The sequence below is a fragment of the Nuphar pumila genome, chromosome 12, assembly GCF_984573655.1.
Source record: "Nuphar pumila chromosome 12, dmNupPumi1.hap1.1, whole genome shotgun sequence".
Lineage (NCBI taxonomy): Eukaryota > Viridiplantae > Streptophyta > Magnoliopsida > Nymphaeales > Nymphaeaceae > Nuphar > Nuphar pumila.
In genome coordinates this window covers 58721220-58865398 of record NC_143260.1, presented here as the reverse complement: position 1 = coordinate 58865398, position 144179 = coordinate 58721220, and the positions used below count along the sequence as shown (strand labels likewise).

General features: G+C 38.3%; 2 protein-coding genes across 3 annotated transcripts; one reads left to right on the top strand and one right to left on the bottom strand.

The window, feature by feature from the left end:
* Nucleotides 1–59277: 59277 nt before the first annotated feature.
* Nucleotides 59278–108729, top strand: LOC149820944 (squamosa promoter-binding-like protein 1). Of its 2 annotated transcripts, XM_089982795.1 has the most exons (11): nucleotides 59278–60120; nucleotides 62503–62684; nucleotides 103958–104496; nucleotides 104578–104667; nucleotides 106064–106138; nucleotides 106249–106356; nucleotides 106437–106554; nucleotides 106679–106820; nucleotides 106916–107066; nucleotides 107156–107785; nucleotides 108131–108729. In XM_089982795.1, exons 1-11 carry the CDS (start codon nucleotides 59546–59548, stop codon nucleotides 108599–108601), a joined length of 3081 nt encoding a protein of 1026 aa, XP_089838921.1. In that variant the 5' UTR covers nucleotides 59278–59545; the 3' UTR covers nucleotides 108602–108729. The 2 variants fall into 2 exon arrangements, with proteins under 2 accessions (XP_089838921.1, XP_089838920.1); XM_089982794.1 differs by having other exon boundaries at nucleotides 59428–60120; nucleotides 103958–104667.
* A 2335-nt stretch (nucleotides 108730–111064) lies between these two features.
* On the bottom strand, nucleotides 111065–111670 carry LOC149820943 (uncharacterized). Its single transcript, XM_089981867.1, has one exon. It carries the CDS (start codon nucleotides 111668–111670, stop codon nucleotides 111065–111067), a length of 606 nt encoding a protein of 201 aa, XP_089837993.1.
* Between the last annotated feature and the right edge of the window lie 32509 nt (nucleotides 111671–144179).

Sequence of the window (144179 nt, the reverse complement as noted above, 5' to 3'; positions counted from 1 at the left end):
TGGGAGTTACAACCTAGGATAATTTATAATAATCCCAATTCTTCTAACTCTGATGACTGAGGAAGCCGAGTATTTTGCCCGTGGGGTGGTTGTTAACAATCTGTCCATCAGAGTTTTTGTACCATCCATCCTCTCCTTTGATGAACCATGAAGGTCGAATGGGTACAACGGGGGTTTCTTAACCGCCGCCCCATTCTACATGTTCTGGTCTTATAGACCCACTCAAGCATGTTGCCTGTGAGGGCGAGTTGTCACCATTTATGTTATCTCAACATTGTGCTAAATGCACCCTTCGAGGTTGCTATAACCTCATCATCCAAACATCGTAACCCACATGGGATGTACTTGTCTAAAAGTACGATCATACATTTCCCAGAGGTATGACTATGATGAGAGGGTAACAATTAATGTCTTGTGATTCTTTTGGTTCATACATGACATGTATTGCTCTTTAAGCAATTGGTCTGTGGAAGCCGACATTATCTCATTGATATCTATAAGGTGTTAATTGCCCACTTCAAGGTCCCTCATTACCTCTCGCAAAAGTTATATTGTACATGTCTTAAGGTCCGGTTACAAAAGCAATTGTCATGGTTTTCTCTCAAGAAATGAGCCTACCCATAGAGTTTATATTAAGCATGCAATTTCAAAAGAATAAGGATGAGGAAACTCAAAACAGACAATCACAAGTTAAGTAATCCTACAGGTAAGCATGTATGTCAAATAAACTAGTCTATCACAGAATCCTTATATTTTATTTCATTCATACAAACTCTTTGTGCGACTTTCCCTTACCTTGGGATGTCGTGCAGCTGTGTACGTCTACGAGTGTAGATGATACGAGGCTCAGGCCGCGGAGCCAGAGCGGGGTTTGATGCGAAGTCTGCAAAAGTGTGAGTATTCAGTGCTACATTATTTATCATGCGGAGAATAGAAAGTCAGACAAGGCATCGCCCAAGGCATGTCGATCGAAAAAGAGAGAGGCAGCAGGGGTGTGCCCCTGTTTGCCGAAATCAGAAAAGCGACAGAGGGAGAGCCCCTGCCTGTCGACAACAATGAGGCGGCAGAGGACGAGCCCCTGCCGGTCGAGAACCAAGGGGCAGCAGGGAGCTATCCCCTGCCTTCCCAGAAACCAAGAGGTGGTAGGGGGCGAGCCTCTGCCTGCCCAGCAATCAAAGGACGACAGAGGCATCACCCCTGCCAGCCAAGATAGGAAAGCGGCAGGGGCATTACCCCTGCCTGCCAAAATCCTAGAGGCAGCGGGGGCGAGCCTCTGCCTGCCAGGAAACACGGGGGCAGCAGGGGACTATCCCTTGCCTACCGAGATCCAGAAAGCAGCAGGGGCACTGCCTCTACCTACCGGAGATCGAGAGGCGGCAGGGGGACTAACCTCTGCCAGAGAGAGAGAGACCGGGGCGGCGAGAGCCACCAACCTCCCGTCGACCCCTTGACAAGTCACAGAGGAGGGGCACGGGCGACAGGGGTCGCCGACAACCTGTTGACCCTCAGGCAGGCCCCAAAGGAGAGGGAGGGTGTCGCAGGGGTCACAGCCCTCCCCCCCCCCCCCCCCCCGTAGGCTCTCTGGCAACCTCAAGAATAAAGAGAAGGATCGGGGCGGCAGGAGCCACCAACCTCCTGCCGACGCCTTTGCAGGTCACAGAGGAGGGGGGGTGACAAAGGGACAACCGACCTCCTGTCGGTCGCCTGATCACCCATAGAGGAGAGGAGGTGTCGCAGGGGCCATTGGTCCCCTGTCGGCACTCCGGCGAACCCCCAAAGAGAGAAGGAGACGGCAGGGGCCCCGTATGCCACCTGTTGGGCCTCCGATGGGCACAGAGGAAGTGGGAGGGTGTGGCAGGGGCTGTGCGCCGCCTGTCGGCCTCCCGGTGAACCATCAAGAAGAGGGTGAAGAGGGAGGGCATGGCAGGGGCCATCGGCCTCCTGCCGTGCCTTATGGCGAGGTGACAGAGAGGGAGGTGAAGGGAGAAAATGACGTACCTGGGAAGAGGATCGCCGACGTCGTCGGTCAGCAGTGGTTGCAGCGGCAGTGGCCATCAACGTCGATGGCGTGCGCAGGGAAGGAGGAGAGGGTCGGCGCGAGGAGAGCGAAGAGCTTCGAGAAAGAGGCGTGCCTCTTCTTGCCCTCCCGCGATGCTCTTAAAGAGCTCAGGGAAGCGATAAATGGGGAAACCACGGTTGGTTTCCCTTATCCACCCGATGACGCAGGTGGGGTGGTTGCAGCGCATAGGAGAAAGGGTTTTCTCAAACCCTTTCTCTTGTGTCGGGTTTTAAAACCCTATCGAGGACAGGCCTGGGTTGGGTTTGGACCCGACCCGGCCTGGCCCGGGTCCGATACTAATTATTATTTTTTTTTAAACGTGGGTTTTACAATGGATTATGTAAGATCTTATTGTGTTCTTTACTAGTTTTGGTTGTGGGATAAGCTCATCTAGAAACTTATATAAGTTGTGCCAATTTGGACATGAGAAAAAACCTACCTCAGAACTTTGGGCACATTATCTTTGATATCTCATATATCAGGTTAGGGGTAAATCTTGAGTAAGTTGGGGGTGATGTAGTATATTTTGTTTTATTTTTTCTATGATAGGATCTTATGAATATGAGGCATTTAGGAGACTATGGTGCCGGTATGAGAAATTTACTCAAAATCTGACAAGAAACCGTGAAGAATGCGACACACATGCTTACAGTAGACTCAACATTGTCTCTTTGCCAATTAAGCAATTTTATATGCATGGGGGCAGATAGTCCTATTGAGATGAAATGATTGATAACTACACTCGTCAGTAGCTTTCAGGATATGATTAGCTATGCAAACTTTAGTCCTAGACAATCAGTGTGTCTTATATTTGTACTATATTCCTATGTACTGGATGAGAAAAGCTTTTCTAATGCTCGTAACAGTGACTAGCATGAACACATTCTATTAAGGTCAGACTTCTAGAACATCTTTCAATATGGTCTCAGATAACATACTAGTAAATATGTATATTTTCATTCAAAGTTTTGATTTCCCAAACAAGTTTTTTTGAAATCTTTTTTTGGAACATGATTTACTTGCTAACATTCATAGTTATCTTTCATCTTGATTTTCAACTTTATCTCATCACTAATATTATGATGTTTATCATTAATGCATTATGCGACTTTTAAAATTATCATGTCATATCTATTCAACCCAAGTTAAATAGATTTATGTGATAAGAAAAAAACTCAATAATTTTAACTTAAGGAGATAGCAAGTTCTATTAAAGCTTTTATAAAAGTAAGCAATAATTAGAAAATCATTTTTTGTCTCATTAGTAAAAATCAAATGAATTATTATAATTCATCTACATAAAATAAAAACAAATAATATTTTTCTTATTAACCTTATAGTATATGCAACATTCACGTTGGTTCATATAATAATCTATAATAAACAAAAGCACTATAAAAAATCATATATCAATATTTGTCTCATCTAAAAGAATTAAGTAAATTGCATACATTGTGTACTAATTCAATAGCTTCTGATTCTGGCATATAAATATTTTTTTTAACATCACTCATAGGAAAAAAACTGTTTCAAAATGCATTGTATATAATTCAAGATCATAGAGTAATAAAACTTGAAGAAAAATAATTTTTACATCCAGAAGAATGTCTCGTTATGATGATCGGCTTGCTAAACGAGCTTATTATATTTTTCAATATAATCATTATCTTTATGTTTTAACACATGTAAGCCAAAATACATATTTCTAACATATCAAATAATCATTTATGATTTTGTTGGTATGATTACAAATATCTTTCATTGCATCCAACTACTTTGTCATTGAGTAAATTTATAGAATTGTCACATATAACAAACTCTTGTTTAAACTTATCAATGGTCATAATATAGATTAGGAGAGGCTCCCACTATCCTCAATATTGATTCTTACTCACACAACTAAACATGGTGTCTTGAATTAAAATTATTATAAAAAATAAATAGCTCTAAATTCAAAAAAATATATAATATTTTACATAATAAAACTTGTAGAATTTATGAACCTCTCATTTTCTTTTTATGAAATTAAATCAAATTTAAACATGTCATCTATAAACCCTCAAATTCTTAACATGTAGCCTTTTTCTTTAATTTTACAATTCAATAGAAAATATTATTGCATATTTTTATCTATAATAAATTATTTTAAAATTTGAGATGAATGATAATATCCAAATAATTTCATGATTCTAATAAGCAAATGTATTTACATATAATAAAAATACAGCAATTGAGAATCTTGTTATTATATAACACAATTCAACTACACACATCATAAAAAATAATTATACTGATAATTTTTCACATAATATAAATCTTTTGAGCATAATTAACAGGCATAATTTTCAATTATGTAAGGCTCTAAAATATATATATTATGAGTCTGCTATATTTGATATTTTGATTATCTATTTTTAAAAAAAAAAATATTTACTAATTTATTATTTGAGACAAGATCCATTTTTATTTTATCATACATATGCAGAAACCATAGTGACAAAAGCTTAAAATGGTAAAATATTGGCAGTAAAAAACTCAAGAGATTTTAAAAAATTTCATAAATCTTGTGTTTATTTGGTAGAATATTGGTAATAAAAAATAAATTAAAAATATAAAAAATAAGTTTTATAAAAAAAATAATAATAATTAAAAATAAAAATCTTTGGGGTTTTCATGATAAACATCTGATAAAAATGTAAATATCGTGATATTTGTCATGGTTTAAAAATCTCTCTAGAAATTGTCGTTTTAAACTTTCAAACAATTTCTCACGATATTATTGAAAGATTTTTGTAAATCTCGCAATATTTGTCATAGAGGTAGAAACATTAATGAGGGTTATAAAAAAAAGAGTTGAGAAAAGAATTTCTCATATAAATTATTTTTAATAATAATCTAAATAATTCATTACATATTCTTATATTGTATGAGAAAAAGATATGATATCCAAAAAATTGTACTAGGCAAACAATTGCTAATTTTACTTATAACAGAAAATTGATGTCAATTACAACTATACGTAAAATTTTGAATCAAAACTTTGAACAAGATCATAAAGAGAAAGAAAACCAAGTAAGCGTAAATGAACAATTCTTAAGTTAGATTAAAATACATAATCAATTCACATATTACATCATAATATATAAATCATAATTATGGGGTAAAATATTTATTTAGAGCATTATCTAATTTACTTTACTTTGCATAAATTGTGCATTAGTATTGATCCAACTATAATTGTCACCAAATGGGTTATTCTTGGGTATCTTACTTATGCACAATATAAACACAAAATAATTTATATTAATAATTAAATAAGTTTATAGATATTTTGTTTCAATAAAGTCACATACTTATCATATTGTATCATTAATTTGTATTATGTACAAGAACATATGGCATGAATCTGACCAATAATAAAAAATTGATATGATTGTTATTGAATTGTTATCATTGATGTATAAGTCAATAATATCTTGAAAAATGTATCATTTAACAAAATAAGGTGATGTAACTCATATATCTCTATAATTCAATGGGATGCAAAGATAAATAAATCACTTAATATAACTTAACAAAGAAAACAATAAACCAAGTTGATTTCTCAAAACTTGTTTTGAAAAACAACATGCATATAAAACTTGCATATAACCAAGTTTAATATGATATTTATTATTGACTTTAATGGTAAAGTAGAAGCATCAATATTCATATTGTTGTAGCAAAAATGTCACTAAAACTGATTACTTAATTTAAGTCTAAGAACACCAAAATGGGTCAAATAGCTTAGTAAAGAAAAAAAATAGATGCATGTATATAATAGTAAAAGAGAAATTATAAAACAAGAATACGCAAAGCCATAACTTATTTTTGCTTTTATATTCTCAATTCAATTAATATTATGGTGATAAACAATCCAAAAGTACCTTTTAGGCCATAGAACTTGGATGCAGGAAGGTTTACATGAATCTTTTTTAATTAAAAAAACTACAAACATTAGAATAACTTACATTTTCTTTTTAATGTTAATGAAGATACAATAATTAAAATAGTCCTTAATAATTAAGAAAAAATTTATTAACTTTAAAAGATAAAATATGATAATATTATATTACCCAACATGCATTGCATGACATAGTTGGTTAAGTCATAGTAAGTATTTTCACTTACATTTTATCCTTTTGATAAATTATATGAGCTAATTTTAAGTTTTTTATAGGTTATCAAATCAAACTTTGGAAAAGGTCGTAGGTTATAATCTAAAAATAACCTATGAACTTTATTAAATTTTAATATTATAATTAATATTGTCAATCAAGTATGACATATCTATGTATGATTAGAATTTGAGTGTAGAATTTTATTATATTATTTTATGAGAAACAATCATATCTCTTTTTCTTTTTATGCTTAGAGAAGCCATACACTTTTAAATGTGATCATTATAATATGTTAATTTAAATATGCAAGTGAAATAATTAGTAGTAGGATCCCACTTTAATTAGGAAAAGGAAGTATAACCTAATTAGAAGACATGATATCCACTAGTATAAATATGAGTTTTATGTATCAAAGTGAACATAGTGAGAGTATTGGAGGGTAATGAAAGCAAAGATGGTCTCAATGCCCTACTTTCAATTTTTCCTAATTTTCTCGTGAATTCTCTTTTGAATTTTCATAACTTCTTGAGATCCTGTTCGAGTGGTTTGGAGGAAGAGACTTCTACTCTCCTAATTAAGGATGAAGTGAGAAGGTTTTCACTTCCAAATTGAGCTTCCCTATGTAGAAAGAAGCTTCCAGTAACTATAGTGTGCTTATCGCACTTGATCTACCTTCCATTTGTTGGGCCCCGCAACTGACAGGTTCTAACCTAGAGATTGGAGGGTGGTTAGGTGGAGAGGCACACTCAAAGTGTGCAATGTGATTGCACCTGACGCCAATACTTTTTTGAAATGCAGGTGCGGCACCACTCAAAGCAGTAAAAGAGTCTTCACCGACTTTTTTCACCTCCTTTCAAATACATAGGAACACTGGACTTTTGCCCTTTACTTGTGTTCAGCTCGTACAATATATACACGTTATTACTTCAGCATAGCCATCCATTATACTATCAAAACAGGTAGGATACATGAACACCAATAATTTTCTATCCAAACCCATTTGGCTCAAACAGCCAAACAAATCAATTGTCAAGTTTTTTTACTTTACTTGAAAGGATGAAAAGATCACATAGCCTTTCTCAATATTCTCACATGATCTAAAACCTCACAAAATCAAGCCATCGAATCAAATTGGAACCAAATAAATTCCCAATTTTTTTTTTTATGAACAAAAGTTCCCAAACTTTTAAATGTGTCACTACTTTTGAATTTGGTGTTGGCTAAATTGGGGCACTCAAGGGCTCTACATTCCATTATCTCATGCACCAGTGCAGTGATATGACCAAACATGTCAGTTGAGCCTCCACAAAAAATGTTGTGCAGTTGAACTCGGTCCAGGTCTCATAATCACAACTCCATCTACATTCAAGTTGGTCCAAGTCGACAGCACAAACCTTGAACTCATAGCTTCATAAAACCTTATTTGATGATGAAGAATCTTCACTGAGAACCAGACCACTTAACGGACCCGCCCCATGTAAGGCAAAACACCCTGGCTGGGGCCCACGACCGCCCTGCCTTACATGGCGCACCTTCAAAAGCTATGGACACACCCGAGGACTAGCGGGGTTCGATCCTATGCTTTCATCTCAATGCCTTCACAACCACCCCACTGGCCACATGGGCGACCCCTAACCCGTGCTTATTTTGCAATTAGTCCATTTTGTCATGTTTCATAGGGTTCAGCCATACCTGCATTCAGACCAACAGGTTATTTATTGTATGTTCGAATTGGATACTGAATTATCCAATTAGGCGTTTCATGTCTAGATTCAGATGATATCTTTTGTTAGATCTATATCTGAATCAAGACCAAATCCGATTCTTTCATATTTTTTACTCATAAAAACTCTGTTCCCAGCCTTTATATATATATATATATATATATATATATATATATATATATATATATATATATATATATATATATATATATATATATATATATCAAGTTCAATATTGCCATGTCAACTTCGAGTCTGAATTCAATTCTACTGCATCATGACTCCGCATATCCAAATCCACATATTTAGACTTATTGCTTAAAATCTGGTTTTGGAGATGTATGAAAATCCATGATATGATATGGCTCTTATGCAGTCTGTTATAACTTCTAGTGAAAGCCAATAGTATTCAATCATGCACATACCAAAGAAATGTATACTCTCAAATTGATATAAACATTGTCCATCTTGAAGTTGGATCCTTTACACCACAAGGGCCGCTTATTGTTAAATAAGGATCTTGATCTTAGCCAAATCAGTCCTGCTAATCAGACCTATTAAAATCTAATAAAACCAACGACGTGTGTGTGTCAGAGAGAGAGAGAGAGAGAGAGAGAGAGAGAATATTGTATAATGGTGGATTGGTCCACGAATGCGTGGCAAAGTGGAAGAGAGTGTCCCCAGTCCCCCCACCATGTTGCTGATGCCTAGTACAAGCATCTTATCTTGGTGCCAAATGCAACCACAATTGCATTGTACGTCATGAACCAATGTTGTCATTATTACAATCGGCCTGTATACATGTCTCTATTGGTATAAGTCTATTTAAAATTGAATTTTTTACTAAAAAAAATTTATTAAAAAAATTAAAAAATCAATATAACTCAAAAAAATACAATAATAAATAATTTATAAAACAGTCAAAGAGAGAAATGAGGGGACAACGACCAAAGAAGGGTCAGTCGAAGACCCTTTTCTGACAAGAGTAGCTGGTCAGAAAAGAGCCATCCTGAATCCCCGATACTCTGTTTTGGGCGGGGGGGGATCTCCGACTAGAATATCTGAGCCTCTGGCTTGAATGAGAGAGAGAGAGAGAGTGGTTACCGATAATGGCAGGAGAGTGTCACAAGAAAAATTGATAATGGACAATCGGGTGACTAAAGCGGCAGAGGAAGGGGGCAAGGTTGGTTGAAATTGGGAGCGGCAAAAGCTTAATTCAAAGGGTGAGTGCAGGAGCGAAACTGAAACGGGAAAACTCCATGAAAAATTGGCCAATTAAGACAGGACTGATTCTCTGAATCGATCCTATCTAATCGTTTCGGCCTAAATTGGCCAATTTTAGGAAGGGCGTTTTCAAGCCCTTGTACTGTATCAAAAAGTTGTCAATACAATACGAATCAGCCAATTCATGCCTATTTGCACTAATACTAACAAGATTGGATCTTTACACAAGGGTAGCTTATCCTTGCCTAAGGATCTTGATCTTAGCCAAATCAGTCCTGCTAATCAGACCTACTGAAACCTATAACCTAATAAAACCAACCACTTGTGTGTGTGTGTGCGCATGTGTGAGAGACAGAGGATGGTACTAGTGGATGGAGGAGAGAGAGAGAGAAGATTGTATAATGGTTGTACACGACTGAGTGGCAAAATGGAAGTGAGTGCCCCCAGCATCTTATCTAGGTGCCAATGCAAACATAATTGTACTATAAACCAATGTAGAGAGAGAGAGGTTACGGCACGGCAACAACTGAGGAGGAGTGCATGCAGCAGTAGAGGGTGCAGCCAGAAAAATGGATGTGGGGTGATCGGTTGTCTCCTACTGAATCGGCTACTTTTTGAAAGGGCTGATTTTGTTCCATACAGCCATGTTGACACCTTTGTTTCTTGATGTAAATACCTCTTTGATCCTTCGTAGTGTACATAAATGGCCTTTGGCCTAAGATCTTTCGTGAACACCAATTGTTACGGGTCCCTCCCCCCCCCCGCCCCCTCCCCCTCCCCCTCTTACTCTCTTTTCGTAATCTTGCAACTTATGAATATGAGTTACTTTCTCTCTATCTCTCGTTGTTGCTCTCTCGATTGCTTTCTTTAAGTTTGTGCGCGCTCTGTTGCGATTGCGCACCCTTGTGCGGGGTGTTTGTGTTGCTTTCTCGACTCGAAAGGCTGACCTGGTTGGAACTACCAGGTGTCGCACGAAGCTTCCAGATAAGCCCGTGACAACTGGTATCAAAGCCTACTCGAGAACTGGGGGAAGGAAAGAGGGGTATTTACTGAAACCCTCGTGACTTGAGTTCGATAATGGATTCGGAGTTGGGAGAACTCCTTAGAAAAGTCCATAAAGGGAAAAAGGCAGAAAAAGAGAAATCTGTCGAGGAGTCAATAGAAATGTCTCGCTTTGAAGAAATGGTCGCCCCTATAGAGAAACGGGTGACCAAAGTCGAGAAAAGAATGACGGAATTGACAGGTGACGTTCGTGCTTGTGCCACTGCTGTTGAAAGTGCACAAGATGACTTCAGAAAGTTAGATGGTGATGTGAGGGTTGAAACTGATGAACTGCGGGCTACGGTCCAAGAGTTATCACATCGGTTGGGTATGCAAGCGGCTAAAATGTGGGAACTTCAGAAACGATATGGAGTCTTAGAAAGGCTATTGGGAAACGGGATTGATGGTGTGGCCAATGCTGAAAATCTTGGAAACAACCCATATGGGGAAAATGTGATGATATTTCATCATGAACGCCCTAAGTTGAAACCAGTTGAACCATCAAAATATAAAGGGGAAAGAGATGTCAGAATTGTCGAAAACTGGCTATGGGATGTAGAACAATTCTTTGATCAAGCAGAGATTGACATTGATGTTGATCGAATACGTACGACAACTAGATACTTGGTTGAAGTGGCCGTCGTATGGTGAAGAACGCAGTATCAAAGCATGAACACTGAAGAGTTATGATTGAATCGTGGGATGACCTCAAAAAAGAAATGAGGGGATATTTTCTTCCACACAATGCTAAAGAACTTGCTCGTGACAAGTTGATGGCCCTAAGACATACAGGAAGCATTCAGAAATATGTTGCGGCATTTTCAACAGTGATGCTCGATATAGAGGATATGTCAAAAATGAATCGCATTTACTTCTTCAAAAGAGGCCTAAAGTTTTGGGCTCAACAAGAATTGACTCGGATGAAACTGACGGACCTTGCAAGTGCGATGGCGATAGCTGAGCAAATAGTCGAGTTCCCTAATCGAGGGGGACCTCAAGCAAGGCTACTCCGTAGGGAGGATCGGGGAAATGTTGCAGGAGGCCAAGGAGGACATCAGCATCCACCACCACCACCACCACCTCCCCCCCCCCCCCCCCCCCCCCGAGACCAGAGAAATCAACCCCAAGCACGACAAGAGGATTTTTGAGAAACAGACTGGTACATCTGAACCTTCGGTGTTGGTATTGTAGTGGAAATCACTTTGCGAGGGATTGCCCCAACCAAAATCATAGAAATGTGGGATGAAGGGCGGTTAATGCTATCAAGATTGAAGAGAGCCCCGCAGAAGATGAAGTCAAAATGGGAGCCTTACAGACGGTAAATGCACTAGAGGGGTCCACCTCTGCAGTGTTCGTGGTTAAGAAGAAACTAATGTACTTGACGGTGACTATCAATGGGAGGACTACTAATGTGATGGTTGATACGGGAGCTACGCATAACTTCATGAACCAATAGGAAGCTCAGAGATTGAGCTTGTAATGGGATAAAAAAGCCAGTCACATGAAGGTCGTGAACTCAGAGGCGCAACTCATCTTCGGAGTAGCCCAAAACATACAAGTTGGTGCTGGACAATGGACTGGCAGAACAAATTTCTCTATTGCTCTGTTAGACGATTTCAAAGTAATCTTGGGGATGGAGTTCCTACGGGCGAGTAAGGTTGTGCTCATGCCCCACTTGGATGTTGTCAGCTTCATGAGTGAAGACCCCTTGCATGATCCCCGCCTCGACATCGAAAACATTGAACGTCCACATGGTCTTTGCATTGCAGATAAAACGAGGCCTCGAACGAGGCGATCAAACATTTCTAGTAGCTCTGCGAGAAGAAACAGAGGGGAAACCCCCAGAAGATATACTGTCTCCTATTGTTACGATATTAAAAGAGTTCCAAGAAATTTTTCCCCAGGAGTTGCCAAGAAAATTACCACCGCGAAGGAAAGTAGACCATCGGATAGAGTTGGCACCAGGTGCAAGGCCTCCCGCAATGGTACCATACTGAATGGCCCCGCCCAAACTGATAGAGCTTAGAAGACAATTGGATGATATGTTGACTGCTGGTATTATCCAACCATCAAAGGCTCCTTTCGGAGCTCTCGTGCTCTTTCAGACCAAACATGATGGGTCCAAGAGGATGTGTGTGGATTATAGGGCACTCAATAAACTGACTATCAAGAATAAGTATCCCTTGCCCCTAATTGTTGATCTATTCGACTAATTAGGGGAAGCTCGAGTTTTCTCAAAATTAGATCTGCGATCAGGATATTGGCAGGTTAGAGTGACGGAAGGAGACGAGGCCAAGACGACATGTGTTACTCGATATGGTGCTTTCGAATTTTTAGTGATGTCCTTTGGTTTAACGAATGCCCCTGCAACTTTCTTTATACTAATGAACTAGATATTCTATCCATATCTTGACTGTTTTGTGGTCGTGTATTTAGATGATATTGTTGTTTATAGTCGAAATATGGAGGAACATCTGCACACGGTATTTCAAATTTTAAAGGACAACGAGTTGTACTTAAAAAGAGAGAAGTGTATGTTCGGCTAAGAAAAAATCAGTTTTTTGGGTCATATGGTTGGAAAGGGTTGTCTAAGGATGGATAGTCAGAAGGTAAGAGCTATTCAGGATTGAGAAATCCTAACTAAGGTTCCTAAGCTACGGTTCTTTTTGGGCCTAGCAAATTACTACCATTGATTTATTGAGGGATATTCAACCATTGTGATGCCTCTAACAGAGTTGATGAGGAAGGACAAAAGTTGGGATTGGCAAGAGGAATGTCAAAAGGCATTCGAGACTCTTAAGAACACTACAAGAAAATACGTTGTTAGTGACGGACTTTAGCGACGGAAGTATTCTGTCGCTAATTAGCGACGGATTAACGAGTGAAAACCATTCGTCGCTATAATGAATGAAATTTACGAAAATAGCGACGGAAGATATCCCGTCGCACAATCCGTCGCTAATTAGTGACGGATTTTGTGACATAGTGTTTTGTCGTAATGATCGCAACATTTGGCGACGTCATTTGCGATGAAATATTTTCCGTCGCTAATTAGCGACGGAATTGGTGACGGAATATATTCTGTCGCTATGTTGGTAAATTTGATTTACGTCGGTTTAGCGACGAAATTAATCCGTCGCTAAGCCGTCGCAAATTTTCGCATAACCCTAATCACAGACAGTTTTTCTTTTTCTTCTTTCGCTGCTCTCGCTCCCGTCGTTCGCCCGTTTCTGCCGTTCGCCCGCTTCCACCGTTCGTCGTTCGTCGTTCGTCGTTCGCCGGTCCCACCGTCCGCAGACCCCGCCGTTCGCTGCCGCCTGGAGACAGGTAAACGAGGGGGTCGGCCCCTCCGCGTTTTTCGGCAGGGAGTCGACCTTGGCAGGGGGTTAACCCCTTGCCTTTCCGGTAGGGGGTCGACCCCCTGCCGGAACAGCCTCATTTTTTTTTTTTGTGACTTCATTTTAAAACAGTGTTTTTTTATGCAGATTTTTCAACGAAACCAGCTTGTGCTCAGCCACCTGTGGTAAGTGAAAAAAAATGCAAATCGGGTAAATACCCGTGGTGAGTAAATGATGCAAGCGTATCACATGTTATTTAATTTATTAGATATAACACTTTATTGTTCACACACTCACTTAGTTGTTGATATTTAGGGTTGCTTTGTTGGAGTTCGGAGATCATGCTGAGCATGATTTTAATGTATGAATGTGGAAGTATTCTTGTTTTTGGAGTACGGAGACCATGCTAGGCATGGTAGTAGTTAGTGAAATATTGAAGTGTGTTTGCTGCAGGTACATGTTTGTCATTTGTTTGATATAAATGATTACGATGTATTGCAATGTTTGATGTAATTGTATTCATGCTTGCATGTAGTTACTTTCAATTTGATTATGGCTTTCATGTGAAATTGTATAATGAAAGCATGCTTCAAATGATTGTATCGTGTCATTAATAGTTTGCACACGAAAATATTAAGTTATCAATGCATGCATCAAAATTCTTGTTATTGTATGACATCATATATTGCATGATAAATTTGATATTTTCTTCATCATAGCATTCTGATAGTTCTCTTTTAATTCATTAGGTTATTATTCGTAATATCATAAGAAAATGACTGCAAACCGTGAATGGATGTATCGTAGGACAGTGGACAATGAGTTATCGCATGAATATATGGATGGTGTTGAAAGTTTTATTGAATTTTCAATGGCAAGTGTCAGTATAGTGGATCCCACATGTCGGATTATGTGTCCCTGCAAGATTTGTAAGAATAATTGATTTGTAGAACCTCATGGCGTTAGACATCACCTATACAGGAAGGGTTTTGTCAGTGATTATCAAAATTAGCCAGGTTTGGAACATATGAACCATACATATTAACCATTCATATTAGCCTCACAAGCTCAACAAGTTTATTATACTTCATATCCGAATATAAAAAAGTCAGATAGAAATGAATGGTGGGCAGTTTGCAAGATGAAGTCCAAACTATACCCTGAGTATGATCAGTTACAGGAAGACAAGTTAGTTGAAGACAATGATTACTATCAATCAGATGATATCTATGACTTCGCTTATAGTCACGATGTTGCACATGATATGCATGTCAGATCTCCATTGGCCGATGAAACATTCATAGAAGAATGTGATCCAAATGATATACCAAGTGGATGGGTAAACAATGAAGAAGAAGAAGAAGAATATGAAAGTCAAACAAGTGACGAGAAAGAATTCTCAAACTAGTGAGCAAAATCTTGTAATACAAACCTCTATTTGAATGCATTGCAATACTTGATGTGAATGATTTGAATTATTTGAATGTATTGTAATACTTAATGTGAATGAATGAGTTCTATTGCAATACTTGATGTAAATGATTTGAATTATTTGAATGTATTGTAATACTTGATACAAATGATTTGAATACATTGCAATGAATGATGTGGATGATTTGAATTATTTAAATGTATTATAATACTTGATGCAAATGAATGAGTTATATTGCAATACTTTATGTGAATTATTTGAGTGTATTGTAATACTTGATACGAATGATTTGAATGCATTGCAATACTTGATGTGAATGATTTGAATTATTTGAATATATTGTAATACTTGATGTGAATGATTTGAATTATTTGAATGCATTGTAATGCTTGATGTGAATGATTTGAATGCATTGCAATGCTTGATGTGAATGATTTGAATGCATTGCAGTACCTGATATGAATGATTTGAATGCATTGCAATATTTGATGTGAATGAATGACTTTATTTGAATGTATTGTAATACTTGATGTGAATTATTTGAATGTATTGTAATGTATTATAATACTTAATGTGAATGATTTGAATGCATTGTAATGCTTGATGTGAATGATTTGAATGCATTGCGGTACCTGATATGAATGATTTGAATGCATTGCAATACTTGATGTGAATGACTTGAATGTATTGTAATACTTGATGCGAATGACTTGAATTATTGTAATACTTGATGTGAATGACTTGAATGTATTGTAATACTTGATGCGAATGAATGGGTTGTATTGTACTTGATGTGAATGGTTTAAATTATTTGAATGTATTATAATACTTGTTGCGAATCATTTGAATGTATTGTAATACTTGATGCGAATGATTTGAATGTATTGTAATACTTGATGCGAATTATTTGAATGTATTATATGATATATGTTATTTGTTAGAATATGGTTCATGGAGGTTACAGTAGTCGTTCATCCAGTAGTAGTCAGGCTCAGCCTTCATCTTCACGGGCTCCTGTGATAGGTATATCATTTAACTAATTGGATGCTTGATTTGTTGAAATGCACATTCTGAGAATTTCTAACGTATTTTTTTACAGATGATGTTGCGCCTGTACACGACCCACCTACACAAGTTGATCACACAAGTCAGGAGCCAACACAAGAAGCAGGGTCTTCTCAGTCTGGGACAAGAAGACTCATTCGAATAGTGTATATCGATAATCGACCGTAAGTATTTTGTTTTCAATTATTTCATATCTTATAAATATTTATATTGATATTTACTGTGTACCAATTCATGTGCAACACGAGGTTTGAGCCACAAGTAGTACGCGAGATTAAGAATTCACTTCTTCAACATCTACTAGGACCAGTCGTTCAATGGAAAGAGTATCCAAAAGAGGTGATAGATAGATTGTGGTCTCCATTCACGGTATACAGTTGTTTCTCATAGTTAATGTGTTTCCTATTTAAATTCTTTTTAGTCATGTTTACTAACTTTCTGAAAATATTTGTAAGTTTCGAATCGCTTCGCAACTACGGTGGAGGAAAATGATGCAAGGAAGGTGTGGCAGAAGGTGGCTGTCAATCGATTTGCAGACATGCTGCACAATATGAAGACTGCAGCAAAAAAAGCATCTGGCGGAATAGATGATCCACTACAGTGGAAGGGTCATGACCCTATTACTATCAGGAGAGATTATTGGGATGAAATGTGCGATAAGTAGGCGGGAGATGCATTTCGAAATCGCTCTGCGAAGGCTGCACAAAATCGAGCGAAAATGCCTGAAGCCCATCTACACACAGGTAGATCTAAGACATTTGGGAGCCACTTGAAGAAAATGGTAACTCATCAATATATAATATTAATTTTATAAGTATTGTTTCAAACTTGTTAACTAAATCTTTTATCATTTAACTTCGCAGAAAGCATAAAAAGGAGGCATTGTACCATATAAGGATGTGTTTGTTGAAACACATAAACGGAAGACCACGGGAGACTTCATATCAGAGAAGGCGAGAACGACAACGATATGTATTTATTATATTAATAATCATTGTAATATGCAAGTTATCATAATGTTATCATTAATTATTAATGCATACTTTAAACATTATTTTGTAGGAGGCATATGAGCAAGAGATGGTAAAGCGATATGGTGATGATGCTACTCAGCATCCATCATTTGATCCTGTAACATGGGTGACTGCAGCAGGTGAACCCAAAAAGGGTTGTGTGTTCGGGTTTGGGAGTAATATGAACACTTCACCTATTATTGCTTCTTCTAGTTACGGCTCACAGACTTCTTCCGCCACCATAAGCTCCAAGCAGCAGCCTATTCTTTTCGGTGATGATGTACGCCAGATCGTTAAGGACACAATGCGTGACTGCTTCCATGAAACTGTCGCCGACGTTCTTCAAGCTGAGTTCAACAGTTTTTTGTTGAACAGAGGAACTTCGATTGCAGGTCCCTCTCAGGTATGAAAGTTTCATGCAATATATTGCATGTCGTTAGATTTCATGTAACTTTGATTGCCTTAACATATTCAGTTTTTTTTTACTGCCTTAGAACACATATGAGCATGCTATAATCACATATTTAGTTTTTTTACTGCCGTAGAACACATATGAGCATGATCGAATCACATATATAACTTTTTGCCTATCTTAGAGCACATATGAGCATGGTAGAATCACATATAGAGTTTTTCTGACTGCCTTAGAACACATATGAGCATGTTATAATCACATATTCAGTTTTTTGACTGCCTTAGAACACATATGAGCATGATTGAATCACATATATAACTTTTTGCCTGTCTTAGAGCACATATGAGCATAGTAGAATCACATATAGAGTTCTTTGCCTGCCTTAGAGCACATATGAGCATGCTATAATCACATATAAAGTTTTTGGCCTGCCTTAGAGTACATATGATCATGATAGAATCGCATATAAAGTTTTTTTTACTGCCTTAGAACACATATGAGCATGCTATAATCACGTATTCAGTATTTTAACTGCCTTAGAACACATATGAGCATGCTATAATCACACATTCAGTTTTTTGTCTGTCTTAAAACACATATGAGCATGCTAGAATCACATATATAGTTTTTTGTTTTGCCTGCCTTAGAGCACATATGAGCATGATAGAATCACATATAAAGTTTTTCTGACTGCCTTAAAACGCATATGAGCATGCTATAATTACATATTCAATTTTTTGACTGCCTTAGAACACATATGAGCATGATTGAATCACATATATAGCTTTTTTATTGCTTTAGAGCACATATGAGCATGGTAGAATCACGTATAGAGTTTTTCTAGCTGCCTTAGAACACATATAAGCATGATATAATCACATATAGAGTTTTTTTATTGCCTTAGAACACATATCATTCATGATAGAATCACATATAGAGTTTTTTGCCTACCTTAGAGCACATATGAGCATGATAGAATCACATATAAAGTTTTTTTACTGCCTTAGAACACATATGAGCACATAATAAAATCACATATAGTGTATAATTTATTTCAATATATTTTGTTTATCAATATTGACTGTTCTTTTCTTGTGTTGGCTGCTAGCGATAATCAGCGTAGCGGAACTGAAGGGACAGATCAAGGCAATGAACAAGAAGACGCACAAAATCTTGGCGATGATTAGATTAATATGTTGAAGAAGTTCTATTTTTTTTGTTTCGAAATTATAATTGTTGAATTATAAATAATTAAACTTGTTAATTTTAAAGTGAAATGATTAATTGTTGTAGATTCCTTTTATATGAAATTTTATGTGTACTTTGTTTTTTATTTACAAGAAATATAAATTGTACAGGAAATATAAATTGTAGCGTTCTCGATATTTAATTTTCAAATAAATTTTTTTAATTTTTTTTCAAGTTTGCGACGAATTAGCGATGAATATATCCATCGCTATACATATAATTTAGCGACGGATTTACATTCGTCGCCAAGCCGAGGTCGCCGTTTAGTACCGGCGGATTTGCGACGGAATCCGTCGTTCATTATTCTGTCGCAATTAGCGACAGAATTTTTCCACCGCCAGTTAGCGTAAAAAAAATCGCGACGTCATCTGTCCGTCGCCTCTTCGTCGCTAGGCCGGTTAGCGATGGATTAGCGACAAAATGAGGTCGTCGCTAATCCACTGCTTTGTTTTGGTGGAATGCCATGGCCAAAGAATTGGTCTTACAACTGCCGAAGCAAGAAAAACCATATGAAGTATATGCAGATGCGTCAGACTTTGCCGTTGAAGGTGTATTGATGCACGAGGGTCATTTTATCGCCTTCGAGAGTCAGAAGCTAAATAGTGTTGAACGGTGATACACAGTCCACAAAAAAGAAATGATTGTCATTGTGCATTGCTTACGCACGTGGAGGCATTACTTACTGGGGTTGACATTTGTTGTCTATACTGACAATGTTGCCACAAGCTATTTTCAAACATAGAAAAAGCTCAGTCCTAAACAAGCTCGGTGGCAAGAGTTTTTAGCTGAATTTGATATGATTTTGGAGTACAAGCCAGGAAAGTCCAAAATAGTAGCAGATGCATTGAGCAAGAAGGCCAAATTGGCGGCTTTGATTGAAGATAAAAGTGGGAGTATTGAACCTTGAAGCGACATTCTCGACACAATCCAATAGGGCTTACGAAAAGACCCCATGGCACAACATATTTTCTCTCTGGTAAAAGAAAGAAAGACAAGACAATTTTGGAAACAAGAAGGATTGTTGATAACAACTGGGAATCGTGTATACGTACCCAGATGGGGATCCTTGCGTCGAGAGATATTGAAGGAGTGTCACGACTCTCCCTGGGCAGAACATCCGGGACAAGAAAGGACACTGGCATTGATAGAGTGAGTTTATTACTGGCCTCAAATGCGTAATGATGTAGATAGTTACGTACGTACCTGTTTGATTTGCCAACAGGATAAGGCCATTAATCAGAAGATTGTGGGTCTATTAGAGCCTCTTCACGTCCCAAGTCGACCTTGGGAGAGCATTTCTATGGATTTTGTAGTCAGTCTGACAAAAGTTGAGAGGAACAGTATCATCTTTGTTGTAGTTGATAGATTCTCAAAATATGTGTCATTTGCACCTGGTCCTAACAATTGTTCAGCGAAAGATACAGCTTGACTCTTTGTGAAGCATGTCGTGAAATATTGGGGCATCTCAGAGAGTATTATCAGTGATCAGGATGCCCGGTTCACAAGTAAATTTTGAAGAGAAGTCTTTCGGTTGCTGGGATCAGAATTACACTTTTCTACCAGTTTTCACCCACATACAGACAACCAGACTGAACGTATTAATGGGATGCTGGAAGAATATTTGAGGCACTTTGTAAGTGCAAATCAGAAAAATTGAATGGATTTATTGGATATCGCTCAATTATGTTACAATCTTCAAAAGAGCAAATCATCGGGACACAATTCATTCAAGATTGTGACAGAATAACAGCCTCAGACACCACACTCTATCGCCGCCCAAGGTTGAGGAAAGGTGCCCTTTTGCGTATAACTTTGTCAAAAACTGGCATGATCAAACTGAATTAGCAAAGGCATTTCTACACAAAGCAGCGAAACGAATGAAGAAATGGGCAGATCAAGATCGTCGGCATATCAAGTTCTAAGTTGAAGATAAAGTATTGGTCAAACTATACCCCGAGAGAACGGCTATCTTTTGGAAACATCATCGAGGACTCATTCAAAAATATGATGGACTCTTTTTTGTCATCTAGAGGATTGGCAAGTTAGCATATAAGCTAGACCTTCCTAACAGTTTTCAGGTCCATCTTGTCTTTCATGTGTGTAATCTAAAGCCCTTCAACGAAGATGAAGAGGATTTCAGTCGTAGTCTACCTTAGTGGGCTCCCATTCGTCAGCGTGCCCGAACAGCAGCCCCAACATCGACCTCTAGGAAAATTAAATTCATCATGGATCACATCAATAATTATCTATGAGAAGTGAAGAAATATCTTGTGAAATAGAAAGGATTGCCAGAGAGTGAAGCCAGTTGGGAGACTCCAAGAAATATTCGCCAGTTTCAGCAAGCCATTGAAGACTACCAACAACAGATTGTGCTGAGGACGGCGCCAGTTTAGGCGGAGGAGAGTGTTCCAGACAGTCAGGTTGACACCTTTGTTTCTTGATGTAAATACCTCTTTGATCCTTCATAGTGTACATAAATGGCCTTTGGCCTAAGATCCCCCGTGAACAACAATTGTTATGGGTCCCTCCCCCCCCCCCCCTCCCCCTCTTACTCTCTTTTTGTAATCTTGCAACTTATGAATATGAGTTACTTTCTCTCTATCTCTCGTTGTTGCTTTCTCGGTTGCTCTCTTTAAGTTTGTGCGTGCCTGTTGCGATTGTGCACCCTTGTGCAAAGTATTTGTGTTGCTTTATTGAGTCGGAAGACTGACCTGGTTGGAACTACCAGATGCCGCACGGAGCTTGCAGACAAGTCCGTGACGGATTTAGTCCCTTGTATCGATCAAAAAGTTGTCGATACGATATGAAACGACGGATTCGCACTGATACTGATAACATTGGATCTTTACACTACAAAGGGTTGCTTATCCTTAAATAAGGATCTTGATCTTACCTAAATCATTCCTGCTAATCAGACCTACTAAAATTTATAACCTAATAAAAACAACCACGTGTGTGTGGGAGAGAGAATGGTATGAGTATAGTGGATGGAGAGAGAGGGGGGGATTGTATAATGGTGGATTGGTACACGAGTGCTTGGCAAAAATAGAAGTGAGTCTCCCCAGTCCCCACCATGTTGTTGATGCCTAGTACAAGCATCTTATCTTGGTGACACTTGAGTATCACAATAGGACATCTTTTTTTCATAAAATGCCCGTATCGGGTCGCATACCAGTCACGATTAGTATCAGTTTATTTAAAAAATGAATTTTTAATTAAAAAATCATAAAAATAAAAAAGTAAAAAATTTTAAAAATTATGTAAAAATTAAAAATTAGAAAAAAAAAACTAAAAAAATCAATATAACTCAAAAATGTAACAATAAACAATTTATAACATGTAAAGTAAACAATGGTCAAAGAGAGGGGAGGGGGGGGGAACGGCCAAATAAGACCCATCCTGAATCCCCGATGCTTTGTTCCGTACCTTCGATTTGAAGCAGAGAGAGGGGGAGAACAATGGCCAAAGAAGGACCAGTGGAAGGCCCTTCTTTAACTAGAGTAGCTGGTTGGAAAAATCGTTGAGGGGTGACCGGGTGAGTGCAACGGCAGAAGAGGGGTAAGGTTTGTTGAACTTGAGAGCAGCGGGAGCGGAACTCAAAGGACAAGTGCAGAGGTGGAGCTGAAAAGTGAAAACTCCAAGGAAAATAGGTTGATTAAAACAAGACCGATTCTCTGAATCTCGCCAAATCGTTTAGGCCTAAATTGGACCATTTTTTAAAGGGCCGAATCAGACCCTTGTACTTTATAAAAAAGTTATTGATACTATAAGATTCACACCGATACTGACAACATTGGATCTTTACACCACAAGGGCCGGTTATTGTTAAATAAGGATATTGATCTTACCCAAATCATTCCTGCTAATCAGACCTACTAAAATCCATAACCTAATAAAACCAACCACGTGTGTGGGTGCATGTGTGTATGAGAGAGAGAGAGGGGATTGTATGATTGTGGCAAATTTGAAGTGTGTCCTCAGCCCCCAAGAGGGTGTTGCGTGTGCACCCTTGGGACACGCACTATAGCTACAGTGCGTGTTCTGGGTCCCCACTGAGCGTCGCGTGGCGCTCAGTGGGGGTGTAGGAGGAGCCGTACACCAGCCTGCAGGATGTACGGCCCCCCTACACCCCCACTGAGCACCGAGTGGCGCTCAGTGGGGACCTGGGGGGAACATATAACCTGCCCGCTCAGTCCCCACCTTGTTGTTGATGCCTGGTACAACCATAATGGTATTGTACGTCATGAAACACCTACTCTGCATTTCTTATCATCTCAACCTTTTTTCTTTTGGCCAATCCATGCTCACGTTTACCGTTCGACCTACCAAAACAGGGGAACCACAACAGAAACCAAGCATGCACAGCGTTACTCTGAGACCACTCAAACTACTTTTAGTTGGGCCAACATAAGCATTTCTGCACCCACAGCTCTCTCTCTCTCTCTCTCTCTCTCTCTCTCTCTCTCTCTCTCTCTCTCTCTCTAACATTTTGCTTGATATATCCTAAGCTGTAAATGTTTTCATCATCATTTATTCACTAGAAGCTTATCAATGTATCATAGCATATCCAATTCGTGTGTCACCAGGGACATGGCTAAAATGGCACATCCTTGTGACATAGGTTCAAAGCAATCTTATCTCCTAAACTATCCTAAATGACCTCAAAAAGTAAAGGTTTTGGGTATGCGGTGAATTTAAACTTACAAATGCATTCTCTATAACTTGGTAGAAAACATGTATGAGATTAGGTGCTTTACAAAGAAATTAGTTAAAAAAAAGAAAATTGGAAAAAGTTCCATCAGAAAACTTCACTTCCCCGTAAAAGAACTAACATCTATTAGAAGGATTCAGGCCATGGTAAGTGAGGGCTAGTAATGGGTTAAGAAAAATAATTCTTGTTAACATCAACCTAATGCATGAATTTTAATAAATAAGCAATGATATACATATCTACACGTTTGAATTAATCATAAGACACATGCAATTATGTTTTTGTAAAGTGTTTGGGTTGCTTGGGACATATGCGCTTGTGCTACCCTTGTGGGTTTCAAACCCCTTAGTTGGAACTCATAGGATGAGGCAGAGTTATCGGAAGCTTTTTAGATAGGTGGGAAGCTTGCTTCCTATAAATTCGCTTCAGAAGCATGATACTCCACGCTTTCAAAACTTGATGATAACCTCGATTCCCCCACGCTTCTCTTATGCTTTCCACATGCTTCATTTATTCTTCTTATATGTTCTCCTACTCAACTTTTCATGTTTTTATGTGTTTTCTCTCATTCTTTTCACTCACTTTCACGTGTTTTCTCTAAACTGGTAGTCATCATTTTTAGATTTTGTTAACGTTTTAATTCTTGCACTAAAAAAATCATGAAATATAATATTAGTCACTTTTATTTTAGTTTTTATTTGTGTCCCATTTTGATTTTCATTCAATTCTTATATTTTTTTTATATTCCTCGCTTTCCGCTTCCTATACATTTTAAAATACATTTCTTCTCGCTTTCGCTTCTCGTATCGTTTCTCGCTTTCGCTTCCTAGTCGGGCAACCTTGGAATGAGGTCATTTTGGTCAAATCTAACCCGACCAATGTGTTCAAGATAGCAAAATAATAATATTCCACCATTGGGATCATATTTTTGACATAAAAATATGATTTTTAAAGGTTGAAAATTCGGTATGGTACAGTGTAGATTGTTGGTTTTTCAACTCCCAAAAGATATGGCATACATGTCAGAAAAGCATGATCCAAAGGTTGGTTTTCACTAAACCAAACATGTAGACCACATCGGAGAGGTCACATGTCAAAGAAGAAATATATATTTAAATAATTAAAGTTTTTCACTAGAGGGTTTGGAACCCACGAGGATATATATTGGTTGCGCTTTAGAGTACCATCACTTCGTGAGTACAAACGAGGAGAAGGACGCGAGGGTAGTGTGGTAGAAGGTGGTTGTCAATCGATTTGCCAACATGTTGCACAATATGAAGACTGCAGCAAAAAAAGTAGCTGATGGGATAGATGATCCACTGCAGTGGAAGGACCATGGGCCGGCTACTGTCAGGAGAGATTATTGGGAGGGCATGTGCGACAAGTGGGCGAGCAATGATTTTCGAAACCGCTCAGCAAAGGTTGCACAACATCGAGCAGCGATGCCCGATGTGCATCTACACACAGGTGGATCTAGGACTTTTCGGAGCCACCAGAAGAAAATGGTAAGTCATCAATATATATATATATATATATATATATTGTTAAAATTGTGAGTATTTTTGCATACTTATTAATCAATTTTTTATAGCATGTCACATTGCAGGAAGCAGAAAAAGGAAGCATTGTACCTTACAAGGATATGTTTGTTGAAACACATAAACATAAGAGCACGAAAGATTTTGTATCAGAGAATGTGAGAGCAATAAACGGTATGTATTTATTGTATTAATAAACATTGTAATATACAAGTTACTTTGAATTATGTTATCATAAATATTGTAATTCTTAATTATTAATTCATATTCTAATTATTACTTTGTAGGAGTCATACGAGCAGCAAATGATACAACGATATGGCAATGACTCCACTCAGCATTCGTCTTTTGATCCTACAGCATGGGTGACTGCTACAGGTGAACCCAAAAAGGGTCGTATGTTCCGGTTTGGGAGTAATATGAACACCACATCAGTCGTTGCCTTCTGCAGCCCGGGCTCACAGAGTTCTCCCGCCAGCATCAACTCCCAACGTCCTATTGACCCTGCTATGTCTTGGGATGATGTTTATCAGCGTCTTGAGGACAAAATGCAACACTTTTTAAATGAAGTCATTCCCAACCTTGTCCGTAATGAGTTGTGCAACTTTCTTCAGGACAGAAGAACTTCATATGTATTCAACATGAGCTCAGGTACCCGTCAGGTATGCATGATTGAATTGCTATAAATTTTTTCTTATAATTTTGTTAATGTCCTTCAGTTTATTACTAGTCTATTTGTCATTCAGCCATTTACTTTGTTGCATTAGATTAGATTGATTGCATATCATTTATTTCATTATGTTTTGTTTATAAATACTAACATTTTGGTTCTCTTTTGTAGGATGATAGAGATGATCAGCGTAGAGGAATTGATGGAGGCATGGAGGAAGGGGCAGATCGAGAAAATGATGAGGATGATGCCCAAAATCTTGGCGAGGATTAGATTTTTTGTGTAATTTGTTTAACAAACTTGTAACTAATTATAACTTCGCAAGGACTGTACTTGGTAGTTAAAGTTTGCTTAACTTAGCATTTATGTTTAATTTGTATGTATTTTTTATTTGTACTATTTTTTTTTAAGTAGGATATATGAATTATATGAGAAATTTTTCTCGATTTTTAAAATATTTCAAAAAAAAAATTAAAATTTTTATTATAAATTAGCGATGGATATTATCCGTCGCTACTCTGTCACCAATTTGAGGTAGTCGTCGGTTTGCGGTAGAATTTAAGTTGTCACTAATGTCTGTCACCAATTAGCGACGGACATTAGCGACGGATATTCATTCGTCGATAAATGGTAGCGACAGATTAAATTTTGTCGCTTAACCAAATCAATCATCGTTTAATGATGAATTCATGATATACATGATCTGTCGCTAAGCCGTCGCAACATAACGACGGATTGGCGGCAGATAAATTCCATCATAATTTAGCGACTAGGGTTATGCGACAGATGATATCTGTCGCTAGTCCATCGCAAAATCTATCGTAAACATGTACAGCAACGGATTAGCGACGGATAGCATCTGTCGCCATTACGCATTTTTCTTGTAGTGATATGCAAAGGATTGTAGCAAACTTTAACCCTAGTTGAACCAATAGGGGGCTCTGCTTGTCTGGTAGGAGCAGCTAGTGCACATCACCTTGTGTTGGGATGTTGTTGATTCAAAACCCAATAATATAGTTGTATAACTGGTAGGGGTTTACCTAACCCCAGCTTGCCTTTCAAAAAAAACAAAAAATTTAACCCTAGTAGTCATATTAAAAAACTTACATCCACGCTTACCTACCGCTATACTCAAACGGTCCAAACATGCTTGTAAAAGGAAACAAAGTAGAAAAAGTCACACCACCTTATTGGGTCATAGTTAGGGGTGTCAATGGGTTGGGTTTGACTAGGAGTGGGCATTAGGGCAAACAGACCCGGCCCATCAATGATGTGGCCCAGTTTGGGCCGGTCCATTGGGAAAACCCTGGCCTATGGCCCCCATTAGCCCATGGGCCTAATCAGGTTGGGTCCTTTATATAATATATAATATAATATATATTATTTATATATTATATTATATATTATGTATATCATGTTATATATAATGTATTATATATATATATATATATATATAATAACAGGTGCATCGGGCTGAGCCAGGGCCAATTATACTGGCCTAGGCCCGGCCCATGGTGTAAGACCCGTAATTTTTCAGCAAAATTTCTGAATAAATTCATGAGTCATTTTTATGTGAAAATAGCATATGAACCCAAAATATAAAACGAATAGATTTCAACGAATCAATTATACTTAGGATGTATGTATCCTCGCAAATATATACTCAAAGAGTAAGAGAGTCATAACTTCCTCTTTAAGTAAAATTAGAAGATTTGTACGAGCCATCTTTCTTAGTTTCATCGATACAAAGAGAATGGCATACTCAGAATTTTTTTAGAAAAAATTGCCGAAACCTATAAATTTTTGCGGGACCCAAAAAAATGTTTGCGGGCTATATGTAAATATTTCTCAAAAAATATCATGTGGGACCCATAAAATATCCCATGAAAATATCCAAGTGAGCCCCCACACAAAATAAACCACTTAGAATTATTTTTAAAGTCAAGGGTAAAAAGGTAAATGAACAAACATTATCCTTTTAAAAGAATAAGGCTTATCCATTAGAAGGCTAAGAAAGTAGAGGAGGCCCCCTCCTTTAGAAAATCATGAATCTCTCTCTCTACCTCTTTCTCTCTCTAAAACCTCCCCTACCTAGCCTAGCTTCTCTGAGCCTCTCTAACCTGGTCTTGACCTGGCTTGAGCCAGATTGATCTAGTTTGAGCTCAACTGGGTCTAATCAAGCTTGAACAAGTCAAACATTTTTTGTCTTAGCCGAGGTTTGACCCACCTAACCTAGACCTAGCTTACTTGAGCTAAGTCTAAGCCCACCTGACCCAGTTGACTTCGATCAAACCCAGTTTGGTCCAAACCACTTGGTCTTAGTAGCTTGACCAGCTCTTCCTTTTTTTCAACTAGGTCGAACTCATTTGACCTTGTCTAACCTCTAAAAAAAGGTATGAACCCAGTTTAGCCTAAAACTAGGTTTAAAATAGGCTAAGCGCAATCAATGTTAATTTTCAACAGCTAGAGTATAAGTTTGCTCATTGATCTCTCTCTATCAAGTGTTTGTTAATTGTTGTGGTATGGTATATGTTGTTTACATTCCTAAAAAGGGTGTATGACCCTAGTCCTTGGTCTAGGACACTTTAGTGTTCATGTGCGTTCTCTTGCAACTATCGTTGGATATTTATGTTGAAAACACAGTATATGGGTTCTTAAAAATAGTATCTAGCCCTAGTCCTTGGTTCACGCCCACTAGGACACTCTGGTGTTCACGTACGTACCCTTACGACTATTGTTGGATATTTGTTCTCGCATATATATGTATTTGTTTATGCTTTTAAGATTGACGTTGCGTCAAACGATATCAAGGCTCCTCCTTTCTGCATACTATATATATGTGTATTTGCTTATGCTTTTAAGATTATTGTCACGTCGAACGATGTCAAGGCTCCTGCTTTCAGTAAATATATACATATTTATTTTTTATAAGTTATTTAGTTTAGTTTCTCTTGCCAAATATTAAATATGCTTTCATTTACGTCACCGCACTATATAGCACAAGCTCTTGCTTATATTACATATAGTTGCACATAAATAAACATTCAAATGGAGATCAACTCCAAATCACCGATGTGATTCTATATGCCACTAATCGATCAAGGTTTTGCTTGACGAAAGAAGCTCCTATTGAAAAAGCTTTGCTCTTGCTCAAAATCGTTTTTTCGTAAAAACCTAAGTCACTTGCGTATGGCCTAACTAAAGCCAAAGGTTTCAATGAACCTCGATGGATGCAAAGTATGTACAACGGTGCACATTCATCTCTAAGTTAAGCATAACATTCATCCATCAAAGAGAGGAAATGCTGCTAAAATTTCTGAAAAAAGATGTTCATTGAGTTTAAAAGAACGTACATTTTTTCTGTCAAAAAGAAGAAGTGCTGTCAAAATTTCTAAAGAAGCTCAATAAAGCTCAGAAAGAGCGTAACATGTTACTCCGCCATACAGAGGAGGTGCTGCCGAAATTATGACAAATACTTTATATAGGTAGAAAGGGTCATCACGCTTCCTTCGTCAAGCAGAGAAAGTGTTGCCAAAATATTTGGTAGAAGACTTGTCTGAATGACACAATGATGCCCTATTGTCGGAACCCTGCCAGAATGGCTCATTCCACCTTCGCATGTAAGAGCATCCTACTCGTAAGGTTCGCCAGAGTAGTTGTTGCGCCTTGACTAGGCCAAGTGTTTGTTGCGGCTATATACGCCGAGCAGCCGATCCATTGAGATTATGTCATATGTATGCTCATGTGAAATATTATTGTACAACTAAACTCGTAAGGGCTGGAGTGCCGGAGTTCGTTATCCACACGAAAGAGGTGAAGTGCTTGTGATGGCCGTAGATGCTTAGAGTAGAGTCAAGCATGCATATGAATAAAACTTACTGATGAGTTTTTGAACCATACAGTTGGACCGTGGTTTAGAATACTGAATGAGATTGGAGTACATATTTTCTTAGTGCGGAATGCACTGGTTTGCCTGAGTGGCATTCGAATATCTCATAAGTAATAGTTAGACCGCCGAGGCCCTTCAGAACTAATGCTCACGGTGAAAGACGATGATGGTAAAACTACGAGTGACATATATTTATCACGAACCAAAGAGTTTAAGAAACCTCCCATCACTCTGGAGGTTTGGAGGGCGGGTTATCCTTAAGATCTGAATATTGAACCCAACTACTGTGGTAGAGGATGCATCTGAAACAACTTGATAAGTTTATCTTAGTATGAGTTCTACTGTTCTATCATGGACAGGGTCAACAAGCCTTTAGGGTATCTAAACTATATAGAGTAATAAACCCCCAGAACATTGTATTTATGTCAAAGTTCGAGCTTCTCCCAGTACTAGGGGTGAACGGTTAATATCAAAACAATGCATTAGTTCTAAGTTCAGCGATGTATAAATGAATGTGTATTGTTTTGACAAGTCTTGTATAACCTTATGAAAGGTGTCGAGATCGGTATACTAATGGACCGATAGGGCAAAAAGCCATGTTGTATCCACACGACTAAGTTAAGCTTGAGGAGCTCGTGTTTGGATTCATGGGATACGGATGTGCAAAGTCTTGGAGATTTGAGCTCAATATTCCAATTAAGGCCCAAAAGAAGCTCATGTGATATATGTGAAGTCTTGAAGACCTGAGCAAAGTCGTAGAGACTTGAGCATCATTGTTGTGAACTGTGACCCTGAGTGGTCTGTGTATTTTCATGAGTTTATACTTGATGTGATTGAATATTTTTTTACCAGACCAACAATGGTTCTAACCCCATTTTATGGAGAATACAGGTGTTAAACTTGCGATGCGATATACGGAGCAAAGCAACATCGAGTTCCAAAATTTTTCCAAATAGTTTTGCATCGCTTCCTTTATAAAACTAGTGCTATTTTTTCAAGTAGTAATGTTTGTAATAAACAACTTATTATGATAAATGAAACACCTTGGTGGTCAATGAGTGCTTTGCCACTGGCCTGGTATTTTCTAAAACCGATGACTCATTATCATCCATTTCCACTGCTAAAACATTTTCTAAGTTTCGCTGCAAAGAAAAAAAATCTATAAATTTTCAACTTAGTATTGTTTTGAAAATATGAGCGTTACACGTGGACTGCCTGGCCCATTGCCCACCTTTAGGTTTGACCCAAACTTGACCCGTAGAAAACTCTATAGGGTCAGAGTTTGGTTGTAAATAAGAAGGTCCAATTATAATCTGGGTCAGGCCCAAAGGGTCTGATTAATATATGGATCTAAATATGGTTTATAAAATTTTATATCTGACTCAGGTCCGACCCGAGTTCCGACCAAGTCTGTAATTTTTCAACATAAAAATAATAAAAAATATTATTTTATTGGGTATGGTCCAGCTTTGGTTTGTGTAATGCTTATAGAATTCGGGTATGGTTTCTCTTATGGTGGGTTTGATTGAATCCGGGTCCAGACCTAGTACTCAAATCTTGTATGGATTTGGTTTCACTTGAGTCCAAAACAAACGTGAACCATTGACACCTCTAGTCATAGTACTGCTCCAAGTGACCATCATTGGCATAAGATATTTTGAGGGATGGGTTAAATATTTCAAAGGAATGATCCACACAAATCAATTGTGTCTACTTAGACCGAAGTGAAGACACAAGCCCTTTTCTCCACATGAACCCAATTTACTCAACACTGACGACGTTAACTTTTCATGTGAAAGTTGCCCCACTTTAGTGTGTGCTGGTACAGCATTACCCAGGGAATAACCATAAGAACCAATCGATCTGCCTAGTGTGTATATCGTTGTTGTACTCTGCCAAGCTGGGGACTAGAAGTTTTGGTGAAGTTTTTTGCAATATTGGTTTTCGGGTATGATATTGGGTCCACTATAAGAAAAACCATACCCAGACCCAATAAGAATTACATGAGCCAGACCCCAAAAACCATATTTTTTATCATTTTTACATTGAAAAATTGTGGGTCTTAATCAGAACTCTGGTCTGGTATAAAATTTCACAAACTATACTTGGGTCCATGTCATAGGCCCCAGGGGTGGGGATCATAGCCTTGGAGTTTTAAGCTGCTGACAGGACACGGCGACCATAGGTATGGCAGGCTGAACTAGCATGATCCGGTCTTCATACCAAGTGTGGCTTCTTCGAGTTATATATGGGTATATAACTTGAATCACTAGAATATGAGAACTGGAAATATGGGTATTTCCAACACTTTTTTTGCAAATGCAAATCCAACCGTGTGGATGTGCTTGGCATGATGAATTTGCTAAGAAGTCTTAGATGGAAAAATTAATATGATTTTTGAATGCTTGAATATTTATGAAGAATATGAGCCATTGATTTTAAAACTTAAAAAAAACTCATTTATGCATCAAAATGGAAAGATTCAAGAGCATATTCTTATAAAACCAAGCATGCAGAGCACATCAGTACTGTTAGATTCGGGATAAAAGAATAAAAACTTCATAAAAATGGCGATTCACACGTTAGCTATCATATTTCCAGTTCCCATATTCTAGTGACTTTATATAACTCAACAAAAGATGATTCATGCACATACCACTGAAATAAGACTACATGAGTACGTATCCATCTCAAGATTCCTTTATACCCAATATCGAGATAGTGTGAATTGCCAATAATCATCTCTTGATTTGATGTACGCTAGCAACTCTCTGCGATCAAGCAATTATTATATAACAGGTTATTGAAGAAAATTACTATCCATCTAATTTTTGACTTAATTATAAAACACCGTCTAAATTTTAAGATTTTACAAATAGGCACCTAAGTTAAGAAAATAATTCTGAAACAGGCACCTCATCTAACTTTGAGCCTTCTACCATGGTCAAAGTTTAGTTATTCTGAATAAAATTACCATCTAACCCTTCGTCTCATCCTTTACCCGATTTTGGTCGAACTCAGACCCTAATCCACCTTAAACTAGTTTTCTAAACGGTTGTTAGAAGATGGTGTTGGAAGAGCACCGCCATGATCTCTCTCTCTCTCTTTCTCTGGCGCGCACACACACACAGGGAAATGCAAGAACCGATTTGCCAACAATGGTTTACCCAGTAAAGTAACAAAAAATCTTTTTAGGAGAAAAGGTCGTTGAATCTGAATATCACAAAATCAAAATTGCCAGCAAAAACCCCAAGCCTCCACACTCACCCAATAACCTTTTATACCCTAAAATTAATAGTTCCAATAGAGAGTTTATGTTATTTTAGCACCCAAGAGTCTTATACCCCATAAATTGTTTGACCATTTTGGTTGATTCATAGCATTGTAAAAGAGGAGCACAGGAAAAAATGCCCAACTTTTCTATGGTTGTGGCGGAGAGAAAGAGAGAGACAAATGAAACATCAACATTAATAAGACAAAGGGTCAACAAACGTTGAGCCCGCGAGCAAACAAACAACAAACCCAAAGCAAGGGCCAAAAACAGAAAAACATAAGGACATAAGTCGAAATTTTGACAAATTCAGCCAAGGTCAGGAGGAAGAGAGGGCGGTTGAAGGCGGTGGAGACCAGGGCAGTAGAGGTGCAAAATTGCGTACACATCAGCCAAGATGCAATGCACGAGCTTATTGAAAACAATCGGAGTTTGACGAAATATCGCATTGTTGCGGGTCATCCAAACATCCCACCAAGTAGTGAGGAGCCAAGTTCTCCAGATCAGCCGCCATCTCTTGCAATTGCGCACCTGCGGTGAGCCCCACAAAAGATCAAGCACGAAGGAGTCCTGTCGCACGTTGACATCAGGTTTGTTCCACGTACTCTTGAAGAGATCTACAAAGATGGTGCAGGCCCAAAACAGATGATAGGTGGATTCTTCTACCGCATTGCACAGGACGGACCAACTCGAAAGCCGAAAACCCACTCTTTTGAGGAAGTTATTCATCTGAACCCAATCATGCAGAATCAACCAAGCTAAGAACCAAGAACGCAGAGTTGGGCCTTTAGCCCATAACAAATGCTCAGGTAGCCAGTCAACTTCAGAAGGAAGAAGAGACCGATAAAGAGATTTGGTGTAGAAAGCGTCGCTAGGCACAATTGCCCGATGCAAAAGCTGGGCGGCAGGGTCAAGATCGCCCTCATTCATGATGACGAAAGACATAGCTTTAAGCCACATGTGACGCAGGTGTAAAGTAGGAAGTCTGTGATGACGATGATAAAAAAAGAACGACTCAAGGGAACCATATTTAGCATGCAGTAAAGGAGTGCACGGATTGCTAAGACGGTATGTCATCCAGCATTGCTTCACAACAAGAGCAATACTTTTAAGTCTCGGAGCAAAAATCCTCGGACTTGCCATACACTTAGGGAGAAATAGAGAATTTCAACCCACTAGATGGCGCTTAGTCTGATGATGACAGCAAGACCAGAGAAAATTCGCCATCAAACGGAAGAATTTCTTCTCCACGCCCGTGGGCATAAAAAACATGGACATAAGGAATTTCGGGATAGAGGATAAGACGTGCTTGATGAGGGTAAGTCTACCTACGATGAAAAAGTAGGAAGCCTTCCAGGAAGAAATTTTGGTCTGAACTTTTTGAAGAGTGGCATTCCAAGTAGCTGCGGGATGCGCGTAAGTTGCAAAGGGAGACCCAAATAGGAAATAAAAGGATCCGAAGTAGTGCAGCCAAAAATCTGCTGCCCAATGGTCAGCAACAAAAGGGGGCATTGAACATGGACAGACAACATTTATTGTCGTTCAGAGATAAACCCGACAGAGAGAAAAAAAACTAAAGGATGAGCTTGAATCTCAACATTTGCTATACAAAAGCGCGGTCGAAGAGGATCATATCGTCAACGTAGGTGAGAATATGATGAGAAAATTTGTAACGCCCCGGATTTCCAAAACAAAGCTAAGTTAAAATTTTCATGAATTTCTTTTTTTTTTCTTTGCAGCGGAACTTAGAAAAGCTTTTAGCAGCGGAATAAGACGATAATGAGTCGTCGGTTTTAGAAAACTCCGAGCACGTTGCAGGTATGTTGCCAAGCAACTCATTGACCACCAAAGTGTTCCATTTTATCGAAAACATATGTTTATTACAACACTACTGCTTAGAAAAGCAGTGAAGGTTCAATAAAAAGGAAGCAGTACAACTCTGTCTAGAGAAACCCTGGAACTCGATGTCGCCTTGCTCCGCATATCGCCACGCAGGTTCAACACCTGAAATCCCCATTAAACGGGGTCAGAACCACTGATGGTCTGGTAAGTAGGCAAACACCTATCTATTCAACTCAAGTAAATGCATAGACCACTCAGGGTCGCAGTTCGTAATACGACGCTCAAGCCTCCATGACTTAGCGTATATCGCAAAAGCCTCATCAGGGCTATGAGTTGAACATCCACGCAAGTCTTCATGACTTCGCATAAGCCTCTTCAGGGCTGTGAGTTAGAATAACCGCTTAAGTCTTTACGACTTAGCCTTGACCTCCTCAGAGTCACGAATGGACGTCTAGCTTAAGCCTTTATGCTTGGCACATCCGTATCCTACGAATCTAAGGACAGCTTTCTGAGCTTCACTTAGTCGTACGGATATCAATGGGGTTCTTTCCCAATCGGTACAGTAGTATACCGACCATGACACCTTCACAAAGGTTATGCAGGACTAACTCAACAACGTCATCCACTCATCCATTCAAAGTAGCGTTGTACCTAAGCTAATGCTTTGTTTCGATAATTGCACCTCCCCCTAGGCTTAGGGGACTCATATCTGGGCGACAACGTGACGATCTGGGGGTTGATTATTCTATGTATTTTAGATACCCCAGAGGCCTGTTGACCCCATCCCCCTAGTAGGACGGTACAGCATACCGGAAGAGATCCTTACTAGGTATCCGAATGCATTCTGCTACTGCAGTAGTTGGGTTCAATCCTTAGATATTTAAGGATAACCACGACCTCCATACCTCTGAGTGACGAAGGCCATCAATGAACTCTATCAGGTTCGGGTGAAATATATGTCACTCAAGGCTGCACCATCACCGTCTTTCTCGGTGAGAAATTCTGAAAGGGGTCTGCCGGTCTTACAATTACTTGACGAACATTGCATGCCTATAGGGCAGCCTTTGAGAAGTATGTACCCGACCCCAATCAACCACACGGTTTTCACCGTGGAACAAAGGTTTTATTCATATGCATGCTTAACTCTGCTCTCGGCACTTCGGCCTTGACGAGCACTTCACCTCTTTTGGTGGAAACAACACACTCCGGCTCAGCGGCCCTTACGAGTCTGGTTGTCTGATAATTCTCAATGAGCATGCACATGACTCGATCTCTACGGATCGGCTACTCAGCGTATTTTTACGTAACGAGCTCAAGACCTCGTCAAGGTGCTACCACTACTTTGGCGCAACGGCCCTTACAAGTATGGTGCCCTTGCAGGTGCCAGGGAGACGAGTCATTCTGACATCGTTCCAACAAAGGACATCATTGTGCCACTTAACTGGTTCTGGCAGCTCTTCTGCCAACCATTCTGTCAACACCTTCTCTACTCTACCGGCAGTGGTGCGATGAACCTTTCTACATCGTAGAAGGCGTTTCATAACTGGGTAGCACTTCTGCTACGTTCTTTCTGAGCCATTCTTTAGCTCCTTCAGGAATTTCAGCAGCACTTCCTCTCTTTAACGGAGAAAGCGTGCGTTTTCTTTTATCCATTTCAGCGGCATCTCCCCTCTTTGGTGGGAAATCGCTACGCTTAACTCGGGAAATGGATGCGCACCGTTGTGCGTACTTTGCATCCATCAAGGTTGCAGGAACCTTGGGTCATAGCCAGGCCATACGTAATTGATTTAGTCTTTACGTAAAGAGCATTTTGCCAAAAGGCGAAGCCTTTCCAATAGGGGCTTCATTCGTCAAGCAGAATCTTGTACGAGGAGCGGTAAGGGAATCGCATGGGCGATTTTGGAGTTGATCTCCATTTGAACGCTCACTTACGCGCCATATATGTAATATAAGCAGAAGCATGTGCTTTATACAGCGGCGGCGTAAAGAAAATGCATATACTATTGTTCAGGGTGTGTAACTGAACGAAATATTCTACATATATAACAAAACAGGAGCCTTGGCATCGTTCGACGCGACGACGTAAGTAAATACATTGCAGAAAGCAGGAGCCTTGGCATCGTTCGACGCGACGGCGTAAGTAAATGCATAATCGGAAGTGTTTTAATCGGAAGTACAGAAAGCAGGAAGCCTTGGCATCATACGACGCGACGGCAAAGGTAAATTACATAGCCTGTGCGATATAAGACGCGTCGGCAGTATCAGCAGATATACACCTAGATCTGTATCCAACGATAGTTACGAGGCGAGCGAGTGAACACCAAAGTGTCCTAGAGGGCTCAACCAAGAACTAGGGTGAGATACTATTTTGAAGAACGCATATACTGCGTATTCGAATATATATATCCGACGATAGTTACGAGGCGAGCGCGTGAACACCGAAGCGTCCTAGAGGGCTCAACCAAGAACTAAAGCAAGATACTACTTCAGAAAGTATATGCTATATACAAACAATCAAATACTTGAGAGAGATGGTTTAATGAAGCGAACTTACTTCAAATCGTGGAAGAAACGGCTCCGGGTTGCTTCTTTGGCTTCGAGCCTTCCTTCGAGAGGTCAGACTAAGTCAGATGAATCTGACTTAGTTGAGAAAGAGGTAGAGTAGGTCAAGCTACTCAACCTAAGTGGTTTGAACCCAACTGGGTTCGATCCAAGTCAACTGGGTTCAGCAGGTTCGAACTCAACTCAAGTAGGCTAGGTCTGAGTTCAGAAATCCAAACCAGAATCTGGACCAAAAAGGACTTTGACTTTGACTTCAACCCTAACTAGGTTCAAGCCAAGTCAACTGGGTTTGGACTTAGTCAAGTAGGTTCAGACCTAGGTCAAGTGGGTTAGGACCAGGTCAGGCAGGCTCAGGCTAAGTCAGGTAGGCTCAGACCTACTGGCTAGGTAGGGGAGGTTTTAGGAAGTAGGAGAGAGAAAGAGGAGGCTAGAAAGGGGGGGGGGGCGATTTTTTCTAAAGGGGAGGGCCTTTATTTATAGGAAATGAAACTTGGGCCCCAAGTTTCCCCTTTACCCATTTGCCCTTGGCTTCTTTTTAATGCCAAGAGGTTCCTTGGTGTAGGGCCCACTTGGATATTCCATGGGATATTTTTGTGGGTCCCACCAGATATTTTCTGAGAAATATTCCTGTGGGTCCCACCAATATTTTCGTGGGTCCCGCAAGAATTTCGGGTTTTCGACGATTTTTTTCCGAAAAATTCTGAGTACGTCACTCCCTTTGTATTGACGTAACTAAGAAAGTTGCCTCGCAGGAATCCTTTGATTTCGTTCAGGTAGGAAGTTATGGCTTCCAGAGTGTTTGGGCATATATTCGCGATTCGACGAATATCCTAAGTATAACTGGCTCGCAGGAATTGATTCGTTTCGCATTCTGAGAAAAAATGTTATTTTTACCGGTAAATGCCTCATGAATTTTATTCAGATATTTTCTGAAAAATTGCGGGTCTTACAAAATTCCTGGATGCCGAGGGGATCAATAAAGCCAGAATCTGCAGCCCTGTTTAACAACACCACAAGGCCCTCAGCAACGACGTTAAATAACAAAGGGGAAAGAGGGCAGTCTTGCCGAATATCGTGCCTAAGCTTGAACTGCGAGCCTCTAACTCTGTTGATTTTAATCAAAGAATGAGCATTTGAAACTAGCTCGCACATCCATCGAGAGAAACGATGATCGATACCGAAGTTGTCAAGCATATGAAATAAGAAAGGCCAATGAATCGAGTCGAAGGCTTTATGAAAATCGAGCTTGAGAGAAAAAAAAGATTGGCTGCTAATATTCAAAGAGTGCAGAACTTTTGAGGTCAGGATAAAGGAGTGATGAATCCACCTAAGGGGGATAAAAGCGAACTGGGAATCCAAAAAAAATTGAGAAGCGACGGCTCTGAGCCTGTTAGCCAAAACCTTAGCAATAATGTAGTAGATCCTCCCAAAACTGAAATAAGACAGAATCTCGAGATATCAGAAGACGTCACATCCTTAGGGATGAGAGAGACAATGGCTAAGTGAGTGTGGATCGACAGCCGACAATTGCGATGGAACTCAGCGAAGATTTTGATAACGCCATTCTTAGTGCAAGACCAAAAGATACGAAAGAAGTTCACGTAAAAGCCATTGAAGTCAGGCGCTTTCCAACCTGACAGGTCCTTAATAGTCGAAAAGATCTCATCGTCAGCGAACGAAGTTTGCATGAATCTAGATTGGGCAAGATTAATAGTCTGAATGAAGAGAGGATCAATAGAGCCACTGACGAAGAGCTGAGCAACATAAAGGGCCTTGAAGTAGAGAGAAAAGATAAACTTTGCCGATAATGTACTTCCATTTGAAAGCTGCGGCGACCTATGTAGAGGCAGAGGCTCAGGATAGGTGTAGCAATCAAATGATTCAAACCTTCGATTTTGTCTAAAGGAACTGAAGGAATAAGGAAAAGGGTCATATGGTAATTTACAAAGTTTAACTACAGCTGAACCATCATTAAATCACCTGAGTTATATGGAGCACTGTGTTTGAAAATTATTTTCTTAACTCAGTCACCCATTTGTAAATTATCAAAGATTAAGTGGGCATTTGTAATTCGATAAAACCTTAGGTGGGTATTCGGAAAATTTTTCAGGTTTATCCTCGTCATTCTGCCACCTAAAGTTGGGGGCCCCAATATGTGTCCAGCCACCTTGTCACACATCACCATCAGCCTAGTTACGGGATTGTCTTCACCACCAATGTTATCCGTATCGGTGTGTAATCTCATCGATAGAAAATCGATACGTTTTACCCCTGAATCGGTTATTTTTTAATAAATAAAAAAATACTTAAATTTATTTTTAAATATTATTTTAATAGTTTTAACATGTTTCATGTCATGATTAATACGTAATATTTTTTAATTATTTTCTGACCAATCCAGAACGATTCATGACAACATTTGTTCACCACTCATATAAAATAATATTAATCAAGCACATACAGAAAATATCTTCCTACAGCTTCCAAACGGCTCCTAAGAGATGATCGCATAAATCCCATCATTTCTTTGGTTGATGAAGCATACAATCCAACTTCATGTGGATGTGGACGTGTGTGTGTGTGTGCACGCGCGTGCAGAGAGTGGTTGTGTGGGGGAGAAGGGCAGCATACTTCTCCACAAGTTGCTCTTGATGTGTAATGAAGGCCACAACCATGCCCTGACCCCAGCCTATTTTGTTTTAACGAAGGAGAAGGGAAAATCTTAATTCCCATGGGAAAGGGCAAGCAGCTTCCACACATGCCGTTTCCCAAGAAAAAGGGCTTCCCTAGTATGCCCTGGAGGAAGGATTTTCATCATCAAATAAAAGGTTCCATGGGAAAAAACGTGAAGTCCACCAGAGATCTGGGCGATCGTTTAGTTGAGGGGATGCGTTTGTTTCACGTCTCGGGAAAAACGACCCTCTTCCTGTGGGAAAGGAACATTTTCCAATGAAACCCTTGGGTCCTAAATTCAAATATGGCAACCCTGGTTAAGAGTCCTAATACCAAAGAAGGTCCTTGCTAGATTAGATATTGACTATAGGAAAGAGTGAATGGATATTAACCTATGAATAGTTCCACATTAAACAACGGTACGTCAGTTCAACTGCTACTAGATGAAACAAATTTCCCTCAATTGGGTCACGGAATCTGACAACTTATAAGGACAACTTACATGCCTTTTTATCTTTTACAAATTTAAACAGGTTGGGTTTTACTAGGCTCAGCTTGAACCCTTATATACCTTCAACTACAACATTAAATACTAGAACCTATATTATAATATTCGATTAAAGGTATGTTCATAGTGACAAACGTTTTCTTCCGCAAAAACTCGTTTTTCAAGAATTCGCAAGAAATTGAAATTTTGTCATAAATCTCGCGTTTTTATTTTTTGGCAAAATCTCATTTTTCAAAAACTTGCAAGAAATTGAAATTTTTTCATAAATCTCGTAATTTTTTTGGCAAAAATTTGGTAATAAAAAAATAAATTAAAAAATAAATTAAAAAATATAAAAAATATTTTTTATAAGAAAATATTAATAAAAGTTATTTAAAAATAAAAATACAGGATTTTTTCATTATAAATAGCCACTTAAACCATAAATATCGCATTTAAATCATAGTATTTATGGTTTTTTTTCATAATTCTCGCTATATTTTGAAAATCTTGCGAGAAATTACCGTTTTAAACTTTCAGGCAATTTCTTGCGATATTATCACGAGATTTTCATAAATCTTGCAATATTTGTCACTATGAGTACTATACCAGACTTGGGCTCGGTTTTCGGGTAGATATTGGGTCCACTATAAGAAAAAGCATACACGGACCCAATAAGAACTACATGAACCAGACCCCAAAAAACCATATTTTTATATCATTTTTACATTGAAATTTTGTGGGTATTAAACAAAACTTGGGTCTGGTATAAAATTTCACAAACAATACTTGGGTCCATATATTAATCAGACCTTTGGGTTTAGACCCAGGTCTTATTATTTATCACCATACTTGGACCCTATAGGGTTTGGTTTGGGTCAGGTCACTGACCTGCTAGTGTTAAAAGATGGTATGAAATAGAAAGTGAGATATAGTTGTGGAGCAATTGTAGAAGCACAAGGGGCTCCGCTTGTTTGGTAGGAGCAGCTAATGCACGCCACCTTGTGTTGAGACGTTGTCAGCCTAACCTCAGCTAACCTTTCAATAAAAAAAAAATTTGTGGAAGCACATTTGAAAACGAGAAGGCATATGAAACAATAAGTAGAAGAAGAAGCTAATAAAATAAGACATGAAAGCAAGTAGAAAGCCATATAAAGTCAACATTCAGGCTTGTTATAAGAAATTATTATTTTTTAATATAAGAAACATAAGAAGTGAGGAAAAAGTTAATAATAAGTGATAAAAAAAGAGAGGAGGAAGACACTAAGAAATTAAGTGAATGAGAATCGATTTGGAAGAAAGTTTCCTACTAAAGGGAAGCATGTTTTTCATATTTGAAAAGCTGATTTTTTCTAAATCTTTCTCTTATTTTGAAGAACTGAGCGTTTTTCCACTCTTGGATCACCTAAAAAAATGAGTTTTTCCATGTAACAAGAAGCTTCCAGTAACTATAATGTTACCAACCATAGGGCCTGCTAATATATGGCTGGTGATCTTTCTCCCCCCACCCCCCACCAAAAAAAAAATGTTAAATACCAAAATGTGGGGTTGACGTAGGAGAAGTGCAAAAAGTGTAGGATCAATTAATCAGGCCTTGACTTGTGGGGACTCGTCCGTGTCACACAAGAGTTGGTAATAGGGCACTTCAACATAAAAAGTTGAAAGCAGAAAACGATATGCACGTAGAAAGTAATGTAGTGACATGTAAGCCCTACGAATTATTTACCAACACATGAGAAGTTTTGACAGTGTTTTCACCTTAAAACACTCTTATCACAAGCAACTGTACAACTTTGTAGTTTGGATTTTAGGTTCTATCCTCACTCAACCGCTTTGTGCAACCAACCACCAGATAACTGTTTCATGCTTTCTTGACGCCATGAACTTCACCTAGTTTCCCCACCTAATTTAGAATAGCATAATTAACGTGAATATTCTAAGCAATTTATGCCTAACCTTCCCATGAAGATCAACCGATGGTGATAATATCGCTGGTAAACCAGCCGAATGAATCGAACTGTGCATGTTCAAGCTTGTCTCATTTGCCAATGGACGGAGCTAGTATTTGTGTTTACCTGAGCGCAGTGGACAGGGGGAAAATGAGGCTTCGCCCCACCTTGCCCAGTTTAGATCAGGGATGGAGGACATGAAACAAAAATAGAAGCGAGAATTTAAGTTAAAATCATAACCCATACGAGGATGGACTTACGTTTTTTCCCGCCCCGCCCCACCTTGCCATATGTTTAGATCTGGAATGGAGGACATGAAATGAAAATGGAAGCGAGAATTTAGGCTAAAATCATAACCCATACGGGGATGGACTTACGCTTTTCCCTGCCCCACCCATCCCCGAACCCCATTAATAAAATAACTAAAATACCTTTAGGGATGGCAGTGTCACGGGCCTATTTCTTCAATAAGCCAGTGCGACGCGATGGTCCTTTCTTACTGCCGCAAGCCTTCCAATCGTTAGCATGCCGCTGCAGAAGCTTTAATAATAGAGAGTGCAAGAGAGTGAGAGAGAATAGAGAGGAAGAAAAATTGCAATCGCTTAAAAGTAATAACAACGAGGCTTAACAAAAGAAAGTTCAACACATTTGCATTTATTTATAATTTTGCCAGCATGCTCATTACAGTTCAAATCTACGGGTTAACCCTTTAGGGTGTTGATCAACCTGAACCAAAGTGCAAGGGTGGCCCAAAGAAAGTTATAAGTGACTTGACACTTACATCAAGCCTGCTCCCATTCATTTCATGGTAGGCCCTAACTTCATCTGGATAGCGGCCCTTCATCCAGAATGTTGGTTCCCATGTCGGCTCTGTTGTCTCCTCCCACTGCATAAAATACTTCTTCGGATAACCCAAGTAGTTGACCTTGTGGCGAGGGATCTTGCTGAGATGTTTCTCGGCCCGTTGTGTTGTTGGGGCTCTCTACAGGATAGGAGTGTATTGTGGCACACTACGTTTCAGATCCTCCTCATTCGCATAGAACGGTTTTAGGTTATACACATGAAACATCGGGTGCACCTTGAAGTCTGGGAGCATGTCCCACTTATACGCTAGGTTGCCCACTTTCTTGGTAATGGTGAATGGTCCCTCATACACCACAACAAAGCAGTGGATTAGCGACGACCACATTTCGTCGCTATTCCGTACGGAAAGCTTACGTCGCGAATTTTTCGATGCTAACTGACGACGGAATACATCTGTCGCCAGTTCCGTCGCTAGGTGCGATGGAATAACGAACGACGTATTCCGTCGCCAATCCGTCGGTACTAAACGGCGACCTCGGTTGGCGACGGATTTACATCCGTCGCTAAGTCGTTGCTAGATTTATATGCATAGCGACGAAATAATCCGTCGCTAATCTGTCGCAAAAATTAAAAAAAATAAAAAAAAATTATTTGAAAATTAAATATCGAGAACGGTACAATTTATATTTCCTGTAAATAAAAAACAAAGTACACATAAAATTTCATATAAAAGGAATCTACAACAATTAATCATTCCACCTTAAAATTAACAAGTTTAATTATTTACAATTCAATAATTATAATTTCAAAACAAAAAAAAATAGAACTTCTTCAACACAGTTCTCTAATCATCGCCAAGATTTTGTGTGTCTTCTTGTTCATTGACTTGATCTGTCCCTTCAGCTCCGCTACACTGATTATCGCTAGCAGCCTACACAAAAAAAGAACAGTCAGTATTGATAAATAAAATATTATGAAATAAATTATACACTATATGTGATTCTATCATGTGCTCATATATGTTCTAAGGCAGTAAAAAAACTTTATATGTGATTCTATCATGCTCATATGTGCTTTAAGGCAGGCAAAAAACTCTATATGTGATTCTATCATGAATCATATGTGTTTTAAGGCAGTAAAAAAACTTTATATGCGATTATATCATGCTCATACGTGTTCTAAGGCGGCTAAAAAAACTCTATATGTGATTCTACAATGCACATATGTGCTCTAAGGCAGGCAAAAAGCTATATATGTGATTCGATCATGCTTATATGTGTGCTGAGGCAATCAAAAAATTGAATATGTGATTATAGCATGCTCATATGTGTTCTAAGGCAGTCAGAAAAACTCTATATGTGATTCTATCATGCTCATATGTGCTCTAAGGCAGGCAAAGCAAAAACCTTTATACGTGATTCTATCATGAATGATATATGTTCTAAAGCAGTAAAAAAACTTTATATGTGATTTTGGCATGCTCATATGTGTTTTAAAGTAGTCAAAAAACTGAATATGTGATTATAACATGCTCATATGTGTTCTAAGGCAGTCAAAAAACTAAATATGTGATTATAGCATGCTCATATGTGTTCTAAGGCAGTCAAAAAAACTTTATATGTGATTCTATCATGCTCATATGTGCTCTAAGGCAGACAAAAAACTTTATATGTGATTATAGCATGCTCATATGTGCTCTAAGGTAGGCAAAAAACTCTATATGTGATTCTATCATGCTCATATGTGCTCTAAGGCAGGCAAAAAGTTATATATGTGATTCGATTATGCTCATATGTGTTCTAAGGTAGTCAAAAAACTGAATATGTGATTATACCTGAGAGGGACCTGCAATCGAAGATCCCCTATTCAGCAAAAAATTGTTGAACTCATCTCGGAGAACGTCGGCGACGGTGTCATGGAAGTAGTCACGCAGTGTGTCCTTCACGATTTGGCGTACATCTTCACCGGAAAGAATAGCCTGTTGCTTGGAGCTTATGTCGGCGGAAGAAGTCTGTGATCCGTAACTGGAAGAAGCAATAACAGGTGAAGTGTTCATATTACTCCCAAACCCGAACACGCGACCTTTTTTGGGTTCACCTGCTGCAGTCACCCATGCTGCATGATCAAATGATGGATGCTGAGTAGCGTCATCGCCATATCGCTCTACCATTTGTTGCTCATATGCCTCCTACAAAATAATGTTTAAAGTATGCATTAATAATTAATGATAACATTATGATAACTTGCATATTGCAATGATTATTAATAGAATAAATACATACCGTTGTCGTTCTCGCCTTCTCTAATACAAAGTCTCCTGTGGTCTTCCGTTTATGTGTTTCAACAAACACATCCTTATAAGGTACAATGCCTCATTTTTCTGCTTTTTGCAAAGTTAAAGGATAAAAGATTTAGTTAACAAGTTTGCAACAATACCTATAAAATTAATATTATATATTAATGAGTTACCATTTTCTTCAGGTGGCTCCCAAATGTCTTAGATCCACCTGTGTGTAGATGAGCTTCAGGCATTTTCGCTCGATTTTGTGCAGCCTTCGCAGAGCGATTTCGAAATGCATCTTCTGCCCACTTATCGCACATTTCATCCCAATAATCTCTCCTGATAGTAATAGGGTCATGACCCTTCCACTGTAGTGGATCATATATTCCGCCAGATGTTTTTTTTGTTGCAGTCTTCATATTGTGCAGCATGTCTGCAAATCGATTGACAGTCATCTTTTGCCACACCTTCCTTGCATCATTTTCTTCTACCGTAGTCGCGAAGCGATTCGAAACCTACAAATATTTTCAAAAAGTTGGTAGACATGACTAAAAAAAATTAAATATGAAACACATTAACTATGAGAAACAACTGTATACCGTGAATGAGGACCACAATCTGTCTAACACCTCCTTTGGATACTCTTTTCATTGAGCAACCGGTCCGAGTAGATGTTGAAGAAGTGAATTCTTAATCTCGCGTACTACTTCTTGTGGCTCAAACCTCATGTTGCACATGAATTGGTACACAGTAAATATCAATATAAAATATTTATAAGATATGCAATAATTGAAAATGAAATACTTACGGTCGATTATCGATATACACTATTCGAATGAGTCTTCTTGTGCCAGACTGAGAAGACCCTGCTTTCTGTGTTGGCTCCTGACTTGTGTGATCAACTGGTGTAGGTGGGTCGTGTATAGGCGAAACATCATCTGTAAAAAAATACGTTAGAAATTCTCAGAATGCGCATTTTAACTAATCAAGCATCTATATAGTTAAATGATATGCCTATCACAGGAGCCCGTGAAGATGAAGGTTGGGCCTGGCTACTACTGGATGAGCGACCACTATAACCTCCATGAACCATATTCTAACAAATAACATATGTCATACAATACATTCAAATAATTCGCATCAAGTATTACAATACATTCAAGTCATTCGCATCAAGTATTACAATAATTCAAATCATTCGCATCAAGTATTACAATACATTCAAATCATTCATATCAGGTACTGCAATGCATTCAAATCATTCACATCAAGTATTACAATATATTCAAATAATTCAAATCATTCACATCAAGTATTGCAATACAACTCATTCATTCGCATCAAGTATTACAATGCATTCAAATCATTCAAATCATTTACATCAAGTATTGCAATGCATTCAAATCATTTGTATCAAGTATTACAATACATTTAAATAATTCAAATCATTCACATCAAGTATTGCAATGCATTCGAATCATTCGTATCAAATATTATAATACATTCAAATAATTCAAATCATTCACATCAAGTATTGTAATAGAACTTATTTATTCGCATCAAGTATTATAATACATTCAAATAATTCAAATCATTCACATCAAGTATTACAATACATTCAAATCATTCGTATCAAATATTACAATACATTCAAATAATTCAAATAATTCACATCAAGTATTGCAATGCATTCAAATCATTCGTATCAAGTATTACAATACATTCAAATAATTCAAATCATTCACATCAAGTATTGCAATGCATTCGAATCATTCGTATCAAGTATTACAATACATTCAAATAATTCAAATCATTCACATCAAGTATTGTAATAGAACTCATTAATTCGCATCAAGTATTACAATACATTCAAATAATTCAAATCATTCACATCAAGTATTACAATGCATTCAAATCATTTGTATCAAGTATTACAATACATTCAAATAATTCAAATCATTCACATCAAGTATTGCAATGCATTTAAATAGAGGTTTTGTATTACAAGATTTTACTCACTAACTTAAAAAATCTTCCTCGTCACGTGTTTGACTTTCTTCTTCTTCTTCTTCTTCTTCTTCTTCTTCTTCTTCTTCATTGTTTACCCATCCACTTGGTATATCATTTGGATCACATTCTTCTATGAATGTTTTATCGGCCAATGGAGATATGACATGCATATCATGTGCAACATCGTGACCATAAGCGAAGTCATAGATATCATTTGATTGATAGTAATCGTTGTCTTCATCTAACTTATCTTCCTGTAACTGATCATACTCAGGGTATAGTTTGGACTTCACCTTGCAAACTGCCCACCATTCATTTTTATCTGACTTTTTTATACTCGGATATGAAGTATAATAAACTTGTTGAGCTTGCGAGGCTAATATGAATGGTTCACATGTTCCAAACCTGGATTTATGATTCACCTCCACAATGCCTGAAGCTTTGTCGAGTCTTATTGCAGTTGAATCAAACCAATGACACTTGAATAAAGTTACCCTGTTATTTATGCCTAAGTAAGTCAACTCCATTATTTCCTCTATAACACCGTAGTAATCATGTTCATTTTCACCATGGCTGTTACCCTTGACACACACGCCACTATTCATCATTGATTTGTTTATATTATAATCTTTTGTATAAAATTGATAGCCATTTACGATGTACCCGTTGTAGCATTGCACAACTTTGGTCGGACTATTTTCTAAATCACATATTCCTTGATCTTTAACATCACCATGGCGGACCTACGCACAGACATAAATAATGATTGTGATCACGACCAATTAAGTAACTTAGTGTTGTTTACAAGTACAAAATTTATGTTAGATTCTTTACTAACTGTTTCAACCACTCCACAAACTTAGTTTCACGTTTTTTTTGTACTTCTGCATCAGTGAGATGTGAAACTTCTCTTTGTAACTCCAGATCAAATCGTCTGCAAACCACAAATACTTATATTATCGAGCCGTGTATCCACGTATAGAACATAAAAGGATTTATAATTATGTTGCGTCTACATATACTTACTCGATGTATGGGTCGATCGCTGAGCAATTAAAAAGAATATAGATGTGTGTTGTGTCATGCTCTCGATCTGTCAAGAGCCTTGATCGGCAACTACCAAATGCATGCCCAAGTGGTTGAAATATCGACAGCCTGTCAGCTACAGTTACTTGTTCTCCATCATCGTTACGGAGCGGACATGTGTAACATGTTGGAATATGAGGTTCGAAGTACATAGATGAGAAATTTGAAATCTCTTCTAAAGTGTATGCCTCACAAATAGAGCCTTCTACTCTTGCTTTATTACGAACCTTTTTTTTGAGGTCGAACATGCATCTGGCAAAAATATACATTTCAAATTTTAAATATCTATCATTAAAGAGACAAATATAAAAAAAACATATACCTTTCAAATGGGTACATCCATCGATATTGCACAGGGCCACCAACCCTTAGTTCATATGGCAAATGTATAATCAAATGTTCCATAACATCGAAAAATGCTGACAGAAATATCTTTTCTAACAGAAAAATAGTGGTGATGACAGAGTCCTCGAGATTCTTTACATCTGATACTATGACCTCCGATGCGCACAATATTCTGAGAAATCCACTCAACTCAGACAATACCCCCCATATAGGTTTGTCTAACATATCATGGAATGTTAGGGGTATCAATCGTTGCATAAATATATGACAATCATGGCTCTTCAACCCATATAATTGTCCATCGTCAATCTTTACAGCCCGAGCAATGTTAGAGACATATCCATCTGGAAATCTCAATTGTCTCAACCATTGACATACATGTTTTATTTGATCAGGTCCAAGCGCGTACTTTGCATTTGGTTTCACTATTTTGCCATTATACTCTTTGAGTTCCAATTCTGGTCTTTTACATATTACTTTTAAATCCATACGGGCCTTCGGATTATCCTTCGTTTTCCCTTTAACATTCATTACTGTATTAAACATATTATCAAACACATTTTTCTCCACATGCATCACATCCAAATTATGTCGTATCAATAGGGTCGGCCAATACGGTAGTTTTCAAAAAATATATTTATTCATCCAATTGTGATCTTTCTCAAATCCACGGAGGGGTGTAGGACTGCGGGCATTTGTTAATACATCTGGAAAGTATCGCAATTTTCTTAGAATCTCTATTCCAGACAATCTTGAGGATGAACCTTCTATTTCAGTTGTGTCTGCTTTAAACACATTCTTTTGTCGTTGGAATGGATGGTCGCTGGGTAGAAATCAACGATGGCACTCAAACCAGCAAGGCTTCTTTTCATGTGTCAATCTAAAGGCTTTGAAATCCTCCATGCAGTACGAACATGCCAACCTCTCATGTGTGCTCCAACCAGATAGCATACCATATGCAGAGAAGTCACTGATTGTCCATAGAATAGCGACCTTCATGTTGAAATTTTATTTTTTGTGGGCATCATACGTGGTAACACCGTCATCTCACAATACTTTTAGTTCATCAATCAATGGCCTTAAATATACATCAAGATTTTGGCCTTGTAAGGTCGGACCAGAGATCAACAGATACAAGAAAAGATTTGAACGTTTCATACACAAGCTTGGTGGAAAGTTGTATGGAGTTGCAAATACTGTCTAACATGAGTATGGAGTTGATCTACCCCCAAATGAATTAAATTCATCTGTACATAGACCGAGTCTAACATTTCGCACTTCTATTGCGAAGTTCTGATGAGTACGATCAAAGTGCTTCCAAGCTTCAGCGTCAACAGGATGCGTGATCTTGTTTTCATCGTGTCGAACTTTATTTGCATGCCATCTTATGTGTTTAGCTGTCCTTGAAGACATATACTATCGCTGCAATCTAGGAGTGATAGGAAAGTAGCAGAGCGACTTGTATGAAACTTTCTTTGATCTCGTGCTACCATTGCCTCTTGTCTTTGGCTTGAACCGAGGATGCCCACATGACAGGCAAGATATGTTGTTTTCCTGCTCCTTGAAATACAACATGCAGTGATTTGGACAACCATCAATCTTTTTGTAACCCATACTTAGAGCGTTGACCATAACTTTCGCATGATAGAAATTTTGTGGCAATTTCTCATCTTTGGGCAACATACTCTTCACAATCATGCACAAACGGTCAAAACATGATTGACTCAAATTATGCTCAGACTTCAAATTCATTAGTTGAATAACTATAAACAAGATAGTGTGACTCTCGCAACCGTTCCAAAGTGACTCATCAGCATCTCTAAGTAAATTATAAAATCTACTAGCTGCATCGTTTGGTGATTCTTCATCTACGATAGTTCTTACATCACTAAAACTCATAGAAGAACCCAGTTATGTTCCTGCGGCATCAAATATCAAATCCATATATGGATTATCGTGCACCACATTCACCCGTGCATCAAAATTGTTTCTAAATTCTTTTCCATGAAACGTCCAGTTCTGATAATCACTCACAAAACCCTTCTTGTATAGGTGATGTCTAACACCATGAGGTTCTATAAATCGATTATTCTTTCAAATCTTGCAGGGACACCTAATCCGACCTGTGGGATCCACTGTACTGACACTTGTCGTTGCAAATTCAATAAAACTTTCAACACCATCCATATATTTATGTGATAACTCATTATCCACTATCCTACGGTACATTCATTCACGGTTTGCAGTCATTTTCTTATGATGTTACGAATAATAACCTAACGAATTAAAAGAGAACAATCAGAATGCTACGATGAAGAAAATATCAAATTTATCATGCAATATATGATGTCATACAATAACAAGAATTTTGATGCATGCATTGATAACTTAATATTTTCATGTGCAAACTATTAATGACACAATACAATCATTTAAAGCATGCTTTCATTATACAATTTCACATAGAATCCATAATCAAATTGAAAGTAACTACATGCAAGCATGTATACAATTACATCAAACATTGCAATACATCGTAATCATTCATATCAAACAAATGGCAAACATATAATTGCAACAAACACACTTCAATATTTCACTAACTACTACCATGCCTAACATGGACTCCGTACTCCAAAAATAAGAACACTTCCATATTCATACATTAAAATCGTGCTCAGCATGATCTCCGAACTCTAACCGAGCAACCCTAAATATCAACAACTAAGTGAGTGTATGAACAATAAAGTGTTACATCTAATAAATTAAATAACATGTGATACGCTTGCATCACTTACTCACTACGGGTATTTACCCGATTTGCATTGCTTTTGTCACTTACTTACCACAGGTGGCTGAGTACAAGCTAGTTCCATTGAAAAATCTGCACAAAAAAACACTGTTTTAAAATGAAGTCGCCACAAAAAAAAAACGAGGCTGTTCCGGCAGGGGGTCGACTCCCCTGCTGTTCCGACAGGGGATCAACCCCCTTACGGAACATAGGGGGTTAACCGACCCCCTGTTCCTGCAGGGGGTCGACCCCCTGCCGGAAAACGTGTGGGGGCCGACCCCCTCGTTTACCTGTCTCTGGGCAGCGGCGAACGACGGGGCCTGCGAATGGCGGGAGCGGGCGAACAGCGGGAGCGGGCGAACGGAGAGAGCGGGCGAACGGAGAGAGCGGGCGAACGGCGGGAGCAAGAGCAGGGAAAGAAGAAAAGGAAAAGCTGTCTGGGATCAGGGTTATTCGAAAATTCGCAATGGCTTAGCGATGGATTAATTCCGTCGCTAAGCCGATGTAAATCAAATTTACGAAACTAGCGACAAAATATATTCTGTCGCCCATTTCGTCGCTACGTAGCGACAGAAAATGTTTTGTCGCAAACGCCATCGCCAAATGTTGTGTCCGTTATGACAAAACACTATGTCGCAAAATCCGTCGCTAAGTAGCAACGGATTGTGCGACGGGATATCATCCGTCGCTATTTTCGTAAATTTCATTCATTATAGCGACAGATGGTTTTCGCTCGTTAATCCGTCGCTAACTAGCGACGAAAGTATTTCGTCGCTAAAGTCTGTCGCTAACAACATATTTTCTTGTAGTGGTACTTCCTAATCAATCCGCGGTGCCGCCCATGAAAGATGCATGTACGATTCGGGTAAAGCTTCACCAACACCTGGTTCCCAACACAAAATTCAGCAAGCTGACGACACTTGTCCACCCACTTCTTCATGCTTTTAACGGCCTTGTACAGAAACATCTTTGCCAGCTCGGTCTGCTCGTGACGGTCTCAAACAAACTGATAGGCGAACGATGCCCTTCCCTTCTCTAATGTGACTAGAGTGTGTGGGGTCAACGCTTGCTGTCCTGTAGCTATCTCGAACATGTTGTAGCTTGAAGACTCACTCTTTTGAAGATTATAGCAAAATTAGAACACGTCCAGGAGCTTCACCCAGTCCTTCTGGTTGACACTAATAATGTGCCTAAGGTATTGCTCCAACAATCCGTTGATGTGCTCCGTTTGTGGGTGAAAACTTGTTGAAAATAGCAGATCGGAGCCAAGTAGCCAAAATATTTCATACCAAAATTTGCCTGTGAAGTGAGCATCACGATCGCTCGCAATGCTTCTTGGTATACCCCAATGTTTCACAACATGCTTGATAAACAACTCTTTAGTTTTCTCTGTAGTGCACTCTTTGAAAGCTGGGATGAAGGTGGCATACTTAGATAAACGATCCACCACCACCAGGATGGAGCTGAAGGCATCTACCTTTGGAAGACAAACAATGAAGTCTATGGAAATGATTTCTCAAGGACGTTCTGAAATAGGTAGAGGCTCAAGGAGGTCGACAGTCTTCTAGTTGATCCCTTTGTTTTGCTGGCAAATGAGGCACATTCGTACATAGCCCTTTACATTGTCTCTTATCTATGGCCAATAGTAGCTGCATTCAAAGAGTGCTAAGGTCTGCTCCTGACCTGGATGACCAGCCCATAATGTATCATGACACTTCTTAAGCAATTTGTGGTGAAGGCTTTTCCACCGCAGCACGAAGACACATCCCTCTTTAGTCATAAGGAGGTCGTTCCGTAGCCAAAATCATCGAGTCTTTCCCACTTTTGTTAGAGAGATAAGGTGTTTCATCATTGTGTCCTCCTGCATTCCTTCGTGGATGTGGTCCAGTAATGCACCCTCTAAGTGAACTTCAAAAGGCTCTGCTTGCACAACTGCCAGTTCTTCCTTGTAACTCAGAGTGTCAGCAACAACATTGGTCTTCCCCACCTTATACTCTAAAGCAAAATTAAACTTAGCTAGGAACATTTGCCATCGAGCTTGCTTGAGTGTCAGTTTTTTCTGCGTCTAAAAATAGCTCGTGACGATGAACTGGGCACTCAGAAAACAGTACTAGTAGGTTCTGAGGCAGTGCACGATGGTTGTCATCTCATGCTTGTGCACAGTGTAGCACATCTCCGCATCCTTTACCTTTTGTCTCTCGTAAGCAATCAGATGTCCTTCCTGCATGATAACTTCGTTGATGGCGAAGTCTAAAGCATTTGTGTGGACTTCAAAAGGGTCTCGAGTGGTCCGACAATCGCAACACGGGTTTCCTCACCAAGGCCTTTATCAAGCCATCAAAGGCATCTTGTTAGGCTCTTGTCTAGAGTCATACATGATTCTTCTTCAACAAATCTGTGAGAGGCGTAGCAATGAGAGAGTAATCTTTGATGAACTATCAATAATAGTTTGACAAACTAAGGAATGATCATTACTCTGGCACTTTGGTTGGCAGACTCCATTCCTGAATGACTCTTATTTTCTGTCCGTCCATGTGCAACAAACTACGCCTCATGACATGGCTAAGGAAGTTGATCTCCTCCTATCCGAAGAGACACTTTTCTTGCTTAACACAAAGGTCATTCTCCTTCAGCACCTAAAACATTGTTTGCAAGTGCCCGACATGTTCCTCTATGTTGCTGTTGTAGATCATGATGTCATCAAAATAAATTACCATGAATGTGTCTAAGTAAGGATAGAAGATCTTATTCATCAATGTTGTGAATGTAGCTATAGCATTAGTCAACCCGAATGGCATAACCAAAAATTCATAGGCACTATAGTGAGTAACATAAGTTATCTTTGTCTCATCACCGTAAGCAATTCTCACTTGACAGTAAACCGATCACAAATCTAGCTTCAAAAAGACACAGGCACTGTCTAGCTGGTCAAACAAGTCTACTATCAATGACAACAAATACTTGTTTTTCACCGTGACCTTGTTCAATGCACGATAATCCATACATAGCCTTTTGGAATCATCATGTTTCACCTGAAAGAGTATAAGGGCACCAAAAGGTGCTTTACAAGGATGAATAATGCCTGCCTCCAACATCTTGTCTAGTTGCCTATGCAGCTCCTTCAATTCAGTTGGCCTCATGTGATAAGGGACCATGGCAAGGGACTTTGCTCCAAGGGTCAACTCAATCTTGTGGTCAACCTCGCATCTCTGTGACAGACATTTCTATAGTTTCGGAGGCATCACTCCCTGAAATTCAGCCAACAGTGGGGCAAGGGTCGGCAACATTATTGTTTCTACCATCCCTTCTTTGGTGTGCACGTATGTGCTCTCCCCGCTTGACATCCGTCTTCTAATGCATAACTGATAGCATTGAAGACTTAACTCCAAAAGTAAGGCACAACTTCGTGTGTAAAGAGTTTAGCCCCATGATCATCAACGAGTTAACCTTCGGCAACAACATCATATTTTGGCTGCGAAGAAACTCCATGCCCAAAATCATCCTGAAATCGTTCACAAACACTACTGAAAAGTTGGCTTTGTCGACCCTACTCTCAATTTGGATAACCACATCCCTTACTTCACGAAGGATTAGCTTGGCCTCAGAGTTTACCGTCTTGATGGTCATTTGCTTTGGCCCAAGCTTCAAGCCCAACTGCTCCGCCTCTTCCCGCAAGATGAAGTTATGCATGGCCCCGGAGTCTACCATTGCCATAGTAGATTTTCCATTCGCAATGACTTTCAAATATATCAGTTCTTTGCTAACCAAAATATTTTTGGCTGCACAACTTCTAACTGCATTGATGGTCTGCATGGCGTCCATCCTGGGCTGCACGACCTCAGCAACACTACTCTTTGCCTACACTGCATTGGCCTGTCTGTCGTCCCTCACAAGGTGCTTTGGATATTGCCTAACGATATGCCTATCGCCACAGAACCAACTAGTCACAACTGACCCTTTGTTGCCGTTAGTGTTGTGTTTTTTATAATTATGCTTCTTGTCAAAATAATGTTGGGTCAATGCTTCACCTTTATTGTCGTGTCAATCTTCTTTCTTGCTTTTATGGTTCGACTTCTTTTCGGCCTTGGTCGATGGAGTGAAGGGCTTGTACTGAGTATCCACTAGGTGCTCAGCCGTCACATATGCATCTTTCAAAGTCTCAGAATTGCTCATTTTCACTTCGGATTGCGCCCACGATTGTAGTCGCATAATAAATCAGTTGAGTTTATCTTCATCTGGCATATTGGGTACCTTTATCATGAGCTTCTGGAACGTTTTGACATAGTCTTGCAACGATCTAGTGTGTTTTGCAACCATCTGATAAGCTTGTCGTTGTACATTCCTTGACATAAAGTAATTGCATAACTCATTTTTTAATGCTTCAAAGGTATTAATTACGTAGTGCCCTCTTTCCATATTGCTACATTTCCTTCTCTATCAGGCTATAGCATCTCCATCAAGTAGAGTTGTTGCAGCCTTTACCCTGAGGTTCTTGGCCAATATGTTCTAAATGTCCAAGTAGTTTTCTACTTGGAATATAAAGTTCTTTATAACCTTCCTGTCTCTAGAACCATTGAACATTGTTGGCCTTGACACATTTATCTTTGATGGCCTATCATCATTTCCGTCATTTAGGGTCACTATCCGCTGCAGAGTGCGATTCTTTAACTGAAACTACCTCCATTTCAGTCTGCAGAATGATCACTATTGTAGTCAGTGAAGTAACTTGTCCCATCAACAAGTTCACCTGCTCTTGTAGGCTCATCACCTCGTCATCCAGTCCTTCAAATGACTCAATTATGCATGAAATCACTTTCTCATGCGAAGTCACATCAGCCACCAGTCTATTGACAGTCTCAGCCATTTGCTCATGGCCTCGAGGTAAAACCATATCCTCGACTTCGACAACTGCCTTACCTTTGGTGCTACACAAGTTGTATTGGGGTGCCACGATTTCTTGCTCACAAATCGCGGTCTGTCGGTACGTTTTTCGGCACCGACTCCATAGTCCCTTTCATAGCTCGAGAACAGACTCTGCTACCACTTGTCATGAGCCTATTTATTCAATAGGCCAGTGCAACACAACGATCCTTCCTTACCGTCGCAAGCCTTCTGATCGTTCGATTGCCGCCGCGAAAGCTTTGATAATAGAGAGTGCAAGAGAGCGAGAGAGAATAGAGAGTGATAGAAATTGCAATCACTTGAAAGTAATCACAATGAGAGTGAACAAAAGAAAGCTCAACACATTTGCATTTATTCACAAATTTGCTCGTAGTGTCATTACAATTCAGATCTATGGGCTAACCCTTTAGGGTATTAATCAACCTGAACCAAAGTGCAAGGGTGGTCCGGAGAAAGTTATAAGTCACTCGACAATTACATTAAGACTCAACCAAAGCAAAACAGACTCTATAGACAATTGTACAAAGTAGGTCACAGGAGAACATGCAGTGAATTGGAAAAAAATGAGGCCCCACCCCGCCTCGCCCCGTTTGGACTAGGGATAGAGGACATGAAACATGGATGGAGGCGGGAATGAAGGCAAAGATGGATGGCAAAATTTTGACATGAGCGAGAGTAGAGACCTTGTCCCCCACCTCCGCCCCGGTCCATTGCCATCCCTAACCTGAGCTATGAGGTCAAGCTCCGCTCATCCTTGAATGACACAAGCCGAACACGAGCGGGTTCGTGTAAAAACATTCCATGTTATTGATATATGAAATAAATATATATATCTTCTATATTTAATTTACACTTAAAATATATGTATATATATACATATATAATTTAATAGTTTATATTTTACATTTATATTTTTCATGCATCCTTTTTATATATATATATCGGTCTTTAGTTAGGATATGTGCACCACAAAATTTACATAGAAAACTCATTACTCATGCATTATTAAGCAATTTTGACAGTAAGCATTGATTTATCATGGTTCATTTACTTTTATAAAGCTTGTTGATTAATAAACTTAATTTTTTAAGTACATTTGAATTGGGAATAAGAACGAACGGTTTAGATTGCACCAAAATACAATAATAGAAAAAAGGTGGTCTTCCACATCTAAATTGTTATAGGAAAATACGTTTTGTACAAAATAAACATGGGTAACATGGGTAAAACCCATCTGTGTAGTTTGATCTACTTGAAAAATGCAAATTCATCGGTACGGTATGAACATCAGCAGTGGAGACTGATCTTTGAAGTTACAAAGAGCGGGTTTTGCGGGAATTCATTCAAGAAAAAAAAAACTGTAGGTCCCCAAAAAATAAAAAAATTTGGGCCCCACTCAGGCGTTTTCACTCCAAAGTAGGAGTGGGCATCGGGCCAACATGACCTGCTGATGGACCTCACCCGCCCAGCCCTGTTCTTAATGGGCTCGGGTTTGAAGAAAAGCACATGACCCCATCCATTGGCTCAATGTGAAGTGGGCCAGGTCGGGCCTGGCCCTATCCTAAAAATGCATAAATGTTTGACTGAAATTATGGATTAATAGAGCATAGTAAGTTCCTATGACATAATAATAGTTATTTAAGTTACTATGTAATAGTTAAAATTTAAAATTTTATATTATTAAAAAAATTAATAAATAACTCAGGCCAATCCAGTCAGCCCGCAGACCGACTCGAGCTAAGCTAACGTATATAACGGGCCGGGTTTCGGCCCGGTACCTATCGGTCTCGCCTAAACTCATGGCCCAAACCTGGGTCGGCTTGGCCCATCGAACCGCCGGACCGGTTGCCCACCCCTACTCCAAATTTGAAACTATGGGCTGATTCCAAAGGCCGATATTATACTAAAAATCCATTTCAAAAATATCGTGATGTTGACTCCTTAAAGCTCTTTTTATAGTTATTTCGAGTCATCGTGTATACATATATTTTTCTCAATTTTTTTTTTAAACCGAATATTCAAAATATCGCGAGATATTTACTTGTCGGTAACTTTTTGAAGGAGGAGGTTTGTGGACTGTGGCTGAAGTCATCCCCCAAACACCGGACGACCAATCAACTGTGGCCATGTGCACCAGTCCACTTAACCCCGCATTGATGCTTACGTCAGAAGGTCCACGATGTGGACCGTCGTCCTCCACGAAAGAAATTCCAGCTCAGTTCTCCATTTCCTTTATACACTGGCCGTGGATCTTTAAATTTGACCATCCAGATTGATCCTCATCCCACGTGCATCTGAAGTGTAAACTGGTAATTTCAGTAGTCACGCAAGCCACCACACCAACCCACACGATACGGAGTAATCACTCATCCCACTTATAAATCGAACTTTAATAAGTTAAACCTTAAATTAGAACAGCTTTAATCTCTCTCTCTCTTTTCGCCGCTGTACTGACGCTCTTTTTCCCTTGTACTGTGTCTGTTGGGGATTAAATTAATATTAATTAACCCTCTACATTTTTTTAACCTTTTTTTTTTTGGCCTGTAGCTCTTTTATTTTATGGTAGGCAAAGCTTGTACTGTGAAAACTGCTCCCGGTGGTACGATCTTTTTTTCTTTTTTATTTGGACAAATTAGGTCTTTTTTTAATTTCATTTTTTTCTTTTGCGTTTCTCTCTTTTCTTTTTATTTGTTCTCTTTTTTTCGTTCTCAATTTCCTTTATTTTTTGTGGGTTGTTGAAATTTATAGCAGGGTGGTAGGGTAAGAGGGATGTGGGTAGTTCTACTGTGGATTCATGGGTTCGAGTGCGTCTTGTTTCTCCACTTTTGGGGTCACAGCGACGGCCATTAGAGGGAATTAGGGTTTGCGTTTTGTGTGTTTTTTTTTCCAATTTCTGTATGGGTTTGGGGATCGGAGGAGGTAGGATTTGTTGTTTCAGTGTCGATAGGGGTTAGGGGATTTTTTTTTGGGGGAGGGGGGGTGTTTCCGGCGTGTTGCTGGTGGTGAATTTTAAGGATGGAGGCCGAAATCGGTGGCGAGAGACGCCGGTTCTACGCCGGAAGCGTTCCGGGGCTTATGATGAAAGGGAAGGGTTTGATGCAGAGCCGAGAATGGGAGGTGAGCGGTTGGAGGTGGGATGGGGATCTGTTCGTTGCTAGCCCTTTGAACGGAGCTCCGGCCAGCCGCCAATTTTTCCCGTTGGTGGGCGGGGAGGGCTCTTCGTCCGGGTCGGATGAGGGGAAGAGCGAGGCGGAGAAGCGGCGGCGAGTTCTGGCTGAGGAGGAGGAGGAGGCGGAGGCGGAGGGCGGTGGGCTTCTGGCGTTGAAGCTCGGGGAGCATGTTTATCCGGTGGTGGAGGCGAATGAAGTAGAGGGAAGGAACTGCAAGAGGTCGAAGGTGCAGGAACGGGGACCGGGATCGGGACCGTCTACTTCGACGGGGAGGTCGGTCTGTCAGGTGGAGGATTGCAGGGCGGATCTCAGCAACTCGAAGGACTACCATCGCCGTCATAAGGTCTGTGAGGCGCATTCCAAGGCGGGCATGGTGATAGTCGGCGGGATCATGCAGAGGTTTTGCCAGCAGTGTAGTAGGTGAGCTTGTGGGCTTTCTCAAATATTTTTTTTGGTTTTCATTGACTCGGGATTTCTCTGAAACAGAGAAAGAAAAGAGCAACGGAATTTTGTGTTACAGAATGTGTGCTTTTTTCTTTTTCTTTTTTCTCTTCCCCTCGTATTTCATGTTTGTGTGGTGAATTTGTAGCATTGGCTTGTTCAATTCCGTAGAATACAAACTTTGACTACCGGTCATGGGAGAAGTTTTGGAAACAATATTGATTTAACTATGAAGTATAAAGTATCAGAGGACCATCAACGATTTAAATGTTGACATGCTATTAAAATTCATTGATATTTGTGCTTCAAAAAAGTGCTACTGCCCATATTTTCAGATTCACTAACCGTGAATGTTGGAGATCAATTCTGGAATGGTGGGGTTTCTGAAAATGCTATAGATTCAACTGTTTAATTAGGAAAACACTTGTATGGAAGTTTTAAATCTGAAGTTATTTTTCTTTAGTGCTTTTCTCCTTATTTTCAGTGTTAGTGACCTGATTCAAATTTGATCAAGTTGATATGTTATCTAGATTTTGTATAGAAGGATGATTTGTATGCCGCTGTATTGGTATGGTGCTGGATTTCTATCATCCATTTGTTACTTTTTCTGTGATGCTCTAACCAAATTGGAGGTTGCAATCGTTGTGGGGTGTTGATTTTAGTTTCTTCTTGTAAATAACCTTTTTGTTTAGGATTCTCTTTTTTATTTTGTTTTTGTTTATGGCTCCTTTCATGTATTGGATTCAAGCCTTTCTTAGAACGGTATAGAATAGTTCAGCGTGTTTTGGGGAGGTCTTAAAAAGTTCTAAGATAAAAGGGCTTAAGAACATCAACCATGTGCTTATTATTTTCTCAAACCATATCATGTGTCCTCACATAGCCGAGAGCAGCCAAGGAAGAACTGATCTTCCGTAGATGTTCTTAGAGCCATCACCTAGCTCCGAGTAACTATCGTTTACTACCTTTCTTTTTTTTCTTTGGTTGATGCTATCATGCCAGATGAAGTGAAGGATGAACCTTTTGTGTCTTTTTTTCCCCTCATCTATCTTGAAGATTCTTTATGAGAAGCATACTTGGTTTGCATTTTATGCAGCCGCCATGCATATCTTATATTCTTTTGAATTCTTGCCATTTTAATATTTGATATGCAAGCTGTCATGCATCAGATATAACTTAGTTTTTTTTGCAAATTAGTCCCTGCCTTATGACTGATTTACAAAATGGTCCCTGCCTTATTTTGTTTTGCAAATCCACCCTTCTTTTACTTCATCCTTGCAAAGTTTTCTTTAGGGTTAATAGTTGTTCCCATTCTCTGACTGCAGCCGTTAGATGCTGATGAAGTTACTATTCTACCCTCATTGAAGGATGTTTTTGCAAAAAAATTAGTAAGGGACGGTTTTGCAAATATAATCGACACCTCAGACTAAGAAACAATGATTTTGTAAACAGTTCGAGAACATAAAAATGTGTTGCCTGGGTCAATATGCAAGAACAAATCACATGAAACTCTCAATCAAGAAAAAAGTGCATCAAATGCTAAAAAATCACAAAAAGTAGAGACAGTAACCAAAAAACAGAGGCAAAATATTGAAGCTTTCGTCTTCAATGAGGAGGCAGAAAACCTTATGTGGATTATCTAGCAACTGAGTGTGAGATTCTTGCTTTCTTTTCTGGCACTGTTGACATATGAGAGAGAGAGAGAGAGAGAGAGAGAGAGAGAGAGAGAGAGAGAGAGAGAGAGAGAGAGAGAGTTGGTGGAGAGATGAGAGATTCTGGTGTCGTGGATAGGGAGGGAAAGAGCATAGAGGTTACTGGTCATCGAGAAAAGAGGGTAGTCGGGTGACAGGGAAAGAAGGGGTTATTTTGGTCATTTTCTTGACCAGATAACTATGGTTAAATTAACAGCCGTTTGACATAAGGGCCACTTTGCAATAACTTCAAAAAAGAAAAGGACGAATTTGCAAAATGATATGAGGCAGGGACCATTTTGCAAATGAAACTAAGACATGGACTAATTTGCAAAAAAACCCTATAACTTAAATCACATTTAGCCCAGAAATCAGATATTAGTTTTACACTTTGTAGTTGAAAGCTAACTTTTTGATTTTTCTAATGCATTTTTTTCTTGCTTTACAAAATTATTAACCATATCTGCTGAGTGCTGTTCACCATCCACAAGCTAGCATGTGCCTGAATGTTGTTGCATTCTCTGTGTGATCATGTTGATGGCAGTGACATTTGTTTGTTGTTGGCAATTGAAATTTCTAGTGACATCTTGCTTGATGTTTGTGCCTTATTCCCTTGATGTTTTTTCACCTTTTCTCGTCAGTTAGTTAAACATTTTTCATGACCCATGGATAGGTTTCATGTTCTTGAAGAATTTGATGAAGGGAAGCGAAGCTGTAGGAGGCGTTTGGCAGGTCATAATATACGGAGAAGGAAAACACAGCCTGAGACTGTGGTTGCTGGGAATTCATTGAATGATGATTCTGCCACAAGCTACATCTTGATAAGTCTCTTCAGAATACTATCAAATTTACATTGTAAATTTCTCAGCCTTCTTATTATCATATTATGACATTAGCTATTTATCAATGTGTAATTATTCATTGACTTTTTCTCTTCCTCTTTCTTCCTTTCCTTGAATGTGTCATAGTTTACTCGAAAACTTTTGAGCCATGCTTGTTCCATAACAAAACTGCATTAGAACTTTTTTTATCAGTTCTTTTTCTTGAGAAAATAGTCATAATGTACTTGAAGTCTTGACCCATGGTAAACTTCATAAGAAGGATAGAAAACAAGCTAATCCAAAGGAACCATGATGTTTGGAATGAAACCTTGTTGCCAATTCTATAGATGATTGAAATATTCTTCTGCTTAGTAGTTCTGATGAGGTGTTGGATTCATTAATGTGAAACGAAAGGCTGTATAGTACTTTTTGTTGTGTTGCTATGCTGCTGTGAACAAATGCTTCCATCTTTTGTCTTTCCAATGCAGAAGGATATATTTCTGTAATTTTCTTTTATTGGCACTCGCTTATGGTGATGTGGTTTTTGGGGGAATTTGTTCATTTGTTACCTACTAGGCTACTACTTTAATGTTTGTTTATGTGAGCCTTTTGATGTGATTGGTTTGGATATGGATGATTTTTTGGCTGCTGCTTTGTTGCTTTTATTGGAAGGATGTTGAGCATGCACTTGGTTCTGTCCTTTTCATGCACATGAATGCTTACATGTATGCATAGAAAACATGCATATTATATGGTATAATGATATAATTGCTGTTCATGGGTGTATTGCCATCGAGAATGATTTCATCTCCCATGTTTGAAGTTATCTTTTTGGACACCTATTCTTGGAGTCGGTTACTCCTACATTGTGGCTGATTCCCCTCAAGTACCTGTAGTAGAAATAAAGAAATAGAGAAGAGTCATGTTGGAGAAGGGAGATAGTATCAGCTAATGGAGGGTTTGAGAGAGGAATAGTTCAATTGTGTCATTCACTTCCAAAACAAGAACATATATTACGTATGAAGTATTAGGATGAATTTCTGTGGACAAAACACCCATAGAAAAATAAGAAATGACAAAAATGTATACATGGGTGAGAAGACAAAAAGTGCTCCTATACAAGTTAGATTTATCATATGTACTCCTCAAGACTCCCCCCTCAAGTTACAGAGAGGATATCGATCATCCTTAACTTGCCAGTGATCTCTTTTTAGTCTTAATCTGCCCAATGCCTTATAAGAATATTGGCAAGTTAAAGATGAGTCTGGATATGGAAATCTGAAACAACTTGGCTTCAGCCTTCTTTGTTATAAAATTACAAGTGATGTCTATGTGCTTGCTTCTCTCATGATATACAAGGTCAGAAGCTATCCGAATTGCTGCCTTGTTGTCAAAGGACAAACTAATGAATGTCTTCACATCAAATCCTTGTTCTCCAAGCATTGACCTGAGCCATGAACCTTCACACATTCCATGTGCCATGGCTCAATATTCAACTCTGCACTAGACCTAGATACCATGTTTTTTTTCCCTTCATGATACTGAGTTTCCTCTCGCAAGTGTACAATGCTCCAATGTAGATCTCCTATCCTCTGATGACCTAGCCCAATCAGCATCTCCATGCATTTAAACATTAAAGAGTCTATGATCATTGTACAAGATTAGATTCCCTTCTCAATGTTGCTTTACGACAGTTTTTTCGTACATGTTCACTTGCATCACATACACAAGTACTCTTTGAACCATGCAATAGGGTCACCCATAACACGACTCTCCCACTTGAGTTAACCCCAGGCCATGATATTTCATGAGATTGGAAGATTGGTTGTCAAAGGCGATGCCTAGGCAGCTTGGGCGATGCAGTTTGGGCGGTGGGACCCTAATTTTCCACCTAGGCATCGCCTAGGACACCTAGGCGGTTTATAGTCGTTGACCAAGTGTCAACGACTATAAAAGGAGAGCCCATTTTCCTTTTCTTTTCACATTCGACTCTCTTAGGGCACGAAGAAGAAAAAGAAGAAAAAAGTTAAAAAAAAGGTACTCTCTCTCTCGCTCGGTCTCTCTCTCTCTCTGTCACTCGCTCGGTCTCTCTCTCTCTCTCTGTCACTCGCCTTTCTCTTGCTCAGTCTCTCTCTCTCTCTGTCACTTGCCTCTCTCTCTCTCTCGGTCTTTCTCTCTCACTCGGCTCTCTCTCTCTCTCTCTGTGATTTGCCTCTCTCTCTCTCTCTCGGTCTCTCTGTCACTCGCCTCTCTCTCTCTCTCTCATTCGCCTCTCTCTCTCTCGCTCAGTCATTTATGAAACGTAAATTCGGCATTCACATATTTTGTTCTTTGAAATTCTTTTGCGAGTATGCAATTCTAGTGGAATTTTATGTAATTTTTCTGTAATGTTCCACTTATTGCACTTGGTTTTTTATTCAATAAGGTTAGATGCTTGTTTTTTTTATTAATTTATTTTTTTCTGGCTATTTAAGTGAGCTTGCAGCTATGACTTATAGTTTGTAGCATCTGGAAAATTGGCGTGGTTTGCTGTAAATTTAACTTTGAAATTTGAAATGATTTTCATTCCAAGTTTACCGTTTTTTAGATGTGTCTTTGTTTTCATAAAAGATCTGTGTTTCTGCAGTACCATAGAATGGATTGATTTAGCATGAATCCATAAGTGAGAGCATTTACAATTCCCAATTGCGATTTGCTGCTTCTTCCAATTTCATTTAGTTATATTTGATTGAGTGTGTATCCACCTGTTAAACTCGGTGTTCTCGGCAGAAGTTTGGTGTCTCAACTGTTTTCTGACTTTAGTATGGCTCTGTATGTTTTTTTTTTCTCTTTTTTGAAGCAACATATAACTTTGTGTTATGTGTTAATCAAATAATTTAGTCAAAGCATTGCTTTATGTTTTTGAACTCTGTGTTTAGTTAAATGTATTGTGTTGTTAAATGTTTTGTGTCGGACAATGTATTGAGCAGATTATTTAATATAATTGTCTTATATTGTTCAACGACATATTTTGTTCTGCTATTGCTTATTGTTGATTGATTTTATGTTGTATACCTGTTTGTTGTTAATTTTAGTAGTTTGTTTACAAATTTGTATGTTTTTTTTGTTTTTTATTTATTTAGGGTACCGCCTAGGCTTTTTAGGGGGCCACCGCCTAGGCTCCACCTAGCGCCTATGACAACTAAGATTGGAAGGCAACCTAATGTCACCTTAGTGAGTGTTGCAGACCTGTTCTTTAAGGAGGTTGTTATTAGAATGGACCACCGAATGCATGTCGTGCAGAAAGTAAGAAGACAGAATGAAGAAGAGGGCTGCGGCAGCAAAAGGGCTTCTTTTTTTCTTTAGCATCGTGCCCTATTCCATGTGTGTATTTATATACAAAGGAAACTTAAGTGAGTTGGATTGGATCAATTATGTTTTGGATCCATACCCAAACATGTAAAAATTACATATTACATTTTACATCAGAACTAGGAAACCCGATTCATATTAGAGACCCGATAGAGTCTTAATACCCTCCCTCAAGTTGTGCATGGTCCAGTACCATGGACAACTTGCCTTTGAGATACCAAAACCGCGCACTTGTAAGTCCTTTGGTAAGAAGATCAGCAACCTGATCTCCTGTTGGTACATAGGTTGGAGTAATTTCTTTGTCCTCAACTTTCTGTCGAACAAAATGTTGATCGATCTCTATATGTTTTGTTCGACCATGATGGATAGGATTGAAGGCAATTTATATGGCACTTTGATTATCGCAAAACAGACTTGCAGTGTTCACCCTCTCTCCTATTTCGGTTAATAAATGTCTTAACCATGTAACTTCAGCAGTAGCGGATGCCATGGATCGGTACTCAGCTTCTGTACTGGAACGTGAAACAACACGTTGCTTCCGACTACTCCATGCTATTAAGTTTCCATCAACATAAACACAATACCCGGAAACTGATTTTCTATCGTCTGGATCTCCTGCCCAGTCTGCATCTGCATACACTTCAAGCTGTCTATGTTCTCCTTTTGTCTTTGATTGATGATAAACAAGTCCATCTCCAAGAGTACCCTTTAAGTACCTAAGAATTCTTTTAACAGCATTCATATGTTCTGTATATGGATCATGCATGAACTGAGAGACTTGATTCACTGCATACACAATATCCGGCCTTGTAAAATTAAGATATTTAAGCATCCCAACTAATCGACGGTAATACTTTGGATCTTTATATACCTCCCCATCCTGAGCACTGAGTTTATGGTTTAACACGCTAGGGGTATTCAATGGCTTGCAATTCTTCATTCCTGATTTCTCCAAAAGGTCTAGTGCATACTTGTGTTGGGTCAACAAAAGACTAGTATTTTGTCGATCCACTTCAACCCCCAAGAAATATCGTAGAACACCCAGATCCTTCATTTTGAACTTCCTGCTCAATAGGGTCTTTGTGATCTCTATATGCTTACAAGAATTTCCTGTAATAATAATGTCATCTACATATATGAGGAGTAAGATGCTGACCTGATGTTCTCGAAGGATAAACAATGAATGATCAAGTTGAGATCGAATGAATCCATATCGCCGTACTTCAATGGAGAAACTGTCAAACCATGAACGTGATGCTTGCTTCAGTCCATAGATGGCTCGTCGCAACCTACAAACATGTGTCTCAGGATTGTTTTCTGCGTAACCAAGAGGCTGCTCCATGTAAACTTCTTCCTTTAGATCACCATGTAAGAATGCATTTTTAACATCAAGTTGACTTAGAGGCCATCCATGCTGAACCGCTAAGGATACCACAAGCCGTATGGTTCCCATTTTTACAACTGGACTAAAAGTCTCATCATAGTCTTCTCCATATGCTTGTGTGAAGCCTTTAGCGACAAGTCTTGCCTTATATCTTTCAATGGATCCGTCAGGTTTGTACTTGATCTTATATACCCATTTAGACCCTACAACATTCTTATCCGACGGCCTAGGAACTATATCCCATGTCCTACATTCATGCAAGGCTCCCATTTCTTCATTCATAGCATTTGCCCATTTGGGTGACAAGGAGGCTTGAGAAAAATCAATGGGTTCTTCCTGTTTTTCAACCTGTGCAACATATAACTGCATTTCTGTGGAAAAGTTCTTGTAACTTACCCATCTATCAATTGGGTGTCTAATCCTTTCTGAGCGTCTGACCTCCTCAGTTGTGGGTGGCATATCTCTTCTCCTGGCATATACTACCCCTTTAAACCTTCTGTCATCTGCAGTGGGAGACATAACAGATTCCTGAGCAGCTGTCAACATGTTCCCTGTAGATTCTGCATTGCTTTCCATGGGTTCACACTCATTTATTACTGTATGACACGGAGCAGAGTTATCCATCTCCAGCTGATCAAATAACTCATTTGCAAGCCACGACTGATAGCTTTCTTCTTCCTTAGTGGCCTTTCCTTCTTTGTTTGAGTCTTGAACATTGTTCTCATCAAAGATAACATTTCGTGAGACTTTAATGCGTTGAGTGTCTGGATCATAACATCGATATCCCTTATATTCATCAGCGTACCCAACAAACTTGCATCTACAAGCTTTATCCTGAAATTTGTTACGTTGGGAACTATCAATATGAACATAGCATACACATCCAAACACTCGCAGTTGACTATATTGAGGCTGGGTGCCAAACAATACGAAATAAGGAGTTAAATTATTTAACAACCTCATTGGTAACCGATTTATTACATAAACCGCAGTGTGAAATGCTTCTGTGCAAAGACTTAAAGGAATTTGCGTGTCATGCAACATGCTTAGGGCACTTTCGACGATATGACGGTGTTTTCTTTCCGCCACCCCATTTTGTTGTGGCGTATGTGGGCAAGATATTCTACGCCTTATCCCATTATTTTGAAGAAATTCAGTAAATTCCTTTGATAGATACTCTCCCCCTCCATCACACTGAAAATGTTGAATATTTGTCGAGAATTGATTGACAACAAGGGCATGAAATAAACGAAAGAATTTAAATACCTCAGACTTGTATTTCATAAAATAAATCCAAATGTATCTGGTATAACTATCAATGAATGTGACATAGTAACGACTACCAGATAAAGAGGATTGTGGAGCAGGTCCCCAAACATCAGAATGAACAAGTTCAAAAGGAAAAGAAGCTCTTTCATTTATTGAATTAAAAGGAAGCACATGACTCTTACACAACTGACAACTAGAACAAAGGAAACCATCAACTTTATTACACTGACTTGAATTTGAAATAAGACCACTCGACACTGATTTTTCGAGAGAGAAATTATTACAATGACCCAAACGACGATGCCAAATATTTGACTTATTATACGAGGACAGACTTAAACAATCTTTAGATGAATCCAATTTGAATGGTTGGCCAATGGACGATTTTGATCCAGCTCTACGAACAGAAGAAGAAGCTTCCTTTAAGATATACATATTTCCCTTTCGTTCTCCCTCAACGAGCGTCTTCTTCGTGAGTGGATCCTTGACACAGACAGAAGGAGTAAATTCGATGCAAGAATGAATGTCATCAACTAGTTTAGAAACAGAAATGATGTTTTTGACAATATTAGGAGAATGAAAGACATTTGACAATTTTAGGGAACCATTGGAAAGAGGAATATTCACATTTCCAGTGTAAGTTATTGGATGGAGAGCTCCATCTCCAGTTTTAATACTTGCATTTCCATGATAAGGAATGAGTTTCGAAATCTTACCAATATCACCTGTCACATGTGCTGCAGCTCCAGAATCAATGTACCAAGTTCCTTGATCACCCTGTTTGAAATTTAATCATGACAAAGCTGATATTAAAAGATTCTTGACACTGTCTTCATCCAATTGATTTCCTCCAGCTTTTTCCTTGCTTGACGATTCTGTTGTATTTATTTTACCTTTGTTGTGCGGGTTGTGCCAACAATTTGCCTTGATATGTCCTTTTTTGTTGCACAAATAACATGTTGGAACATTTTTAAAATTGTGATTTCCAGAAAAGCTCGGTGTGCTAGGTGTAGGTAACAATCCACGCCCCCCTTGATTATTCCTTATCTGTCCATGTCCTCCTCGAAAGTAACCACGTCCTCTTCCTGGATTTGTCCCTGCAAATAGTACTTCTTGGTTCCATGAATTGTTGCCTACATCCTGGCCTTTGATGGAAATTTCATATTGTAGTAATTTCGCCCGAAGATCTTCAAAGTTAGGAAGTGAAGGAAGACACAAGAGAGATGTAACCAACATGTGGTAGTCTGATCCAAGCCCGTTTAGCACTTGTTGAACTTTATCCTTATCAGAAATCATACAACCCACCATAGCCAATTGATCTGTAATGATCTTCACCTTGTTCATATATTCTGTAACAGTCAAGCTCCCCTTTCTTAGGAGTTGAAACTCCCTCTTCAAATGCATAATTCTTGCTTCTGAAATTTGTGAATATGTCTTTGCAAGCTGTTCCCACAACTCCACCGCTGAGCACTCATCTGGAATACCTACAAGAACCTCTTGTGAAAGAGTAGAGGTAATGTACGCTACAACAGCCTGATCTCGTTTTCTCCAAGTATTAAATTCAGGGTTTTGAATCAGCTTGTTCGAGTCCTCTCCTTTATCTTCCATGACTTCCTGCACAATAAATTCTGGTGGTGCAGAAATCGTTCCATCTAGGTGTCCATAGAGATCAATACTCTTAATAAAAGGCAGTATCTGCCTTTTCCAAGTCAAATAGTTGGTGTTATTCAATTTTTCGGAGATAAGTAGACCTAAAAAACTAGATGGCAGGGTAGGAGAAATAAAACTAGAAGAAGGGATCTGATCTGAATTTGGGTTCAGATCTAATCAAACAGAATATTCAAACTGATAAAAGAAAACACAGCTGGACAGATTTAAGCCTCGAGAATCATCAGATCCAAATCTGATAAAGTAAATCATGCACGATCTGATCTAACGATCAGATCTGAAGGCAGATCTGCGGTCATGCAAAATCTGATCTCACGACCAGATCTAACGATTAAGAAGAAAACAGAAAGAAAACTGGGATTAGATAGCGATTAGATCTGTAAACAGATCTGCAGTCGCACAAGCCCTGATCTAACGAGCAGATCTGGTATCAAATCTGTTCCGATCGAGAGTGTAAAAAAAAATATATTTAGATAGGATAAGGACAAGATCTTTAACAGAAGATATTGATGATAGATAGAAAGATTGGGGAAAGATTGATAGCGTTAGGGAGAAAAAGAAGAAGACTGGAAGAAAATACTTACCTGGAACGTGAATCTCACTGGACACCTTCTTGGAGACGATTCAAGACACGTAGGCCTGGCGCTCTGATACCATATTAGAATGGACCACCGAATGCATGTCGTGTAGAAAGTAAGAAGACAGAATGAAGAAGAGGGCTGCGGCAGCAAAAGGGCTTCTTTTTTTCTTTAGCATCGTGCCCTATTCCATGTGTGTATTTATATACAAAGGAAACTTAAGTGAGTTGGATTGGATCAATTATGTTTTGGATCCATACCCAAACATGTAAAAATTACATATTACATTTTACATCAGAACTAGGAAACCCGATTCATATTAGAGACCCGATAGAGTCTTAATAGTTGTTAGGTTGCATGAGGTACTCATGCCTAAGACTATGATGTTTGACCGGGATACCCATTTCTTTCCATATCTCCCAGCAGACTAATGCTGATAGCGCTGCCCAACCTCTTTTTTTTGCTAGCGTGAAGTTGTGTATTCAACAGTGTCCTAAAGTTTGATTTGGAGGAACTCCTCACAGTGGGGTGAGGTAGGCAAGCCATCCAAGCGAGTTGGTCTGATGTTTGTGATGGAAAAAAAGGCCAGTAGCACGGGACCTATTAGGCGGGCCACCTTGCACTATGAATGAAGAGAGTAATTCGTGTTAAAACTGCTTGGATTGGCAGTTCTATCGTGAATACCGAGAAATAGGAGTGGGAAGAGAGGAGAGAGGAGAGGGGATTTCCTTGGAATCGGCAGCCACTTCAATCCCTGCGTGCTGCACTAAACATCATTAATGTAGAATAGGTTTACAATAATATTTTACAATGGCAAGATTGCCCTTGGTTAGTAATGTAAAATACATTATGATGTATCAAACCACGTGAGGCTATTCTATATGGATATGGATCCAGTACTGGATCCATATCCAATCTATATTCTAATACCCTCCCTCAAGTTGTACATGGGATTGAACCATGTGCAACTTGTTCTTCAGATACCAAAAGCGGTTACTTGTGAGACCTTTTGTGAACATATCAGCAACTTGGTCTTCTGAAGGCACATAGACTGGTTCAATCTTTTTGTCTGCTATCTTTTGTCTGATGAAATGTTGGTCAATCTCAATATGTTTGGTCCGACCGTGATGAACAGGATTGAAAGCAATTTGTACAACACTTCTATTATCACACATGAGGGTTGAACTTGAGATACTCTCTCCCCATTTCTGTAAGGAGATGCCTAACCCAGGTTACTTCTGCTGTGGTAGCTGCCATAGATCTATATTCTGCCTCCGTGCTAGACCTTGCCACAACTTTCTGTTTTCTGCTACTCCATGAGATAAGATTGCTTCCAATGAAAACACAGTATCCTGAAACCGACCTTCTTTCATCTGGGTCTCCTGCCCAGTCTGCATCTGTATAGGCCAATATGTCATGTTTCGGTGTTACCCATGAAGATTGAGCATATTTGAGTCCATCACCCACCGTGCCTTTTAGATATCGGAGAATACGCTTGACGGCATCCATATGACCAGTCTTTGGTTCATGCATAAACTGAGATACTTGATTTACAGAATATACAATATCTGGTCTAGTAAAAGTAAGATACTGTAACATGCCCACTAAACTGCGATACTTGGTTGCATCAGGATACAACTCGCCATCACAAATGCTGAGTTTTTGATTGACAACACTGGGTGTAGGCACAGGTTTGCAATCTGTCATTCCTGCTTTGGCCGAAAGATCAAGAGTGTATTTGTGTTGGGTTAATGACATTTCTCCATCCTGTCTGTCCACCTCTACACCAAGAAAATACCTTAGCTTTCCAAGATCTTTCATCTTAAATCGCATACTCAGCAAAACTTTAATTTGTTGAATACGTTCTGGAGCATTTCCAGTGACCACTATATCATCAACATATATAAGTAAGAAAACTACAGTGGTTCCATCCCTGTATATGAATATGGTCTAGTTGGGAACGAATAAAACCATGGTTCTGAATCTTGAGGAGAAGCTTTCAAACCATGACCGGTTGGCTTGCTTTAAACCATACAATGCTCTGGTTAATTTACATACATATGCTTTTGGGTCTCCCTCTGCATAACCTTGAGGTTGCTCCATATAGACCTCTTCTTTTAAGTCCCCACGAAGGAATGCATTTTTGACATCAAGCTGACTAAGGCTCCACCCATGCTCAATGGCCAGGCCGAGGATAATGCGAATGGTTCCCATTTTCACTACTGGACTGAAGGTCTCATCGTAATCTTCACCATATTCTTGGGTGAACCCTTTGGCAACAAGACGTGCCTTGTATCGTTCAATGCTCCCATTCGGTTTATATTTAATCTTATACACCCATTTTGAGCCAACAACATTCTTATCGGGGGGACGACCAACTATCTCCCATGTTCGACACTCATGAAGTGCCTCTATTTCCTCATTCATCGCCTCAATCCATTTGTCAGATTGAACAACTTCCAAGTGGTTCTTCATGTTTTTCAACCTTGGATAGGAAAATCTGAAAATCCATAGAAAAGTTATCGTAACTTACCCATTTTTCAATTGGATGCCTTATCCTGCTTGATTTTCTTGGTGCCTCCACATTATTGGGGAATGTCATGTGTTCTCCAACAGGTGCATCTGTTTGCGCTTTGGGTCTTCTTGTGTAGACATTCCCTTTGTATCTCTGACATTCTGTTTCCGACACCTTATCTGAAACCGTCTCATCATGTATGTTTTCAGGAGCCAAAGCGGTACATTCAGCAGCATGTGAGATAAGTTCAGCACTGAGCCATGGATTATACCAATTATCAGCCATATCCCCATGTTCACGACCATAGTTGGCTTTATTTTCTGGAAAGCTATTTTCATCAAAGACAACATTTCCGGAAATTCTGATCTTCTTATTGATAGGGTCATAACACCTGTACCCTGTGTTCATCTGCATAACCTACAAATTGGCATATAGAGGCTTTGTCCTGAAATTTGTTTCTCATGGATTTGTCAACATGTACATAACATGTGCACCAAAAAACTCGTAACTCATCATAATTAGGCTGTATACCAAAGAGAACATAATAGGGAGATTGATTTTCAAGGATAGGCATAGGAAGACGATTTATCACATGAGTGGCAGTATGAAAAGCTTCTGTCCAAAGGTTGATGGGCAAATTACAACCATGCATCATACTCATTGCACTCTCCACAATATGTCTGTGTTTACGTTCAGCAATTCCATTTTGTTGTGGAGTATACGGGCAAGAAACTCTACGATGTATCCCATTATCTTGGAGGAAGTCTAAAAACTCTTTGGAGGAATACTCACCACCTCCATCACATTGGAGAATTTGAATATTTTGGGAGAATTGATTTTTAACATAGGCATGAAAGTGACGAAAAATAAGAAAAACCTCTGATTTGTGTTTCATGAAGAATATCCAGGTAAAACGAGAGAAACTGTCAATGAAGGATACATAATATTTACTTCCAGAAGAAGAAGCATTGGGAGCTGGACCCCAAACATCATAACATATTACCTCAAAAGGAATAGAAGATCTTTTATTTATTTGATGAAAAGGAAGTACATGACTCTTGCAAACTTGACAACTGGAACACATTTTATTCTTTAATGAAAATGAAACAGACTTTGAAAGAAAACCATTGGACACTAACTTTTCAATAAAGACTTGACTACAATGACCAAGACGAGAATGCCAGAGATCTGGCTTATTACATTTGGATAAACTTAGGACGTTTTCAGAGACATGATCAGACTTGGGCTTCAAGACACTGGAGGCTGGATCTTCATTGAAGACATACATGTTTCCACGTCGTTCTCCTTTAGCGAACATCTCCTTCGTTTGAAGATCCTTGACAAAGACAGAAGTAGGAGTAAATTACACAGATGAATTGGTAGAGTCAACAAGTTTAGATACAGAGACAATGTTTTTCTTTATATTTGGTGCATGAACGACATCAGATAAAGAAATAGATGACTCAGACAAAGGAATAAGGACATTGCCTATGTTAGAAATAGGGTGGTGAGTCCCATCTCCAGTTACAATATTTGATTTTCCAGAATAGGAAACCAAAGTAGAGAATTTACCTGCATTGCCAGTAACATGAGTCGCTGCCCCGGAGTCAACATACCATATTCCATCATCATTCTGTTTCAAGTTCAAGTTGGCCATTGCAGATAAGAGAAGATCCTTAGCATCATCACTGACCCGAAAGGTACCTGCAGTTCCTGGTGTAGCAATATTTCTATTATTTTACGCTCTGTTTCGATTCTGCGGGTTGAACCAACAGTTGGCTTTGATGTGACCCCGTTTATTACACTGATAGCATGTGGGAACATTCCTTGAAAAACTGGCTGTGGAATTTGGTGTGGGTAATAATCCGCGTCCACCTTGGATGGTAGTTCCCCTGCCTCTGCCACGTCTTCCTCGTGCTCGATCAATTATCATTCCTGTGGCAAGAACCTCATGCGTAGATGATTGTCCAACTGAAGTATCAGACATGCTCTTCAGAGTCATTTTGTATTGAAGCAATTTGGCGCGTAATTCCTCAAAACTGAGTAATGTAGGTAAGCACAATAAGGAGGTCACAAGGACATGATATTCGGATCCCAAGGCATTCAATGTTTGTTGCACCTTTTCTTTATCTGATACTGGATATCCAACCATGGCTAACTGGTCCGTAATGCTTTTAACTTGATTTAAGAATTCAATAATGCTCATTGTCCCCTTTTTTAACATCTAAAATTCACGTTTGAGAAACAACACTTTAGCCTCTGATATCTGAGAATATGTCTGAGCTAAAACCTCCCACAAAACTTTGGATGTGCAATCATCGGGAATGGAAATCAATATTTCTTGAGATAATGTGGAAGTGATGTATGCAACAAGAGCTTGATCACGCTTCATCCAGGAAACAAATGCAGGATTGCGAATAGTATTCGGCAATCCTCCATCTTCTTTGGTTTCGGTTATGATAAATTCTGGAGGTATAGGAGTAGATCCATCCAAGTGACCTGAAAGGTCTTGACTACGAATAAAAGGAGCAATTTGCCTTTTCCAAGTCAGGTAGTTGTTGGTAGTCAATTTTTCTGAAACTAGTTGTCCAAGGAAGTTGGAAGAAAGACCCGAATTGCCTGAAGTATCCATTGGTAGCTGGTTGACAAGGAGAAGATACGGCTTGCCTGAAGTATTAGTGACTGAAACTGAAATGAAAACTCTAGTGGCTGAAGCAATAAAACGACAGAGCAATTTCAAGATAAAAGGTTAAGTAGAAGATGTTCAAAATTGATGGAGAAGAAAACAGAAAATAACGACAGCGTGGGAAAGGATTTTCAGGCGATGAATGGGAATGAAGCTGAAAGGAATCTCAGCGAAGTAAAATAAAAGAAACAGTTGATAGAAGAGAAGTATTTCAGTAGTAGAAGGAAGAGAGAAAGAAATGAATCAGGCGTGACCTGTTTCAAACTCGGTTGAAGGCTCGGCTGAAGAGGATGAAGAGCAGAAGACTCGGCTGAAGGCTCGGCTGAAGGAGATGAAGAGTCGGCTGAATAGGAGGAACTCGGCTGTTCTGAAGAGGAGGATGAGAAGACTCAGCTCGTCTGTGAAACTCGACTGAATAGAAGACTCAGCTCGTCTGTGATGGACTGTTCACGATCGCTGATGAGGGAAAATATCTCGGCTGAAGGCTTGGCAGGAAAAGGCTCACGGTAGGTCACGGCTGATGAGGGACTGTTCACGATCGCTGATGAGGAAAAAAAAAAAATCTCGGCTGAATGAGGGAAAAATTTCGGCTGAAGGCTTGGCAGGAAAAGGTTCATGGTAGGTCTCGGCTGTGCTTGGCAGGAAAAGGTTCACGGTAGGTCTCGGCTGTTAAGGGACTGCTCACGATCGCTGGTGAGGGAAAAATCTCGGCTGAAGGCTTGGCACTTTCACGATCCCTCACGAGAGCACTGTTATGCCCAGATTAATCGTCTGCTTTGATACCATGTTAAAACTGCTTGGATTGGCAGTTCTATCGTGAATACCGAGAAGTAGGAGTGGGAAGAGAGGAGAGAGGAGAGGGGATTTCCTTGGAATCGGCAGCCACTTCAATCCCTGCGTGCTGCACTAAACATCATTAATGTAGAATAGGTTTACAATAATATTTTACAATGGCAAGATTGCCCTTGGTTAGTAATGTAAAATACATTATGATGTATCAAACCACGTGAGGCTATTCTATATGGATATGGATCCAGTACTGGATCCATATCCAATCTATATTCTAATAATTCGTTGGTGCTTGCTCCCAAGTAATTAGTTCGGATGGCTGGAACCATGCGTTGTTTTGCCACGCTTGCGTGACCGTGAAATGCCATAGAGAAAAAAGTTTCACAACCTTGGGAGCAGTTCCAGAGTGCAAATTGGAAATCCAATGATTTTCGGATCGATCTATACCAGCGTTTTCTGCATTAAGAAGAAAGAGAGAGTCAGAATTCTTTGGCATTGCCTCAGATATTTTGAGGCCTGGTGTAAATGTAGATTAGGGTATCATATATTTGTGTCAAGCATCTCAAGATGCATAACATTGTTGACATGTAAAGCGGAAGAATAGGGAAAGGAGGGTGTGAGTACATAGCATTATGTGCGAACTAGGCAAAGACATGGCATTTTGGCAGTTTTTTCGTTTTCTTTTTGATATCTAACCATATAGATGTATTCTACGTGCTTGGTTTCGTGGGAACAGACTCTTGGATCATCCAATTATGACTAGTGAGCAGGCTTTTCTAAGGACCTAAAAATTAATGACCTACAATTTTCTTAAATATTCAAGGCTCAAAAATCATACCTTTTCATTAAATCAGAAAAGATCCAGGTGCCACTTCCTAGCAAATGGACCATGCTGAACACATCTGAGGGGTCGGATATGCAAAAAAACTGCTGGTGATTCCCTGCCTGTTCCTAGTTTGTACCTATGGTGGTATGTACCTACCCCTAACTCTCTCTCATTACATGTATATATATATATATGTGTGTGTGTGTGTGTGTGTGTGTGTGTGTGTGTGTGTGTGTGTGTGTGTGTGTGTGTGTGTGTTTTCATAAAAATACTGCTAAAACCTACTATTTATTATCCTTTTTCATTTTTCTTGACATTTTTAAATTTTTTAAAGCATCTGAGGCGTTTCTGAGAAAAACCACTTTTTGAATCTGAGAAAAGCCTTTCTGAGAAGGATATTTATGGCTATGGTATATATACCACAAATTGCAAAACACACTGACATAACATCATAAAGTACACATGAATCCTGTTTTGACTCAAAATGCAGAAATACCTTTTATGTGGACTGGTTATGTTCCTAACAAGAAGTAGTAGTAGTAGCAGTAAAAGAAACCATGATCTCATTCATATCAAGTAGACTTGTTGCATTCATGATGGTTGCATGCCTCAGGATAAAAGGTTTTCTCATTTGACATTGATGACAATATGATCCCTATCTTGTGATGCCATTCAACAAATGTTTTGAAAAATTTCTGTCAATGATTTTGATTTGGCTTCATTCAAGTATTGAAGACCCTCCTATTATCTCTGTGCACCAAATCTACCATTTTTCTTGTCTGAACATGATCCAGAAGCATTGTACTTTAATGGAAGAGGTTGGAGAATATTGAGACATGATATGCTAGAACATGGGTTGGATTGTGGATCCTAGTAAGAAAACACCAACTCACAAGAGGAAAACATGAGTCAAGAACAGTTTTACGTGGTTCGGTTGAGATCCAACCTACGTCCACGGTAGAAGATTCACATTTTCAATGAGGTGGAGTCCATTGACTATTCTTATAATTGTTACAAGAGTTATCACAATCTTGATTGTGTTTACCGTTTACAATGGAGTCTCTATAATGATTCAGGACTCTTCTATATCTCGAGCTCTCAACATTCCTTTAATTAAGAGATTGGATTGAGAGGATCCACATTTGATAGCATTGTTGATAGTTACCATCTTCACCACGTTTAGCACTTTGGTTACCCTGAACCGGGTCTAGACCTGAATCCTTTCGTTCTCTAACAGCCTCCCTCAAGTTCAACTGTTTTGGAGTAACGTTGAGCTTTTTGCGCGATATTTGAAACCGATGAATGGACAAAGGCTTGGTAAGTATGTTAACCACTTGGTCCTTAGTAGAACTCTACGGAATACCTAATTCTTTCTTTGCAAGTTTGTCTCTTACAAAATGAATGTCAGTCCTGGCTATGATAAACAAGATGAGCTGCTAAGTATGATGCCCCGAGGTTATCACACCAAATAGTTGGAATTTCTTGACTATCAACTCCGAGTTCACTTCATAAGAATTTCATCCAAGCGAGTTCAGCCGCAACATTAGCAACTGCACGATCTCGGCTTCAGTGCTGGATCTGGATACAGTGTTTTGCTTATTTGACCTCCATGAAGCCAAGTTCTTTCCAAGAAACATAGCGTAGCCACCTGTAGAGCGCCTTTCATTTAGCATAGACCCTTTACTCTGTATATACATATAAGAATACATCCATTTTAACACCTTCCCTTAAACTTTACTGTAAGTTTCAAATTACAAAAGAATAAACCCATTACATAAAAAGTATTCATAGACTTCATCAAATTCTTCTATTTGGTGCTTATTCAAAGAGTGTTCAATCATATGCTCCATTACACTTCTTCAATATCATCAATTCTTGAAAACTTGTAAATAGAGCTAACACAACATTCCAACTATATATATATATATATCATAAGAAGATTTCAAAGGATAACTATATTAGTTATATATTACGGAGAGAAGATGGCCAAGCACACAAACATACAATATGTAAAAAATATTTAATAAGTCAATTTAATATTTTCAAAATCATTTAAAGTAAGAATTAATTTTGAACAATCATTAACTTCAAATACGATAGTCATTGAGACTCACCTTAATAGATAATTTTTAAGAAATCAAAAGTTCTTAATTAATAAGAGAACATAATAGTATAATATTAAGAGAGATGCAAGCATAATGTATAGTAACAATAAAGTCATTTCATGACAATCATGCTGACATATATCTATTACAAAAGATACATTAATGCATAACAAACATGAATTTTCAACATCATCGATACCATGAAGAAATAACTCACAAAGGAGTATAAATTACAAATCATTTTTACACAGCGGAAGATACAAAAAATGATTTTCAGCATTTAATAAAAAGTCAAATACACATAGATCAATTACATTTTAGAAGCAATATTAGCTATACAACTAAAAAAGTCACTTATGGACCAATTTTAATAAAAATCTTTCAAGATCACATGCTTATAAAACTAACTAATGAAATCAACAATATCTCAAAGAAATGCCACAAAGGCTACAATGAGATATCAATATGATAGCAGTCACTTATGGACAGTGGGAAAACACACAAACAACTTACAAGGTAAAAATAATATATCTTTCATTAACAAATGCTTAGAAAGCATTAATCAAACTTATGCAAAACACCCAAAATAATTAATCACGAAACAAATCATGCAAGTAAAGCATATTAAATGCAAAATGCATGAAAATATTTCAATAATCGTTTCTCATATAAGAGAAAATGAGTTTAGAAAAATTACGAAGAGATTTAAAAGTCCCATATAACACAATGAATGATATTTATAAATGTTAACACTAGTTTGACCACCACAAGCAATCACCTCATTAGATCTCCAATCCTAAAAAAAATCAAGTGTATCAATTACTAGAATAAGAGCATAATCATGATGCCACATGAGGGCTAAAACATCTCTTGTATACATATAATTACACTTAAAACAAATGTATCAACGACTAGATCAAAAGTACACATAACTCACCACATTGAAGAACGATATCTATTATCTACATAAAATGACACTTAAAACAAGTGTATCAGCGACTATAACATGAGTATAATCTCAATGCCATTTATGGGCAAAACAAATATAAAAGTGTGAAAAACATCTCTTGTCTACATATAATGACACTAAAAAAATGAGTGTATTAGCTACTAAAACAAGCATATAATTTTATGCCACTTATGGGGATAAACAAACGCAAAAAAGTGTGAACAAACATCTATTGTTTACATATAATGACATTCAAAATGAGTTTATCAGCTACTAGAACAAGAGTATAATCACAATGCTACTTATGGGCTAAACAAACACATAAAAGTGTGAATAAACATCTCTTGTCTACGTATAATAATACTTAGATATGAGGCATAACAAGAGGGAACACAAGAGGTAAAAGAGCTTATAATGAAAAGCAAACTAATGCCATTAATAAGAATAATGATTTTAACATTCTTTCGAAACTTCATGGTTTAAAAAACATAACTACCACCACAAGATATCAAGCATCCAATGGCCATATAAGCAAATGAATGTTAAAACACACCCATAGAAACCGAGATCAATCACCTTCCAGTTAGACGCATACTTATATTGACAAGATGACATGAGTATTAGAGTACGATATTTGATATATGGGTCTGGATCTGGATCCAACCTATTGTGTAACCTGTCCAGCATGTAATATTGGGCACCTTTGTAAATACATGTGATATATAAGGGTATCCTTGTAAATCATGTATTAGGGTTATTAATTTATATTGAATAGAATCAAATCACGCCTCCCTCACTACTCATTAAGGGAATACGTGATCAGTTACAGCTCTATCTCTCTCCTCTTTGAGTTTTCTTGCTTATGAACAGATTTTGATGATTTCTGACACGGTATCAAAGCAGATCTGACCCTAGGGCTGAGATTTTCTCCAGAAGGTGTGTCTCGAAAGGTTCTTTCCATCTTTTCTAAGTCTTCTTCTGATTCTTCTATTTCTTTTCTTTTATTGAAAATTTCTCTTCTATTCTTTCTTTCATTCCTTTCTTAAAGCTGTTTCATTTCTGCGTCTCTTTCTCTTCTTTATCTTTGTAATAGCAGATTTGTGTGAACAGATCTGGGTAATTTTCAAGAAAAAGGAAAGGCAGTTTTCTTAATTAGACGTCTTATATATTCAGATATAATGTCTGATCAGAATATCTTTCTCATATGGCGTTTGATATTTTCAGATCTGACGTCTGACACATAGATCTAACGTCCGATTGATATTTCTTTCTCATATTGATTTTCTTTCTCACATAACATCTGATACATTTAGATCTAGTGTATCAATGTATTTTTCTCAAGTAACGTCTTATTAGCATTCCTTTCATTCTTTCTTAATCAGTGTCACTACTTGGATAAGTTGTGTCCCATTTGTGTGTGCAGACTTGCATATCCGTCCACACACTTCTGTCATATTATTGTCTGTTGTGTGCAGCGTTCGGCCTAGACTAACAGTCTTCCTATAAAAAAAAAGGAAGACAAAATAAATTTTTTATATACAAATTGCGCACGTAGATATTGGTTTTCTATCTAGTCATGGATTCCTCTTCCCAATCAGTTCTTTCATCTAATTTCCTTGGTTAACTCATTTCCAAAAAACTTACCAATTTGAATTTCTTGACTTGGAAAAAACAAATTCTTCCATTCGTTAAGAGTCAAGGTCTTTCTGGACACCTGAATGAATCAATTTCAGCTCCTCCAGAATCTGTCATACAAGAAACTAAGGATGGGAATGGGGCTGCCTCTATACAACTACCAAATCCTAAATATGAGACTTGGATGAAACGTGATCAAGCTGCAGTCGCCTTTATCACCTCTACTCCAAACTAAACACACGAACACTTTTTGATGAAACAGGTTGAGGAGACAACTTCAAGGCAAGCCGAATACAAGTCGAATGATCTTCCTGGAAGACATAAATGTTTCCGCGTCGTTCCCCTCTAGCGAACGTCTTCTTCGTTTGTAGATCCTTGACATAAACAAAGGACATAGTAAATTCAACAGAGGAATTGATATGATCAACAAGCTTGGAGACTGAAACAATATTTTTCTTAATATTTGGGGCATGGAGGACATTTGAAAGATGAAGGAAAGAATTTGACAAAGGGACAGAAACATTTCCAATATTTGCAATGGGACGGTGTGATCCATCTCCAGTGACAATGTTATTTTTTCCAAAATAGGGAGTTAAGGTAGAAAACTTACCAGCATTACCTGTGACATGAGTAGCTGCCCTTGAGTCAATGTACCACACCCCTTTCTCATCTAGCTTCAAATCAAGTTCAGACAACGTGGCCAATAAAAGCTTCTTCATATCTCCCCCAAGTTTCGACAAATCCTCCTTTCGTCCTGACAAATTCTCTCCTTTTTAAAACTTTCCTTTATTCTGTGGATTGTGCCAACAGTTGGCTTTGATGTGCCCTCACTTATTACATAAGTAACATGTAGGTACATTTTTTGTATTGAAGTTTGATGCAACATTCGAGGTAGGCAACAATTCACGCCCACCTTGAATACCTCGCCCACGTCCTCGGCCACCGCCAAAATTGCCATCTCCACGTCTCTGACCAAAAGAGACTCCAGTAGCAAGAACCTGCCCACCAGGCTCATGTGACATGCCCTTCAAAGTCATCTCATATTGGAGAAGTTTAGCTTGCAAGTCCTCAAAGGACGGTAAGTTTGGTAGACATAATAGTGAAGTTGGAATCACATGAAATTTTGGCCTCAATCCATTCAAGGTCTGCCTAACTTTGTCTTTAGCTGCCACCTCGTATCCCACGATTGCTAGTTGATCACTAATGCTCTTAACCTGGTTCAAGTACTCCATTATAGACATGGAACCTTTGGTAAGAAGTTGAAATTCACGCTAAAGAAATGAAATTCGGGCCTCTGATATCTGAGAATAGGTCTTCACCAACTTGTCCCATAGTTCTTTTGCTGAACATTCATATGGAATTCCCACCAACACCTCTTGGGGGAGATGTGAAGGAGCTTTTATTGGCCACATCAAAATGCAGATTTGTTGGGTACGCAGATCATCATAAAGGATACAGGTGTTATGATCCTGTCAGCAAGCGAATCAAGATCTTTAGAAATGTAGTTTTTAATGAAAATGATTTTGGAGATGAAAAGGTTGTTTCTGCCCAGACTAGTATGAATATGCCTTTCTATGATCCATGGCTCAATGCAGGGCTATTTTCTGAGATAAACAATAGTTGATCTTCCACCTGTGTTCAAGGGATGTCATATCAAGAAGAAAATAAAGGAGTGCAGGAGCTTGCAGTAGAAAGCCTAGAGCCTCCAAAAATAAATAAGTTTGCTGGACAAGTTTATACAAGAAGAGAGAGGAACTTCTCTTCACCTGTCGATGATAATGAACAAGAAGTTCCTCACTCCCCTTCACTCAATGACACAAATTCTCCTGTTTCTGCTACAGTGACACCTCCTGTCAGACGATCAGAAAGAGTTCGACATCCTATTGAAAGGTGGGTTAGTTATGAGAATTTCAATATGGATTTTCAGTTATTCTTGTTGTGTATTGAGAAGGAGAGTGAGCCTAAGCATTTTCATCAAGCTATTAATTCCAAAAAATGGGTTCAGGCCATGAATGAAGAGATGGAGGCTTTGTACCAATGCCAAACATGAACCGTTATTCCTCGACCTCTAGATAAGAATGTTGTTGGGTCACAATGGGTCTACAAGATCAAATATAAACCAGATGGGAGTGTTGAGCACTACAAAGCCCGTCTTGTAGCAAAGGGATTTACACAGGAGTTTGTACAGGATTATGATGAAACTTTTAGTCCAGTTGTGAAAATGGGCACGATTTGTATCGTCATCTCATTGGCTGTAGATTATGGTTGAAAAATAAGCCAGTTAGATGTGAAGAATGCTTTTCTCCATGGAAACTTGAAGGAAGAGGTATACATGGAACAACCACCAGAGTATACAGAAAGGGATCCTAAGGAGTATCTCTGCAAATTAAAGAGAGCACTCTATGGTCTGAAGCAAGCATCTCGATCTTGGTTTGAAAGTTTTTCCTTAGAGATTCAAGGACATGGCTTCCAACAATCACAATTGGATCATTCTCTTTTTATCCTTCGAGATATGAGGCTTACTACTTTCTTACTGATATATGTTGATGATATAATTATTACAGGAAATAGTGAGAGCCATATTCAAGAGACTAAAGATCTTTTGAGTAAGAGATTCAAGATGAAGGATCTTGGAGACCTTCGATTTTTTCTTGGAGTAGAGGTTGACAGACAAGGAGATAAGCTCGCTTTGACTCAGCACAAATACACTCTGGATCTATTAGAGAAGGCTGAAATGAAGGATTGCAAACCCCTCACTACTCCAAGTGTGCTTAATCAGAAATTGAGCACACAAGATGGAGAATTGTATCACGATCCCACCAAATATCGAAGTCTGGTAGGGATGCTTCAATACCTCACCTTTACCAGGCCGGATATCACATATTCAGTCAATCAAGTTTCTCAATTCATGCATGAGCCAAGGGCTGTACACATGGATGCCGTAAAAAGGATACTAAGATACTTAAAGAATACTGTTGGAGATAAACTTTTGTACACCAAAAGAAGACCCATAAAAGCTGCTCATGACATCATTGTTTACTCAGATGCAGACTGACCGGAGATCCTGATGATAGAAAGTCAGTTTTAGGTTATAACATTTTTCTTGGTGCTAATCTTATTTCCTGGAGTAGCAGAAAGCAGAAGGCAGAAGGCAGTGGCTAGATCTAGTACAAAAGCTAAATACAGGTTGATGGCTGCTGCTACAGCAGAGGTCACATGGATTACACATTTGTTGACGGAGTTACGAGAGCCGATTGCTAGTTGTCTTCTCCTTTGTGATAACCATAGTGCTATTCAAATATCTCTTAATCCTATTCATCACAGCAAGACCAAGCACATTGAGATTGACCAACATTTCATTAGGCAGAAGATTGAAGAAAAAAAGATTGAGCCCCATTATGTTCGAACAGAAGATCAGGTGGCCGATTTTTTTACTAAAGGGCTCACAAAGTGCAGATTTCTGGTTCTTGAAGAACAAGTTATCCGTGGTCCAAAACCATGCACAACTTGAGGGGGGCTATTAGAGTACAATATTTTATATATGGGTCTGGATTTGGATCCAACCCATTGCGTAACCTGTCCAGCATGTAATATTGGACACCTTTGTAAATACATGTGATATATAAGGGTATCCTTGTAAATCATGTATTAGGGTTATTACTTTATATTGAATAGAATCAGATCACGCCTCCCTCACTACTCATTAAGGGAATACGTGATCAGTTACAACTCTATCTCTCTCCTCTCTGAGTTTTCTTGCTTGTGAACAGATTTTGATGATTTTTGACAATGAGGTGTACACACAACTCATCCCAACGATTAACTCAGATTTACAACGACAATGAGTTTAGAAGCCAATCATCCATCATTTAGACCAGAGTTACCGGAAGCGCCTAGGCAAAAGGGGAAGCGCGAAACGTCGCGCTTCCGAAGCGTGAGGGGAAGCGTCCCCCTTTTTTGGGAAGCGCGCTTCCCCCACGCTTCCCCATTTTTTCCATTTTTTTTCCGCTTCCCCTCGCTTCCGGTTCGCTTCCTAGGTCGCTTCCGGTTCGCTTCCTAGGTCGCTTCCGAGACGGTTCGGAATTTTCTTCTAAGTGGTCCCACGCTTCCCCGCTTCCTAAATTTTTGAAAGTGCCTCGCTTCCCGCTCCCGCTTCCCGTATCGCTTCCCGCTCCCGCTTCCTTGACTGGTAACTCTGATTTAGACCCAAGGCAAATGACAACATGTCACTCATAAACTTGAGAATCTAGATTGATAGGATGATATGAGGTGCACACATAACTCCCCTTAATGGCTAACCCTAACCCAATAATAACAAGGCCAAAAACAAATGATGCATTATATAAAATTCAATGATGGGCAATCCAAATGCCATAAAAAGACAATACATACTCACGGAAATCAATTTTCAAATAGGTAAGTTCATAAAAAAGAACTGATTTGAAAAGAAAAAGTTTCAAATAAAAAATCCAATAAAGGAGATGAAACTTAGAATAAAGCAATCATATGCAAAACAATATGTCACATGACAATTTTTACAGCCTTGAATAAGCAAATAAAAATCATTCTCAATATAAGCAATTCTTCAAAATGAAATAATAAATCCACCAATCAAGGAACAAGTGCACTAAGGCACATCACATACAAAAGATCCAATAACTCTCAACAAGGAGACAAAAATAATAAATATGATCTTTAAAAAGAAGCTTTTAAGAAGTTAGATCTAAATCATAAGTCTACTATATGACACTTGAAGACAAACATATAGAGATTCTTACTCACATACTTCAAACAATAGGCAAATACGAACACACAAAGAAAGATATATAAGCACAATAACTACTTAGGAGCTTAAAAGAACACTAAAAAATATAATCTTTATTCAAGATAAATTCACAAAAAATGCATAATATGTTCAAAATGATTAAAACATGCATTTGGATACATGATGACAAACCATAATTATCCCATCAATAGTAATCATTTAGACTATTCATGGCATATATCTAGGAATATAATACAAGAATTCAACATTATACACAAGCTGTCGACATGAGAATAATTTTTACTCAATAAGATTTTTCAAAAAAGGCACTATCACTAGAACATACATGGAATGATACATTCACATAATGATAGAGGGACTTTATAAACTCATGGAAGATATTCATGTTATCACTGACAGTACTATGCGAAAAAGTTCTAACATTCATAATCTTAAGTTCACAAAACAAATCATGCTTGGTCACATAATTTAAGGAAACATCATGATACACTAAAAATTTCAAGGATAAACCATGTATACACATATATGAGCATAAGAACAAGCATACAATACATTAAGAGACATTCAAGAGAGAAACACAACATGAAAATTTAGTATTTTTGAAAAACATGAGACACATATAAGAATACAAGAAATTGCATACTTTTGTAAAATATAATTTTTCAATGTACATATCCATAATCTAAAACATATACTTTATATATCAAAAGACAACAAATTCTAATTTCAAAACAAAATGTTTTAATATAATCTTTTTTAAAAATACCTACCATACATATGAAACCAAAAGGACCAAAGATACATATCGGAATGCGAAGACCTTGAATCTATACCATACACATCTTTTCCAAAATCACGATGCCTCGCTCTTGTACCATGTCATGAGAATGACACGAATCTCGATGCACTTCGGACTGCGTACCAAGAACAAAAATTACATTGTATTTGAATACACATTCATCATAGAATTAACAATGGAACACAAGACTTAAAAATAAACTATTTCATTAAGAATGAAATTCAAATAATATAAAAAGAAATACAAAATTACAATAAATCTTCACTACATACTCAAACACTCAAAAACCTAAAAATTATCCACCACTCTCTCAACATACAAGGCACACTCCCAACCCTTTTTATAGAGAAGAAAGAGAGGGAGAATAAAGGAAGAGAGAAGAAACGAAGAGCCCTTCTAGCCGTTGTGGAGGATCCAACATCTAGAAATATAACCGTTGGACCTGTTAAAATCTGCCGTCCAGATTCACCTGCGCAGGGAAGAACAATAAAGAGAGAAGAGGCTGCAGAAAGTCACATTCAGAATAGTCTAACGTGACAGATTGTATTCTGAAATATATATTAAGGGGTTACAATAATTAGGGTATGAAAATACCCTCGGATAAAAAACAGAATTACAACATAACAACAAACAATGCGTCAAACAACATTGGGTCCTAGGTCCAGCCCCGATTTGGATCCAAACCCATATACTATACGACTTCTTTTCACCCTCCCTCAAGTTGTAAATGGTCCTAAACCATGAACAACTTGCCTTTTAGCATCCAAAACCTGCCCTTCGCCAATCCTTTGGTGAATATATCAACCACCTGCTCTTCAGTTCACACAAAAATAGGTTTAATCTTCTTTTCTTCAACCTTTTGTCTCACAAAGTGTTGGTCTATCTTAATGTGTTTTGCCTGACTATTATAAATGGGATTAAAAGACATATTGATAGCACTTTGGTTGTCACATAGCAGAAGCGATTGAGCATTCGGTTCTCCTATCTCAGTTAGGAGATGCCTGATCCATGCAGCCTTAGCAGTCGCGACAACCATTGACTTGTATTCAGCCTCTGTGCTCGACCAAGCAATTGCCTTTTGTTTTCTACTACTCTAAGACACCGGATTTGACCCAATGAAATTACAATAGCCAGATACTGACCTTCGTTTATCTGGGTCTCCCGCCCAATCAACATCAGCATAAACAATGATCTCCTGTGCACCTTGATTTAATTTGCTCTTCCTGTACACCAGTCCATCACCAACCGTACCTTTTAAATACCGTAGTATTCTCTTTTTTGGTTCATATCGCCGACCCCAATTGTTTTGGGATGAAGGCGTAGTAGTTGTTGTTGTTGTTGAGTATTCTCTTAATAGCCTCCATATTTTATATATGAGGTTCATGCATGAATTGAGACACCTGATTGACTGAATACACTATGTCAGGGTGAGTAAAAGTCAAGTATTGCAACATACCTACTATGCTACGATATCCAGTGGGATCTTCATATAAGTCCCCTTCTTTAGAGTTCAATTTTTGATGAATGATACTTGGGATTGCCAAGGGTTTACAATCCTTCATGCCTGTCCTATTAAGAATGTCCATCGTGTACTTGTGTTGAGTGAGAGTATCACGTCTTGTCAACTTTCACCTCAAGAAAATATTACAGATCTCCCAGATCTTTCATTTTGAATCTCTGACTCAATAATTTCTTTACTTCCTCAATATGGGTTCTGCAGTTCCCTGTAACAATAATGTCATTTACATATATCAATAAGAGAGTGATTACATTATGTTCCTTGTTCTTTGTAGATAAATAATAGGAGTGACAGTGAGAAACCAGGCCTTTGTATCTCAAGCGAAAAACTCTCAAACCAAGAACGAGATGTCTGCTTCAAACCATAGATATTCAAACCATAGATAGCTCTTTTTAACTTGCACACATATTGGTTCGCATATCCCTATGCATATCCAGTGGGCTGTTCCATATAAACTTCCTCCTTTAGATCCCCATGCAGAAAAACATTTTTAACATCTAGCTGGCTTAACGAGTTAACGTCCATCCATGTTCAATGAATAAATCCAACATAATTTGAATGATCCCCATTTTTACAACCAGACTGAATGTTTCATCAAAATCCTGCCCTTATTCTTGTGTGAATCCTTTGGCAACAAGCCTTGCTTTGTAACTTTCAATACTCCCATATGGTTTATATTTTATCTTATACACCCATTTTGACCCAACCACTTTCCTGTTGGGTGGTATAGGGACAACCTCCCAAGTACCATTCATGTAGAGCTTTCATCTCCTCATTCATTGCTTCAATCCACTTCCTAGAATTTGCAGCTTGATAGAATGTGAGAGGCTATCTTCTTTGTTTATGGATGTTAAAAAAAATTGAACCCATCTGTCTATTGGGTGTCGAGGCCGAGTAGATCTCCTAATATCCAACGCCTTTGTAGAGGTAGCAGGAGCATCAATATCTCGACTAGATATGGATGGAGGCTCCTTCTCTTGTCGAGTGTAGACAACACATTTATACCTTTCTCTGGTTGTGATTCATCTGCTGATTCTCAGCATGTCTCCTTCTGGCTGCAATATGAAGGACAACCATCATTAATGTTGGAGAAGAGTTCGGAGCTTAGCCATGGGTAGTACACCTCAACATTAGAATATGAACGGGAGGGGTTAGCTGACTGGTTATCAAAATTCATCTCATCAAAAACAACATTTCTTGATATTTTGATGCATTTGCTCGAAGGATCATAGCACTTGTACCCTTTGTAATCCTCAGCATATCCCACAAACCTGCACTTCAAGGTTTTGTCCTGAAACTTATGTTTCGATGAGCTGTCAATATGCACATAACAAACATTAAACACATGTAATTCATGATAATTGCGATGAGTGCCAAAAAGAGAGAAATATGGTGATCTGTTTTCTAAAATGGCCATGGGCAGTCGGTTTATCACATGCACTGCAGAGTGAAAAACCTTTGTCCATAAGGTAATAGGGAGATTACTATCGTGCATCATGCTCATTGCAGTCTCAACAATATGTCGATGCTTTCTCTCAGCAATCTCATTTTGTTGAGGTGTGTGTGGGCAAGGCAATATTCTCCTTATTCCATTATGTTGAAGAAAATCAATAAAATCACTAGAGGACAATTCTCTCCCCATCACATTGAAAATGTCAGAGAAATGGTTTTTGACAAAGGAATGAAATCTTCAAAACAATCCAAAGACTTCTGACTTGTGCTTCATGAAGAATATCCAAGTGTAATGTGAATAACTTGTCAACGAAAATAAGATAATATCTACTATCAAATCTAGAGGCAATTGGAGCCAGACATCAGAATATATGACCTCAAAAGGCCTTAAAGCTCTTTTATTGATTGAATTGAAAGGTAAAACATGACTTTTACATAAATGACAGCTAGGACATTTTATATCATTTGCTTCTAGACTCAGACTAGACTTAGGAATAAAATTATTTGAGATGAGTTTTTCAATGAAGTGACGATCGCAATGACCCAGACGACTATGCCATAGAGTTGGATTATTACATTCAGAAACAACAAACACACACTTAGAAGAGACCAATGATGGAGTCTGATGGAGCTTCAAGGATGAGCAAGTGGAACGAATTGAAGAGGAGGGATCTTCTTGAAAGATGTACATGTTGCCTTATCTCTTTCCTTCAGCGAATGCCTTCCTTGTGTGAAGATCCTTCACATGAACAGAAGATGAAGTAAATTCAACTGAGGCATTAACATCATCAACAAGTTTTGAGACGAAAACAATATTTTTCTAAATATTGAGAGCATGAAGGACATTTGAAAGACTGAGGGAAGACTTGGACATGGGTATAATGACATTTCCAATGTGTGAGATTGAGTGAAGAGAACCATCTCCTGTGACTATACTATTTCTACTAACATAAGGAGTAAGACTTAGGAGCTTTCCCGCATCACCTGTAATGTGGATTGCTGCCTCAGAGTTGACGTACCAAGTGCTTTTGTCATTCTGCTTCATATTCAGTCTTGCAAAGGCTGCCAATAGCAACTCCTTTACTTCTTCCCTAACTTTTGAATTTTCTATCTTTCTTAGCCCCTGTCTGATAAGATTTTCCTATTTCTGAGGATTAAACCAGCAATTTGCTTTAATATGTCCCTTTCTATTACACAAAAAACAAGTAGGGATGGACCTTTGACCTTGTTGATTGAGGGGCACATTGGGCGTTGGAAGCAATCCATGACCCCCAAAGCCATTTCTTCCTTGTCCTCCCCTACCTCGAAAAACATTTCCTCCGCTTTCTCTTCCATTTAGCCCTGTAGCAAGTACATCTTGAGTCCCTTACTGCATATAAGTCTCCTCAAAAAATCCCTTTAAAGTCATCTCATACTGAAACAACTTTTCACGTAGATCTTCGAATTTTGGAAGCTCTGGGAGACACAAAAAGGATGTTTCTAGAAAATGATAATCTGGCCCCAATCCGCTTAAAGTCTGCTGCACTTTATCTTTATCAATGACCGCACATCCCACGATAGTCAGCTGATCCGTGATACTTTTCATTTTATTCAAGTATTCCATGAGAGACATCTAATCTTTCTTTAATATTTGAAATTCTCGCTTGAGGAACACAACTCTTGCCTCGGAGATCTACGAATATGTCTGAACTAACTTCTCCCACAACTCCTTGGCTCAGGAATAACTACAAGTACTTCTTGTCAGAGCGTAGAGGTGATATATGCTACCAATGCTTGGTCCCTTTTCATCCAAGCAACATAATCTGGATTTCTAGCAAGCACAATAGAGGACACCCCTTTATCATTCTTCTTTTCTTGCGAAATGAACTCTGGAGGGGTCGGAATTGATCCATTCAGATGTTGAGAGAGATCTTGGCTCCTCGTAAAAGGAACAATTTGTCTTTTCCAAGTCAAGAAATTGGTATTATTTAACTTTTCAAAGACCCGTTGACTAAGGAAGTTAAAAGAAAGACCCGTTTGCGAAAAAGATGGATCCATTTGAAAGGACACAAGGAAAAAAATAACGTTCAATAAAAGGAACAAAGAAAAGAGAATTCTGAACTAGACTCAGTGCATCGAGGGAATCAGCCACACTAATATTTTGCCTTTTTTTTTGCAGTAAGAATCACGACAAGTATGTTATATCCAGACGGGATCAGAGAGCACGAGAGGTCTGATCCTATCGAAACAAAATCAGTCCCTGATATTGATAAATCCCTCGTTGAAAAGAGAAAATAATAACATCAGGTCAAGAAGACAAAGACGTCAAGGGACTGGATTAAAAAAGGTCAGATTGCAAAGACGTCAAAGAACTTTGTAGTGTGAAACAACAAAGACATTGAATATAGAGAAGAAAGATTTTAGATAAACATTAGATTCATGTTATTTCAAGACAAAAGGCTGTTTCAGATTGACGTTATTTCAAGACAAAAGGAGGTTTCAGATTGACGGTAAGAAATTAGAGGAAGAAACGATATTTCAAGACAAAGGAGTTTCAGATTGATGACAAGAAAAGACGATTATGAAGAAAAACGATTTTAAACAATTTCTTTAGAGAAGAGGACCAGATCTTTAAGGAAACAAGAGAAAGTAGAGGGAGACATAGAATCAAGGATCGGAAAACAATCTTGACTTGGAATCTCATATCATCTCCTTGGCCATACCTTTTGGAAAAGCAATCCCGGGCCTAGCTTTAACACTGCTCTGATACCATGTTAAAATCTGCCGTCCAGATTCACCTGCCCAGGGAAGAAGAACAATAGAGAGAGAAGGGGATGTAGAAAGTCATGTTCATAACAGTACAGTTTAACGTGACAGATTGTATTATGAAATATATATTAAGGGGTTATAATAATTAGGGTATAGAAATATAAGTAAGAGTTGTGATAATGAGAATTTGGAGAAGTATATGATAGCAAAGAAGGAAGCTAAAAAAGTAGTTCGAAACGCGAGGGATAAGGTATATAAGAAGGTTTATGACAAGTTGGATACCAAAGAGGGCGAGAAGGATATTTATAGGCTTGCAAAGATGCGAGATAGGAAATCGAGGGATCTGAGTATTGTTAGATGTATCAAAGATGAAACACAAAGGGTTTTAGTCAAAGATGAGGAGATTAAGGAGAGATGGAAAGATTATTTTGATAAGCTATTTAATGGAAGTCATGCTCATGATCTTGGAGACTTCTCCATTCCTCTTTATGAGATGAATCGTGACTTCATGCGCAAGATTCAAAAGAAATAAATTGCAGAGGCTTTGAAGAAAATGAAATCAAGAAGGGCAGTTGGCCCAGATGGTATACCTATCGAGGCTTGGAAATGCTTGGGTGAGAAAGGTTTAGAATGGTTGACAATTTTTTTTAACAAGATTTAGCGGACAAATAAGATGCCTAATGAGTGGAAGAAGAGTACTTTGGCGCCTCTATATAAGAATAAGGGTGATATACAAGATTGCACAAACTATCATGGTATAAAACTCATGAGTCATACTATGAAACTTTGGGAGAGGGTGATTAAGTATAGGTTGAGGAAGGTTGTCATGATATCAGAGAATCAATTTGGTTTTATGCTTGGAAGATCAACTATGGAAGCTATACATCTTCTTAGACAACTTATTGAGAGATATAGAGAGAGGAACAAAGATTTGCATATGGTTTTTATTGATTTGGAGAAGGCATACGATAGACTACCTAGAAATGTTCTCTGGTGGACAATTATGAAGAAAAGTGTTTCTCTCAAGTACATTAGTATAATTAAAGATATGTACGAAGGAGTAGTAACCAATGTCCGCACTTGTGGAGGGGTGACAACTAATTTTCCTATAACGGTTGGGTTACATCAAGGATCTGCATTAAGCCCTTTCCTATTTGCTATAGTGATAGATGAGCTTACGAGATCAATTCAAGAAAATGTCCCGTGGTGTATGTTGTTTGCTGATGATATTGTTTTGATTGATGAGTCTAGAGCTGGGGTTAATGCTAAGTTAGAATTATGGAGATAGACGTTGGAAGCAGGATGTTTTAAGTTGAGTATGTAACGCCCCAAAATTTTGACTTGTGATTTCGAAAACCTTATCGAAAAACCTTTCAAAGATTTAAAGTTTTAACTTTTAAAAACGACAGCGGAAGATATTTAGAAAGGAGCACAAGTCAACAATCCTGGGTACGTTAGCTGAAAAATCATCATTCACATGGACAACAACTTAAAGGAATTGAAGAAATAAGGCAATAAATTAAAAATCTGCAGTTTATTACAAAATGAGCATTTTGTTCCGAAGTTCAATAATCTAAAGAAAACTCAAAGCCAAGCCGCCAGCAGAAAGAAGATAATTCTTGATCCGTATTGCACAACGCCATCGGCCGCCTGTGCAGTCCTACTCCTCACCTGCCCATGAAATGTGTCAGTTTCATAACAAACCAGTAGGTGCACGAACAAATAAGTAGAATGAAAATAAAACAGGACATATATGAGATAAACAATTATGATATTTAAACAATCAATACAATTGTAATCTATTCTAACAGGTGTAATATGTACAAAGAGCTGTTAATTGAAGCATTTCAAGCAGTGTAAATCTCAATCATCTACAACTATTCAAGAAGATATTCTTTAAGTTATGATATTAATTGGCCTGTGGGTACGCACAGACGCGAAACGTAGAAACAACCGAGACCGATCCGGGGGTTTATTATGTCAGGTGTTTTCATTAACCCGGATGACTGACTGAGTCCGCTCCTAAGGGGACAGTCAGTGATTAAGAGAGTAAATCCCCAAAGGCATTCGTGGCCCATGGATGCATCCAACTTCTGCAGAAGTACTTGGGAGTTACCACCTAGGATAATTTATGGTAATCCCAATTCCCCTAACTCTGATGACTGGGGAAACCGAGTCTTTTGCCCGTGGGGTGGTTGTTAACAACCTGTCCATCAGAGTTTTTGTACCATCCATCATCTCCCTTGATGAACCGTGAAGGTCGAATGGGTACGACGGGGGTTTCTTAACCGCCGCCCCATCCTACATGCTCTGGTCTATTAGACCCACTCGAGCATCTTGCCTGTGAAGGCGAATGATCACCATTTATGTGATCTCAGCATTGTGCTAAATGCACGCATCGAGGTTGCTACAACCTCATCATCCAACCATCGTAACCCACATGGGACGTACTTGTCCAAAAGTACGATCGTACTTTCCTAGAGGTACAACTACGATGAGAGGGCAACATAATGTTTTATAATTGTTTTGGTTCATACATGACATGTATTGCTCTATGAGCAAATGGGCCTGTGGAGGCCGGTATTATCTCATTGATATCAATAAGGAGTTGCTTGATCACTTCGAGGTACTCAATGACCTCCCGTACTATTTGTATCATACTTGTCTTCAGGTCTAATTACGAAAATAAATTTGTGGGTTCTCGATAGATAACCCATCACAAAGTTTTATAAAAGTCTGTATTATACTTGGCATGCTCGAATACTAAAAACCAAGAAGTCGCATATAAGATTCATCAGGCAATAACCAATAAGGCATCTATAGTAACTTATAACAGTGAGCAAGGCGAAAATACAGTAATAAGGTCTTTCTAGCAATGAGTCTACTCGTAGAGCTCACAATAAGCATGTAATTTCGAAAGAATACGGATGCAGAAACACAACACAGACAATCACCAGTTAAGAAATTCTACGAGTGAGAATGCATGCCAAATAAACTATTCTATCACAGAATCCTTATAATTTTATTTCATTCATACAAACCCTTCGTGCGACTTTCCCCTACCTCGGGATGTCGTGCAACTGCGTGCGTCTACGAGTGTAGATGATACGAGGCTCAGGCCGCGGAGCCAGAGCGGGGTTCGATGCGAAGTCTGCAAAAGTGTGAGTATTCAATTATGATAATTTAATTTAATGGTGCGACGAGAGCACATGTAGGATTAGGTGACCGGGGATTTCGGCCCCTTCCAGACTGAACAACAAAAGGCAGGGCCCTCGGCCCCTGCCTGACGAAATAGTGAATGGCAGGGGCCTCGTCCCCTGCCAGATAAAAATAGCGAATGGCAGGGGCCTCGGCCCCTGCCTGACAAGAGGCGAAGGGCAGGGGCCTCTGCCCTGCCAAACAAGGTCACGCATGGCAGGGGACTCAACCCCTACCTGATGAACAGGGAATGGCAGGGCCTCGGCCCCTGCCTGGCACAAAAATGAATGGCAAGGGCCTTGGCCCCTGCCTGACGAAAATGGGGAAATGGCAGGGGCCCCAGCCCCTGCCTGACGAATCAAGGGACGGCAGGGGCCTCGGCCCCTGCCTGAAGAACCAACAAATGGCAGGGGCCTCGACCCCTGCCTGGCAAATTCACGGAGCCGCAGGGGGTGTCTGCCCCCCTGCGTGCCGAGAATCAAGGGCAGCAGAGGGATATTCCTTGCCCTCCCAGAAGCCAAGAGGCGGCAGGGGGCGAGCCCTTGCTTGCCGGGAAATAGGAAACGGCAGGGGCATTGCCCCTGCCTATCGGAGATCGAGAGGCGGCAGGGGGGGGGGGGGGGGGGGCTAACCCCTGCCAGCGAGAGACCGGGGTGACAGGAGCCACAAATCTCCTGTCGACCCCTTCGTAGGCCACAAAGGAGAGGGGAGGGCGTGACAGGGGCCGTGCGCCGCCTGTCGGCCTCCCGACGAGGTGACAGAGAAAAAAGGGGGGTGTCGCAGGGGCCATAGGTCCCCTGTCGGCACTCCGACAAATCCCAGAGGGAGAAGGGAACGACAGGGGCCCCGTAGGCTACCTGTCAGGCCCCCGATGGGCACAGAGGGTGGTGGGAGGCCGCGGCAGGGGCTGTGAGCTGCCTGTCGGCCTCCCGGCGAGGTGACAAAGAAGGGGTGAGGAAGAGAAGAGGGAGGAGAAAAGGGTGGAGACGGCGTACCTGGGAGGCACTGGCCGGCGTCGGCGGCGTGCGCAGCAAGGGAGGAGACCGGCGCGATGGGGGCAAGGGCTGCTAGAGGGAGGCGTGACTCCCCTCGACCTCCTACGCTTCTCTTAAAGGTACCGGGGGGGGGGGGGGCGATGAATGGGGAAACCCTCGATGGGTTTCCTGATTCGCCCGATATCGCATGGGGGGGGGGTGTGCGGCGCTCGGGAGTGCTCGGGAGTCGGGTTACTTAAAACCCTAATGAAAAGGGGCCCGGGTCGGGTCCGGACCCGACTCGGGTCCAAAACATTTTTTTTGAAATGTGGGTTTTACAGAGTAAAGAGTAAGACAAAATATATGGAATGTCGGTTTAGTAAGCAACAAAGTAGTGATGGAAGTGTAGTGAAGCTTGGTGAGCAAGAAATACCGGTGGATGACTGTTTCAAATATTTGGGATCTATCATTCAAAAGTATGGAGAAATTGATGGACATGTAAATCATAGGATAAAGGTTGGGTGGATGAAATGGAAAAGTGCAACTGGAGTGTTGTGCGATCGTAGAATGCCATTGCAGTTGAAGGGAAAGTTTTATAGGACGACAATTAGACCCGCTTTACTATATGGTACGAAATGTTGGGCTGCCAAGAGACATCATATTCAAAAAATGAGTGTAGCTGAGATGCGTATGCTTAGATGGATGTGTGTAAATACAATAAAAGATAGGATTCGAAACGAGAAGATACATAAGAAGGTAGGCGTTGCACCCATTGAAAATAAGATGAGAGAGAATCGTTTACGGTGGTTTGGACATATTCGGCGAAGGCCTAATGATGCTCCAGTTAGAAGGATGGAGAAATGGAAAAATATATTAGTTAAAAGAGGTTGGGGTAGGCCTAAGAAGACTTGGATGGAGATGATAGGAAAGGATATGAATGCTTTGAACTTCACCGAGGACATGGCATTGGATAGAAATGATTGGAGGACAAGGATTCATGTGGAAGACCCATAATGATTTTCTTTTTTGGTTCATATTGCCGACCCCAATTGTTTTGGGATGAAGGCGTAGTTGTTGTTGTACAATAATTAGGGTATGAAAATACTCTCCGATAAAAAATAGAATTACAACATAACAACAAACAATGCGTCAAACAACATTGGGTCCTGGGTCCAGACCCGACTCGGATCCAAACCCATATACTATATGACTTCTTTTCAGGATCCTCTCCAACGGTTATATAAAGTCAACCAAATATGACTACTATATATATATATATATACATCCATTTTAACACTCGTCACAAACTGACATACCACTGATTGACTGTGCAGCAGCATGGTAGGCGCTCAGTGGACCAGAAGACCGATTTTAAAGCTGATTGCACTGCTTCGCTGAATACCCAAACTGATCACGTAACTGACATGCAACTCGGTTATATGATTTCCTCCCCTATTATTCTGACGATAGAACCGTCCTCCATTCCTTCCACATCCTCTGTTTTGATAGTTTCCTCTGAACTGTTTGTCTCAGATTGATTTGTCTTGATAATTTTCAGACTGCTTGAAAACAAATTTAGCCGCTGGTCCAACAGATTCTTCATTTTCAGTAAGATGTGCTTCCTGAATAAGTAGCATGTTGTGGAGCTCGCTCAAGGTCACCGGATTTGATCTGGTTTCTATTGACATCTTAAAGGCTAGATAGTCACTTGGAAGACCCTTTAAAATCTGCATAATATGGTCTTCTTCCTCTAGTGGGCAGAGAAGAAATAGACAGCTGGTGTGTTATTGCCTTCGCCTTTTGGATATAATCATCCATTTTTCTATCTCATTTCTTCAAGTCCTGGAACTGGGACTTGAGCTGCATTATTCTCGAGCGAGAATGAGCAGCATGCGATTGTTTTAAGGTTTGCCACACGTCAAAAGATGTAGTAAGCAAATGATTTGGTTGTGAATGGACTCCGAGAGGGAGGAGATGATCCAACATAGCAATAACTGATCATGACGCATCCAATCAAGATAACATGGGTTCAACTCTTTGGTTTTCTCATCCTTGAATTTTGAGGGAGCAGTGTGACTCCCGTCAGCATAACCCATCATGTCATACCCATGAAGGATGGGTATGAATTGTGATTGCCAAAGGAGACAGTTCTCCGAAGTTAATATCGTGGAGAGGAAATGTTGAAGGCTATTGGGATGCTGAAACAAGGAAGAAGCAGGAGACTCCCCAGATTTCTGAGATGTTGATCCATTTGAAGACTCCATTAGACCACCAGGTTATGGTTTTGATACCATAACAAAACACCAACACACAAGAGGAAAGCACAAATCAAGAACAGAAGTTTTACGTGGTTCGGTTGAGATCCGACCTACGTCCATGGTAGAAGTCTCTCTCACGTTTTCAATGAGCGGTGGAGTCCATTCACAATCATGATTGTGTTTACATTAGACTCGATAATGATTCAAATCCTTTCCCATGAAGGACTCTTCCTTCTATATATTGAGCTCTCAACATTCCTTGAATTAAGGGTTTGGATTGAGAGGATCCACATTTGACAGCACTATTCATAGAGTTACTATCTTCACCACATTTACCACTTTGGTTACCCTGAACCGGGTCTGGACCTGAATCCTTTTGTTCTCTAACACCTAGATCCAGCCATACTATTGTTATATTATGTTTCTTTCTTCTTTTATCTTTTTACCCCTCTTTGTAAAGTATTTGTTTATTTGTTAACAGAGGTATTTCTGTCATGTAAAAGTTTTATTTGTTTTAATAAAAAAGTGAAGAATAGGGCACGACCCACATTGGGAATCATGCAAGCATTCAGCCCCAAACTGCTGTGTGTTCTCTTCGCTTCCTTGCAGCGTGTTCTGGTTATGATCCAAGATTTATCAGGGAACAGCTTTGATCTTAATATTCCAATAAAAGGAGTAAGGACATTATGTCAAAAGATTAGCAATGCTAAATGTATTTGCCGATCCATTTAAAGCTTCCTTCTGTTGCTACAGGGCATCAAACATATGAAACACTTTTGCCCGGATAGTAGGTCTAGCAGGTCTGATCTCAAAAATAGTAAGATTATTGGTGCTATAGCAAAAGCATGGCTAGAATTTACCAAGTTTTAGCCCCCAAGAATGAGTTCTTAACAAGACTATCTAATGTTCTCCAATATTTGGGCATTTGGGAAGATATGATGGCAAAAAGGCAACCATTTTGTCACTTCCCAAAGTCCTGTAATAAGCAAGAGCATAGCCTCAAGGATCTCTATGCACTTCCACTTGTAGAGACGGTTCAACTATCTGTCATCTATGTTGTATTTTGATGAAGTTAAAGTTAAACCATGTAACTTTTTGTTTATCTAACCTTGTTAAAAGATGCTAGAATTCTGATACTTGGCCTGTTATTATCTATTGGTTGAGGATCTTTTCCTTCAGCCCGGGGAAGCATTTATCATCATGTGATTTGTTCACTCAGTCTTCCATTTCCCCTGGATGATGCTTAATATGTTTGATTAAGTCTGTGTATATCTTTGGTTCAGCTTGAGACTATAGGTTTCTCTTACATGTTTGCTTGTTCTTTTAATTGATCAAGTTTTTGGCCATTAAGTTTGTTCCTGTTTTAGAAAATGGCCTGAATGAAAGCCTTTTCTTTTTCATCTGTAATTAATTTCTAGTTTCATGTACCAAAGTGGAAAACTGAATGTGTTCAATAAAAAGGTTGATGAAGAAGATCCAAGAAGCAATATTAACTAACTGCCAATGCAGTGGCAGTCAGTGAACAATGAGTGGGCGCGCCACCTCTGTTTAAGCTGATAATGTGGAGGGGCCTGTTAGATACTGTATTGCATGCCCTGTCTAGATAGCAGAAGAGAAAGAAGGGGTTTGGGGTTGGATGGACTATGAGGTGTTACTCATGAATCTGCGGGGATGTCTAAAACGAGTTTGATCCTATGTCACAGGGACTCTCCAACTAGGTGCTGCACCCGCGTCGCACCCACACTCGATGTGGTCAACCTGACCCTGGGTGCAGTCAACTCACCCAGGGTCATTTATGTCCAACTTTTGGACTATATATATATACTTTTTTATATTTTTGCCGCACCCCCGCACCCAAGTTTTTTGAAAGTGCTGCACCCCCGCACCGCACCTGCACCCATGTGACATAGTTCATCATATTTTTATTTCTTGGTTCCAGAACCCATTTTTCTGCATAGTTGTCTCACGATTCGAAAGATAGGGTTTTCTCCCAAGCTATTTTTGGCATGTAATGTCTTTCACTATAAAAGATTGGAAGCTAAAACTCTAAAAGTTCTTGGATGAATGCTGTGGCCTAGACAGTTTAACCTGTACACCTAATAATAGAAGCCAGCTGACTGGATGATTTTGGTCAACTCAATTTATACGTGGTTGATGCAAACTTGATTCCGGCTTGGATTATTATGATTGTTTTTCGTTGTTCTCAATGATACATAATGGTAATGCTAATACACATAAAGAGAATGTTTTCAGCATCCTGAATTAGGCATCTAAGCACATCGGTTGTAAAGTATGTAAGTTTAAACTCCATCTACATGTATGTGTCCATGTTTAGTGTGCAGACAACTTAACTGCTTCTAGCAATCTTTGGCCCCTAAGTCAAGCATCTACTATTTCATGTGAATATGGGTTCAGATACAGGTATGACATCGGAATTTCTAGAAGGATGGGTAAACAACTTGTGGGGTGTGACTCATGCATCCTGGACAAATGCCGGCCAACACATCCGAGTGGCATTTGTCCAGGTAATCAAACGTGCCCTTAATGAAACACAATAGAAAAAATAAAATATGAAAAAGAAAACTCATTTGGACATCATGGCGACCTGACCAAAACTCTCTCTCTCTCTCTCTCTCTATATATATATATATATACTTCTTAAAGATGGATTGGGGGCAGCCTTGTGCAAAATATTGACACAGCTGTCATTTTTTTTAATGATATGGGACGTATTTTGTTATACATGTCATTTACATATTTGTTTTAGAATTTCTTATTGAGGGAAAAATGCTCCCATCATGCACAAGAGAGAGAGAGATATTAGGAAAACCGCTTAAATAAGGTGATCCTATGGAGATACGAGAGAGTGAGTTGGTTTAAAAAGTTATCTATATGTAGATATTAAATTACCAAATTGCTTATGATGTATTGTTGCCCATTGTGATGTAATTTCTGGTAGGGGTCTTGCCTAACCCTGGCTTGCTAATAAAAAAACATCAAATAGAGAGAGGGGAGGGATACATAAAAATATATCAATTATTAATAAAAATTAGCTAAATTATAAATAATTTTCAAGTTAAAGAGTGTGTGTATCACCGTATGTGAGTGTGTGTCATGTGTATTTCTATGGGCATATGTGTGTCCCGCATACTTGTCAGGCTATTGTTCTCTTGTTCCTTCGAATCAATGGAGTAAGACATCAATCTTTCAATAAGAGAAAATAAATTTCTTTGATTGCATGATGAACTCCCCTGAAAAGCATTGGCACACGTGTAAACAAAATGCTCTACCAACTGAGCTATAGCCCTTGTGATGGATATCTTATCATATAGATAATTTCTTGTAGAGATAGATATTACATGTTTATACAGACACACACACAATTAACTAACAATTAATAATAAAAAGTACATAGTTAACTTTGGATGCTTTTGATCCTTGACTGTTGAGTATGCATTTACTGGGTCACAAAATGGATAAGATGGGTTGAGTTGAGACAAAAACCCAGTTGACCCTTACCCAAAGTACCTAAGTGCTAGTGCGGTTATGACATGTTACAAAGAGTATCTAAAATGCATCGTATGGGTGAACATGATTATAAGCCATGTCATCCAAAGATTTTTACAGGAGATGTGCATGAATCTATGAATGAGTGAAGACGGTATGTTTATGCTTGATGGAAATCCGCAAATTGCTTACCACTTGAGTTTCAGATCCTTAGCATTTTCAGACCCTTAGTATTCGGTGTTGGTAATCTATTATTTTATATTTTTTGTAATGATCAATGATGAACTTATTCCACCTTTTTCGATATACAGCTAATCGCTCTGACCCGGCAAAGGATCAGGATCTTTTATCTCATCTATTAAAGAACCTAGCCAGCTGTGCTGGTAAATGTGATACACCAGGGCTGTTTGGACAACAATCCTCTCAGGCATTGCAAAATGGTGGATCTCCTCCTGGAGCATCATCAGAGAAGGCTTCTGCATCAGTTCCAACAGCTGTCCCCTGTGTCAAAGCTCAAGGTTCTTCTATGCCTCTAAACTCAATTGCTGGAGCAACTTATTCTAATGGTGTGCAAGATTCCAATGTGAGGGGCGCACATCCTTTGGCAACTGTGGCATTGATTCCAAATGATGCAAGCCAGAACATATTTGCGAATAGAAATACTGCCAGTGATGCTCTACAACCAGTTTTGTCTCAGAAACATAAAGGTTTACAACTCGTTCAAGGCAATACTAAAGGAAAATCAGAGTTTTCCTTCTTATCAATGTCACAACCGGAGTCTGACATGGAAAGAATTGATTTAAATGATTTTGATTTGAACAGCGTCTATCATAAATCACAGGATTACATGGTAGGGTCTGGCTGTCCTAGGTTATCACCCTCTGCAAAGTGTTTAACTAGTTCACCTGAATATCCTTCGTGGATGGTGCAGGAGTCAAACCAGACAAGTCCACCTCAAACAAGCACTCATTCAGATTCTACATTTACTCAGTCCCTATCAAGTTCTAATGGGGAAGGTCAAGTAAGACTCCTATGTTATATCTTTACTGTTTATTTTGTTTGTTTGTTTTTTGCTTTGAGTGTTCTGGAAACCTGCGTGGCATTTACAACTTATACTAGTCCCTATTATTGTGCACTTTCAGGGGACGAATTCTTTAAACTTGTTTGAGGCCTAAAAGGTTTCTTGTAATTATAATACTTATAGAATTGCATTTGTGAAGGATCTGATTTCCATAGTTGCTAGACTTGTTAAAACAATGCAGTTATCAGAAAGATTTGACATTTAAATTGTTTGAAAAAAGAATTTAGAAAAAACAAGTCAGGATAAAGGAAAGTGATGTGGGGACCATTTCAGAAGCGAAATAGGATTTATGTATCAGTGCCAGGAAGCAAAGGAATCACCAAACAAAAAAGGATATCATAATCTGTAAGCTACATTTATACTTCCCTCAACTGGATAGTCTTCAGGCTTTGTACGGGATGGTTTAAAGCCTAGCAGTAAACTGCCGTAGTTTACAGGTCTCTCTTTTTGTGGCTTTCCAACTATATGGTTTAGCAATGTTTTCATATTGCTGTCATGATGCAGTATAGGTCCCAATTTATTGTTTATACAATTGGGCTGCATTTGAGAAGACCTAATATCGTAGATCCGTATGTGTTTGTGTATGGTGGACTAAGTCCTGAACCCAGTCCAAGCAAGATAGATTGATTAAACGTACTCGTTGTAAGACCTGGGTTTGAGAGTATTTTGTTATCGTAGCCAAGCTTCTTGCCTTCGTTGGCCTAGCTTGCATCAACTGAGATCCTTGGGAGAGATCTTTAAATATTATGAACCACACGGGATTGGTGAGATTGCAGTGAAGCTTAGATCACGTCAGTAGAATTACATGTTTTGACCATTTTTTTTATTTGGTTTGAACTTGTTCTTTTGGGATGAAGGCGTAGTTGTTGTTGTTTGTTGGTTTGAACTTGTTCTTGATCTCCTTCCAGGTCTATGGTTTTATTAGAGTTTTAATTAAAAAAAATATGTTTTGCCAGGTTTTCAATAACTTTATTACGAATAGTTTTTTAGGTGTGAATTACATGCAATTATTTTGTGAATATAACTTTTCTCATCAATTCTTTGTTGGCCTTTAATGATAATTACAGATTCAGCTCCACGTCTAGTTGAATCTGTTTTGCATCATAAAAAACTGGTATCTGTTTTTCTTGGACCACAAAATGAGCAATCTTACATAATGAGGCATGCAAGTTATAGCTATTTTGTGTATTCTTCTCACTTGTTTGGTTGTCTTTTACTTGGTCCTATGAATCTGAAAAGGCAATTCTTTAACGCAACCTTCCTTGCTTCTGTTTTTTTGGTGTGCCATCGGTGACACATTATTCATGATGGCCTTGCTCTTTCCTGTTGATACCAGAGCCGGACTGATCGCATAATTTTCAAGCTGTTTGATAAAGATCCAAATGATCTGCCTCTTGCTCTAAGAGGGCAGGTGAATGCTTTGTCTCTGTTATGAAATATTATTTGTTTAAGATCTGGGTACTGCAGACTGTTTCTCCATATAACATTTCTTGTTCTCTCTATTGACGTAACTATTTTCAGATTCTGGAATGGCTATCACGTAGCCCAACAGACATGGAAAGCTACATAAGGCCTGGTTGCATTGTTTTGACTATATACTTACGGTTAGAGAAATGCATGTGGGAAGAGGTACTTTTGGGTTTTGTTTGCAACTGTGGTACTTTTCTAGCCACATTTGTTTCCTAAATACCTTATTTCTTTGCTTCCAGCTGTGTAGTAGTTTGGGTGTCTATTTGAAGAGACTTGTGGATGCTTCTGATGATTCATTTTGGAGATCTGGATGGATATATACCAGGGTGCAAAATCAGATAGCCTTTATCAACAATGGTATGCTGTAAGTTCATTTGGAATGTTGGTTTTAATTTGTACAAGTTGCATGGAACTTTTATTTTGGAGAACATAGTTCAGTACTGATGAAGCCTGAATTATTTTGTCTTCTTTGCTGCTACAGGTCAAGTAGTGTTTGATTCACCCTTTCCTGTGAAAATTTTGAATCGTTCTAAGATCATAACTATTTCCCCTTTTGCTGTTACGGCATCTGACAAAGCTACCTTAACAGTCAAAGGCTTTAATCTGTTCCAATCAACCACAAAGTACTCTCTCTCTCTCTTCTGTGCCTACACACAAAAGTGTGCAGGCAAATATACACAGACATAACATGCTTAAAATCGTTATCATTTTGTTTTAGGCTATTTTGTGCATTTGAAGGGAGGTACTTAGTCAAAGAAGCTGCATGTTTCTCTGCTGATAGCAGTGACAGTTCCAATGGTCAGGAAGGTATCCAGAGCTTCAGCTTCTCCTGCTGTCTTCCTGATGCATGTGGGAGAGGCTTTATTGAGGTACTATCATATACTGGGCTTCTGATTGCTATTGTCTGATGACTAGGTGCTTTATTGAGTACGCTGACTGATGCTGCATGCTTATCTAGGTTGAAGAGAATGGCCTTAGCAGTTGTTTTTTTCCATTCGTAGTTGCAGAGCAAGATATTTGCTCTGAAATATGTATGTTGGAAGATATATTTGAGGTCGCTGATTTTGATGACCAGAAAAGAACTGGTAATTTGAAAGACAAGACCGAAGCCATGGAGTTCTTGCATGAAATGGGTTGGCTTCTCAGAAGGCATCAGTTGATTTCTAGATTAGATGGTTGCGATTTACATATACATATTTTCACCCATTTACGCTTCAAGTGGCTTTTGGAATTCTCCACAAACCATGACTGGTGTGCTGTAGTCAAGAAGCTTCTGGACATCTTATTTGATGGAAGGGTAGTTGCAGAAGAACAAAGTTCAAAATTTATGTTGTCCGAATTGTGTCTACTCCATATCGCTGTGAGTCGAAAATGTCGGCCCATGGTTGAGCTTTTATTAAGATATGTTCCGCAAAGAACTTCAACTAGAGCAGAAGCTGAGCATGATCAATATGTCAGTGATTGTCTCAACAGATTTTTATTTAGACCCGACATGGCTGGCCCTGCCGATGTGACTCCGCTTCACGTTGCAGCCAGCACAGATGGTGCAGAGACTATTGTGGATGCATTAACTGATGATCCGGGAATGGTATTCTCTTCACAATCCTCATTTTTTTTCCATCTTATCCCAGAAAAACAAGATGTTGTTTAAGTGTTCCAGTACACTCCTAGGGGTATTAGATTCATTCATTTATAAGAAGACCGAAAAGTTGGAAAATTGCACCAGAGAATGACGCAAGTTCCCAATTTGTGCTGCATTTCTGGATAAGTGGGTTCATGGCTTTTGCTTCTGTTTTAGTAGAAGCCTTTGAAAGCTTTCCAACTTCACTCAAAGTTTCATTTTGCAAAATATATATAAAAAAAAGAAGATAAAAGGGAAATTTGGTTATTCATTCTAAGCTCTGCATTGATATCCTTGTTTGCATATAAACAGGTGGGGCCTGAAGCTTGGAAGCGCGTTAAAGACAAAGCTGGGCTTACCCCTGAAGATTATGCTTTGTTGAGAGGCTACAATGCTTACAATCAGCTGGTGCAGAAGAAAATTGATAAGCATGGCAAGGCTGCACATGTGGTTCTTGATATTACAAGCAGTTCGTTAGGTCCCAACAAGTCCTTCAAACAAACAGTCTGTCCTGGTGAAGTTTCTTCTGGATCATGCCAAAACCTTGAGAAATTATCAGGAATGCATATTGATAATAACAAGAAAAGTCAGTATTGTAAGCTCTGTGCTCAGCAATTTGCATACAGGAGCACCAGATTATCGCTAGCATACAGGCCAGTAATGCTTTCGATGGTTGCCATTGCTGCAGTCTGTGTTTGTGTTGCCTTGATATTCAAAGGTCCACCGATTCTATTGGGCTTTCCACCCTTTAGGTGGGAACTGCTGGGTTATGGACCTATCTGAGCAGCTGGGTTTGTTCTTCAGTTTGTTGTAAATTATGAGGCTTGACTTGGGTGATTACACTATCTGCCTGTAGCAATATTAATCACTTATTTTATGAATAATGTGATCTTACCCTTTTTACCCTTGAATTTTTTAGGGTTCTATTTAGTGAACAATTCCGATCATCTACAGGTCATGATATTCAATGCTTGATTAACTGTTGGTACTTCCAGCCTACCGGTCTAATGGATGTTCTGAGCTAATGAGAAACTGGTGGGAAGTACCCTCGTGTTCATTCAACTCCAGGGTGTGGCTGTTGGACTAGGGTGGTTTTCTTCAGGAAGTTTTGGTGCTAAGCAAAAGTCTGGTTGACCAGAATTTGATTTAGTCCGGAAAAGCTGCAACAAATATTCATGGGTCAGATCAGGAATCCGAGGTCAATAATGATCTTGGTGGAATCACAGATGCCACATTTATCTCGGAATGTAGATGCCCAAAGTGCGCCTTCTGTAATTTGTGGAAGCAGTGGAGAATATGAGAAACAAAAAGAACAGAAACTATAATAAGCCTGTTAAGGTGGTCTTGGTATGAAGGCTAATTCCTTTTGGGTAATTGTCCTGAGATTAAACTTCTAAAACCGAAGCGCAAGGTAAACATGGAGTAGCTGAGAGCTTTGTTTAGTCACAGCCATGTCATGCGGGTCTTTGTTTCATAACTGGGTTCTTTGCAAAAGTTAGAAGGTTTACCATTGAACGGCAATGCGATCAATGAATTGGGGTCGTTCTATCAACATGTTATTCTATTAGCTCTGCTTCAGATAAATATTTAAAATTCTGGCTTTAGTGTAGCTATTAAACCATGCGAAAAGTGATGCAAGCTTTCTGTGAAGCATAAGATCCAGCTAAAGAATGTGCGGAAAATGATCATACTGTCCTAAAAACAATGACATGTTTTTCAAAATGCCCCACAATTTTCGAAATCCGTCTGGTGTCCACAATCACACGTCATATCATATAAACGGTCTGGTTTGCCAAAAACCTGATTTTAAGTAAAACCGGGGTTTCTCAAACCGAGGTTTTCCCCCAATCATATAAACGGGGCCTAAGGGGAGATGGTTTCTTTCCAACTTCACTAACCAAAAAAAAGAAAAGTATTTTTTTTTTACGATTTAGCTGGGGATTAAGGGCCCCCACCTTTCCGGTAGACAAGCCCTGTTGGTGGCTATACAACCAGGTAGTTATTCAACCTCCCATACCAGTTGGAAGACAGATAAGGTGCAATCACATTGCACACTTTGAGCACGCTGCTACACCTGCCTGCCCTCCATCTCTAGAGTGCAGCCTGTCAACTGTGGGCCCAACAGAAGATGGAGGGTAGCTGAGGTGCAATGACACATTAAAGTGTGCAATGTGATTGCACTGAGTTTGAACTTGCAACGTGTGATGGTGACTTGCACAAACTGCTCATAACCTACTTTTATAATGATAAACATAACCATAGATCTTTCAAGTCAAAAGAAGCTTAGGACCTGTTTGCAATCTTGAAAAAATATTGTAAAAAAGTAGAATAAAGTCATATGAAAAAAATAGGAAGTTTTACATCTGTTTTTTTAACATAAAAATATGCTAAATTGATAATAAATGACAGGTTATTTTTTTATTTGTTTGCTAAATAAATTATGGGTCCCACCTCTTTTGAAGTAGGCTTTTCTTTCCAAAACTTACTTCAAGTGTATCACACCCTCCCTAATGCATTAAATCCACTGTCCTCAGTAGTATGCTATAGAAAAATAAGACTAACATACACATGACAATGCACACTATGAAGGGAAAGCCACGGAAGAAAAATGAATAGATACAACCAATTTATTTGTCAAGATTCTGGCCGTAATACCACCACGCAGGACACTCCCCTACCACTGGGTCTGCCCAATGCTCTTAGGAGTCCATATTGCTCATTTTAACTATGTTGACCCTGCTAAATCCATCTATTTCACCTGAAATACTCATAAACACTCAAAACTTAAGGTGAGTAGTCAATATATACATGACAAAAACAAATAAAAAAAGAAAAAAATCCTATCTACCATGAGTTGCCTCTCATGAAGCAACTCATGGTAGATAGCCAGACAAAGAGACTGTTGGCCCTCGCAGTCAATCAGATCAATAGACTCAATGTCATGTCCATTTATGAGGCCTGAGATATAGGGCTTTAATCTTTGCCCATTCACTTTAAAATCTTTACCCATTTTGGAATCCCTCAAAGTGACCCCACCATGGGGGAATACCTCAAGGATCTCAAGCGGGTCATTCCACCTGGACCTTAGCTTCTCTGGAAACAGCTGAAGCTGAGAATTGAAAAGCCAAACTTTCTACCAAGACTCGAATTTCTTCCTAAGAATATGCTTGTCAGGGAAGGCCTTAGTTCAAGCTTTGTAGATTTTGGCATTCTCATATGCCTCATTTCGCAGCTCCTCAAGCTCGCTCAATTGTAGTTTGCGTTTTTTGCAGCTTGAGCCAAATCAAAATTGAAAGTCTTGATTGCCGAATAGGCCATGTGCTCCAACTCAACAGGAAGATAATATGGTTTCTCAAATACCAAACAGTAGGGAGACATACCAATGGGGGTCTTGTAAGTGGTTCGATAGGCCCACAAGGCATCGTCCAATCGCTGAGACCAATCCTTGCGATCTGGCTGAACCATCTTCTCCAAGATCCTCTTAAATTTTTTGTTGGAGACCTCAACTTGGCCACTAGTCTGTGGGTGATAGGGGGTGGCTATCTTATGATGTACCCAGTACTTTCGTAGAAGAGAAGCGACCTGTACATTCTTAAAGTGCTTACCCCCATCACTGATCAAGGTACGTGAAACTCTAAACCTACTAAAGATATTGTGCTTAATAAAGCACCACTTTATGATAATTGGTTCGTTAACCACAACTTTCACCGACTTGGAGACATAGTCCACCGCAACAAGGATATACATATAACCAAACGATGGTCGAAAAGAGCCCATAAAGTCTATCCCCCAAACATCAAAAATCTCAACAATCAAAATAGGGGTTAAGGGCATTATGTCTCTCTTGGCCATGTTCCCTAATCGGTGACATCGCAAGCATCTACGACAAAACTAATGTGAGTCCTTATGCAATGTGGGCTACCAAAATTCAGATTGCAAGACCTCAGTTGTGGTCTTTCTACTAGAGAAGTGACCTTCACATGCCAGAGAATGACAAAAGGATAGAATGAACTCGACCCCCTCCTCTGGGACACACCTCTAAATAATCTGGTTTGCTCCAAGCTTGAATAGCTTTGGATCCTCCCAGAAATAGTATTTCACCTGCGTCATAAATTGATCTCTCTCAGGTTTGCTCCAATGCGCGGGGAGCTTTCCGATCACCAGATTGTAATATCAGCAAATCAAGGAAGATGCTTGACATACAAGATATGCTCATCTAGAAATGAATCATTAATCTGTCCCTGATTAGTAGATGAATCTATAATCAGTCTGAACATATGGTCTGCTACTATATTCTCACTTTCGCTCTTATCTCAAATTTCGAGATCAAACTCCTGTAATAACAACATCTATTGGATGAGTCACAATTTCGTATCTTTCTTACTCATGAGGTATTGCAAAGCAGCATGATCTGAGTAGACAACGACTTTAGAGCCTAGCAGATATGACTGAAACTTCTCTAATGTAAATACTAAGGCCAGGAGTTCTTTCTCTAAGGTAGTGTAGTTCAACTGTGCATCAGAAATGGTCCTACTGGTGTAGTAAATGACATAGGGCTTTCCAATCAACTCTTTGCCTAAGAATAGCTCCAATTGCGTAATTAGAGGCGTCACACATGATCTCAAAGGGCAATGCTCAGTCTGGAGATTAGAGAATAGGGGCAGAAATTAAGGCATCCTTAAGAGTTAAGAATGCCTTCATGTAATCCTCATCAAAATAAAAGAGCTGCTCCTTGGCTAGCAATGCGCACAATAGTCTGAAAATCTTACTAAAATTCTTTATGAACCATCTATAAAAGCCAGCATGCCCAAGAAAGGATCACACTTGTCTCATTGAGGTAGGCGGAGAAAGTTTGGCAATTGAATCCACTTTTGCCTTATCTACCTCAATACCCAGTTTGGACACAATGTGTCCCAACACAATGCCCTGCTTCACCATGAAATGACTCTTTTTTCAACTCAGTACCAGATTTGTCTCCATGCATTGTTTAAGTACACGAGTAAGCTTTTGAAGACAATCCTTAAAAGAAGAGCCACATACAAAGCAGTCATCCATAAAAATCTCTAGGACGTCATCCCCCATATCTGAGAAGATGGACATCATGCACCTTTGAAAAGTAGTCGGAGCATTACAAAGCCCGAACGATATACGTTTAAAGGCGAAGGCACCATAAGGATATGTGAAAGTGGTCTTTTCCTGGTCTTCAAGATGTACAGTCACTTGATTGTATCCTGAATATCCATCCAAGAAACAAAAATAGCTTTGGCCTGCAAGTCGCTCGAGAATCTGGTCGATAAACAGTAACGAATAATGGTCCTTCCTCGTTGCAGCGTTCAACTTTCAGTAATCAATGTAAACTCGCCACCTCGTAGTGGTTTTCATTAGGACGCTTTTCTCTTTCTCATTAATGGTTAGAGTGAGTCCTGACTGCTTAGGAACAACCTGAGTCGGGCTCACCTACTGACTGTGAGAGATGTGATATATAATCTCTGTGTCTGACCACTTGACCACTTCCTTCTTTACCACCTCCTTCATGTTAGGGTTTAGCCTCCTTTGTATTTTTCTAGAGGGTTTTGCACCCTCTTCCATTATGGTCCTGTGCATGCAGAAGGAGGGATCTATATCCTTCAGGTCCACCACGGACCACCCAATCGCTGCTTTATGCTCTTGCAGGACCTAAAGCAATTGATGCTCTTGAGTGCTCATCGATCTACAACATTAATCATGGGTAGTGTCCGCTTGTCGCCTAAGAAGGCATACTTGAGTGAAGTCGGTAAAGGCTTCAACTCAAGCTCAGGTGGATACTCTTTTGAGGGTTTGGTAGGTTTCTCTACCAGGTCTGAGAGGGGCTCAAACTTTCAAGTCCCATTAAGCTTGCCTGGTGAGACCAATAACCCTTCCATGATATCTATACCATATTCTCTAAGAAATTCATCATCCTCATCTTGAGGTGGATCGCTCAACGTCCAAAGAGGCTCTACCTCAACCAGGTCCTAGACGATGTTTATCTGAAAGCAAGCATCCTCACCAGCAGACCCCATGGCATCATTGAAAATGTTCAGTCTCATCTTTTTGTTGACAAAGAACACGTTCATGGCCCCAGTGCGTCAATTGATGCATGCATTAGTTGTAGCCAAGAAAGGCCATCCTAAAATAATGGGCGTCTGTCTAACGTGATCTACACCCTCCATGTCTAAAATAATAAAGTCAACAAAAAAGTAAAAGTCCTCAACCTTGACCAAAACATCTTCAAGAATCCCTCGCGACACCTTTATGGATTGATCTGCAAGCTGCAAGGTCATAGGTGTAGGCTTCATCTCTCTAGCTCCAAATGTGTCATAAAAGAAATCTGACAAGATGTTAACACTTGCCCCAAGATTGAGTAGGGCATGCTTGATAGTGATGTTCCCTATGACACATGAGATAATGGGGGTCCCTAGGTCTTTGAGCTTAGGTGGAGTCTAGTGCTGGAGTACTGAACTCACTTAATTTGTGAGATAAACTCTCTTAGGTACATTGGATCTATACTTCCTCTTTTGAGTGCAAAGCTCACTCAGGAACTTCGTATAGGCGAAAACCTGCTGAATGGCATAAAGCAAAGAAAGATTAGTATGTACTTGCTTGAATAACTCAAGCATTTCTTGCATCTTGATTCTCTGCTTTCCAAAGGACTTGGGCTTCTCTAAGGATTCATAAAAGGGGGTTCTAGGGATATATGAATTAGATGACTCAGGTTGAGGAGCCTTACCACTCTCCTTGGGCCTTTCTATAGAGTTCGACTGGTCATTATTCTGACTCTTAGGTTTTACAGTCTTCTCCTGGATATGGTGATAATCCTTTCCACTCTGGAGGGTCATAAAAGACTTGACCTGCTCTTGGTGAGTCTCTGTCATATGCAGACCAGAGTGCACGGGTTCCTTACCTCTAGGTTTGACTACAGGCTAACTAGGTAACACTCCTTCATTGCACCTGCATAATGCCTTGGCTAGCTGTCCCATTTGAGTCTCAAGCTTCGCTATCGACTGTGTATGAGAGTTTAAATTAGCCTTTATGTCTAAAAAGGCTTGAAGGAGCTTCTTCTCAAAAGACTGACTTATTGGAGTCTCTGAATAAGAGACCTGAATAAACAAAGGCTGACTGGGAGGAAGAGTGGGTCTCTAGTAGCCTTGTTGGTAGCCACCTGGTCGAGCCTGAGTCTGAGCAGGAATGCGGGTTTGGTTTTATATATTTTTCCATGAGAAGTTAGAGTGCTTTTGCTAGCCTGGGTTATAGGTGATTGAGAATAGATTGTTCACGGGTTTGGTGAAACCCTATGCCGCCTGAATATGTTCTTGAACAAACTCAGGATACTATGGCACAAATGGACATTCAGTCACATGATGTGCTGATCTAGCACACAATGCACACACCTGCTGCACTGAGGAGAAGCATGACAGTAACTGATCAAAATTTTGGGTCAGAATATCAACCTTATTTTAAAACTCAAGAGAGGCTCCTACTTCATACATCCTCCTTTTTTTGGGACCCTCAAACGCTGGTGTTGCCTTTTCTATTTGTGAAGCGAAAGCATGGTGCATGGAGTTTTCAATCAGAGTTTCAAACAACGTCCATGCCTTATCCTCACTTTTGAGCATAAACATACCCTCACAAACTGCATCAACCATTTGATGGTTCTTCTCCATCAGCCCATTATAAAAGTACTGAACCAGTTGCCATTTAGGCACCTGGTGGTGGGGGAACTTCTTGAGAAGATCCTTTAACCTCCCCAAGGTCTCGTGGAATTATTCTCCCTCCAATTAGATGAAATTGGTGATACCCTTTCGGAATTGGTTCATTTTACCAATTGGAAAATATTTTTTCAAAAATTTCTTTTGGATCTGATCTCAAGTGGTAAACCGAACCGTATCTAGAGACTTTAACCATTACTTGACTTTGTCATTGAGGGAGAATGAGAATAAGGTTATCCTAAGTGCGTCATCTCCAAAGTTGTTGATCCTAATATTGGAACTTATCTCTAAAAATTCATTGAGATGACGATAGGGATCCTCATTGCTAAAACCATGATAGAATGATAGCATTTGAATGACATCGGGCTTGATTTCATATTGGTTCGCTCCTATATTAGGTCTTGCAATGCAAGAAGTGGGAGTATACTCGGTAGGAATGAAGTACTCCCTTAAAGGACATATTTGGGTGAGGTCTTTTGCCATGGGTCTGGCTCTAGAGGATCTCTTGAGGATTGATTCAGAGTTATCAACTGGATCAATCAACAAGCTCAGGGCCTAGAGAGCGTCGCCCTTGCATACACCATTTAGTTCGACCAAGCGTAACATGCATCCTAAAGGCTTTCTATGTAACCTAACGTACAATCACAATCAATCCAAACCACACAAGCAAGTACTACGAAAGCAAATAAACACACAACCATACACTTGCAACAATAGAGTTATCTTAACAACAATCAAACTAGATGCTCGATCACATATAGTTTGGGTACCCTATTTAGGTGGACCGAGCAATAAAAGTAAGATAACTCTAAAGTTTACAACCAAGCATGGATCTAACAATCCCAGTTTATTTGATCAAAGTAAACAAAACACTACTAATATATAAAACAAGAAAGTAAACTAAACAATCTTATGTAATAAACCAAAACAAACTAGCAATCCTAGGTAAATGTGAACAAACACTAAGCAATAAAGGAATACTTAGACCTTAATCGTCGTTCTCCAACAACGGTGCCAAAAATTTGGTGTATACTTTTTTTTTAACTATTTTAAAAGATATTTTTAATAAAAATCATGTATAAACTGCACACCAAATCTAAATAACCGGCTCAGACAAAAATGGTAAAGTTTGGGTCGAACCACAGAAAACAGGATAAGAACAAGTATTCCAAACAAATCACACTATTTATTGCCTCAAAAATAGAAAAGAGCATGAAAGCAAACATTCACAAACCCTATTATAAAAGCACAAGCGACAATAAAATTTAAATGAATTACAACCTGAAAATGATAGAAATGGCCTAATGCCCTAACTATAAAAACTCTGAATTTAATCTCGAGCTAGCTTTCTTCAACCCGTGTGTAAGGAACTTTAGTGTGTCTAATTCAACCACCTTGTCCATATTAGTGCTCATCGAGTCCACCACCTGCAATCACACAAAACAAAAAGACAAAAGACAAAACTATTTCTATATTATGTTACTGACCTGACAAAGACTCAACTAGACTTAACTTAAGCACTCAAAACCTAATTTTAGGTTCTAATTTTTTGATGAAAACCAGCACCTAATATATACAAAGTAACTCAACTAAGATGCAAAAAACTCACAAAACCCCAAGACACTTAGTCAACAAAAACTTGACAAAACTAGCAAAACTACTTTACCTGATTTAACTACTATCTCATAAGCAACTAAACTAACTTAATCAAATTAAATGACACTTAACCTATCAAAAACCAGATTCAAACTTAAACTTAGACTCATGCAAAGACACTAAAAAGACTTACTACAGACAAAGAACACAAACCAACAAAGGACCTAGCCCACCCAGCTAGATCACCTTGACTAGACCGACCCGCCGAACCTAGCTAGCTAGGCTATGGTAGGTTGAGTCCAGGTGAGGGACGACCCTCCCTTCCTAGAAGGGAGACCTCTAGTTGCCTAACACACACAAGAAAACCTTTCTCTTAAAAAAAATTGAATTTAGGAAGAGGGGAAGAAAAGCATTCTCAAGTTGGACTTTTTAATTTAGAAAAATGGAAAGTCCAAGAAAGAAAGGTAAAAAAGAAGAATGACTCTCTCTTTTTAGAGCCTTCCAAAATTGAAATTAGGCAACACTAAAAATCATGAAAAAATATCATGATACTTTCTAAACATATCTAATCACACTCAGGCAAGAAAAACTCAATACTTAATTACAAAAAAAATAAAAATAAAAATAAAATTAATTTTCAAAAATCACTACAATTAAAACTGGTGGTCGGATTTTTGGAGGGCCAAAAAACCAGCTTCAGTAAAATGGTCGTAAAATCTCAACCACTGGTCGGATTGAGCTGAAATTTAGAGAGAATACTCTAGACACATACAACTAACACATACTAAAATTTTAGTCTTAAACTTTTTCTAGATGGGCAGAAATAATTTGTTTATCAGACCAGAAAATTAAAGTCTGACACAGAAAATTCAGCCGATGAAGAAGAGTTTTTCGACCAAAAAAAAATTCTAAAACATAAGACAATGAGTCTAATCAATCCTAATACAAAAAAAATGATAGAGAGAAAATCTAAATATGTAATAAGAATAAATCAAAATCTGATATACATTCAAGAAATCCTAAAAATCTAAAGAATGGGTAGAAGAAGAAACTTACCGACGACGGTTCCCAATTTTAGATTAGGTTGAGAAAAGAGCAGATCTACCCTATGATGGTGCTACATCCCAAAAGTTTCTCACAATGTGAGTAGTGATGCCATGTCAAGCTCTTGGCTGCTGCACATGAAACTCACATGGAGAGGAAGAAGGGAAGAAGAAAAGAAGAAATAAGAAGAAAGAGGGAGAGAGAGTTCACCACGTTGGGAAAGAAGAGGAAGAAAGAGGGGGGGGGGCAGCTCCTAAGGAGAAGATCCCCTTCTCCTTAGGTTTTCTAACCTATTTATAATGCTAACTTTAAAAAAAATATTAATTTCTAAATTTCTAAAAATACTTCTAACATTCCTATTTTAAAAAACACTCCAAAGTAGTACTTATTTCTAAAACTACACTACAAATACCATTATTTCATAACAATTCTAAGGTGGTTCCCCCATATGGAGGGTTATGTTGGACTTTTTAACCTTTGCACATCTGGATTTGAGATTGAAGCATGTAGGATTTGGATCTTGACTCCGGATCTTCGCTCCAACTGCTTTGAAATAATTCTAATGCCCGAATTGCACCCGATTTGGACGAAATTCGCACCAAAAGCTCTTTACACAAAAAAATGTCAAAATTCATCAACCACGAATATTCTAACACTAAAATCAATAAAATTCATGCATAAATTGCATAAAAATACATGTAATTTATGCATAATCATGTTGCAAAATTACATAAGAAGTGTCTTTCATATGTGTTGATGTTTTGGCTTTTTGGGTAAAAGTTATGCTAGAAATAATATGTATTGTTTTGAGCATGAAATCTATGTTTAAGACTTGTTAGAAATGAATCTTGGGTTGAAATATGCATATGTGCTAGCTTGAGTAGCCCAAGTTTATATTCATGATATGATTGCTTAAATTGGTTTTAAGCTTAGGATTTTTATGAACCATGAATATTGTATTTGTTCATTTTGACCCCTAGAATGTTGGAATGTTGTTTGATGGGGCTGACCACTATTTGGTGGAGTTTCATAGCTAGCATTAGAGTTTTCGTTGAGCTGCCAAAATCCGCCAAAAGTAGGAGTCTACCCTTGCCCTTTTGCAAAGGTTGGGAAAGACCTAAGGATCGACCCCTGCTTCTTAAAGGTCGACTCCTCTCTGAATACGGTCAACACTTATTTTTAAAAAATATGTTGACTCATTTCTAAAGAGTTGACTTATTTTCAAAAGAGTTGAACCCTATATCAGATGAGCTGACTCTTTTTAGAAAGAGTTTACTCCTATTCCCTATAGAGTTGACTCTTGTAAACAGAGAGTCGACTCTTGAGACAAAAGAGTTGACTCATGTGAGTGGGTTATGAGTGGTTTTACCGTATGGTCAACTTCTGACCCAGGAGAGTCAACTTCTAAGTATGATTTGAGTTCTATTTGGCATGTGAGTCGACTCATGTGCCCAGGAAAGTCGACTCCCATGTACCAGATTGTGGTTTATAATTGTTATGAGCTTGGGTAAAGGTTGTTAAGCCTGAAATTCAAGTGAATCACCTCAAGAAAAGGTTGAGTGACCTATGTGTGTGTTGTATTTGTGAGATTGATGCACTGATATGTGTTTGGTGGTCCAAAGAGCACACGATTTGTGCTGAGATGCACAACTTTGCAAGTATGCATGCATGGGATGATGCATATAAATGTAATTCATGTTTTTTTCCTTTCAGTATGCTTGATGAAAGTTTTTTGTTATATCAATGTAAGTGTGTTATTGCATGATTGAAGCATGCATGGTCTTATTTGGATCATATTTGCAAGTGTGGAAATACTAGATTGTGGTGTTATTGTGGGAACAATTTTAATTATGTATTGTGGATGAGCAATACATAGATAATTGCATGTCATGATGCCAATTGGGGTACAAGTGTGACATCATACATGCAATAAGAATTATGCATAAATAGCATATAATGCTTAATTAATAAGATTGTGTAGCTTGTTGGGCAAAGGCCAAGGTATTAATATGAGTACTTAAAAATTTTGCATTAATGCATATGAAGTAAAAATAAAAGTGAAACAAGTTACACAGAGATATATGGTTACACCCTGAAAGATGGGGCAACCTATCCCAGAACAGAAGTATGACCTACACACTATTGTGTATTGAAAAAGTCTCTTGAATCTTGGCCTCTTTCGGGCTGCAACTATTTTTTTTCCTTTTATTTGGAGTGGACTATTCCATTATCAGTAGGGTTCTTTGAACCCAGAGCTCTATTCTTGAGCTAAGCAGTGGTGCACATTGTTTTATGCATGCATTTAATATTTTATCTTCGCAAGGCGAAATATAAGAAAAAAGTATTATTTTATTTAAAATACATGTATGTATCTTTATAATATTTTATGCAGAGTATGATGCGTACTAAAAACTATTATTTTATTATTTTATTCAAGATATAATCCTTTTCCTCAAAGTATGGTACATACAAAAAATATTATTTTATTTAAAGTATGATTATTTTATTTCAATTAGGATACGTATCAAAACTTATCATTTTATTTGAAATACTTGTTTTATTCCAAATATGATACAAACCCAAAAATTAGTTTAGTCAAAATCCTATGCATGTATATATATATATATATTATAATGATTAAATATAACCCAATATATATGTCTCAAATATATATTTAAATATTCAGAAATCACACGCATTTGGCAATAGAACTTAACTTGTAGGGCGTGGTGATAAGAAACGGAAAATTCCCAAAAATCTCAGGAGAATTTTCCTCCTCGCTAATCTTTGGTGTGCGAAGGTGAAGTGAGTCGCGTTGCGGACTGATGATAGCAATTGAATTGGATAGCGTGAGGAACTCATGTCAGTGCCTTAGTCAAAACTAAACTGAGTTTGGTTGTCTAACTGGGTGCAGGCCGGGTGAGCTTAGCAGGGTGATGCTGGACTAGTGAGCTCGGTGGTGAGCAGGTGCGGTAAGGTGGCAGATGTCTGAGGTAAGTGGTGGAGATGGTGGTGATTCAGTTGCAGGTGGTTGGCTAATGGTTGAGTGGTGGTGGTAGATGAAGTGGTTGAGTTGGGTAACTGCAAAAGGGGAGGTTGTGGTGAGGATGGTGATTGGATACAAGCTTATGCAGATGCAGTAGGTGGCTAGGTTCGGTGGAGCAGAGTGCTATGCACGTGAATAAGGGGGGCTGAGCAGATAGTGACGGTGGCTGGGTAGTGTAGCTAAGGCATGTGGTGGGTAGGTGATGCAGAGTGTTGTGCAGTTGAATAGGGGGCTGAGCAGATGGTGATGGTGGCTGGGTAGTGCAGCTAATGTTGGTGGTGGGTAGGTGGTGCCGCACTACCATGTGTGGAAGAGGGAGCTGTTGAGTTGAGTGAAGAAGAATGGGAGAGAAGAGCATGAAGTGGGGAGTTGAGGAATGAGAGGCTCCTCCCTCCTCTTTAAATAGGCAAGAGAGTGGCCCATGGTTTTGCCAAATGGCAACACCAGGTTACCACGTGAAGGCTTAGTTCTTCAAAGTGTTGAAAATTTTCAACACTTGTGAAGAGTGAAATATCATGGGAGTGTAAACTCTGGGCATCCCCTATATGGCTGTCTAATAGGTATTGGATTCGGACCTTGGATAAGGTTCAATTGGAGAATCCAATTTTCCTAACTAGATCCAACTAATGTACATGTGTTCTTATATATATATATGATTTTATTAAATGAATAAATATAGTTGATTGGGCTTGGTCAACCATGAGATGGACGGGTATGACCTTCTGGTTATAGATACCTCAACGATAATTATAAAATGACTATTTTGCTCTTGGCGTTTGCCGAGCATGTTGCAAATGCATTTTAACTTTGATTTCGATGAAATCAAAATGGTTCTTCTTGGTTTTTCGATACAAACACAATCAAGTGTTCAAAACTCATAAGATTGACCTTCAAAATTATGATTTTGCCCTTGTAGTTGTCTGCCAAGTTTTGTGAGCTCCAATTTTGATGAAATCAGTTGCACTTTTTCAGAATTTGATGTGGTTGCAATCGTGTATTCAAAATTCATAAATTAGGTTACCAAAAATATTAATTACTGTGGATATTTATATTCAAACAAAAAATCTCTAAAAAATTGTCAAGTATTATATCCTTCCCCTATAAAGAAACATTTTGTCCTCTAAATTTGCTATATAGGTCTTAGATGAATAGTTCAAGGTAGTTTTCCCGTATACTGGATTCAGACTCTCAAGTACATTCCTCTATTTCGTGATATTGCCACTTTACTTTTACTAGTAGAATGTTTTTTATCCTCAAGACTTGATCCCTTCGATCGATATTTCTACTGGGTTTTCTTCAATAGTCATATCCTCTCAGACTTCTATGTATTCATGCTAAATAATGTGTGATGGATCATGCATATACTTTCTTAACATTAAGACATGAAAAACATTGTGAATTTGTGAATACTGGGAAGATAGTGCCAATCGATGGGCAATTTCACCAACTCGCTCAATAATTTCAAATGGACCAACAAATCTAGGACTCAACATTTCTTTCTTTCCAAAATGAAGCACACTCTTAATCGGAGATACTTTTACAAAAACCATATCTTCGACAACGAATATGAATTTCCTGCATCTTTGATCTGCGTAACTCTTTTGTCAGTTTTGGATAGTCTATAGTCTTTCATGAATCATTTTTACTTATTCAACATAGTGTTGTAGAATCACAAGCGAATCTGTAGCATGTTCCCCAACTTCGTTCGAATGAACTGGCGATCGACAGAGACTATCATACAATGCTTTATATAGACCCATTCCAATAATAGCATGAAAACTATTGTTGTATGCCAATTTAGCAAGAACAATATGTGCATCCCAGTCTCCTATCCATTCCAAAACACAAACTCTTAACATATCTTCAAGAGTCTATATAGTGCACTCCGATTGACCATCTGTCTGAGGATGAAAGGTTGTACTAAACTTTAATTTTGTCCCCAAAGCTTGATAAAGATAGCCCCAAAATCGAGATATAAACCTTGGGTCACGATAAAAAATGATTGAGATCAGAACCCCATGAAGTCTGGCAATCTTCTGGACATAAAGATCGACCAAACTTTCTAGTGATTGCTTGATATAGATAAGAAGAAAATGAGCAGACTTGGACAAACAATCGATGATCACCTAGATTGCATCATGCTTTCTTCAGGTTCTAGGTAATCCCACCACAAAATCCATAGTGATGTCTTTCCATTTCCACTGTGGTATTTCTATCTTCTATATCATTCTGCCAATTCATTGAGGTTCTATTTTGATTTGTTGGCATGTCAAACGTTTTAAGACATAATTGGCTATGTCTCTCTTCATACCGTTCCACCAATATTTCTGTTGTAAATCCTTAAATATTTTTGTGCCTTCTGGGTGGATGGTATATCAACTCTTGTGAGCTTCTTCTAAAATTTCATTCTTTAATACAGTGTTAGATGGGACCAAATTCTATCTTTTATCATGATACTACCGTCGTCCTTGAGACGAAAAGATATATCATCCTCTGATAGAGCCCTTGCTTTCAAATTTTCATATTGAGGATCTTTGATTTGCTCGGTGGCTATCCTGGTGAAGATCTCTGGTTGCAAGATTAGATTGGACATATGAACTCTTCCTCGATTTGCCATGAATGGTTTCTATTCGATGAGATCTTCTATAAGTTTTCAGCTTTTTTTCTACAAGACCTGCCAAGGAACCTTCAGCCTTACGACTGAGAGCATCTGCGATAATGTTTGCCTTTTTAATATGGTAGCAAAAGGTAAACCCATAATCCTTAATATATTTCAACCAGCGTCACTGCCACATGTTCAATTCCTTTTGTGAAAATAAACATTTGAGACTTTTATGATCACTATAGACTTCAAATTTCTCTTCATATAAGTAATGCCACCAGACTTTTAGGGCAAAAACTACCGCTGCAAGCTCTAGATCGTGGATTGGATAGTTTTTCTCGTGAATCTTTAGTTGCCTTGATGTGTAAGTAATCACCTTGTTGTGCTGTATTAGTACATAACCCAGACGTGTTCATGAGGCATCGATATAGACAACAAATCTACCTTGACCCGAAGGTAAGGTTAATACTGGGGCAGTGGTAAGTTTCATTTTCAGCGTTTGAAAACTTTCTTCACATTTATTGTCCCATTTGAATTTGACCCATTTTATTAATAACTTGGTCATTGGTGATGCAATACAAGAGAAATCCTGAATAAACTTTCTATAATATCCAACAAGACCAAGAAAACTTTGAATATCCAAAAAAAAATTTGGTTACTTCTATTCTAGAACCTTTTGGACCTGTTATGATACCAAAATTTATTTAAAGATTTAATCTAAAAGTTTGCCTTAGGAATCTAAATCTATGATTCATAAATAAGATCATTACCCTAACAGAATCCATGGATACTCTATCCTTCGATATTACGAGTCTCAAGAACATGACTTTCTTAAGCCAAACTTTGTACTTTGAGAATTTAGCAAAAAATCGTTCCTCTCTCAAAATTCCTAGAACAATCCTCAACTGCTCGCGGTGCTGCACCATACTTTCTGAGTATATCAAAATATCACCTATGAAGATGATTACAAAAGAGATCCTTGAAAGTTGTTGGTGCATTTGTGAGTCCGAAAGGCATAACTATGAACACATAATGCTCGTATCTTGTCCAAAAAGCTGTTTTTGAAACATCATCCTCCTTGATTCTCAAATGATGATATTCAGTTCTTAAATCAATCTTTGAGAATACTTTGGGTTTCTACAGTTGATTGAATAAATCCTCAATACGTGGCAATGAATACTTGTTCTTAAATGTGGCCTGGTTGAGTAACCTATAATCAATGCATAATTGCAATGATCCATCTTTCTTCTTTACAAATAGCACAGGTACTCCCCAGGGTGATACACTAGGCCTGATGAAACCCTACTCTAGAAGTTCTTGTAACTACTTTTTCAATTCTTTCAGTTCTGCAGGTGTCATCTTATAGGGTGCTTTGGATATTGAAGTAGTTTCAGGCAATAACTTGATACTAAATTCAACCTCGTGGTGTGGAGGGAGTCCAATAATTTTTTTTGGAAAAATATCTGGAAACTCTTGAACCACATCTGAACTTTCAAGCAAAACTGTCGTTTGATCTGTCAGAGCAATGCTGACCAGAAATATTGTGCAACCATTCTTCAAATATCTCTAGGCCTTTATCGACGATATTACACGCTTCTTTAAGGTAGGTTTAGATAATTGGAACTCTACCCTGAGAAGTTCAGGTTGAGATAGTACTACCTTTTGCTTCATGACATAATACCTTGGTGTGATACTTATAAAGCCAATCCACAACCAAGATGATGTCGTACTCAATCATATCGAGTACAATTACGTCGGCAGGCAGACTCTACCTATCTAATATTATGTCAATGTTGGGTACATAATTTATGCATATTTTCCTATCTCCCAAGGGGCTGTTTACTTTTAGAATATGACTCAAAGATTTAGTGGGTACATGCAACATTTTATAGAATTTTATGGAAATAAATGAATGCATGGCACCATAATCAAATAGACCCAATGTTGCTCGGTTAACGACTAGGATGATACCTTGTACCAAGTTACCCTTGGAGAGTTGTTTGGCTGTGGCAGTATAAACGTGACCAGCTGTTGCCTGCTACTGGGGCTTGGATCCACCAGCACCCTTCCTCCGGTTGTCTGCCATTTTTTTGTAGCAATTCTTGATATAGTGGCCCGTCTTGCCACATGTAAACACCCCAAATTTTTCACCTTCATTCACAAACCCTTTTCTCATGCCACTGAGACCCACTCTCTGCAGCCTTCAGGGAACCAACCGGTCGACATCTGAGCTAGGGCTGTTCATAGCCCAAAATTTATGATAAATTTCAATACTTCATCTTGCAATCAAGATTTAATATCTATTTTGGCTCGATTTCAATCGTTAATTCTTGCCTTGCGAACAGAAATCTTTAAATCTTTATCTCTGCCAGGGGTCCAGGATTTCAAATCCCTCATCCAGGGTTTGCCTCTTGCATCTCATTGCATATCATTTCATATCATCTCATATCATTATATGTCATTGCATGTAATTTTATTGCATTGCACCTCATTTTCAAGATTCAGTACTCTTGTTTTTCAAAATCTTTCAATCCAGATTCTTTCAACCTGGGTTTTAAATCGACATTTTGTCATTTGTTAACCCTAGGATCTTATATTCTTTTATTTCAAAATATTTTCTTTACAAAACAATCTGGATTCATTTTAAAATCAATTTTTAACAGATCTTAGTTCTCAGATGAGACACATCTAGGTGGTGTCGCTTCTGAATTCATTCATTCCTCAAATTTCTCAAATTTTTAGAGTCCTAGTCGGATCAGGGCACTATCGTTTTACTTTTTAAACCCTTTTCAAAATTCCATTTTAGTTTTAAATCAGAGGTAGGCTTATATCTTGTCCATTTCTGTCATTTTAGCCAAAATCTCGGAGTCCCGGTCGGATTAGGACTCTTTTCTAGAGTTTTAGTTGGATCATGACTCTACTTTTCACTTCTATTTTTATCTCTTTTTGAGAAAACTTTTCATTTTGGACAAAATTTTAGAGTTCCAGTTGGACTAGGACTCTGCCCTAGAGTCCTAATCGAATCATAACTCTATCCTGATTTCATATTTTTCTTTATTTCACTTTCACTTATTTTCAAAAGTCCTTTTTAAAATCTCGTCATTTGCTTCTCAGAAAACCAAAATTTCTTAGAGTTCTAGTCAGATCAGAACTCTGAACCTAACTTCAATTTATATCTTATTTTTGCCTGTTTTCTAAAACCCTCTCATTTGTTTTCTAGAAAACCCTAAATTTTAATAGTTTTAGTCAAATCAGAACTTTGTCCCATAGTCCCAGTTGGATCAGGATTCTAATTTTGATTTCAGTTTTCACCTTATTTTTATCTGTTTTTGCGAAAAAGCTTCTAATACCTCCTTGTTGGTTCAAAGTTCTGAGAGTTTTAGTCGAATTAGGACTCTATCCCAAAGTCTCAGTTGGATCACGACTTTAATTCTGATTTCAGTTTTTTATCTTTTTTTCACCTATTTTTGTAAAAAGCTCTCAAAATCTTCTTATCTGTTTTCAGAAAAATCAAAATTTTCAGAATCCTAGATGAATTAGGACTCTGTCTCAGAGTCCTGATCGGATTAGGACTCTGTTCTAACTTCTGTTTTAACCCCCATTTTTACCTATTTTTAAAACCTTTTCACTTGTTTTTTTAAAAAAAAAATCCAATTTTGTAGAGTTTCAGACAACTTATTGCTCTATTTCAAGAGTCTCAGTTTGATCAAGACTCTGACCCTAACTTCGTTTTTCAGCTCATTTTATCAAATTTTGAGAAAACTTTTTAAAATTATTTTATTTATCTTTCAAAAATACCAAAAATCTAGAGTTTTAGTCCAATCAGGATTCTATCCCAGAGTCCTAATCCAGTTAGGACTCTATTCTGAATTTTTGTTTATACTTTCATTTTCATTCTCTCCACTTGTTTTTCAAAAATTAGTGTATTTTTGTAGAGTTTCAGTTGATTTAAGACTCTATTTTAGAGTTCCGGTTGAGTTAATTAGGATTCTAACCCTTATTGCATTTTCTGAATTATTTTTACTAGTTTTGAGAAAATCCCTCAAAAACTTTTTCGTTTGGCTTTCAAAATTTTAAATTTTAGAGTTTCAATTGGTTTAGGACTCTAGCCTAGAGTTTCAGTTCGATTAGGACTCTATTTTCAAAACTTCTGATTTTCATCTGGTGATTTTAACTCTATTTTAAAAACCATTTTTAGTCTTTATTTTAACTTTTTTTAAAAACCCTGATGTAGGGCCCACTCAATTGGCGCCATATCTGGAGGAGTCCTGATCCATTCAAAACTCTGATGGACTCAAAACCTCAAATTTCAAAACCAACCTCATTCTAAACCCCTTTTTGAAAACCTATATTTTCAAATTTTAAAATCATTTTTGAAAATTCAAGTAGGGCCCGCTCTGGGTGGCACCACATTTGAAGAAGTTGGGGTTAGCTTAGGGTTAGTCAGTGTCCTAGTTAGGTTAGGAGTCTAGAAGAGTCCAAACTTGATTTTAAAAGTTACATTTTTACTTTATATTTTAACCTTAAGTTTTAAGAATTAGGGTTTTGAAAAAGCCAAGTGGTGCCACATTTGGGGTCTCCTAAGTCATCTAGAACTTCATTAGGTTAATTAGGATAGTTAGCTAGAGTTAGTTTAGGTTAAGAGTCTTCACCAAAATCTCCCCCCATGTAGTCATTTTAGGAAAGTTTTAATTAACCTATTTTTTTTCTAAATTAGTGTTTTCAAAAAGCTATAAAAAGGGGCAAAGGGGGGAGGGAGGATCGAGCCCTAGGCTTTGCTCTTCCTTTTTCTTGTTGCTTCTCTGTCCTCCCAGCACTCTCTCCTTTCTCCATTGAAGCTGTTGCCCCCAAGGTAAATTTCTTTCACTTTATTCCATTAATTTTATTAGTTTTTTTTTGCTTTTCACCATTATCGCCCCTTATGTGTTGGATTCAAGCTTGGCTTTCATCCAAGAACCATAAAATCAATTCAAGAAAGCAATCTAACGCTGTTTGAGGGCATTTTCCATGATTCCAATCCATTCAAATTGTTGAAAATACCATTTTTTATATTTAAGCCCATTAAAAGATGAGATTCACCCATTAAATGGGTCGAATCTCTCTTTTCGAAGGCTAAATCAAATCCAACCTTTTATTCCCTGATTTTTTTTATTTTCTTATCATATTAAAGTTTATTTTACTTAGCCAAGCATCAAATACAAATTTGTGATATTATTTGCATGTTTTTCTTATTATTTTTCATGTTTAAATTAGGGTTTTGCAAGTTTTATCGATGATACAAGATTTTCAATCTCGGACACGCAGAAATCACGTTATTTAATGTTTAAGTTTTTGTCAAAAAATATAAGTATTTGTCAAAAAATATAATTTTTTTAGAGTTGGTTCAAGGGTTTGTCAGTGATTTCTTATAAAAAATCAGATTATTTTGGGTTTTGGAACCCTGTCAAAAAATAGAAAACCGAACCGTGATTTTTAACCCGTGAAATCGCTATTAGGATTCAGGAACAATTTGAAGAGGCGATATCTCCCTCGTCAGAGATTCAATTGACAATCCCTAAGTTGAAGTGGTTTTGTCTTGATGTCTAGTATTTACTGTAAAATTTTCATAGCTTATGCATTTGTTTGCTATTTTTTCTCTGTCAGAAAGTAGAATCGATTTTTCAGAACTTGTCATATCTTATTCAAACCCTAGATCGACTTATGTCGATCATATCTCCCTAACCAATGATCCAATCGATGATCCGTAAAAGGGAAAACCTTTCTCTATGTATCTCCTGTTCACTGGTAAAATTTTATAAATTTTGAATATGATTTGTTATATTTTCTTGCACCCGAAAGCAGATGTACTTATTTTAACTCATTATATATTCGTCAGAATTGAGCATATATTGCCGAAATGATATCTCCCTAATCAGAGATTATTTTTCCAATCTGTAAAAAGCGAAATCTCTGTTTTTTGTCTAGTATCTCTTTGTAATTTTTTATGAATATCCATGTTGATTTGATACCTAAGTTGGGTCTAACACTATGACAGGTACGTGCCCATGGACAAAATTATGCATTTTAAGGTTTTATTCAATTTTTGTATTAAAATAATGACAAAAACATTTTTTTATTCTATTTTAATTTTAGGGTTATCAAAACTATCCATATCAATTTTTACAGTTTTTTGAGTTCATTTGATGTATTATTTGATTAAATCATGAAAATAGGGTGCCCGCGGAGTCCCGGTTCGAGTAAAACACTGATGAAAATTACTATTTTTGTGATATTTCAAGTTTTTATTAATCGTTTCATGTTTTTAATATTTTATCATGTTTATAATCATGCTAGGGTGCTTCATACCTGATTTGGTGTTTATTTAAATCTATTTGAGCCCTAAATCCAATGTTTTACCAAAAGCTTTTCTGAAAACCCTGATTTTAAGGCCATTGTCTTGTTTTTAGGGATATTTTTGTCAATTTTTTCTAAATTATGAAAATCAAAGTTGTTTATTTTATTATTTTGTCAATTTTACATCATATTTTATTATATTTATCTCAGGAAAATATGGGAAAAGACTTATATCTGGATAAATCTAGTAATTTCTATATATTATTGGATAAATCCAGAAAAGCTGACATATTTTCACTAACAAGTTTTCTAGTTTTGTAGGAATATTCAAGATTGTATTTCTTTTTTTTTTTTAATTCAATTAGTAATGTGAATTAATTATAAATTTGGAATAAGAATTTACTTTTCCTTCTTAGAATAGGATTGCATTGCATATAGTTTATTTCTTTAAATAATGTCAATGTGTGATGGACGATGATTCATGCATATTCAAATTCACCATGGTCTACACGAATGGCACGTGCACTAGCTTCTAAGGAGTTGATAAACTCGGTAGGTTTTGCATTTATGGCTATAGTCAGAATACAAACGAAACCTAGATTTATCATCTTTTTCTAAGCCACAAATGGCCTACACTCTTAGGCATTTTCAGAAATCATTGCATATTGCAAAGTTTTCTAAACATTTTTCTCTTTTTAGAATAAAATGAGATATTATTCAATACATATTCGTGGCCATAGTCAGGGATACGTAAAGAATCTATTTCATCAAAATTCTATAAGGCACATAAATTCCTTTTTCAAATGATCTTCTTAAATTATTCAGAAAATACTTTTTGCAAATTCATTCATTCATTCATCTAGGTTAGACTGCATCATGAAAGGACTTTCATAGGGCCACATGCCCATTCCTTTTGATATATTTTCCATTTCTATCTCAAAGAAATCTATTTTCTCAAAGTTATTTGAATTTTCTCAAAACATAGATTTCTTCATAAATCGATTTTCATTTTCTTTAAAAAAGTATTTTCCAATGTGATTCATGATTTTTAAAGTATTTTTTTCCAAATATTTCCAGTTATTCCAAGCAAATATCATGTTTTCAATCTGCATTTTTCAAAATTTCATAGCACATGCTTGATTCTTTATGTATTAAGGAATAGAACATCAATTTAAACAAGTTGAGCAAAACAAAGCAAAGCACCATATTGATCCTTGGTTCAGTTACCCCTGGTTATGGTGCCAGGAATGGTTGAACCTCGTACCGATAGACGAGTCTCATTCTTTGGAATTATCCTGCATTTTAAAACGGAGGTGAGTTATTTTCAAAGTCTTTTTTAAAAGTCAGTTTGACTTGCAAAAGTAAAATTTTGCAATGATAACAGGTTTGGTGACCGTGATGGGATCTGTCTTCGCCTGATAAATCTAGTGCCTTGTTCTATTCAACTTGTCAAAATCGTGTTCTACAATGTCAGCTTTATATCTTGTGAACCTAGGGGCCTATAATAAAAAACCCAACTGACATGGATTTCATGTAGACTTAGGCATGGTTTGGTAGGACCAATTAAGGAGGCATTATTCATGCTCACCTAGACTTAGGTCCAATACAATCCTCCTAAATCTCGGATTTGATAGAAAACAATGTTTGCTTCTTATAATTTTTTCAAAAATTCTACTTCTTTAGGTCATTAGAGCCTTTCATTTTCTTGCATGTTGATCATATTTCAAAAATAACCCCACTTACTTTTACCTGGCCACCACGTTGTTGGGCTTTTTTTCAGAACCATAGTTTGGAACAAAGCCTCACAATTGGGCCACCTATTTGGGTTGATCCCCCCTTGCCATGTACCGAGGGCCATAGTCCAAAGTATATCGGCAGACACTTAAGGATGTTGGAAAATATGAGCCTAAGACCAAAGAAATTCTTTTTATGCCACATACACCGAGCCTCGGTTTGAGTATATTGGCATAGCATGATTGGACACAGGTGATCTGAGCCTTAGAGTTAGGGTTAGGGTCCTACAACTATTTCAAACTTGTGCATTTAGAGTCAACTTTTTAGGGAATGTTGTATGCGCATACTTATTTGTACAGGATGTGATTAAATATATTCTAGCTATTTCCCATTTTTGTCTCATTTTCATTTTATTTTCTCATATTTTTCCAACAATTTTTTGAAAATACTAGATGGTTTTCAATATTCCCGATTTTCCATTTACTTTCTTATATTTCCCCTTTTTACAAATTTTTTTATCAAAACTTGAATGATTTTTTAGGAAATTCCCTGTTTTTTTCAAAAAACTCCAGTCGATTTCCATCCTCCCTTCCTTCTGGATCTCGAAGTTCTAGCCTTGTTTTTTTTCCTGCCTGCAATTTCTTTAAAAATTGTGTGGTTTTCCTCAAGTCATGTCCTTACTTCTTCTGTATTTTCCATCCTATCCTGATGGCATTCAGTCAGCTTGATTTAGTCTTTTCTGAGAGCCATATCTCCTATGAGGTGCGGCAAGGTCTCCCCGATCATCAAACTCTGAACACTGGACCTTTCATTCCCCAATGGTACTATTCTTGGCTCAAGGACTTCTCCCGTATATTCCCGAACCATCTGCGTGATTGCAGATTGGAACTGGCATCAACAGTGGGAGAACAGATCATCAACAACAGTTTGATTCAAGCATTAGCAGAGCGATGGAATCTGTGTACCTATACCTTTTGGTTCCCGTGGGAAGAGATGACTCTACTACTGGACAAATTCTCAGATATCATGAGTCTACCTGAGCCAGCTGGTCAGCTCGATAATCCCATAGAGTAGCAATTTTTTATCAATGTCAAGGGACTTGAACCTCGAGATGATTTAGCCCGTATGACTGGACGCAGATCTTGGCCACTGATAGAGGCATATGAGAGCCAATATGTTGATCTGTTTGAGCTATACCAACAATATGGAGCATTTGAAGAAGTCGACTCCTTATCCCGAACAACATGAAAAAGGATTCAACAGGCAATGATCTTGTACACCGTAGGGCTAGCCTTCTTCTAGGATGGACAAAACTACGCAGATATTAGAATAGTACAATGTTTGAGAAGATGAGAAAGTCGACAGACCAATCGTCTCTCTATCACCATGGTCACACTTGCCTTCTTATACCGTGGATTGACCCGTTTCGTGCTTAAAGATTCTATCTTAGTAGAAGGGTGCATCTACGCACTACAGTCTTGATTCCTTCGACACGTACCAACTCGAGCCAGCTCATTCAGATATAACAGCAATAAGCCATTGCCCACTTCTCGGTACAGATTCTTGATCAAGAACCTTCATGAAGAGGAAATCATGTGGGACTACTTCGACCGTCAGGAGTCACCCCCTCGATACACTTATGCATATGGCAAGCGATTTAAATTACTCAGACCTTTCTTCTCCGTTTATTACCAACTAGAGCGATGTGTCAGACAGTTCTCGCAGAGGCAGAAGTGCATTGAAGCTCAATTATTGTTAGGCATTATGTCAGAATTTGATCTAAAGTCCGCTCAGTGGTCTAAAACATACTATTCTGCCAAGCACAGTTGAGATTCTTTTGTTACTCTCACTATTTTTCCTGGCCCTCGAGTGCCTTCTGATTATCATGAGTGGTGAAAAATTATTTGCCTGCCCCTTCTCTATCAAGTCTATTATTAATAAAATCATTTTTTTCAACAATTAATCCTTTTATCATGGTTTGACAACCTCGCCTAGGTAACAAGGTATATTCTAGTTGTTTACAAGAATAACAACTCAATTGTCATGATTCCAACGATGACCCAATCCCTGGTAATGGGATATCCTTTAAATTGTCTACCTAACTCTCATCAAATATTTTCCCCCTATTTGTTTTATCCTAAAACTACTCTTCAAATCTAAATTGCTTGTTTTATTCTGCAGAGAGCATTAGTATTCTCAAGTGGTTCAGATTAGATTAGGCAAGAATACACCACCATATCAGTGCATCAGTGATTTCAACAGCAAGAAGGAAGAGATGAATTCTCCAAGATTTGCCAGAGGACAGAGTCAGACTGACAGGAATGACATCGATCTCGCTGCATATCAGTTGTTTAAGAAAATGATGATTAAGATGATGTTTGAGCAAGCTGAAGACAGTCTCGAAAAGGCTCCCATCGAGAAAAAGGCATATGTCTTCTTCACCAAGAACATCACTAGCAAGAGCAGCAACATGGGAGGTTCTAAGCCCGACAGAAGCAGCAATGGAGGCAAAAAGGAAGATACCTTCAAGCAAGACACCAAGCCTCTCCAATCCAGTCACCAGCATAAAAAGAAAATTTAGGAAAAGCCAAAGCACAAGGACTGGAGTACTGATCGTAAGTTCACTCCTCTGGACCAGACACTTGAGAGTGTTTTGGAATATATGCTCGCAAGAGATATGATCCGTTTGCCTAAAGCCGCTGATTCTCCAACAATTATAGGTAGATTCAAAGAACAATTTTGCAAGTTTCACCGAGCAGTAGGGCATGACACGGAGAACTGCTTCATCCTTAAGAACATCGTCCATGACTGCATTGATAAGGATATTCTGGTTAAAGATGAAGGAAAGGACCAGCCAGTTGTCCTGACCAAGCCTTTCTGATCTAACTTTCAGCCGAAAGCAAGCACTCGGCAGAAGATAAAACATGACAGTTGGGGTTACGATCACGAATTTACTCCTCTAGATCAGCCCCTCGAAAAGATCCTTGAATATATGCTGGTTAAGGGAGTGGTTAAACTCCCAAAAATTGTTGATCCTCCTGTCATAAAGGGCAAATGGAAAGATCGATTTTGCAAGTTTCACCAAGCAACGGGGCATGATATCGAACATTGTTTCATCTTCAAAAATATCATACAAGATTATATTGACCAAAAGCTTCTTATAGAAGGCATGGAGGAGAGTCAACCATCTAGCTTGTCAACACCTTTTCCGACCACTCAAGAGGATGATGACGTCAATGTTCCATCATCTCTTTCATTTTTCTTTTGTCATTTTGAAGGAACAATTTAGTCTCCATTTGTCGTCTATTCTCTCTAAGGCATCAATAAAATCATCAATTTTTCTCATTGATGGTATCATCCTTTTTATATATTATTGCTCTTAGTCCTTTTACTAATTATTTTTTGTAAGGAGTGATCTCTTTCAGTGCGCCTCCTAAATTGATCAAGAAGTGCTTCGCCAATCCTTCCCTTGTTATCTTCAGAGAGCGTTCTTCAAATATCAATTATTTATCCTTTCGTTCAACATCTTACTCCCTAGCTACACTGGGGCATTTTTTTGAAAATTTATTTTTACTTTAAAATATCATGTATGCAGGCAGGATCAAACAAAATCTTTCATCATCCATTTACATCTATTTGCATTCATTTGCATATATTTGCATTCAGTGACATTTGTTTGCATTCATTTGCATTTGCATCAAATTTATACCCATTCAAGATAAGGGACAAATCCGGAGACCCCGACAAGTTGTTCAGGTCATCGCGAGGGTAAAGATTGAAAATCTCCCATCACAATCAATGGGTACCCTTTTCAAAACCCAGTGTTCGTGCTGGTACTTTGTTTTAAAAAACCCAGTGCTCGTGCTAGTACTTTGTTTCAAAACCTAGTGCTCATGCTGAAATTTTTTTAAAATCCAGTGCTCGTGCTGGTTATTTTTCAAAATCCAGTGCTTGTACTGGTACTTCTTCAAAGCCCAGTGTTCATGCTAGTATTATTTCAAAATCCAGTGTTCACGCTAGTACTTTTTCAAAATTTAGTACTCGTACTGGTACTTCTTTAAAGCCCAGTGTTCGTGCTGGTATTATTTCAAAATCCAGTGTTCGCGTTGGTACTTTTTAAAAATACAGTGCTCGTATTGATACTTCTTCAAAGCCCAACATTCATGCTGGTATTATTTCAAAATCCAGTGTTCGTGCTGGTGCTTTCTCAAAATCCAGTGCTCGTGTTGGTACTTTTTCAAAATCCTATCTTTATTGGTCAAACTATCCCAAGATCCAGTTTCTTACTGGTTGAACTAGTCCAAAATTTCATCTTCACACTGATCAAATTTTCTTTCCTCTAAATTCCAGAATTGGTCTAGAAGATCTGAGTTCTGACTCAAATTTTCTTCCAAATCCAATTCAAATTTCTATAATTGGTCTAGAAAATCTGTGTTCCGCTTCAAATTTTCTTCCAAATCCAATTCATCTAGTTTGCTTTTCTTTAAATTGGTCTAGAAGATCCGAGTTCCAACTCGAATTCTCTTCCAAATCCAATTTGTCTAATTTGCTTTCTTTCAAATTTCATAATTGGTCTAGAAGATCTGGGTTCTGACTCAAATTTTCTTTCAAATCCAATTTGTCTAGTTTTCCTTCGAAGATTTGAGTTCCTACTCAAACCTTCTTTCAAATTCAAGAATTGGTCTAGAAGATCCGAGTTCCGACTCGAATCTTCTTTCAAATGCAATTTGTCTAGTCTTCCTTCAAAGATTCGAGCTCTAACTCGAACTTTTTGGCCGAACCCAGTTTTACATCAGTCCGGTTAAATCCAATTTTCAAATTGGTCCTTTTACAAAATCCAACTTTGCATTGGTTCTTTTACCAAATCCCATATTCGTATTAGTCGTTCTTTCAAATTTAATCTTTATACTAATTTCACATCATTAACAATGCGAACTTTATTAAATTGACCTTCGGGTCAATCAATTTCTGTCCAATCGACCTTTGGGTCAACAATTTTTGACAAGCGACCTTCGGGTCATCAATTTTATCAAGAAACCTTAGGGTTATCAATTCTATCAAAGTCAATCATTATTTTTCAACCTATGGGTCGCATCTGCCAATCATGGTCTTTCAAGATTCGACCTTTGTGTCGAACTCGTCTCCCAATTGACTCAAAATCAATTATCAATTATTTATCTTGCGAAGGACCCTTTTTCCAAGGAGAGTTTGAGGGAGCTCGCACTTTTTGCATGCAATTTTGTTGGTTCGCTGAACCCCCTTTTTTTAGGGAGAGTTTGAAGGGACTCGTGTTTCACGAACAGTTTGCAAAGCAATTTCTTATTATTATTATCACACAAGGAACCCTATTTCTAAAGAGAGCTTCCATGGCAGCTTGTTCTTCTTGTAACCCCTCAATATTTTTTGTTAGGCCATCCTGTCATCGAGGACCCTTTTCCAGGGAGAGTATGATGGACTCATTCCTCTATGTTATTTTTATCGACCTTTGTTATCGGCCACCTTTCCATAAGAGAAGCCTAGAGATAGGGAGTTTTGACAAAAACTTTATTTCTCATTGAAAGTTCATTTTGCAAACACCTCCTCTTCAGGGAAGAGATGAGTATTCTTTATTACCCGTTCAGGTAAGGGTCAAGTCTGGATCTCTTTTTTGGGGAAAGGAAATGAGAATTTAGCCACGGATTAGTCAATTAGACCTCAAGTGATTTCTTTCACCAAGGATTCCAAGAATATTTTTCCAATTTGTCATAAAAAAATAGTTGTTGATCTCAAAATCTTTATTACACAAAATTTTACCTCATATTACCTTCAGTATTCCCTCCAAAAGAACAAGACTTTTGCGAAAAAAAAAAGAAAATTCAAGCTTTTCTCTGTTGGTCAACCAAAAGGATGAAAAAAAATCCTCGATATGACTGGCAAAGGAAAAATTCAATGATGTTGAAAAGTCATACGTGAATTGATATTGATCATAACTATGACACATTTCTAAAGACTATTCTTCTGGTAATATGACAGTGAAAATATTCTGGGCGATATAAAAGAAATCACTCAATCTCAATTTCAATATTTCTTCAATCAATCAAGCTGCAATCAACTATCTGCAAAAGGGATCTCTCAATCATCGTCAACTTGAAGACTGATGGATGAGTTAGACCCCCAGAGCCAAAGATGACTCAAATCATCTCTAAGTTGGAGTATGTGATGTGTTCTTCTAGGAAAAAGTTCAAATCATCATCAAGTTGAAGGCGGATGCGATGAACCTCTCGCCAATCTCTAAAAGATATTTGATCACTGTTATCATAAAGAGATTTTCAATCCAATGAGACAATTTTATCAATATAAATTTTGGGACTAAAAAAGGACGCAGATCATCTCCAAGTTGAAGGAATATGTGATGTGCCCTTCCAGGAAAAATCAGAACATCACCAAGTTGAAGGTTGATGTGATGAAATTCTCGTCAAATCCCAAGAGAGCCTACTTTTCATGTCTCAAAAGAGCACAAAAGATTATCAAGAGATTTCAATTAAAAAGACTATCAATATAATTCCTGGGACAAAAGAAGACTCAAATCATCTCTGAGTTGAAGGAGCATGTGACGTGTTCTTCTATGGAAAATCAGAACATCTCCAAGTTGAAAGATGATGCAATGAAATTCCTGCCAAACCCCAACAAAATTCATTTCTATGTCTCAGAAAGTGCAAAAAGTATATCTCAGATATCAAACTGCCATAACTGTCAAGAATTATCTTTATTTATGTACAATTCTTTTATCAATATCCTCTTCATAAATTGCTTTTATGACACTGAGTACAAATTCCTTTCTTTTCATATCAAGGAAATAGATAGCTTCCTTGAAGAAACTCAACAACAATAAATTTGATTTTGATTCTGGATTCTACAGAGTTAGCTCAATTGAAGGTAATACTCTAGGTAGAAGAGGGAATATCTTGCAAACAAATGTGCTTACATTTCAATCATTTCTGAATCAACTACTATTTCTATCTTGTTGACAATATTTTTAAGTTATCCCGACATGAGGCAAAGAGCTCGATGTTTATTTTGATATATCCTGGCGTTGTTATTATCCGTTTTAAGGACTTGATAACAGAAGTTTTCAAGATCCTTCCCTTTTTGTTTTAATCTGAGTGCCTGGGCTCTCAGATTTACACACTTCCCTATGCTCCCCACTGTCCCACCATTGACAGTTCTCGTTTAGGGTAAGGGTTAAACCTGAATTGTTTTTGCAAAAGGTCGCCTGTTTTAAAAGCCATTCAGTTTTAGCAATGAGACGCCCAAGATCAATCCCTTTTTAAGCTTTAAAGACCCCCATTTTCATCCTTTTACAAACCCCTCTCGGATTTATTGTGCAAAATTTGAAGGTTCTATCATGGTTTTTTCATTTGAGGATCCTGTTCTTGCCCCCTTCAGGTTAATGGTCAAAACTGAACCTTGTTCTTCCACGAGGCATTTTTCGTCTCCTTTAGAATAAGGACTAAGCTTGAGCCTCATTCCAATGAGGTGAATTTTCCTCTTTATTCTATTTTCCCCCATTCAGGTCAAGGGTCAAGCCTGAACCTCGTTCTTCCATGAGGTATTTTTTATCTCATCCAGGTTAAGAGCTAAGCCTAAGCCTCGTCTCAATGAGGTGAATTTTCTTCTTCATTCTTCATTCCATATCTACCATTATCATCAGAGCAAATTCTTTCACACACAGTCAAATTCTTCTAACTGGGGCATTTTTATAGTCCAAATTTGGTGTGTTTTTCTTTGCCAAAAAACTCGGCTTTCGACCGGCTTAGTAGCAAAGAGGGGCATCTGTAAACACCTCAAATTTCTACCTTCATTCACAAACCCATTCCTTCTGCCACTGGGACCCACTCTCTGTAGCCTTTAGGGAACCAACCAGTCAACATTTGAGCTAGGGTTGTTCATAGCCCAAATTTTATGATAAATTTCAATGCTTCATATTGCAATCAAGATTTAATATCTATTTTCACTCGATTTCAAACGTCAATTCTTGCCTTGTGAACAGAAATGTTCAAATCTTTATCTCTGCTAGAGGTCCGAGATTTTAAATCCCTCATCTAGGGTTTGCCTCTTGCATCTCATTGCATATTATTTCATATCATCTCACATCATTGTATGTCATTGCATGTAATTTCATTGCATTGCACCTCATTCTCGAGATCCAGTACTCTTGTTTTTTAAAATCTTTCAATCCAGATTCGAGTTTTAAAACTTTTCTTTCAACTTGGGTTTTAAATTGACATTTTGCCATTTGTTAACCTCTAAGATCTTATATTCTTTTATATTAAAACATTTTCTTTACAAAATAATCTGGATTCATTTTAAAATCAATTTTTAATTAATCTTAGTTCTCAAATGAGACACATCTAGGTGGTGTCGCTTTTGGATTTCTTCATTCCTCAAATTTCTTAAATTTTCAGAGTCTTAGTCGGATCAGGACTCTATCTTTTTACTTTTTAAACCTTTTTCAAAATTCTATTTTAGTTTAAATCAGATGTAGGGTTATCCCTTGTCCATTTTTGTCATTTTGGCCAAAATCTCAGAGTCCCGGTCGGATTAAGACTCTTTTCTAGAGTTTCAGTTGGATCAGAACTCTACTTTTCACTTCTATTTTTATCTCTTTTAGAGAAAAGCTTTCAAAACCTTTCATTTTGGCCAAAATTTTAGAGTTCCAGTTGGACTAGGACTCTGCCCCAGAGTCCTAATCGAATCAGAACTCTATCCTGATTTCATATTTTTTTATTATTTTTTTTACTTGTTTTCAAAAGTCCTTTTTAAAATCTCATCATTTGCTTATCAGAAAAATAAAAAATTCTCAGAGTTTTAGTCGAATTAAGACTCTTTCTGAGAGTCTTAGTCGGATCAAGACTCTGAATCTGACTTCAATTTCTATCTTATTTTTGCCTATTTTCTAAAACTCTCGTTTGTTTTCTAGAAAACCCTAAATTTTAATAGTTTTAGTCGAATCAGGACTCTGTCCCAGAGTCCCAGTTGGATCAGGATTCTAATTTTGATTTTAGTTTTCACCTTGTTTTCATCTATTTTTGCGAAAAGCTTCTAAAACCTCCTTGTTGGTTCAAAGTTTTGAGAGTTTTATTCGAATTAGGACTCTATTCCAGAGTCTCAATTGGATCAGAACTTTAATTTTGATTTCAGCTTTTATCATATTTTTACCTATTTTTGCAAAAAGCTCTCAAAATCTTCTTGTCTGTTTTCTGAAAAATCAAAATTTCTAGAGTTCTAGTTGAATTAGGACTCTGTCTCAGAGTCTTGATCGGATCAGGACTCTGTTCTGACTTTTGTTTTAACCCCAATTTTTATCTATTTTGAAAAACTTTTTGCATGTTTTTCGAAAAAAACCTATTTTGTAGAGTTTCAGACAACTTAGAACTCTATTTCAAGAGTCCCAGTTTGATCTAGACTCTGACATTAACTTCATTTTTCAGCTCATTTTATCAAATTCTGAGAAAACCTTTTAAAATTCTTTTATTTATCTTTCAAAAATATCAAAAATCTAGAGTTTCAGTCTGATCAGGTTTCTGTCCCAGAGTCCTAATCCAGTTAGGACTCTATTCTGAATTTCTGTTTCTACTTCTATTTTCATTCTCTCACTTGATTTTCAAAAATTAGTGTATTTTTGTAGAGTTTCAGTTGATTTAGGACTCCATTTCAGAGTTTTGGTTGAGTTAAGACTCTAACCCTTACTGCATTTTCTGAATTATTTTTACTAGTTTTGAGAAAATCCCTCAAAAATTTCTTCGTTTGGCTTTCAAAATTTTAAATTTTAGAGTTTCAGTTGGTTTAGGACTCTAGCCTAGAGTTTCAATTCGATTATGACTCTATTTTCAAAACTTCTGATTTTCATCTGGTGATTTTAACTCTGTTTTAAAAACCATTTTCAGTCTTTATTTCAACTTTTTGAAAAACCCTAATGTAGGGCCCACTCATTTGGCGCCACATCTGGAGGAGTCCTGATCCATTCAAAACTCTGATGGACTCAAAACGTCTAATTTCAAAACCAACCTCATTCTAAACCTCTTTTTGAAAACCTATATTTCCAAATTTTAAAATCATTTTTGAAAAATAAAGTGAGACCCACTCTGGGTGGTGCCACATTTGAAGAAGTTAAGGTTATTTTAGGGTTAGTCAGTGTCCTAGTTAGGTTAGGAGTCTAGAAGAGTCCAAACTTGATTTTAAAAGTTACATGTTTACTTTATATTTTAACCTTGATTTTAAAGTTTTAAGAATTTGTGTTTGAAAAAGCCAAGTGGCGCCACATTTGGGGTCTCGTAAGTCATCTAGAACTTCATTAGGCTAATCAGGATAGTTAGTTAGAGTTAGTTTAGGTTAGGAGTCTTCACAAAAATCGCCCCCCATGTAGTCATTTTAGGAAAGTTTTAATTAACCTATTTTTTTTCCAAATTAGTGTTTTCAAAAAGCTATAAAAAGGGGCAAAATGGTGTGTGTGTGTGTGTGGGGGGTGACCCCTAGGCTTTTCTCTTCCCTTTTCTTGTTGCTTCTCTCTCCTCCCAGCACTCTCTCCTTCCTCCATTGAAGCTGCAGACCCCAAGGTAAATTTCTTCCACTTTATTTCATTAATTTTATTAGTTTTTTTTTTTGCTTTTCACCATTATCTCCCCTTGTGTGTTGGATTGAAGCTTAACTTTCATCCAAGAACCATAAAAACGATTCAAGATAGCAATCTAACATTGTTTGAGAGCGTTTTTCATGATTCCAATCCGTTCAAATCGTTAGAAATACCATTTTGTATATTTAAGCCCATTAAAAGATGAGATTCGCCCGTTAAATGGGTCAAATCTCTCTTTTCAAAGGTGTTAATCATCGCAAAATTTTACTTTTGCAATTCAAACTGACATTTGAAAAAGTTTTTGAAAATAACTCTCCTTCATTTTAAAATGCAGGATAATTCTAAAGAATGGGACTCGCTTGTCGGTCCGAGGTTCAACTATTGATGGCACCATAACCAGGGGTAATTGAAACAAGGATCAATTTAGTGCTTTGCTTTGCTCAACTTGTCTAAATCTATGTTCTATTTCCTAAATGCACAAAGAATCAGGCATGTGCTATGAATTTATGAAAACGTAGATTGAAACACATGATGCATGCTTCAAATATTGGAAAATATTTGGAAAATGGATGATTGGAAATCGTGAATTGCATTTGAAAAATATTTATGAAGAAAAAGAAAATTGATTTTTCAGGGATTTTGATGTTTTGAGAAAATCGATTTATGGGGAAATACAAATGACTTTGAGAAAAGTTGATTTCTTTAAATTCTGAAATTAAGAAGTTATTGGAACTTGGAAAATCGATTTTGGGATTTAAATAAGCATTTGAAAATCCCTTGAAAATAATTTTTAATGAAAAGAAAACCTTAATATTTTGAGAAAAATCAATTTCTAAAGAAATTTCAGGATAACTTTGAGAAATCAATTTTTTTGAAATGGGATTCTTGATTTGATCAAAAGAGGGGTGTGTAGCCTTGTGAAATCCTTTTCATGATGCATTCTAAACTAGATGATGCATGAATGCTATCTTGCGAAAATATTCTTTTTGAAGAAATTTTGAGAAAATTATTTGAAAAAGGGATTTTAGGTGCCTTATAGAACTTCAACGAAGTAAATTCGCCTCATATCTCTGACTATGGCCACAGATATGGATTGAATATAACCCATTTGATTCTAAAAGGAGAAAAATGTTTAGAAAACTTTGAAATATGCAATGGTATTTGAAGATAGCCTAAGAGTGTGGGCCGATTGTGACTTAAAAGAAGATGATAAATCTGGATTTTGTTTGTATTCTGACTATGGCTGTAAATACAAACTCAAACAAGTTTATTAACTTCTTATAAGCTAGTGCACATGCCATTCATGTAGAACATGGTGGAATTGAAATATGTGCATGAATGACAAGCATAACAGTTATATATCAAAGTTTAAACTACATGCCATGCAACCCTAATCTAAGCAGAAATTTAAACTCTTATTCCAAATTTACATTTATATTTTACATCAATAATTAAAAGAAAATAAAGAAAAATAAATAAAATACAGTCTTGGATATCCCTTTTAGTGGTTCTAATGGAGGAGGAGGTTGTGGGAGAGATGAGAGCATGAATTTTTGAGAGAGAGAGAGAGTGAGAGAGAACTTATGAAAAACAACCCCCTTTGGGTGTCCTTTAATAGCCTCTTAAAATCCCACTTAATTAGGGTTAATTAATGCCCTCTTTGACTT

Coding starts and splice junctions, on each gene's coding strand:
- LOC149820943 (XM_089981867.1), bottom strand. CDS start 111,670: ATGGCCAAGAGAGACATAATGCCCTTAACCCCTATTTTGATTGTTGAG.
- LOC149820944 (XM_089982794.1), top strand. CDS start 59,546: ATGGAGGCCGAAATCGGTGGCGAGAGACGCCGGTTCTACGCCGGAAGC. Junction 62,685..103,957: donor AATACTATCAAATTTACATT/GTAAATTTCTCA, acceptor TTCGATATACAG/CTAATCGCTCTGACCCGGCA. Junction 104,668..106,063: donor GTTCTAATGGGGAAGGTCAA/GTAAGACTCCTA, acceptor TGTTGATACCAG/AGCCGGACTGATCGCATAAT.